The sequence below is a fragment of the Ovis aries genome, chromosome 15 (assembly GCF_016772045.2).
Source record: "Ovis aries strain OAR_USU_Benz2616 breed Rambouillet chromosome 15, ARS-UI_Ramb_v3.0, whole genome shotgun sequence".
Lineage (NCBI taxonomy): Eukaryota > Metazoa > Chordata > Mammalia > Artiodactyla > Bovidae > Ovis > Ovis aries.
Window position 1 is genome coordinate 56,520,671 of NC_056068.1, and position 144,179 is coordinate 56,664,849.

Genomic DNA, 144,179 nt, shown 5'->3' on the forward strand with positions numbered 1-144,179 from the left:
ATTGTGGGCAGATTCTTTACCATCTGAGCCTCCAGAGAAGCCTATATATATACATATAACTGTTAGCATCAAATGTTTGGGTTTTTATTTTTTCCTGAGAGAAAAACAACAGCTTACCAAATAACTAAATGGTCATTATGCTTCAACACAGCTCAGGGTTTTTTTAAATATTTATTTATTTATTAATTGAAGGATAATTGCTTTACAGAATTGTGTTGGTTTCTGCCAAACATTAACATGAATCAGCCATAAGAACACAGCTCAGTTTTAACAAGTCAAATTGAAAATAGATTTTAACAAGCCACACACACGTACAAGCCTATACATTACAGGAGAAAATTTGTTTTCAAGTAAAATGTCCATTGATTTTTTTTTCTGTTTTCCATTTCATCCCATTTATCCCAATAAAGCTTTAAATAAATCAAGAAAAGTTAAAGAGGGAAACTCTTCTCCCATTCCTTCCCTCCTTTTGTTTGGATTACCATTCACATTTGTCATAAAGTTCGGAAAGGGATTGTGAAGCATAGAAATAACCTGTCAAATTCCTTCATAGATACCCAAACAATTTAATTTTAGCAACACCCAGGTCTTTCCAGTTCTGCTACTCTCTCGCAGCTGCCTCAGGCAGCCTCCATCAGCCACCCTCTTGATGCGGCCTCCTCTCTCAGGATAACCTTCCCAGAACATCCATTTGACCAAGAGGAGTGGGGTGGGGAAGAGTCTGCGTACACGTCTGTATTCAGTTGCTCAGTTGTGTCCAACTCTTTGCAACATGCTGGACTGTAGGCCACCAGGCTCCTCTGTCCGTGGAATTTTACAGGCAAGAATACTGGAGTGGGTTGTCATTTCCTCCTCCAGGAGATCTTTCCAACCCAGGGGTCGAACCTGAGTCTCTTGTGTCTCCTGCGTTGGCAGGCAGATTCTCTACCACTAGTGCCGACTGTCAAACCCTGTGCCCCTAATACTTGAAAATGCACTTTCCCTCTCCAGTTCAAACTTGCTAGGTAGAAAAAGGAGAAAAAAAAAGATAAATAAAAAAAGAGGGAGAGAAAGCAAAAATGTCAGGTTAGAATGGAACAAGTGTTTGTTGGTACAGCCATATCTGTAGGTGTGATCACTTCAATAGTTAGCAGGACTTGGCACAGAGCCATGGGTGAGTACAGAACAGTGTTTATTATGGGAGAAGATGCACCCTTCAAACAATGTGTCTATTAAGAATTAATGTGTGAAATTTCAAGTTTGATGAACATCCTTTCAAACAAAACATTTTCAAGCTCATTGGTGGTGGTTTAGTTGCTCAGTCGTGTCCAACTCTTTGCAATCCCATGGATTACAGCCTGCCAGGCTCCTCTGTCCATGAGATTCTCCAGGCAAAGATACTGGAGTGGGTTGCTATTTCCTCCCCCAGGGGATCTTCCCAACTCAGGAATCAAACCCAGGTCTCCTGCATTGCAGGCAGATTCTTTACCAAATGAACTACAGGGAAGCCCTTCAAGCTTATTAATCAGCACTTTCTTGACAATGAGTTAAGTTTCGAATATATACCACTACACATGAAAGTTTGATGATTAAAAATTACTAAGAAGGATTTTTCCCCTTAACTGTCTTACTTCTTAGGAGATCTTAAGATGACATCACCTGTATTCTGGTATTTCCCAGCCTCTTTCTCCTGCTGCTTACCTGGGTAATTGCTGTAGATATTTCACCGGACAGTGATGATTCCAGTTAATCTGGGATAACATAACCAGAGCCTTAAATCATACTGGAAACTTAAGGAGAAAAAGAATAAATGTAGTCAATTTTTCTCTAGCTCAGAGGTTGGCAAATGTGTATGTATATATATATATATATATATATTAAGGGAAGATAGTATATTTTCAGCTTTATATACTTTCCCTGTTTCATGTTTGTGTTTTACTTTTTTCATACCTTTAGAGAATATAAAAAGTATTCTTTCCTCATGGACTGTATAAAAACATCTGACCCAGGCAGCTGCCTGTCCTTGATCAATTTATGTAAGTTATGATTTTACTACAGTAAGTACAATCTTACTTAAATACAGAAAAGAGTCTTTTTTTTCCTCCTCATGTGTCAAGCTGAAGTTTTCATTCCAATATTAAATGCCTTCTATGTGCCTGCTGCACTAGAGGATACAAAGATCACTTGGAAGTTCCAGACTTGAAAATAAAGAAGATAATTGTGAAAGCAAAAAAAATAATAATAATAATAAGGAAGGCTGGGCATAAGTGACATTGATAGTTGTCTGAGAGGCCTCAGGATGGCCTGTTTAAAGAAGATATCTATATGAGCACGTCTTAAAGGTTGTGAGCAACGCTGCTGAATGCATGTTGATTCCATCTTATTTTCCATCTTCACTGATGACACATTGATTTCTGCAGAGCAAGCATGTAACTAGTAAACAGTTATATTTCCCATCTTCCCTTGTAGCTGAAGTTAGATTGTGATATAATTCTGGCCAATGAAATATATCTGGAAGTTGCTAGATGGGGAAGAGTTGAAAATAAGGTAGACTTCAGTGCCACGTGATGTTTTTCCTTTTTCCTCCCTGGGATGTAGACGTGGTATTGGTGATGGAGCAGTCATTTTGAAACGTGATGCAGCAAGCAGAAGAATAAAATCTCTGAGCAGCCTGGGTTCCCCATGATTCTGTGAAATCACATTACCAGTAATGGACAGTCACGTTGGGACTTCTTTTTATACAAGAAAAACAAACTCTTTACTTATTTAAGCTTCTATTTGCCAGATCACCAGGATACAGATAGCCTGGCTCATGAAAAGAAAAGTTTGTGAAAAGTCATCTGTTGAGGTCCTTTAATGGACCGGAACCTGGTGGTCCAGAGTCAAAGATAAAACAGTGAAAGAAAGAGAGAAAGAAGCTGATATTCCTTGGTTTACACAGAAAACCAATAAAGCCCTTTGACATAGGCCTTACATCGCTCACGAAGGCACCTGGCGCCCTTTCGAGGGGGGTGAAGGCACAGTGCGCCTTCTCAGGAGGGTCTTAGAAGCCTGGGCAGGAGAACGAACATGATGGGTCTCTGTACTCCAAAGAATTAGCCTGAGAGAGAGAGAGAAAGCAAGACTCGGGGACCAAAGCTCTAATGGAGCAAAGGTGTTTTAATCAACATGGTGTGGGCATTTATACTGTCTTGCTGCTGCTGCTGCTAAGTCGCATCAGTCGTGTCCTACTCTGTACGACCCCATAGACAGCAGCCCACCAGGCTCCTCTGTCCCTGGGATTCTCCAGGCAAGAACACTGGAGTGGGTTGCCATTTCCTTCTCCAAAGCATGAAAGTGAAAAGTGAAAGTGAAGTCGCTCAGTTGTGTCCGACTCTTAGCGACCCCATGGACTGCAGCCTACCAGGTTCCTCCGTCCATGGGGTTCTCCAGGCAAGAGTACTGGAGTGGGTTGCCATTGAGGTAGTTATTCTCAGCAAGGATAAAGATTAAAATTCCAAACATACAAAACATAGGTGATCCATGTTAAAGAGAGAGAGTTGTAAACAATCACTTTTACCATATGGTTCATAAGAAGGAAGAGGGTACTTATCACTGTATTGAAAAACTAAAGAAGGAAAAGCCTGGATTCCTCAGCCCAGGGAGAGGCTTGCCTCTCCTCTTAATTCCTGAATATTCAGGAATTAATAAGGAACAGAGCATTCCTGACAGATCCAAAACAGCACACAGGAAGCCTCCTGTTAAATGCCTCCTGACAGTCATCCCTAGCAATGGGGGCAGAATGAGTCTAGGAACTGAGATTTGAAAGTTCCTGATTTGGCTGGATCCAGCGAATTTGGGCATCAGTTAAAATAACACAGGTGTGACAGTTGCACTTTCAATTTGTGGGGTATTTTTCTCCCTTAAAAAAAAACTCCATGGGGAGGGAGGTGGGAGGGGAAAAAAAAAAAAAAAACACCTCCAGAGCTTTTATGCAAGCTTAAAAGTGACTGCGTTGTTGGTTCTGAACTTATTTTTTTTAAGTGCTATGAGAAAACAAGGAATTCTTTCTGTCTGGATCATGACAGAGCATTTATCTTGTTTACTTTTAGTTACTGTGTTTCTGTTTACAGCTCATGAAATACTCTCATCAGAACAAAGGTCCCAGCACTGATAAGTGAAACCACAAACCCAAGCAAATAGCAGAAGCCAGAGTCCATTTGAATTGTTAGAAGTCAAGTTCAGGCCTGACCCTCCCGAGAGTCCTTTTAACACTGATTTGTCATAGCAGGCAGCTGACAAGGTTTACCCCCAAGGACCAGAAACATGGGCTGCGTCATCGAAAAGGCAGAAGTGCTGGATGGAGCTCACTTGATGCGAATCATCTGGCAGGATGGTACAGACTCTATCTACCCAGCTGTGTGGCTCCGGGACAACTGTCAGTGTCCCGACTGCTACCTTGATTCGGCAAAAGCACGGAAACTTCTTATCGAAGCTCTTGATGTGTACGTTGGGATCAAAGATTTGATGTTTGACAGGAAAAAGGTAACTATCTCCAAATTATCTCTCCCTGCTCTCTCAACTTAAATAAAAGGTCTAGGCTCAAATAATTCAAATAATGAATTATATTGTATTTAATGTATGTATATATTAAATATCAGAGTCACGAACGTGCTCAATTAGTCATGTCTTGGCAACCCCATGGACTATAGCCCACCAGGCTTCTCTGTCCATGGAATTTTCCAGGCAATGGCAATCCACCCCAATACTATTGCCTGGAAAATCCCATGGACAGAGGAGCTTGGTAGGCTACAGTCCATGAGGTTGCAAAGGGTCAGACATGACTGAGCGACTTCACTACTACTACTACTACTCCAGGGTATCTTCCCAACCCAGGGATCAAATCTGCATCTCTTGTGTCTCCTGCATTGGCAGTCAGATTCTTTAACACTGAGCCATGTATAAAAAAACAAGATTGCATAGTGCTTGGTGCCAAGTCAGCATGCTCACTAAGTGAAAGCTTCTGCTATTATTATTACCATTTTTATTACTACTGCTATTATCTTTAATAAAATATACAAAGTTGCTCATTATTCCTTCAGTGAGTGGCAGCCTTGAAGGTACAATCAAACTATTTCTCTAATATAAGGAGTGCTCCTTACCTCAGTTTACTCATCTAGAAATGAAGGATACTAACAAGATTTGTTCCTAGAGATGATGTGAAGATTGAACGAGATAATATGGATAAAATGTTAGCATGTGGCTGGCATACAGTGAGCACTCAAAAACCTGCATTGATTAATATTTTTAGTCAAATTCGTGAGTAGATGTAAAAGACTTTGTATGGGATTCCTGACAGCTCAGCTCTCAGAACCACAAAGCAGACATAGCCCTAGCCTGTTTCTCTTCCAAATTTGCTAGGATGGTTATCAGAAAAGGAAGTGTGACCAGCAAGGTCATCCACCCCCACCTGTCTTCATCTTGAATCAAGGACTTTTCTGCCAGAGTTCACTGCTTGCTAGCTGTGGGATTTTAACCATGTTATTTCCTCTTACTTGCCTCACCTGAAAATGTGAATATTAGTTATAGCTTCTCCCACAAGTTGTATGAGGACTAAGTGAGTTATGTTTATAGTGCTCCTTGTAGAGTATGCACTCAAACTGGTGCTATTCCTCCTATTACTATCTACCTCATTATCATCATTACTATTTCTGATATTATTGGCAGGAATCTTAATTGATCTCTGACCTCAAGTCATCACATAAAGTTCAGGGACCACGGGTTTTAAGACTATGAAACAAGAACTTCAGATCTAGCCGGGTTTTGTTTCTTGTGTATTTAAGGGGCTTCAGACCTCAGCTGTATCTCCTTGGCGTTCAGTTTCTTCCTTTGCCAAAAGTTTATTCTATGCTTTTGAGTATATAAGTTAAAAAACAGAAGGAGAAAAAGCAAGAGCTAATTTGATTCCTGATAGAGGTAAATAACTTTCAGAAACAGCAATAACAGAGAACCAAAGTACATAGAAGCACAATATATGTTTATGTGATATTTGCTTTCTGTGTTATAAGGTTCATATCATGTGGCCAAATGACCATCACAGTGAATATGGAGCTGACTGGCTGAAGAAAAGATGCTTTTCACAGCAGGCCAGAGAAAGACTCCAGAAAGAATTGTTTTTGCCAGGTAACCTTGCTTCGGTTTTCCGATTTTAACCTTTAAACCTCATATGGTAAAAAATTTGCTCAGAAGCAAATTAAAGCCCTTGTACCCTGGTTAAAATATTATTGTAATTTATGTGGAATGTTTAATGATTTACCACACAGATCATGCAAGTAGAGATGGAAAGAAACATAGAGCAGCTCTAGACATTCTAGAACTTGGAATTTTCCACCTTAAAAGAGAAGAAATTTAGCAAATTTGTATTCTTGTCATCTAACATGAAAACCTTCACTCCACAGACACTCCGTAAGTGTCCCTGCAAAGAAGCAGGATGAATCAAAGGCACACTTGTTCCTTAACAGTTTTAGCTGAGGCCAGAAAAACACAAGATCAACAAGGCAGATATTTCTAAACTGGCATCCACACATAAAATTATGTGATCCGTGAACCTCATGAAATAGTATACCCAGCACTGAATGTGCATGTGAGTGTGTGTGTCAGGCTTGTGCTCAGCAAATTGTTTGGGGAGAGTTTATATGCATCTCAAGGGAATCTGTGACCACAGAAATATTCAGAAAATCTCCACTAGACAGATTCAGTCAAAAGGAAGACTTCATTCTTTATAAAAAAAAAAAAAAAAAGCCTTCCTTTCAGTCTTTTTTCTTTTTTATTGAAATATAGTTGATTTACAATATGTGTTAATTTCTGCTGTACAGCAAAGTGATTCAGTTATACATACAAATACACTTTTATTATATTCTTTTCCATTATTGTTTATCACAGGATGTTGATATAGTTCCCTGTGCTGTACAGTAGGCCCTTTTGCTTATCCATTCTACATATAATAGTTTGAATTTGTTAACCACAAACTCCTACTCCATCTTTCCTCCAATCCCCTCTTCCTTTTAGCAACTATGAATCCGTTCTCTATGAAGAAGGTTTTAATCTTGACCTGAAATACAAAATAAGTACTTGATAAGATAGAAAGTTATTTTTTAAATATGACTTTTCAGAGATATACAATAATACAACTCAATCAGAAGTGCTGGGGAGAAGTGGGAAGTAGTAATATTTTGTGCATGCTCAGGCATGCCCATCTCTTTGCAATCCCATGGGCTGTAGCCCACCAGGCTCCTCTGTCCCTGTGATTATCCCAGCAAGAATACTGGAGTGGGTTGCCATTTCTTGCTCCAGGGGATCTTCTTGAGCCAGGGATTGAACCCGTGTCTCCTGAGGCTCCTGCATTGGCAGGTGGATTCTTTACCACTGAGTCACCTGGGAAGCCATTACAACTTTATTCTCTGTGTATTTTGAAGATTTGTGTCATAAGATGATGTGGTCAAAGGCAATTCTGAGAACATGCTGATTCTTATGTATTTACTAGAATCTTGACTTGCACAAATACACGAACAAGGTAAGCTTCCTTGAACATTCTTTTCCACTGTTAACCAGATATATTGGACCACTGTCCCTTTGAGCAACTGATCGGCCTTATTGGATTTTGCAACACATCTCTTCTTGAGATTCTGTGTCATATACCATGACACAGATTTTTACCTTACTGCTTTCAAATCTGAAATTCTCAAACTTGTATGGTGACTCTGCATGGTTTTCAGTACTAGACTTACAACAATGTCTTAGGTATGGAGATATTACTAATTTGCCCACTAGAACCCTACAGCTTCACCTTGACCCATGGTTATCAATAGGGTGTGATGTGGTCCCCTTCCTGTTCAAGGATAGGTCTCCATCCCTTAATCTTACCCTTCTGACAACTGACAAAGTTTTGCTCTAGTGCTTTCTGTCTAAACCATCAGAAACCCATTTTCCTCTTTATCTAGTCAAGCTAACTGGTGGAATCCAGATGGATATCCAAGGAAAGATGCTTTTCCTGCCTTCCCCCAGTGAGTTCACGGCTAGATTCTTCAAAGAGTCTCCAATTACATAACTGAATGGAAACTGTCTGGGTCAAATAGTAATATCACAAGTGTATTATTTTTTTATTATTTATTTTAGATTTCTTCTGGTACTCAAAATATTTTTCCTTAACTCTGCCTTAATTTTGTAATCCCATTGGATTTTACTTTCATTTCCTTCAAGTTCTTTTGATGATCTCAGGGAATAAAAGCCAACTTTCTATTATTACAGCTTAAGCTTTAAGCATTGTAAAAGTATACGGCCACCCCCTCCATTAATATTTCTTGACAAGCGCAGTTTTATAGCTTGCATTTCTCAGTACTGTCAGGCAGTAGCAGGACGGAAATGATAGTACTTTCAGTTCAACAGTGGAAAAAACAGGTCACACGGACAGGCTGCAATCAGAAATAATATAAGGAGAACTGACTGTTATTTAGACAATGGAAACTATTTTAATGGTTTAAAACAAGATCAGATTTTTAAAATATATTCTCAAGCTGTGTGGTTGGTAGGTAAAAGAAGAAATTAATGGATCATTTTGGAAATATTGCTTCTGTGTCTTTTTGCCTGTAGAATTTGGCACCTTATTTCCCTGCCATTGCGTATTTTCAAACATTCATACTCAGAACAAGTAAACAGACTCAGTTACATTTGCAAAAGAGCTTTGCTTTCAGTCCTCAGTGGCAGTGTTTCGTCTGTTGCTCTTTCCTTAGAGTGAAGAAAGATTTTTAAAATCTGGTGTCAAGATGCAGATTACTTTTCCTTGATTTTCCCTTGGCATTAGATGTTGCACTCAGAAATGGAAAGACCATCCACCAGAAAAAGCTCTTGTCATGGGACAGTCACAGCTGGGAAACATGGATAACAATCATTCTCTCATACATTTCTATTCAATTGCACCTATCTTGTGCTGAAAACTGTAAGGAAATACCACGTTTTAAAAAGACATATTGCAGGACAGCAATAAAGTCTTTCTTTGGCCACCCAATGCAAAGAGCTGACTCATTAGAAAAGACCCTGATGCTGGGAAACACTGAAGGCAGGAAGACAAGGTAATGACAGAGGATGAGATGGTTGGATGGCATCACCAACTCAGTGGACATGAGTTTGAGTAATCTCTGGGAGATGGTGAAGGACTGGGAAGCCTGGGGTGCTGCAGTCCATGGGGTCACAAAAGAGTCGAACACAGCTGAGAAACTGCACAACAGTAGAGACGCAGACGTAGAGAATGGACTTGTGGACTCAGTGGGGAAGTAGACAGTGGGATGAACTGCAAGAATAGCATTGACATATATACACTGCTGCTGCTGCTGCTAAGTCGCTTCAGTCGTGACCGACTCTGCGCAACCTCATAGATGGCAGCCCACAAGGCTCCCCCGTCCCTGGGATTCTCCAGGCAAGAACACTGGAGTGGGTTGCCACTTCCTTCTCCAATGCATGAAAGTGAAAAGTGAAAGTGAAGTCAAAATAGATAGCTAGTGGGAAGCTGCTGTATAGCCCAGGGAGCTCAACTAGATGCTCTGTGATGACCTAGAGGGTTGGGAGGAAGGCCCAAGAGGGAGAGGGTATATATATATTATACCTATAGCTGATTCACATTGTTGTACAGGAGAAACTAGTTCAATATTATAAAGCAATTATATTCCAATTAAAAATTTTTTTAGAAAAACATGGATTCTGCCCTAGAGGATTTATCCCACCTAGGAGGGGACATCAGCCATGGAAACAAATAAGTATAGTACATTATTTTTAGTACATGAAGACGTTCATAGAAGATTTATTAGAATGCAGAAGGACTCTGAAGAGATGAGAAAATGTGACTCAAAGAAGACCTAATACTTGAACTGGGTTTTGAATAATCCATTTGTTAGACAAAGATAGAAAGTAAGTAAATTATCAACAGAGAAAAGAGCAAAGAAGTATAATAGAGCAGGGTAGGTTTAGGAAACCGCAATTAGTTTAATATGGATAAAGTTACAATTGTTAGGCAACTAAGAAGGAAGTGGCTTAAGTGCCCTAGTAAGAGGCTCAATCCTAAACCCTAAGGCAAGGAAATTTGCTTAGCACCAAGGTCAAGTATTTTTCCTTCTATTAGTTTTTCAGGCCGATTCTCTTCTTATAAGGCCAGAGAAATGATTGTTTATAAATTTAAGAAGATGGCTTTATCTATTTTTTTAGGATGCATTTTATATTTTCATTTTTTAGGATGCATTTACATTTAGAATGATTTTTACCAAACACATAGAATTTCTCAAGTGCCTGTGAGATTGTGAATGTCTCCTTAGCTTCCTTTTGTTCTTAATGCATTTTACCCTTCCCTCTTCCAGTGTACCCCTTTGGTTTTTGGTTTGTATTTATCTCATTAAAGAGGGTGAAGAGATCAGATCTGTGATGTAGAAAAATCTTGGTCATGGTCATCTGGGCTGGATGGATTGGTGTGGGGAATGCTCAGGAGCAGGGTAACCATAGCATGATCTAGAAATCATCCTGTAAGAAATATTAAGACCTTAAACTAGGGAAGTAGCAGAGAGCACAGAAATAGTATTTGTACTCAAGAAAAATAGATATTAACCTGGAGGACAGGAGGTTCTGGCCCTCTAATCTTTACCCATTTAAAACCAAGCCTAGCATGTGTGAATGTTTCCAAATAGATGGACGTAACTGAAGATTTTAATAAAACATTGGAAATATGAAGAATTTTTCTGAAATTGCTTTTTAGCTTTCATGAGAAATTGGCATAATTATACAGTCATTTTTGGTGACTAACTTTAAGATGCAAAATTCCCAAAATAAAACTGATAGGATTAAAATAGAAAAGAATCAATGCACAATGTGATCTTTTGTATATGAATCTAAATATCTGTTCTTTTTAACACGTGGTGGCAGAATGAATGCTTGTTTTCCTAGCTATCTCCTTGAATTCGTACTGAAACGTTTGTGTATTACTCTCTGACATCAGTAATATTTGTTATCGCAAATTGAGATTTAAAAGGTGCTAATTTGAAGAAAATCTTTATTCTGTAGAAGCAATCTGCTCAGTTTTGTCAGCAATTCAGAAACTAAGTACACAGTATAGTCAGAAAAGAATATTTCCCTTCATTTCCATAGGGTCCCTCTTCTATCAGAGCAAGCCTTCACCTATGTACTTCATCAGATTACAACCCTTCAGTCAACAGCTGTGACTCCCTTCTTTGTTTCAAAAGGAATATGCCACAAAAGGAACTGAAAACTCTCAAGTAGCTATAAGGGCTCTCTAAGATCTCTGTGGTGATTTTGCATATGGTTAAAAAAAAAAAAAACCACAGAGCTCCCCTTTCTAATAGAGGGCCATATGCATCCTTGAAGATGAAGATTTTCATTACAGTGCAGTGCAAAGAATAGAGTTGGTTTGATACACAGCCTATTTTTATAGAAATTTGCCCAAAAAGCAAAAGTTATTATCTTTTTAAAAAATGAGCAAGTAATGTACACAACAAATATGCCCAATTCCCACATAATAGTTCACCCATATCCCTAAACATTGCCCCATCCTTCATCCATTCTTAAACCCCCAGAGGTGGGAATTAGCAGGGCAAGTCAGGGATGGAGTGAAGGTATCTGTTTCACTTATTACTTGATGATCATAAAAAGGACTGGGAGGTTTTCTTTTCCCAAGCTATCTTAGAATGTTCCAACTGTATGAACTACCAGTCAGAATGGCTTCAGAAGAGCTCTGTTAAAACAGATGCATCAGAGCAATCAAGCCACTATGTCACATTGCCAAATATATTGCCTTCCCAAGAAAGACCTAGGAAAAGTCACTCAGGCCCACACTCTGATGCACAGATGGGAGAATGGCCCAAAGTCTTCATATGTTTAAAAAGAAAGTCTCTATTTTGCCTGCCATATGTGAAATGAACCTATCGAGTTTCAGAGAAATGTGTTTGGGGCTTTGATGAAATGAATACAGGTATCTTAAATGCTTGTAAGTTTACAAACGCATATTTTGCTGCCCTTTTTCTCTGTGCCATAGTGATTTCTTTCAATATGTCCTGTTCTTTTCTGAATCACATATCATTTGTTATCACACTCAGTTTCTGCATTGCACTTGATAAACGAGGGCATAATATCTGAAGGGTCTAACATCCTTGTGGACTGTAAGTCAGTGAGTCCAAGACGGGAGATTCACAGTCTGAGAAGCACCCTGCAGTGTTGCGTAGCCAACAGAAGCCCCCAGGCTGGAGGTTGTTTCCACAGGCGTCTGCCTTGTTTGGGGTCCTACTTGTAAACTCTAGGTCAGATCTTTTTTCTTTTATGTTTTTTTCATCTCCATTCATACTTCCAGCTAGAAAACACATAATCATATACTCGGAGATATGTATTAAATTATTAAAGATAAAGTCTGTTTTGAAGCTGGACACATTACAGAAATACAGGGTGGGGGAAGTCCTGTGCACTACATCTATTACTTTTTTTAAATTGTTAGGTAAGAAACATTAATTATATATTTTTTAATCATTTTTATTATTTAACAACTTTATAAATTAAACTATCATATCATCATCCAATGTTAGTGTAAAATAGGACTTTGAAAAGCTCGTGTCTTCAAAAAGTTGATATCTTTAAAAGCCTTGAAAAAGTTTGAGGATATTTTTGAGAATCTAAAGTAAATCTATTTTGAGGAAGAATTATTATAGTCTATTCCCTTTTCATAATTTTTCAGTATACCTACCACATCAAAAGTTAAGGAAAATATACTAATTTCTTTATTCTTGGAAAAGTAATTATCTAGAGTTACACTAAAGTAAATTTATTTCTTTTATTTCCCTTCTCTTTCAAATAGGGAAAAAGTAAAGTGGGCTTTCTCCAATGAGTGAAAAGTTTCCATTTCTCACAAATAAGACTTTTTCTTACAGCATGGGGATAAGTTTTGTAACATTGGCAATTGGATGGTAAATTTAGAATTTACAAATTAAGAAAATTCCAAAGTGTGGCAATTTCAAGAAGTAAAGTTGGATTGCTTTGTATGCTGGCTTCACTTTTACCAAACCTACCTATAGGCACATAAGTTATAAATTTAATGTCATTTCTGTTAGTGCGTACACATTAGGAGATTCACCAACTGAAAAGAAAAAAAAATGGACAACTGATTCTGATTAAAAAACTATCACTTCTCACTTCTGGTTCTACTTTGTTCTTCAAGATGGCAGAACATAGGGCAACAAACATAGTTTGGAGTAGTAGATATCGTCCTCATACTTAAATTTCTTAGATTCCAGTTCCGAACTTTCAATATGTGCATGGAAAAAAATTAGTTTTAATTTCTTCTTAAATTTTTCCATCACCATAAGGAAAAAAAAAAGATTTTTGAAAAGACTTTTGATGTTGCTGTTCACCCATTCTGTTGATTTGCCTACTTTCTAGCTGAGCAAATTAGATAAATAGTTTTTAGTCTCTATTCCATTCAATGATTTCTCTAACTTTAACCTTTTGCTCAGAATTCTGTATTTTTCCCAATCTATAACTTTGCTTTGAATCAAAAGAACAGTATAACACTGATTTAAAAGTACTCTAGAACCTAAGTCTTGCTAGATCTGTGGCCTTGAGCAATTTTCGTAACCTTTCTTGTTCCTAAATCTTTATCTGCACAATGGAGATGGGACCTGCTTACAGCCTTGAATAGCACCACACTGAGTGAAAAACGATGTCTCACTTTATGTATGACCTCACTTCATCTTCAGAAGGTTCCCTTGAAAGCAGTTGTAAATATTGATAACTATAGAGAACAGCCTTGAGAGGCTTCTTGACCGTCTTAAACAGTATATCAGTTTACAGGAAAAGAAAAAAAAAAATACAATCCTATTTTTTTTTTTCATCAGCTATCAAGCTTCCATGCTCATTGCCTGTTTGCCCAGAGAAGACTGACATTCAAAAGGCTATAGGTGAAAAAGATTGTATAAGTTGTCCGTCAAAGCCTTGTTATCTCATACTTGAGTTACTGGAATAACGTGGCCTCTGTCTTCACCCCCAGCTTGCACAACCCTGCAGGGTTATCCTCTGGATGCCCATAATTATCTTCCCTCCCCCAGCCTTGGTGATTCTCTGCAGCACAATACAGTCCAAAGTCTTCCCTGGGACTTTCTAATTCATCCCGCAATCTAGAGCCCCATCCACAAGCATGTGGATTCTTACTTCTGTCCAAATTCTGCTTGTTTCCCCAATCACTTACTCTATTCTTCTGCCTGGCTGAACTTCACCTCTCCATCCTGCAAGATCCAGCTCACATCCAGTGGACCCTTTTACCAACAGTTCCACCCTAGATTTATAATTATCCCTGGGACAAACTGGCTCAGTGATAACGAACCCACCTGCCAATGCAGAAGATGTGGGTTCATTCCTCGGGTTGGGAAGATCCCCTGAAGAAAGAAATGCCAACCTATTCCACTATTCTTGCCTGGAGAATCCCAAAGACAGAGGAGCCTGGTGGGCTACCATCCTAGGGGTCACAGAAGAGTCAGATAAGACTTAGCCACTAAACAACAACAACAAAGTCAAACTACAAAATATGGACCAGAAAGCAAGCAAGTCCAGAAAATGGACATAAATTCACTGGTAACACTAAAATGCAAGGCTGTGGTATAACAATGGAAGCTATACATTTTTCCAAAAGAATTTTGTTAGAATTTGTTAGGAGAGGAAGTAGAAGAGGGTGGTGTGCCAAGAACATGCTTCCCCTGTAAAACAGCACAGTGTTACAAAAGGAGAATAGCTTTGGAATCAGCAAAGGGGCTTTGACTTTCTGCTCTGTGAACCTGATGTGTCATAAATTATCTGACTCTCACTTTTTCCAAATGTAAAAGAGGCAATGCCTCTCAGCTGTGGGATGTGAAGAATAAGTGGAAAAAAAGTAAGTGCTGTGCTTAGCTCAGTGCCTGGCACACTATGGCTACTCAGATCCTGTTAGGTCCTTTCCCTCCCCTTCTCCTACATAAAGAGCCATGGACATAGCAGAGGCGTAATAAAGAACATCTGAGCAAGGATAAAAGGAGAGAGAGAGACAGCATCATGATCATGCCTTATGCATGAGTTCCCCTTGCTGCTGCTGCTGCTGCTGCTAAGTTGCTTCAGTTGTGTCTGACTCTGTGCGACCCCATAGACAGCAGCCCACCAGGCTACCCCGTCCCTGGGATTCTCCAGGCAAGAACACTGGAGTGAGTTGCCATTTTCTTCTCCAATGCATGAAAGTGAAAAGTGAAAGTGAATTTGCTCCGTCATGTCCGACTCTTAGAGATCCCATGGACTGCAGCCTACCAGGCTCCTCCATCCATGGGATTTTCCAGGCAAGAGTACTGGAGTGGGGTGCCATTGAGTTCCCCTTACTTGAAGAATAATCATATTATAATCCTGATTAAACCCTTGAGAGTGACTCAGAAGTGAATTATTGCCATGAAAAGATTTTACTCATTCAGACATTGATTTTAAGTCTGGGCTAAATTTTTTCTACCTGACAGATAGTTTTCTTTAAATAAAACTAAGGAAGGCAGTGAAAGACTGGTCAACTTTGACCCTAATTCCAATCAGGTCTGTAAAAATGTTTGCTGAAACTAGGATGATCAGCAAACTTGGGGAAAAGTGATGTGTTAACTACTGGTTAGTTAAGTATCATCAGAGATGAAGACACCAACACTCAGCAGATATATTTCATGTACAAACCTCAATACTTGGATGAAAAAAAAATTCCAGACCTAAATTGGATACAGTCTCATGACCATATGAAAACAGATAATAAAGAAGATAGGGAGAAGGTATCTGAAGAGAACCACGTATTCATAAAGGAGGAAGCAGAGTGTCTAAGCTCTAACTTCAAAAGGGCATGTTGGAAGTGTCTGGGCTTCCCCAGTGGCACCAGTGGTAAAGAACCTGCCTGCCAATGCAGAAGACATAAAAGATGTGGGTTCAATCCCTGGGTCAGGAAGATGCCCTGGAACAGAAAATGGGAACCCACTCCAGAATTCATGCCTGGAAAATTCCATGGACAGAGAAGCCTGGTGGATTACAGTCCACGGGGTTGCAAAGAGTTGGACATGACTGAGCACACATGCACACAGGAACAGAAGTATCTAGCCCAAAATAAATTGATCAATCATAATCATGATGGACCACCAAACGGGGATTTATAAAGTGATTTACTTGGAGAAATAAGAAAAAAGGAGGAAAATCAGAGGAAAGGTGAATTCTCTGATGGGAGTAGATGGTCTTAGATAATCCTGCTTCACAAACAGTCTTTCCTGACAGATGGCAACTCCATCTGTCAGGCAGGGGGGTCAACCACTACTATTTGATATAGTTTTGTAAGTCCTAGGCACAGTGTCAGAGAAGAAAAAGAAATAAAAGGAATCCAGATTGGAAAAGAAGAAGAAAAATTCTCACTGTTGGCAGATGACAGGATCCTCTACCTAGAAAACCCTAAAGACACCACCAGAAATTTACTAGAGCTAATCAATGAACATAGTAAAGTTGTAGGATATAAAATTAATGCACAGAAACCTCTTGCATTCCTATATGCTAACAGTGAGAAAACAGAAAGATAAATTAGGAAAAATCTCATTCACCATTGCAATGAAAAGAATAAAATACTCAGGAATAAATTTACCTAAAGAAACAAAAGACCTATATATATATATATATAAAACTATAAAACATCGATGAAAGAAAGATGACACAAACAGATGGAGAAATATACCATGTTTGTGGATTGGAAGAATCAATATAGTGAAAATGAGTATACTACCCAAAGTAATCTATAGTGAAAGTGAAGTTGCTCAGTCGTGTCCAACCCTTAGAGACCCCATGGACTGCAGCCTACCAGGCTCCTGCGTCCATGGGATTCTCCAGGCAAGAGTACTGGAGTGGGTTGCCATTGCCTTCTCCATAATTCAGTGCAATTCCTATCAAGCTACCAATTGTATTTTTCACAGAACTAGAACAAATAATTTCATAATTTGTATGGAAACACACACAAAAAAGAAACCTCAAATAGCCAAAGAAATCTTCAGAAAGAAGAATGGAACTGGAGGAATCAGTCTGCCTGACTTCAGAATATACTACAAAGCTACAATCATCAAGACAGTATGGTACCAGCGCAAGGACAGAAATATAGATCAATGGAACAAAATAGAAAGCCCAGAGATAAATCCACACACCTATGGACATCTTATCTTTGACAATTGAGGCAAAAATATACAATGGAGAAAACACAATTTCTTTAACAAGTGGTGCTGGGAAAACTGGTCAACCACCTATAAAAGAATGAAACAGGAACACTTTATAACACCATACACAAAAATAAACTCAAAATGGATTAAAGATCTAAATGTAAGACCAGAAACTATAAAACTCTTAGAGGAAAACAGAGGCAGAACACTCTCTGATGTAAATCACTGCAAGTTCCTCTTATTAATGGAAATAAAAACAAAAATAAACAAATGAATAAAAAAAAAAAAACAAATGGGACCCAATTAAACTTAAAAGCTTTTGCACAAGGAAGAAACCTATAAGCCAGGTGAAAAGGCAGCCTTCAAAATGGGAGAAAATAATGGCAAATGAAACAACTGACAATGAATCAATCTCCAAAATATACAGGCAGCTCATGTAGCTTAATACCAGAAAAGTAAATGACCCAATCAAAAAGTGAGTCAAAGAACTAAACGGACATTTCTCCAAAGGAGAGATACAAATGGCTAACAAACACATGAAAAGGATGCTCAACATCACTCATTATCAGAGAAATGCAAATCAAAACCGCAATGAGGTACCATCTTACACCAGTCAGGATGGCAGCCATTAAAAAGTCTACAAACAATAAATGCTGGAGAGGGTGTGGAGAAAAGGAACCCTCTTACGCTATTGGTGGAAATGTAAACTAGTACACTGTTCTATGGAGAACAGTGTGGAGACTCCTTAAAAACTGTAAATAGAACTGCCGTATGACGTAGCAATCCCACTACTGGGCATACACACTGAGGAAACCAGAATTAAAAGAGTCACACATACCCCAGTGTTCATTGCAGCACTGTTTACAATAGCCAGGGCATGGAAGCAACCTGGATGTCCATTGGCTGATGAATGGATAAGAGCGTTGTGGTACATATACACAATGCAGTATTACCAGCTATAAAACAGAATGCATTTGAGTCAGTTCTAATGAGATGGATAAAACTGGAGCCTATTATACAGAGTGAAGTAACTCCTTGAAAGAGAAACACCAATACAGTATATCAACGCAAATATGTGGAATTTAGAAAGATGGTAATGACAACCCTATATGCAAGAGAGCAAAAGAGACACAGATGTAAAGAACAGACTTTTGGACTATGTGGGAGAAGGTGAGGGTGGGATGATTTGAGAGAATAGCATTGAAATATGTATATTACCATATGTAAAACAGATGACCAGTGCAAGTTCAATGAACAAAGCAGTGCACTCAAAGTCAGTGCTCTGCTCTGGGGCAGCCCAGAAGGATGGGGTAGGGAGGGGGGTGGGAGGGGCATTCAGAATGGGGGGATCTATGTATACCCATGGCTGATTCATGTTGATGTATGGCAAAAATCACAATATTGTAAAGTAATTAGCTTCCAAGTAAAACTAATTAATAAAAATCTAGACTTTTCATTATCTCTTATACCACACACCCAAGGTGCCAAGAAAATCTCCTAGCTCTATTGCCAAAACAAACCAGAATCCATCAACAACTCACTATCTCCTACACCAATGCTCTGTCTGAATTACCAACATATATATGCTCTTTCTCCCTTCTTTCCCCCTACTCCTTTGCCAACCTTCCTTCTTCATATTTTTAAGCATTGCTAGGCACTAAGCTCAGTGCTTAATATGTATTGCTGTGTTTAATCCTAGCAACAACTTTACAAAGGCAACATTATTGTAACCTTTTTACACATGAGGAAAATGAGGTTGATAAAACTAAGTAGTCCAAAACAAAAGAGCTGAAGAAGTGATGGAGCCAAGATTTTACTGAAGAGCATCTGCTTTATTAAATTCCTTTGTCATCCTCCTCCTCTTCTATGTGCTTCTAGAAATTTGTGCCAGCTTCTCTTTCCATGCTGGGCTTCCCTGGTGGCTCAATGGTAAAGAATCCACCTACAATGCAGAGACGCGATTTCAATCCCTGGGTGAGAAAGATCCCCTGGAGGAGAGCATGGCAACCCACTCCAGTATTCTTGACTGGAGAATCCCACGGACAGAGGAGCCTGATGGGCTACAGTCCATAAGGTTGCAAAGAGTCAGACACGACTAAAGCAACAAAGCACTCACACATGCTCTTTCTGCGCCATTGCCATTATTGCACCCAAGGGTCAATGTCTGTGTATTTGACTGTCTGCCCCACTAGAAAATTGGAATCGAGAAAAAACTAATATTAATAACAGGTACCATTTTTCAAATATCTTCCGTGCATTATAAAATTGTACCAGGAACTGTTCTCCGTGCTGGGGATACAGTGATGAACAAAACAGAAAAAGATTCTGTCCTTAAGGAATTTGCATTTTGGTAGAGAATGAGATCACAAAATTTACAAACTTATTTATACTACATCAAGAGACGATAAGGACACAGATACAGGCAGGGTGTTCGATGTGGTGATGGGGGTGAATGGAAGTCTCTTCTGAGTCCTTCTAATTTTTACTGAAACAGGAAGCAAAGCTGTCAGCTAAGCATGAGTAGAAGGAGGAAGTGTGGAAAGACTGAGGATAGAGAACAGGATAAACAGTCAGCTAGGCGAGTATGGGATAGAGTTAACCATAGATTAAGAAGTATGCAATAAAATCCGTCATCATGGCATGTTTTTGTCCAGCCACAATCAGCTGCTCTGGTTCAAGCACAGTTAGGTACACGATGTCAAGTTCTTTCAAGACAGTATCTCATTTAAATTTCCCCACAATTCAGCAGATTATTTCCACCCTGTATCTTCAGTAAAGAAATTGAACTGAGAGAATATATCACTTTCTGAAAGTCACACAGACAGAAAGTGTCAGAATTCCGACTCAAATCCAGATCTGTCACCCTCAAACCTTTGACACAAAGTCCCTATCAAACTGGACCTGCATCTCATTTCTACTTAAGTAGCTTAGTACATTCTCAGTGAACTAGCTTCGGAAATGAGGACTTGGCTGAGGGCAATTCTTACATGTTTTGGCTGACTGAAAAGTTTTAAGCTGAGTCAACAGACTTGAGACTGCCAAAACAAGGTTAATTAGATTTAGGCTGTATGAACAAAAATGTAGTAGCGATCCCACTGTGTAGGTATAGCCAGAGGACACCTTTAGTAGTGTATCTGATCTGAGACACCCAGGCTGTTATAGAGTATCAGCAAACTTGAAACCATCAACAAGAGGAGAGCAGAGAGGATGGTAGGGAGCCATATGGGGCTTGGGAGCCATAAAACATGAAAAATATGGGTGAGAAAGGGGCTATTTATTTAGCCTTGGAAAGAAAAACTCCGTTTAGTAACTGTCTTTATAGCTTCTCCAAGACTGCCATATTCTGTGTGATTCTGGAGCACTGAGTTAGCGCCTCAAAGAAGGTGACAGAGGTAGACGTGACTCTGTGTAAGGAAGAAGATTGTGTCATTTGGAGCTGACTAGAACCAGAGTAGGTTGCTCCATAGGGAGATGTGTGCTGTGCAATGAAAAGCCGTCAAGAGGGTGTTCTACAACCTTTTCAAGGACGTCAAAGGAGATACTTAAAATAATGACAGAGGGTAAAATTGAATTTTCAGTTTGTACTGCCAACTCAAAGGAAGTCTGAGATAATAATCTTCCTTCTTGACATCCTTCAGTGCTTGTTATCCTTCAACGAGTTTTTTCTGAATATCCGGAGTTCAGTTCTTCGTGTAGTATCCCAGCTCTGACTTAACATCAGCTGTGTGATGTTGCTTCACTTACCTAAGATACTGATGCCTGTCTCATCTATAAAATGGGAACCGTATTAGAACCTCTATTATGGGGTTGTTTAAGGATTACATGCGTCACTCCATGTAAAGTGCTTAGAAAGTTCCTAGTATCTTCTGTTTTTGTAAATGTTTTTTACACTGTCCTTTAGTACTTTTTCATAATTTCCTGTGTTTTTGTTTTCTCCAACTGTATGATCACTCTTGTCATAGGGTTGCTGCTGCTGCTGCTGCTGCTAAGTCGCTTCAGTCGTGTCTGACACTGTGCAACCCCATAGACGGCAGCCTACCAGGCTCCCCCTTCCCTGGGATTCTCTAGGCAAGAACACTGGAGTGGGTTGCCATTTCCTTTCTCCAATGCATGAATGTGAAAAGTGAAAATGAAGTCGCTCAGTCATGTCCAATTCCTAGCAACCCCATGGACTGCAGCCTATAAGGCCCCTCTGTCCATGGGATTTTCCAGGCAAGAGTACTGTAGTGGGGTGCCATTGCCTTCTCCGGTCATAGGGCTAAACATATATAATATACCAGGTACCTAATAGTCCAAAACAAAAATGAATTTCCCTTCTTTCAAGCAACTTATAAACTTGTTTATACATTCTTAAGGAGACTTTTCAAGTTTGGTGAGATTATCACCTACAGGAAAGGTTTTATGGATTTATCTATCTTTTAAAATGCTAAAGGGTGCTCAGATACTGTCTTCTTTTGGGTTGCTTCCAATTTCCATTCATCATTAGGAAATAAGCAAATATTTTATTTAGGATAAAGAACATAGTAGTTTTCTGAAAATCTATTGAATGCCAGCCCTGCGCTGTATACCAGGAGGAGAAAGAGTTAGGGGCAACAGCTAGGAGGAAATAAAGATAAATGACAGGATCCCTATAGTTTGCAAGGACCTTGCACTCTAGTGAGAGACATAGAGATGAGGACCCACCTAACCCACCCTTGCTTACTTTTATACTTCATCTGCGACACCCACATCTGTCTAGTGCGTCCTAGCCTCAGTGACTTTGAGTTCCTCCAATAAGCTAAGAGATCACCCCTCTTCCTATTGTCTTTCCTATTTGGACACTTTCTCTGCCCTTTGCATGACTGACTTCTCTCACCCCTCAGGATGCAGCTTAAATATCATCTTTTCAGTTAGACCTTTCTTATCTGCCATGTCTAAATAGGGTCTCCATCCCACTTCCAATGATTTTTTGTCAATATACCCTATTTGTTATGCTCATAGCACTTGCTACAATGTTTAGTTTTACGTATTTATTTCTTTGCTTCCTTATTTATTCACCTTTTCCCTCCCAAGGGCAGCGATCACATCTATTTTTATTCACTAACATGTTCTCTTTCACATAGCCAAGGCTTTCAACAAACACGTACAGAGTAAATGAAAGATCCTTTCAGCACAGTGCGGTGAGCACTGGGACTGAGGTGTGTATGGTGCTAGGCACCACAGAAGACAGCCATCCTAGCCCAGTCTTGCTGATCCCAAAGGAGGGCATCACAGAGGCTGTCACAGCCGCATCAGTGCTCCTCAGCGCTCTTCTCGTACATGCCAACAGCTTCCTATCCCAAGCCTGCCATGCTCCTGGAGGGTCCTCTCACCTAAGGGAGCCTGCTTGGCCAACACACAGGGAAGGCCAGGAGACCCAGGAATGAATCCCCAGAAACAGCTCTCAACCAGTAAGTGGTGGGTGTTGGTAGCCTGTGCATCTCAGCTTCCTTGGCTCTGGGTAGGGGAACTCTGAATCTGAAGTATAGTCTACAGCATTGCCATGGGGTCCAGCAGTGCTGAGTCCCGGCTGCAAAACCTTAACTTATTCACCTGAAACTATCACAACACTGTTATTTGGCTATACTCCAATATAAAATAAAAAGTTTTTTAAAAAACCCATCCAGAGGTCTGCTTCCCTTTCTTACTTCCCCACCTCCTATTGGTGCCTCCTTAGTAAATTGTTGTTTATTTGCTCAGTCATGTCTGACTGTTTGCAACCCCAGGGATTGAAGAACGCCAGGCTTCTCTATCCTTCACCATCTCCCAGAGGTTTCTCAAACTCATGTCCATTGAGTTCATGATGCCATCCAACCATCTCATCTTCTGTTGCCCCTTTTCCTCTAGCCCTCAATTTTTCCCAGCATCAGGGTCTTTTCTAATGAGTCAGCTCTTTGCATCAAGTGGCCAAAGTATAGGAGCTTCAGCATCAGTCCTTCCAATGAATATTCAAGACTGATTTCCTTTAGGATTGACTGGTTTGATCTCCTTGCTGTCCAAGAGACTCTCAAGAATCTTCTCCAACACCACAGTTCAAAAGCATCAGTTCTTTGGCACTTCATGGTCCAACTCTCGCCTTAGTAAGTTGCTTGCATTCAAATCCTCATCTTAGGGTCAGCTTCTGGAAGATTTCAATCTAAAAGGGGACAAATGACCAAGATCTTGAAAGGCAGGTTGAGTCACTAGACAAGAGACAAGGATGCCCTTTCCAAAAAGGGCAGCAAGTCCTTGGTGCAGAAAAGAGAATTAAAGCCCTATTTCCACTCAGGGGCCTTTCCCCTCCTGGGGGTCAGATTTGGTTTATGGTTGAAGCCCTGCAAGATATCTACAGGAAAAGATAGTAAGCCATCAGCTGATCCTTAGCACATGAGATGAGCTGTTTCAGACAGTTGTTTCAGACACAGTTCTGTACAGGTGAACAGAAGGTCCTAAATTCATAAAATAACACACTGTAACCCTGCACACTGCATTCATGAATCTTCAACTGAAGAGCTTCTTTGTGTCTTTTTCTTTTTTGAAAAACAAGTCAGGATTCAGGAATGTGAGGTTTAACACTGAAAAGCAAGCCTTATACAAATGGTTCCTTGAAAGCCAGCATGTAGCTTGTGCATAAATTTTATGATGTGTGAAGCACATATTCAAGGAAGTATTTATTAGTAAGGCCATAATTTAAATTAGAAAGGGTGGTTCATGCCTTAAATATTCCGTCATTTTCCACACTGTTTATGTATCCAGACCCAAGTGTGAAATTTAAGTTTGCTTTCCATGTATTCACCTGACAAATGATTTCTTCTAGGCCAATGTGTTTTCATATGGTCCCCGGTGGTGAGGTTTTGTGGTTGGGGGAGACTGGGAAAATGCTTCTAAATTACCTTTTCAGCGTCAGAGTTTCTGTTCAGATATCATCGGACCTACACATAGATCATAGAATGATCTTATTGGTTGGATTTATTAAGATGAAGTTTATTTCTCCTGGAAAACTAGAGTATTTTATATTGAGGATGTTATGATGAATTTGGAAACTGGTTAGTCACAATGCTGTCCCTGGAAATTACACTTGCCATTACCGAGTCTATCATTGGCTCATATCAGGACACAGATTCTATGATGGGCTGTGGCCCTTGGTCACTGATTTTTGCAAAGCGGCTGCCTAGGCCCACCAAAATAGAAGCTATAGTTGGAAACTATAAACTTTGTAGAACTTGAAAGGTACTGTGACCAACCACTGATAGTAAAATCCTATGAATGTGAAATTATTTATAGTAGAGATTGATGCTTATATTAACAGCCTTGCTTTATCTTTGGTCTTTATGTGAACATGGTTAACTTTCCACACACAAAGAGTAACATATTTATTGAAAGAATATAATTCATTTTCTATGAGTTAGATAAGAATATTGGATATTATGTGTGTATGTCCATGTGTGTTTGACAGCATGTGTGTGTTACTCTATAACAGGAAAATGACTCATGTAGAAACAAAAATTCATTATAATATGCTATAAATACATTTCAATGTATATAGTGTGTACCCTAAGCAGTCCTTCTTGAATCCACAAAGTTTTCAAAATACAAAACTTTTTTAAACATTTACATCTTGTGAAAGTGTTTTTTCCATCTCTATTTATTACATTTCCTTGCTACACAGTCACCAAAACTCTCTGGAAAGTGATAATGGCCTTAAGTAAAACCACTGGCATGGACCACTGACTTGTATTGGCATAAATTTTTTTAAAAAAAGCTAGCTGATTTTTAAGCCTTGGTTCATTTCACAAAAGTAGTGAATAGCAATGCTGTTGTAGAGTTGTGCCATGAAACCTAGTTGTAAAGTTTTTTCTGCATTGAAAGTCCTGACTGGGAGCCAAGGTTTATCTTTAAACACTCATGCTTGAACATGTCCAGACGAAGTGTTTCTAATTGTAACTTGCCCTGCTTTCCTTTTCATCCAAAAAGTAGATTTTCCGTGTAAAGGATAGAGTAAGCTGTGAACATTCAGACATAGGACTTAAAAATACATGTGACAACAGTATTTCAAGGCATCAAATGTTTATTTTCTGTGTAGTTGCTAAAATTACAGACTTTGGAATTAGTCACCTGAATTTGCTTAACAGTCTGCAAATCATTAGCTGCGAGACTCAGCTCTCTGTTCCTTTCTCTGTAGGATGGAAATACTAAAACCATCATAGCATTCCTATAAACCTTATGATGTATATTTATTATGGATTTTCAAAAAATAATGCATGGAGAGCACATTGGACTGCAGCTAACTCTAGAAAGTATTGAGCAAATATCAATTGTTATATTATGCATTTTCTTAGTTTGCAATGCACTATTGACTATCCCAGACTCCTTGCATAAACTCATTGCATGGTTAACATATGACCTTCAAGGCAAATATTAGTATGGTTATTTTATAAATTAAGAGATGGAAGGTCAGAGAAAAGAAAGAAACAAGCTGGTAAGAGGCAATATGATGACTCAAGCTCAAGTCTCTTTCGTTCCATGTCCTTTATTCTATTCATGTGCTATTTCATATAGTATCAGTTACATGTGGCTATTTAAATTAAAGTTCGTGTGTGTGTGCTCAGTTGTGTCTGACTCTTTGCTAGTCCATAGACTGTAGCCCACCAGTCTCCTCTGTCCATAGAATTTTCCAGGCAAGAATACTGGAGTGGGTTGAGATTTCCTACTCTAGGAGATCTTCCCAACCCAGGCACCAGACCCGTGTCCTTTGTGCCTCCTGCATTGGCAGGCGGATACTTTACCACTGTGCCACCTAGGAAGCCCAAATCAAAGTTTAAGTCAGTTTAAATTAAATAAAGATAAAATCTCAGTCCCTCAGTTCCACTATCCATATGCCAGGTCTCAATATCCACATATTGTTAGCAGCTACAGTACTGGATGGCACAGACAGAAAATAGTTCCAGCATCTCAGAAAGTTCTGCTTGACAATGCGGCAGTCTGGACCTTACTATCTCTCCAGGCTGGTTTTCTCTCAACAGGACGTGAGATTTTTCTTTTAAATATTATAACAAGGCTCATCAATAAATTACTTAACCCTTTGTAATAAAGACATCACACATTGCTGTAGATGACCATGTAGACCACAGCTAATCCATCTAGCAGTCTATACAGAAATGAAAAATTTGCTCTTAGCCAGATTATTACAGTGCCCAAGATCTGAGAACTCCGCAGCCATAGTTTAGATGATCTTTCTATCCAATAATAAGAACCCATAGTGATGGGATACCCTAAAGCCAATATGAAAATCTCATCTACCTCTAATACTCTATGGACTTACAGTTTTCATTTGGAGCTCCATAAGCTTAAAGTTGTTTTCAATATTTTTTAAGATTCTAGATGTAGTCCACTTAGGTGTAAGGTTTGGGAAGAGGAGATAGTGATTTATCATTTTTGTCTTTAACAGTGATATTTTGCCCAGGAAATTTTTCCCTTTATGGGAAGCCAAATGACTTTTCTATCTAGGTAGCCAATAAGCAATACTTGTGACATGTATCACCTTCTTTTCACAGACCTTTATGATGGGTATCAAATATTACAATCTGGAGACTGTAAATGCAAAGGGCAAATAGGAGTGGCAAAGCAAAAAACCATAAAATCCAATATTCAAAAGTCAAGCAGATCTCCTCTTTGAATAGAAGCTCTTTCATATAAATCCAACTCTTGTTAGAGAGCAGAGTGGTACAGCTCAAGCATGCTGGGCCCATAAAAACCAGCTCTGTTTGATTTTAGCAGAAATACCTGAGGCATAAGGGACAGACATGGGGAACTTCACGTGTTTAAAAGAATCACTGGCATCATAGAAGGAACATTAATAAGGGATCAGAAGATCTGTTATCTCCACAGTATTTTGAATGTACTTCAACTATAAGTTCAGTCGCTCAGTCGTGTCTGACTCTTTGGGACCCTATGAATTGCAGCACGCCAGGCCTCCCTGTCCATCACCAACTCCCAGAGTTCACTCAGACTCACGTCTATTGAGTCAGTGATGCCATCTAGCCATCTCATCCTCTGTCGTCCCCTTCTCCTCCTGCCCCCAATCCCTCCCAGCATCAGAGTCTTCAACTATAGCATCCAACAAATTGTGTTATTTTGTTTGGTTTGTCACCTATGAGTCTGTCTAATCCATACTGTTGCAGGTGGCTTATCTTCACTATTTTACTGCTTTTATTTATTTTTTATCAGTTTTTATTATATTTGCTTTACAACATATTGTGTTTTAATGGTCGGTGTCCACGTCCAAGTCTTCCATAAGCCATGAGTTCCTAAAGACTTCCTGCCTATCACAATGTCTCTCAATATAGTACAATATTAGGCTTATTGAGTGCTTCCCTGGTGGCTAAGTTGGTAAAGAATCCGCCTGCAATGCAGGAGACCCAGGTTCAATCCCTGGGTCAGGAAGATCCCTTTGAGAAGGAAATGGCAACCTACTCTAGTATTCTTGCCATAAGAAATCCCATGGACAGAAGAGCTTGGTGGGCTACAGTCCATGGGGTAGCAGAGTCAAACACAACTTAGCAACTAAACCACTACCACCAAACACCACCATCAGGCTTATTGAAAAAACAAACCAACAAAAAATTATTGGGTAGCTAATCGAATCAAGAAGGGCCAACAATGTGTTTTACACCCTCCACCCCCCCCCAAAAAATTATGATTATATTCCGAGTCATTCTAATCTCATTATTACCACTTTAGCCAGCCTGCTCTGGAAACACACCACGGCCCATCTTTTCCTCCCCATGGACAGCTTTTGCTGACTCCCGTAAACAAGTTGACCCCAGAGAAAGCTTCTTATCAGTTGAAATAAGAGAAAGGAAGGGGCAGTTCCTACCATGGCAAACACCGCCCCCCTTTCCCCAACCCCCAGGGATAGGCATGGGCTGTTCTAACACATCATTCTCATTTTCTATCTATTTGGAATTGAGTAATTTAACTTGGCTGTTAAAAATGCACAGCATTTCAAGGCTATTTCTAAGCAATGTCCAAACAGAGAAGCCCTAAGGACATATGTATCAAGAACATCCACAGGCTAAACATTCTCTTGACAAAGTGCTATGATGAATACCAGTCATGGGTCTTGCACAGTGGCAGGCAGAAAGCCTGAGTACACTGGCCCGGCTCCAAGGAAGAAGAGCTGGTAATTTGGGTATTTCTAATATGACTGAACTTTAGTCTGTTCCATGATAGATCAAAGGTCAGCTTCAATGAACTAGTTCCTTCTCTGAAGTTCTCATTGTATGTTAAAAACAGTGTTTTTAACACTGGTTTCTCCCTTTTCATAATTCACAGAGTGTCAATACTGGGGCTCAGAGTTCCAGCTGCCTACTCTGGATTTTGAAGATGTTTTAAAAGATGATGAGCATGCATACAGGTGGCTCTCCAGCCTCAAGAAGGTCGGCATCGTGCGACTCACAGGAGCAGCTGACAAACGAGGAGAAGTTTTAAAACTCGGGAAAAGGATTGGTTTCCTTTATCTCACATTTTATGGGTGAGTTACCAAATAGTTGGTATTTTGCCATGACAGAGAGAGTTGGATATATTTCTCAGGCAGGGGACTCTTTTGATTGATGATATAAAAATGTCTACACTGTTTTGAACAGGAAGTAAAATGAGAATCTAAAAAGTGGGATTTCTCTGAGCATGACTGGAATGACATCAGACACCAAAGATAGGGTAGTTAAAGGGGGAGGATTCTTTTGCTATGGCCACCACAACAGAATATCACAGATTGGGTGGCTTAAACAGCTGAAGTTTATTTCCTCCCAGTTCTGAAGGCTGAAGTCCAAGATCAAGGTCTTGGCAGCTATGGGCTTCCCAGGTGATGCAATGGTAAAAAGTCTACCTCCAGCGTAGGAGATGCAGGAGATTTAGATTTGATCCCTGGGTTGGGAAGATCCCCTGGAGAAGGAAATGGCAACCCACTCCAGTATTCTTGCCTGGGAAATCCCATGGACAGAGGAGCCTGGTGGGCTACACTCCACAGGGTCACAAAGAGTGAGACACAACTGAGTGGCTGAGCACGCACATACACTGGCAGGTGTGGTTCTTGGTGAACGCTCTCCTCCTGACTTGCGGTTGGCCGCTTTCTCACTGTATCTTCATATGGCCTTTCCTCTGGGTATCTGTTCTCTTGGTATCTCTTCCTTTATAAGGACATTAGTCCTATTGGACTAGGGCTCCACCTTTGAGATTTCATTTAACCTGGAGTTCCCTGTCAGTCCAGTGATTAGGACTCCATGCTCTCACTTTAGAGGGCCTGACTCAATCCCTGGTCAAAAAATATATATATATATTTCTTTTCACCTTAATCACCTCCTTAAAGGCTCTTACTCCAAACATAGTCACATTGAAGGTTAGCACTTCATCATATAAATTTGAGGAGGACACTATTCAGTCCATAACACGTGAGCTAGAAGACTATTTCTACATGTTTTAAAAATATTCAGCTTTACAAAAGTGAAAGTTGATAAAGTTTTACCTCACAAAAGTTGGTGCAAAATTAAGCTGGGCCCTGAGGAAGTGAAACCAGCCAGCAGATGTGTTAGATAAAACTAAGGAGCAGATAATTAAGTCTATACACTTTAGCAAGTAACAGGAAATATTATAATTGATTTTAACTTTGGAACAAAAGGCCATTTGCATAAGAATTGCCTGGAAGGTAACATTAATTATGGATGATAAAACACTAACAACAGGAAACACTTATCTGGAAATGGGGCATTCATTAGGGTAAGCCTGTCATTTCAGATGAATACACTTATTCCTGGGCTCAGAGTAGAGGGCACTAAAAGCGAAAAGGACCTTCAAAAGGCAAAGGTCACAGGCTGGTAGTACACAGGCAGTATTCAGATGTGTTTTGTTTGGCCTACATGACGTTGAAAGAAAATGAAGTTAGTCGTCTCCCATCAAAAACTGGGAGAGTTTACATTAAATATGGGTCTGACTTTTCTTGAAAAATCAAATATAGCAACAACTGAGCTTAACCCCTTGCTTGCCAACAACCTGTATATATATATATACACAAGGCTGAATCCTGAAGCGAGCACATTCTCATACTCCAGTTTTACACATGCTGTCCCCACTCCTGCCTCAGACCTGCAAGGCCCTGCCAGTCTTTGACTTTGCCCTAGGTCAGCTAATTGAGAGCAAGACCTCATCTGCAGGTAATCAGAAGTTCAAAAATCTCCAATCAGACTTCTCTGGTGGTACGGGATGAGAATCTGCCTGCCAACGCAGGGGACACGTTTTTTAACCCCTGGCCCAGGAAGATCCCACACGCCATGGAGTAACTTAGCCCATGTGCCACAACTACTGAGCCTACACTCTAGAACCCGGGAACTGAAACTATGGAGCCATGTGCCTTATCTGCTGAAGCCTGTGTGCCCTAGGGCCCGTGCTCCACAACAGGAGAAGAAACTGCTGTGAGAAACTCACGCATCACAACAAAGAGTAGCCCCCAGTCACTGTAACTACAGAAAAACACGTGAACAGCAGTGAAAACCCAGAGCAGCCAAAAATAAAACAAATTTAAAAGTTTAAAAAATATTCAGTCCCCAGTGATTTGAACATGTTTATTCATGGCAGAGGACTATCACGTTTAAGCTTTAATTACCTAGCCTCCATTCCCACCCCAGGAAGTTACTTTTACTATCAGCAAATTTGTTGTACAAAATTTTTATCTGCTCTACATCTGCAAGAATTGAAGCTGCCTTTAGAGATAACTAACTAGACATTGGGAAAGACTCTGATGCTGGGAGGATTGGGGGCAGGAGGAGAAGGGGACGACAGAGGATGAGATGGCTGGATGGCATCACTGACTCGATGGACATGAGTTTGGGTGAACTCTGGGAGTTGGTGATGGACAGGGAGGCCTGGTGTGCTGCGATTCATGGGGTCGCAAACAGTCGGACATGACTGAGCGACTGAACTGAACTGAACCAGGCCTGACCCTGCTTCGCTTCTGAGATCAGATGAGATCGGGTGCACTCAGATGGTAAAGAGTCTGCCTGCAGTGTAAAAGACCTAAGTTCTATCCCTGGGTTGGGAAGATCCCCTAGAGAAGGAAATATTCTTGCCTGGAATTGCACTCCAGTATTCTTACCTAGAATTGCACTCTAGTATTCTTACCTGGAAAATCCCATGGATGGCAGAGCCTGGCAGGCTACAGTCCATTGGGTCGCAAAGAGTCAGACACAACAGAGTGACTTCACTTTAGAGATAACAGCAGTTAAAACAGACAAAGGAGAAAGAATCTTGAAATTATTAACAGCTTCGACTGTATTATTTGTTCTTTATTTTTCACAATTTTTTGAAATAGATGTTATCTCTGAGTTCCTTTTGGAAGCTGGGACCCAGAGAATTAAACTATACCCCCAAGGTCCTACAGATAGTAAGTAAGGAGCCAAAGCTAGAATCTGGGTCTGTTCAAGCCCTGGGCTTCCTAATCTACCTCGCTAGCAATAACAATACGAAGGAAGAACATGGAATAGATGCTTTCAGGCACTGGAGGTAAACAGACCACTTCAAAACCAATCTTTTCTATGTTGTTTTACTTCATTTTTACTGGCTGACACCAGACTTTTGCATTGATGCCAACACATTTCATAATTTCATTATAGTGGCCAAATTTGGGGGCTCTGTTACGCTTGCCTAACTCCCTCCCCCATCCATCACACTAAGGGTCAGATTCTTGGTCCTGATTTACAGCTTGGGTTTTGTTTTGTTTGTCAAAGTCTTAATAACTCAGCCACTGATCTCATATTGAGCAATTTACTGGAATAAATACTGAAGGTTTGTTGTCCAAACAAATCAGACTTCCTACTACTATTCCACTTCCTTTGTCCAAGATCTTTGCATCTGAACCAAATTGTGTGTGTGCAAGGTCGTGTCCGACTCCACGCAAGTCCCCTGTGGACTGTAGACTGCCAGGCTTCTCTGTCCATGGAATTCTCCAGGCAAGAATATTGGAGTGGGTTGCTGTGCCCTCCTCCAGGGGATATTCCCAACCTAGGGATCGAACCTGCATCTATTATATCCCCTGCATTGGCAGGCAGGTTTTTTACCAGTAGCGCCACCTGGGACGCCCTGACCAAATAGGTTGCCGACTAAATGTCACCTTCAGCAGATTTCTTCCCTAAGTCTCTCCAACCATACCACGCTTCAGGACATGCCTTTCTTTCTACTTTACTTCTTCTTCCACTAATGATAACCAAAATCTCTTTTTTGTTGTTGTTTTTTTATTTTTGGTAATTTCTAATCCCCAACTTCAAGAACTTACAGAAAACAGTTTTGCTGTTGCTGCTATTGTTGTTGTAGCTTAGATTTTGTTATTTGCTTTGGGAGGGGGGTTGTCAACAGAATGAGAAAACTAATGTTTTCCCCAAAGTTATTTGCCTTTTCTATATTGAAGTTAGGGTAACATGAGATTTTTAAAAAGAAGAGATATTTAGGACAATGTTTCTCAACCTAGGCTGCACAGTGGAATAGCCAATTTAAAAAAAAAAAAAATCTGAGTCCCATCTCCAGAGATTTTTTCTTTTTTTAAACAAGACTTGATTTGGCCTGGGTAGCAGGAATTTTAAAACTCAGCAGGTGATACTCATTTGCATCAAAGGTCTTAAGCCTCTGGTTGAGAGGAAGGGTAGTTCAAGAGAAGGCAGGTCTCAGCCGATATAGAGCTTGGGTTCTTTACAACCTCTGAATTCTCACAATTATGTAACTAAACAGAACTTGTCATGTTCCTCTTGGTACTGTGCTAATGCCTGGACATGACTTAACTTTATAACATAATCAGTAGCTGCCTTATACAGGGTCTCTCCCTTTCATATCTTTATTTCTCTACTGGCCTTACTCTTGTTTGAAAAATAACTGGTTGGTGAGCGAATGGAAAGAATGAATGAAGGCAATAAATAATGGAGACGAGGCACTGCCAAAAGTATGAGAGGGACAGAGAAAGGAAAACGGGGAATGTTAAAAGGAAACTTTGCTTTCCGGGTAGATTTTTCAAGGAGCCTCATTTCTACTCTTACTCACATGCCAAAAACAATAATAGCTTGCTACTTCACACTTGCTTGCCTTGGGAAACTAATACCCACCTAGTACTTTTCCTTTCAAATAGGGTTACTAGTTCAGAAAATTTGAATTGCATGGGTCTAAACTGAGAATTATAGTATCTGATTTGGGGTTCTGACTGTCATCTCTATTCTCATATGATTGGCTGGATAAATAAAAACAGTAGATTCCAGAACTTTGTATAGTCTTAGTATATAGCAGGCCAGGAATAAATATTTAATGAATAAATTCTCACTAGGTTTAAAAGGACTGTAAAGCAGTAGATGAATGCAATAATTATTAGAGGATTTCATAATTATAAAATTATATTCACCTGAATCAAAATGGCACCAGCTTTGAGGGTAAAGCTTACATCATGTTCCACGTGTGTATTTTCTCAGATACTTGTCATTTTTTTAACCGTGCATCACCTAGACAATATTTTTTCATGCAACCGTGCGAAATGCTCAGTAACCTTACTTCCTTAATGATGAAATCTTTCCTGGGAGAAAAGAATAAGATCTGGTAAAGAAACTCCCATTGTCAGTTTTGTCAAATATATATACATGTGGAGCTGTATGTAAAAAGATAACATTTTCAGGAGGATTTAAACCTTTGACTTGGGGCAACATAGTATTTACAAAGTCAAGGTCAGAAACCTCATCCCATGTCCCTGACCCCCACCCCAAAGGAATAAAAATAGCTTTCTGGATCTTTTCTTTATTGAAGAAATTATATGAATTTTATGATATATTTTAACCCAATGGGAAATAGTCATTTTAAATTACATTCCACTGCCACTGTCAAGTTAGAATAAAGCATTCAAGGAAGCATCCCATAGAGTAAATCTGAAAATAAGTATAATCAATGAAAGAGAATGTCTTGGTTGGCGGTATTGTCCTACACATCCATGAGGCAATCAAATATTTTGCCATGTGCAAAACACCACACCAGCATTTTGTTCTGAGCCAGATTTGGGTTTCTACTTATGCAAAATTATCTTTAGTGATTCTTGTATGTGGTGCTGGTGGTTTAGTGTCTCAGTTGCGCCCAACTCTTGCGATCTCACGGACTGACTATAGCCTTGCCAGCCTCCTCTGTCCATGGGATCCCCAGGCAAGAATACTGGAGTGGGTTGACATTTCCTTCTCCAGTTCTTGTATGTGGATGAATGTAAATAGTTGAGTTGACTTCATCTAGATAATGCAGAACAATAAGTGAAAGTCGCTCAGTCGTGTCTGACTCTTTGTGACCCCCATGGCCTATAGAGTCCATAGAATTCTCCAGGCCAGAGTACCGGAGTGGTAGACTTTCCCTTCTCCAGGGGATCTTCCCAACCCAGGGATTGAACCCAGGTCTCCCACATTGCAGGCAAATTCTTTACCAGCTGTGCCACGAGGGAAGCTCATAGAACAATACGTATCCCATAAAACCAAGGAACTATCAAGGAGTCCTCGACTTTTGGCATTACAAATGAGGGAACAAGACAGGCAATATATGCCAACAGTAGTTAAAAGGTAGCACAGAGCTAAAGGATGGTGCTCTCCTGGTCTTCTGAAAGCATGGTAATGATGGGGTGATATTCAGCTATTAATACGCCAGTTGGAGAGAAGGAAGCCAGGGCTCCTCAAAGTTGCACAGGCTACCAGTGTATAAATAGGTGTGATATTAATACATACGTACTTAATTACAACTGTATAATTCCGTACAGCTCCTTCCCCCCACCACAAGCTAACTCAACATATATGCAAACCATTATATCCACCAAAGAAGCTGGCAAGGGAACAACTACAACCATAGTTCTTTTCTCACTTTGCTAGGATTGCTTTCTCCCCTTCATGCTTCACCTTTTTCTGGCATGCACCTCCCTCACTTTTCCATCTCCCTGCCTTAATCCTGTCTACAAACAGCCTGTTCCAAGTCCTCCTCTATTTGGGGCTCCTTTTCCGTCTTCCGTGCCCTTCTTGCTTGGCCTGCTCATCTTTCTCTTCCTCTGTTATAATCACCACTCACACTACATCTCCCCTTCCTCTAGCAGCCTCTGCGACTCTAGGGGAGAGAACCCTTTTCCCAGCCTCAGCTCTACCAGCCCCTCACTCTCGATCCAGGGCATTAGAAGAAAACAAAATACTAACAAGTACTTTACTCCACTTTCTAGGAGCCAGTTTTGCATTCTGAATGGCTTATCCAGAAAAGAAAGTTGAAAAGTCTCCTCTCTCCCATATATTCATAGCATCTAGTTAGGCATTTTTCTGTTTCCTGTAAGAGATTCCATTTTTATGGATAATACATATAGTGTGGAAAAAAGTGAACTATTCTATTGTAAGATATCACTACTGTTTGTTGGACTGTGGTAATATTTGCTGGTCATTGTCTTTTGAAACTGTAAAATGTATGACAACACTGAGAAGTTCAGATGGTCTTCCCTAAAAGGCTAAAATATAACCTGAGAGTTCCTTCTCTAATTAGTTGGACAACTAATGTGTGTGTGTGTGACAGAGATGGAATAGGGGAGGAGGATTCAACATCGTATTTTTTAAAGTGTTTACCATTAGCCTCATGTATTAACTAGTTATCTTGCTGTTACTACTAACCAGGACAACCTTGGACAATAAGTTTATCTCATTGCCATTGCTACTGTCATATTGTACTTCTTGCAAGTAGGAATGGTGGCCTGATCAGGCCACCACCTTTCTTTAGAACTAGCTTGGTGCCTCACACACATTTATCTCTCAGGAAATGTTAATGAAAGGGAATATAAGCTATGATGTTAAGGAATTCCATTTGATTGAGACACCAAAAATTCTTTTTAGCCTTATCGACATTTATCAGTCCTCAGTTAGAAAATTAGCCTCATGAACAACTCACTAGAAAGTCAAGCAGAAGAGAACACAAATTTCAACCTTAGCCAGCAAGATTCCTTTCCAGATCAGAGCCCAGAAGTTCAGTTCTTTCTTCTTTCCAAGAATGTTTTATTTTCTAGCACAAACAAGATACAATAACACATGCAACAAGGATTAGACTAATAAGAATAAAAATACATTTTTCTGGAACAGTAACATCAGGAGTAAAATAAAGATGGTAAGAAAGAAATTAAAAAAAAAAAAAGAAACTGATGGATTATGGTGGTAGCCAAATTTTATCTTGTGGAGACAAGCATGAAAGTGATATAAATATTGAATAAAACTTATAAGGTCACAAACTGTAGTGGAAAATATAAATATTTTGAAACACTTCATTTCAAAAAGTTCAGGAAAGAATTAAGGACTAAACACCCCAGACCATCTGTATTGCCTTACTGCCCCGAGAGCTGCCCACAGGACCAATAAGGAAACAGAGCTGAATCATGGCTTCACCACTGCCTATTTGTAGGTGAGAAGTTGGTCTAAACTTCTCATGTAATTTCCCAGAGTTCTATCATTCTCTTCTAGTGAGGACTTGTTTCTCCTTTCTAAGGGAGTGTTTTAATACCTATCAGGCTCTTCGAGGCCTTTGGATGAAAAGTTGCTGGAAAAAATATAAAATGCTACTATTACTGCTGATATCTGCATCTGCATGCGTGCCTTGCATGCAGGCTTCATCAGATGAATCAAAAAATATCAAACAGCAAATGTTTCTGTTGGGCTGTTTGTCAAATACACCAGCCAGGCCAGTTAAGAATTAGCAATACTGAAATGGCCTCTGGGGAAAACAAGTCTATCTCCCATCCAGCATCCACTGGATTTCTGCTACCATTTCTGTAAGCCAGCCCAGCAGCATTTCACACATTAACTTGTTTTAGAGATTGAGGATGTATGAGTGAAAATATGATTATTCTTTGGCATTTGGCCCCTTAGAAATTACTCCTACCATTAGTACTCCCTCCAAATCTGACTTTGAAACAGCTACTTGCTTGATGTACATGTTACTAGAAAACATTTCTAAAGTGTGGGGACTGAGCAGGGAAAGGAAAAACAAGTTTACCCATTTTGCTGAAGTTTCTAGCCAAGCAATTGCTTCAGAAAACCACACAGCCCTTCTTGAATAAAAACGGCTTCTGAGTTAGAAAAGACCAACCTAGAAGCAATTCAGACTTGAGAAGAAAACAAAGAAAACTTGTCTGAGTTCTGAATTGAGTTGTAACTTCATCTTACCTTGTGAAAAATTTGCACTGAGATTTCTTAGTGAGTTGTTTTAAATTTAGCACAGTATTTGAGGATGGGAGGGAGGGTATTTAAAATGTGTACTCTTCTGAGTATTAGGGTTTCCTAAGCAGGATAGCATGCTAAGTTGTTTCAGCCATTGTGAATCCCAGTTTATGTTATCAGCCAAGAGCCAGTCCCTGGAGTTCCTTCTATAATATTAGGTTTTGCAGTATGCCAACAAAACCACTTGAGTATGAGGTCATCTCATGAATGAAAGGAAAAAATAATTTCTCTGTCTCATGCTCCTTTAGAAATCACTTGAGGAAATTTATAAGCTACCCTAATAAAGCAGTTGCTTCTCCACAAGCCCTCTGATCCCCGTTACCTCCTTGGTAATACTTTATGATGTCAAGAATGGCAGCTGCTGTTACTGGGATGTGAGAAAATAATTTTCCATTAAGCACTTTTTATGTGCTAAATATTGAACTCCATGCTTTACATCATAATCTTGAATCTTGACAATTCTGATAAGTATCATTATCCCCATTGTAAAGGTAAGGAAACTGAAGCAGAACAATCAGTTGCTAACTCAGGTTTACTTGACTCAGCAGTCTGCAATCTTGCCTGTACACCGTGTTGCTATGGGTGGTTTGTTGTTATTAACATTTTCTCATAGTTCCTAGTGCCATAATAATCATTGACTATCAAATGTGGCTTCTACTCATATTGCAGAGGCAGGAAAGTAATTTGACAGGCCTATGTGGAAAGTCCTCAAACTAAACCATAATGACAGCATCAGAATATTCATTCCTTCCCTTCTTCTCTATTAAGCTCAAATTATAGCCACTGTTTATGCAAATGGAAAATGACAATTGACAAAGAATCAGATAACTTGTTACAAGAAAAGATGTTGTTTATATTTTAATCTTTCATATTATTAATTAAACTATCATCCAGTTCTTGCTCTGGTGAAATAAATTAAGCAGTTTTCCATCCCCCCAACACCCCAAAAAAAACATTAAATATGCTTAATGTGGAATTCTCATAGATTTTTTTTTTTTTTGCAATGGATTGCATTCCAGGTTTTTCATAATGAAGGCCTTTTGAACTTTGAAGCAAGTTGCTGTAAATGTTTATGTTTTTAAAGGTAGTTGTCGTCTTCCTATCATTTATGTGTGTTCAGTCCTCAGTCATGTCCGATTCTTCATGACCCCATGGACTGCAGCCTGCCAGGCTCCTCTGTCCATGGGCTTTTTTTCAGGCAAGAATACGGGAGTGGGTTGCCATTTCCTCCTCCAGAGGATCTTTCCGACCCAGGAATCAAACCCTCATCTCATTCATTGGCAGGCAGATTCTTTACCAGTAAGCCACCTGGGAAGCCCATCTTCAACTTGATTGTTGAGAGTATTATTAATCTTTAAAAATAGATTATAAAAAAATACTTCTCATGGCAGAATATAATATGGATAGAGAAAAATCACATAAAACAAATGTATAGTTTAAGGAATTACTAAGGCTGCTGCTGCTGCTGCTGCTAAGTCGCTTCAGTCGTGTCCGACTCTGTGCAACCCCATAGACGGCAGCCCGCCAGGCTCCCCCATCCCTGGGATTCTCCAGGCAAGAATACTGGAGTGGGTTGCCATTTCCTTCTCCAATGCATGAAAGTAAAAAGTGAAAGTGAAGTCGCTCAGTCATGTCCGACTCTTAGCGACCCCATGGACTGCAGCCTACCAGGCTCCTCTGTCCATGGGATTTTCCAGGCAAGAGTACTGGAGTGGGTTACCATTGCCTTCTCCGCTTAAATACCATCCAGGTCGAGACAGCCACTCTACAACTCACCCACAAGTCCTAACCAATCACAAACCTTCGTTTTCTCCCCCCATGTAATAGCTCCCTTGAATTTTAAGGTATTCACTACCATATTCACTTACATATTTTTCTGGTTTAAAGTATGATCACCCCAGTGTGACTCTCTTATCACGAAAGTTTGGTTTCCCAACTTTTTAGTTTTCTGATACTTTTTTCCTTACCTAACAATTGATTCCTTTTGTAAATATAAGTTTGTTCATCAGCACCAGTGCTACATCAATGTATTTCTATTCACTTTAGTTGCCTGAAACCCATTCTCTTGTAAATTTCTCTGGAAGAACTCATGGGAACAATATTCTCTGAATCCTTGCATGTTGAAAGCAGCTTAAGAACTTTATACTTGAAAATCAGCTTGGCTAAATATAAAATTCTTGGCTTATAGCATCTCTAATATGTCCATATGATTTTATTAGTAATTTCTTTTCCTTATAAGTAATTTGTTATTTCTACCTAGATCCCCTCAGAAGATTTTTTTTTTTTCAAGATTACTGATTTTACAGACTATGTCTTGGTGTGGGCTGCTCTGAGGCAACTTTTTCAGAGTGTTTGACGATCTTTCAATGCAAAGTGTCAAATATAACTTTTTTAATTTTAAGAATATTTTAAATTGTAGTTTTTAGAACTTGCTGTTTTGGGTTTCTTCTTTTGAGGACATCTATTATGTATATATTAAATCTTCTTTGTCTATCCTCTTAATTTGTTACTTTCTCTCCAGTATTTCTTATCTCTTCCCTCGTTTTGACATTTAAATGCTTCTCCTCTAGCTATCTAAAGTCATTATTTGTTGTGCTTATTTGATCTTGCATTTCTTCTAATTTAACCTTCCTTTTTTAAAATTTTTTTTAATTTTTTGTTCTTTTCTGTGTAAATCCCATTTTTAGTTTCTAATTATTATGTAAGTTATTCTTTCATGTAGTGTATCAGAGTTTTCTGGATTCATTAGAAGTAACTATATGTAGAAAACAAATTAGAAATAGGGATAATTATAATATTTTATGCTCATTGTTTGGGGTCATATCCTTCTGGTACATATTGTCTGTGGGTGTGCTATTTTGATTTATTCTTGCCCTTTAAAAAATAAATATGAAACTAAAACTTAATCATTTGTATGTTGCTCATTTTTATAAAAAATTTGTTTTCTTAACTGTTAAAAGGGTATATGATTCAGAAACATTTTCTAATTTATGGTTTTATGTCAGATATCACAGTGATGTCTGATAATATTCTTTTTCTCCTTCTCCCAGTCCTTCTCCTTTGCTTTCATCCAGATCTTTTTCCTTTGTCCCTGTAATATTCAGTTTAGGGTCTTTTTCTAGGAAGGAAGCTTTATCATGGAAGAGAGTTTGGTAAGTTTTTAGAGTTTATGGGGCCCATACTATTCCAACTCCTCACCATAGACCTCTTGTATTCAGCCATACTGAAATGTGAAAAACCTCTGCCAGATTTAATTGTCATTCTCAAATTGCCCCCACTGCACTTGCCAGTGAATATGTTTGTGATTTGGGAATTTTCCAGATCCATCAGATATCTAGAACCTTCTTTCTGCTTCCTCCTACACAATTGCTGATACCATGTATTATGGCTTTGGAGGGTCCATCTCTATACCCTAATAGAATGAGATTTTTTTGTAAGACTTTGCAAGGCTATAAGAGAATCAGAAATGTGAAGGGAAGCCAAGAACAGCCATGGAGCAAATCCTCTTGGTCCAGCCCATTTGACATCCTCTCTCTCATCCTCTGATAGACCGTGTTCTCTCCCTCCACTGGGCCTTCTCATAAGCTATTTTTTTCTGGCTGTGATGACCCTTATCAGTTCAGTTCAGTTCACTTGCTCAGTCATGTCCGACTCTGCAACCCCATAGACTGCAGCACGCCAGGCCTCCCTGTCCACCACCAACTCTCAGAGTTTACTCAAACTCATCTCCATTGAGTCAGTGATGCCATCCAACCATCTCATCCTCTGTCATCCCCTTCTCCTCTCGCCTTCAGTCTTTCCCAGCATCAGGGTCTTTTCAAATGAGTCAGCTCTTCACATCAGGTGGCCAAAGTATTGGAGTTTCAGCTTCAACATCAGTCCTTCCCATGAACATTCAGGACTGATTTACTTTAGGATGGACTGGTTGGTTATCCTTGCAGTCCAAGGGACTCTCAAGAGTCTTCTCCAACACCACAGGTCAAAAGCATCAATTCTTTGGTGCTCAGATTTCTTTAGAGTCCAACTCTCACATCCATACATGACTACTGGAAAAACCATAGCCTTGATGAGATCGGCTTTTGTTGGCAAAGTAATGTCTCTGCTTTTTACTATGCTGTCTAGGTTGGTCATAACTTTCCTTCCAAGGAGTATACATCTTTCAGTTTCATGGCTGTAATCACCATCTGCAGTGATTTTGGAGCTCCAAAAAATAAAGTCTAACACTGTTTCCACTGTTTATCCATCTATTTGCCATGAAGTAATGGGGCTGGATGCCATGATCTTTGTTTTTTGAATGTTGAGCTTTAAGCCAACTTTTTCACTCTCCTCTTTCACTTTCATCAAGAGGCTCTTTAGTTCCTCTTCACTTTCTGCCATAAGGGTAGTGTCATCTGCATATCTGAGGTTATTGATATTTCTCCTGGCAGTCTTGATTCCAGCTTGTGCTTCTTCCAGCTCAGCATTTCTCATGATGGACTCTGCATATAAGTTAAATAAGCAGGGTGACAATATACAGCCTTGACATACTGCTTTTCCTATTTGGAACCAGTCTGTTGTTCCATGTCCAGTTCGAAATGTTGCTTCCTGACCTGCATACAGGTTTCTCAAGAGGCGGGTCAGGTGGTCTGGTATGTTCATCTCTTTCAGAATTTTCCACAGTTTATTGTGATCCACACAGTCAAAGGCTTTGGCATAGCCAATAAAGCAGAAATAGATGTTTTCCTGGAACTCTCTTGCTTTTTCAATGATCCAGCGGATGTTGGCAATTTGATCTCTGGTTCCTCTGCCTTTTCTAAAACCAGCTTGAACATCAGGGAGCTCACGGTTCACATATTGCTGAAGCCTGGCTTGGAGAAATTTGAGCATTACTTTACTAGCGTATGAGATGAGTGCAATTGTGCGGTAGTTTGAGCATTCTTTTGCATTGCCTTTCTTAGGGATTGGAATGAAAACTGACCTTTTCCAGTCCTGTGGCCACTGATGAGTTTTCCAGATTTGCTGGCATATTGAGTGCAGCACTTTCACAGCATCATCTTTCAGGATTTGAAATAGCTCAACTGGAATTCCATCACCTCCACTAGCTTTGTTCATAGATGACCCTTATGCTTCTAGGTAAATCCTACCCAATCTTCATGTCTCTACTTGATGGTCATTTCTTTACTTTCATAACATCTTGTAAGTTAACTTTGGAAGATAAATCACGCTAACTTATCTTCCCCATAGAATATCAGTTTCATGAGGTACAAGTACCATGTCTATTCAATTCTACATCCTCAGTGCCTGGCCACTAGTATGTGCCTAATAAATAGTACTGGAAACATAAGTAACTAGAGGTCTAAAGAGTGACTACATCCAGGAAGTCACATGTGGAAATTTCACAAATATAGTTAGAAATAATAGGCAGTAGGATATTCCTTTGGATGTTAACTATACAACATTTTAGTTTATTTTAGTTAGAAGAGCATTTTCCATGTTAAAATTTAAAAACAAAAACAATACATGACCATTATATTTTTGACCCAATGGGATATATAATGATGTTTCAAAAAGGGCATTCTTTCTTAATCTGACCAGAAGAACTTGCAGTATCAGAGGTTGTGGCTGCTAGGGACAATAAATCTAAGTGGCAGATTTAGAACATCCTTTCATATAAGTACTACTTCAAAAAAGAAAAAGATTACAAATGAATTCAGCTAGATTTTCCAAGTATGAGCCACTAACCAAAAGAGTACAAATTTATCACCAAGGGTATAAAGAAAAAAGTCTATCAAAAGCAAAATGTCAGCATTCCATACATATTGAAGGATTCAAATTCATCACAAAACACTATTAATATTATTAAATACCATAGTATCTATGAATGGTTATTTAAATTAGGGTAACTCTAGTAAATTAACACTCAAACCAATTCCATGAAATACTGTCTTAAAATCATGATTTTAGTGTACAAAAGCTTTTAACAAACTCTTGAATAGATGCAAAAATATAAGGGAAAGTTCTAATTATTAATAAGTGTTTAGATGACATGAACAGCTCGGTGAAAATACATAGGTTTATTTAATGTAGCCTTTGGCAAAAACTCACGCAGTGGCTCAGATGGTAAAGTGTCTGTCTACAATGCGGGAGACCTGGGTTCCATCCCTGGTTCGGGAAGATCCCCTGGAGAAGGAAATGGCAATCCACTCTAGTACTATTGCCTGGAAAATCCCATGGACAGAGGAGCTTGGTAGGCTACAGTCCATGGGGTCGCAAAGAGTCAGACAAGACTGAGTGACTTCACTTTCACTTTGGCAAAAACAGTATTATTTGTTCAGTGACAATTACCTGCCCCAGGGCAATGCCAAGCAAGTCTGTACCACTGGATCTAGATGCTACACTGAGCCTGCTTCCCCAGCTTTAGAACAGTCTGGTCCTCCACTTCTGTTACATCATAACTCCTGATAATCTCCTTTAGTTGTTGCCTTGCTTAGATCCAAAGAATATGTCACTAATGAGAGGTGCATTTGTAAGTACACCCTAATCTCACTAAGGCCCGCGAGTGGGCTTTTAAAAAATGCTTTTTACATAGGCCAATGGATCATGTTTGCATTTATTTCTGCTGTGTTTTATTGGAGATTTGGATTTGAAAAGGATAAGTGAAAGCTTAGAGTCATAGACAATCAGCAGCAGCCTTCCTGGCATGATTCATTTCTATAAGGAGGTTGAAAGGTAGATCAAATGACATTTCTAAGATTTTTCCAGACTTATGCTATAACTATTAAGAGAATGTTTTATGCTTGGAACTGGCAAACTCCTTTCCTGGGATTTATCATTATGTGTGAGTGTAGACTTTTAGGCTATGCATCCCATACCGTGCCTAAGACACTTAAGGGCTAAAAAATGTTTATTATCCCCTGCCAGTTAGCTCAGAGGGCTGGAGAAGTGCTCTGAAGAGGCCAAGTCACAAGCCTCATCTCTGTGGAAGCCAGTTAGTGTCAAAGAAAAGATCTGTTCCCTGGCTGAAGTTCACACCTTGAATCTCATCCAGCTCTGGCCACAGAAAAACTCGGTTCCTCTACCCTTGATCATAGGAGCAATCAAGAAAGAGAATGTAGATGGATCAATGCAAAACCATCATCACTCCAGGGGAGAAAATCTAAATAAAGTCATTTCCTCCTGACAGTGTCAACAGCATCATCTTCTTAGATGACCTTATGTCTTCTAAAACTTGACACAATTACTTTTTTTTGTATCCTTAAATCTCTTACTACATGTTGGTTATTCTTGGAGTGCTCATGTTGACAATAGCCTGAATCTGTATTATATATGGGCCATGGAATGACATAAACTTCATAGAGAACATGTATTTCTTGGCTATAGTCATGACGATATAATGGATTGCCTGACTCATACTTGAAATGAGCAGCAGCAGGCTATATATACCCTTTTCTCCTTTCACTAGGTCTCTTTCCAGTTCATGGCCACATGTAGATGACTCTTTAATCTTTAATGAAAAATATGCCAGGCTTTCCACCCTAAATTTAAATGAGAAAAAAAAAAAAAAGACCAAAATAGCTCATTTCATCCTCAATCTCAGAGAATGGGGAAGAAGCCCAACCTTTTCATTTCACATTTCCTTGCCTCAAATACCTCTCTCAGAAATTCACATTCTCCTTCCTTTATTTAATTCAGGCCTCTGTGAAAAATTTCAGCTCTTTCTAGAGTACTTCCCAAAGCATCATTTCTACCATGACATTCTTCTGGCCCCATTCTTTGTCTCCTTAACTTGCTTTATTTTCTTTATAGCACTTATCTCTACCTGATATTAGATTTGGTAATTACTTGTTTGTCCTTTTTGTTCCCAACTATATTTCTAATGCTAAAACAATACCTGGAATTGAATAGATTTGCTCAATAAATAGTTATTGAAAATGATTTGATGACTATAAACATAATGGCTTTCCTGGTAGCTCGGCTGGTAAAGAACTCACCTGCAACGCAGGAGACCTGGGTTCAGTCCCTGGGTTGGGAATATCCCCTGAAAAAGGGAACAGTTACTCACTCCAGTATTCTGGCCTGGAGAATTCCATGGACAGTATAGTCCATGGGGTGGCAAAAGGTCGGACAAGATTAATCAACTTCACTCACTCACTCATGAACATAATATAATAGGTGGACATTGTAACAACATTAAAATGGCATGTGTATATAGTGACCAACATTGGTTTATTTTGAGACACAGCTTCCTTCAAATTACCCATTGTTTCTATCTTCCAAGGAAAAGTTGCTCAACATCATTAGCCATAAGGATATTACAAAGCAAAACCATGAGCTACCACTTTACACCCTAAGATAGTTATAATAATTTAACCAAAAAAAGAAAAAAAAAACAGAAAACAAGTACAGTGAGGATGTGGAGACACTGGAACCATCACATATTGCTGGTGACAATGTAAAATGGTTCAGCTGCTGTGGAAAACAATTTGGTGGTAGAACTGTACAAAAAAGATCTTCATGACCCAGATAATCACAATAGTGTGATCACTCACCTAGAGCCAGACATCCTGGAATGTGAAGTCAAGTGGGCCTTAGAAAGCATCACTACAAACAAAGCTAGTGGAGATGATGGAATTCCAGTTGAGCTATTTCAAATCCTGAAACATGATGCTGTGAAAGTGCTGCACTCAGTATGCCGGCAAATTTGGAAAACTCAGCAGTGGCCACAGAACTGGAAAACGTCAGTTTTCATTTCAATCCAAAAGAAAGGCAATGCCAAAGAATGCTCAAACTAACGCACAATTGCACTCATATTACATGCCAGTAAAGTAATGCTTAAAATTCTCCAAGCCAGGCTTCAGAAGTAAATAAACCATTAACTTGCAGATGTTCAAGCTGGTTTTAGGAAAGGCAGAGGAACCACAGATTAAATTGCCAACATCTGCTGGATCATGGAAAAAGCAAGAGAGTTCCAGGAAAATATCTATTTCTGCTTTATTGACTATGCCAAAGCCTTTGACTGTGTAGATTACAATAAACTGTGGAAAATTCTGAAAGAGATGAGCATACCAGACCACCTGACCCACCTCTTGAGAAACCTGTATGCAGGTCAGGAAGCAACATTTAAAACTGGACATGGAACAACAGACTGGTTCCAAATAGGAAAAGGAGTATGTCAAGGCTGTATATTGTCACCCTGCTTATTTAATTTATATGCAGAGTACATCATGAGAAACGCCAGGTGCAGGAAGCACAAGCTGGAATCAAGATTGCCAGGAAATATATCAATAACCTCAGATATGCAGATGACACTATCCTTATGGCAGAAAGTGAAGAGGAACTAAAGAGCCTCTTGATGAAAGTGAAAGAAGAGAGTGAAAAAGTTGGCTTAAAGCTCAATATTCAGAAAACTAAGATCATGGCATCTGGTCCCATCACTTCATGGCAAATAGGTGGGGAAACATTGGAAATAGTGTTAGACTTTATTTTTGGACTCCAAAATCACTGCAGATGGTGATTGCAGCCATGAAATTGAAAGACGTTTACTCCTTGGAAGGAAAGTTATGACCAACCTAGATAGCATATTCAAAAGCAGAGACATTACTTTGCCAACAAAGGTCCATCTAGTCAAGGCTATGGTTTTTCCAGTGGTCATGTAGGAACGTGAGAGTTGGACTGTAAAGAAAGCTGAGCGTCGAAACATTGATGCTTTTGAACTGTGGTGTTGGAGAAGACTCTTGAGAGTCCCTTGGACTGCAAGGAGATCCAATCAGTCCATCCTAAAGGAGATCAGTCCTGGGTATTCATTAGAAGGATTGATGTTGAAGCTGAAACTCCAATACTTTGGCCACCTGATGCGAAGAGTTGACTTAATTGAAAAGACCCTGATTCTGAGAAGGACTGGGGACAGGAGAAGGGGACGACAGAGGATGAGAGGGCTGGATGGCATCACCAACTCGATGGACATGAGTTTGGGTAAATTCCAGGAGCTGGTGATGGACAGGGAGGCCTGGCATGCTGTGGTTCATAGGGTGGCAAAGAGTTGAACACAACTGAGCGACTGAACTGAACTAAACAGAAACTTAAAGATAGAAGTATGATATAACCCCATAATTCTACTCCTTCATATCACCCCTCCACAAATTGAGAATAGTTATTCAAATAAACACCTGCACATGAAAATCCACATATTCATACCAGGACTATTCACAGTAACCAAAGAGTAGAAACACCACAAATGTCAATCAAATAATGAATGAACACATTGTGATATAACCATACAACAGAACATTATTCAAGCATAAAAATGAATGAAGTGCTGTTACCTGCTACAACATAGATGAATCTCAAAAATATTATGTTAAGTGAAAGAAGCCAGGCTCATGAGTCACATGTATGATTCTATTTCTATTAAATATACAAAAGTACTTAAATCCATAGAGATAGAAAGCAGGTGGGTATTTGCCAGAGACTAAGAGGACAAAGTGGAAAGAAACTGCATAATGGGTGGTAGGTTTTAGTTTGGAGTGATGGAAATGTTTTGAAACTATATAAACAGAGGCACTGTTATCAGCATTGTCAATGTTCTAATGCCACTGAATGTCAATGAAGTTTTCATTTTAAAATGGCCATTTCATATTCTGTAAGTTTTGCCTCAATAATTCATTTTTTAAATGCATTAAGCTATTAAAAATGTAACCTACAATCCCATATGCGTGTGTGCATGCCCAGTCACTCAGTCATGTCCAGCTCTTTGTGACCCCATGGACTGTAGCCCGCCAGGCTCCTCTGTCCTTGGAATTTTCCAGACAAGAATACTGGAGAGGGTTGTCATTTCCTCCTTCAGGGGCTCTTCCCGACCCAAGGATCAAACCTGTGTCTCCTGTGTCTCGTGCATTTGGCAGGAGGATTCTTTACCACTGAGCCACGTGGGAAGCCCACAATCTCATAGACACCTCTTTATAAACTCTGTACTCTTTTTTTGGAGAGAAGTGAAGTGAGAAGCTGATTCTGAGAAGGCTACTTTGGACAAAGAAAGGTCAGACTCTTTTCCTGGCTCATAGTCATTATGGTAATTATTTCATAAGATGAAGTTTCCATTTCTCCCCGGTCTCAAGTTCATTCTAACACATTTCCTCTGGCTTAGTGACAGACTGTTTAAACATATGTTTCTTGTATTTTACAGACATACTTGGCAAGTGCAAGACAAAATCGATGCAAACAATGTGGCTTACACAACTGGGAAGCTAAGCTTTCACACTGATTATCCAGCCCTCCATCATCCACCTGGGGTAAGGTGAGCCTCAACATGTTTTCCACAAGGCAGGCCAAGGACCAGTATTCTCCTGTATTTTGAGCCTAAAAAAATTGTATGTTTCACTAGCTAATTTGTCTTAATGTAGATTTCTCCAAACACAATCCAAACTCACGAAAATCTCTGTACCTCAATCTTGAACAGCCTCACATTCACAAGGGATAGATTTCCATGTATTTTTTTTTTTTAACACTTCATTTCTCCCTGGAAATAACTACTGGCACTTACTGCTTTGCCAAGACATTTTACCAAAGCAGTATATCTTGAGGTCTTTTTGAACACTTAACATTCCTTGGAGAGTTGAAAGAGAAAATAAAACCAGGGAACACAATGTAGAGTTTTTCCCACAAAGTCACATGGCCACCATTCCTATCAGTTAACTATTGCGGTAAACAACAATAACAACAACAAATGAACAAACAAAACCACTCCATAACTTCCCAGCTTAAAAGCACAGCCACTGACTTATGGTTTTACAATTTCGGCTATATTCAGCTATGTAGTTCTGCTGCTGCTGAGTCTGCAAGGGACTGGTTGACCTAGGTGGTGGCTGAGATGACTTGTCCCTGCCCCATCTGATCTATCATCTCCCCACACTCCAACACCGCTACCCGCGCCCCACCTGGCCCAGGCTTATGCCTGCTACATAGCAGGTAGCAGGGTCTCCAGAGAGCATGCTGAAACATACAAGGCCTCTTGAGACCCAGGCTAGCAATCAACACAGTGTCATCTCTGCCATGTTTTCATACTTTTTTGGTCAAAGGTTTTAGCCCAGACTCAAGGGGTGAGGAAGTAGAGGCCACCTTTTGTGGGAGAAGCTGCAAATACTTACCACAAAGAGGTGTGAATGCAAGAAGCAGAATAACTTTGGTTGTTTTGGGAAACCGTCTACTCTCCCATCTATCCAATTCTTCATCAAGAAGGGAGATGTTCACCATGGAGCACAAATCCTCCAGATTTTCTGGAAGCCTCCCCATCTACTACCTTTTTACAACATTACCATTTTACTAAACAGCTGCATTTTCACAAAAGCATCATTTTGCTAAACCAAGAAATTTTAGAGCTATTGCAACTAAATGAAATAACCCCACAGAAATTTGTATCTTCAAACATAAATGAAAGTGGAAATTTGGGGTAATTCTCTAGCTAACGAAGGTGAAATGGGGGAAAATCAAAATCCATCTGTGTTTTTCATCGTATTAACTGGACACACTTCTCCATGCCTTTGTTACCCATTGTCATCATCAGTATTAACTAAGCTAGTCTAGTATTTTACTTCACCTGTTTCAAATTACTTTGTTGATTGTAAAATACCACATGATTTCTTTGAACTAAATGCAACAGTGAAATGACCCTCAATAGTCACCTTTTCAGGAAGGGGTTGAGAGGAAGACACACAATGTGATTTGTTTTAAATGTGGCCCAGAAATTTTCTAAAACCCTGGGGGTTAAAAGCCAAACTAATCATCTCAGTTCATTTGCCAAAGACAAGTTGGAGAAGTCAAAGGGAATAAAGTTCTTAAAATAACTAGACTAGAAAACTAGATTCTATTTGAAATTTTAAATTACCTGATTTTTTATGAATTTATGTTTTGTTTCAGGGTTAAAATTGAAAGCCTACAGAAAAGTGATCAAATGACTTCATAAACATTCCTGAAGTATAAAGTTTGACATTTTCATAGTATTTTATATTACACTTTCTGTATTTTATATTCTTTCAAAGCATCTTTACTTATATTGCTTTATTTGATGCCTCTTAGCATTCCTTCAAGGTAAATAGAAGCAATCATGTCTTTTTATGTTAAATGAAGGTGCCCAGCATGGTTAAATACTTTTCAAGTTAATAGGGAACTTGAACTTGAAACAGGGCCTCCATCAAAATTTTTTAACACATCATTGGGATCATGAGTTGGACTTTCTAATTACCATAATTTCTGTAACATGCTGACTATTTATAGACATTGTCATACATTACAAACACATGAAATACAGGAATTGAACCTTTTACTTCCATGTTATTTCAAAACTTAGCCCAGTACCTTAGATGTAATAGAGACTTATTAAATATGCTAAAAAGAAGTTTAAAATGCTACAAAGTTGTATCAATCTCTACCAGCAAGTGAAAGGTCCAAATCTAAATAAACTGATAGATTTTTAAATAAAAAAATGATTCCTGAAATGTCTGCTGCCGCTGCTGCTGCTAAGTCACTTCAGTCGTGTCCGACTCTGTGCGACCCCATAGACAGCAGCCAACCAGGCTCCCCCGTCCCTGGGATTCTCCAGGCAAGAACACTGGAGTGGGTTGCCATTTCCTTCTCCAGTGCATGAAAGTGAAAAGTGAAAGTGAAGTCACTCAGTTGGGTCCTGAAATGTCTAGATTCTAGTAAAATAATAATTGAAATTCAGGTACCTGCTTGTGCTATTAAGTTTCCACTTTGGAATTATTCAAAGGTTTTTGAACCTAAGTTTGGGTTCTTTTATAGCAAATAAAATAAACCAATATTCTTTTCAGTACAGACGAAATGATCTGGATAATGAGTTACCTGTTGAGAGTTCAGTTTGATCAATTTCAATCACATGGGGCAGGATAAGGAGACATATCTTTAATGAAACACAGATGTTGTTTCATTCACTGTCTCTGGGCCAAAAGTCGTGTGCTGCCATAAAGCAACATTTAAAAAGAAAATATTTTTGGTTCTGAATGACTTACATGACATCAAATTGGGTTTTATACATGCCAGGCATATCTTTACCTTTTGAATGTGCAAGGAAAGTATTTTCTGGGTCCATCATCTTTTTTCTTTCATAGGATTGCATTAAAATGTACATATACAAAAGAAGATTATCAGTTGGCCTAGCCATATGTAAAAGACATCAGCTGACCTTTGTTTTAAAGGTTTATATTTGAAATATTCTGTGACTTCATTATGGCAGAGTCTAAAAAGGATTTGAAGAACACAGATTCTACCACAGACCAAGTTATGTTATTGTTTCATCTTCTTGGAGTTTGAGAGGCTTGAGGTTGATATTTCCATTTCATCTTCTTTTTAATCATGCTGCTTCACCCCTCATTGCCTTGGCAATGAGTTGATTTTCTACAAGAACTTGGCCAGTTTATGCACATATTTTCAAGCTCAAAAAGAAGACATCAATTTAAGGATGAGCAATTATTCATTTAGGTCAGTTCTCTCATAATAGCAGAAAATGAGGTGTCATCAATCTAAAAATGGAAGTTTAAGTTTACAAAACACAACACACATACCACACAATACTGAATTAGCAACAGTGCTAAAAAAGGGACTTCTCCCTTCACAGGAAAGGAACTTGCTGTCTGAGGATTTAAAGCACAAAGGCCAAGATCTGAACACTAGTTTTGCCATGTATTAGCAGAGTTCTTACCAGCTGGCCAGTTTTTACACCTGAGTCCTAGTTTCTTCCTCTACAGAATGGAGATGAAATTATCAAATTCTAAGGACTGTTGTTTAAAAGACGCTTACTCCTTGGAAGAAAAGTTATGACCAACCTAGAGAGCATATTCAAAAGCAGAGACATTACTTTGCCGACTAAGGTCTGTCTAGTCAAGGCTATGGTTTTTCCTGTGGTCATGTATGAACGTGAGAGTTGGACTGTGAAGAAGGCTGAGCGCCGAAGAATTGATGCTTTTGAACTGTGGTGTTGGAGAAGACTCTTGAGAGTCCCTTGGACTGCAAGGAGATCCAACCAGTCCATTCTGAAGGAGATCAGCCCTGGGATTTCTTTGGAAGAAATGATGCTAAAGCTGAAACTCCAGTCCTTTGGCCACCTCACGAGAAGAGTTGACACATTGGAAAAGACTCTGATGCTGGGAGGGATTGGGGGCAGGAGGAGAAGGGGACGACAGAGGATGAGATGGCTGGATGGCATCACTGACTCGATGGACGCGAGTCTGAGTGAACTCCGGGAGATGGTGATGTACAGGGAGGCCTGGCGTGCTGCGATTCATGGGATCGCAGAGTCAGACACGACTGAGCGACTGAACTGAACTGAAGGACTGTTGTAGGGAACAAATAAATATGCACTTTGTTGTTCAGTCACTCCACTGTGTGACTCTTTGGAACCCCAGGGACTGCAACACGCCAGGCTTCCCTGGCTATCACTGTCTCCCAGAGTTTGCTCAGACTCATGTCCATTGAGCCAATGTTGCCATCCAACCATCTCATCCTCTGTCTCCTCCTTTTCCCCCAGCCCAACACCATAATTTAAGACCACATGTGTATTATATTTTAAATAGAACTTTTGTATGGTTTTGGAAGGAGGCAGGATTTCTCACAGCCACACACTGGCTGACACATTTCTCACTGACACATTTGGTTTGTCTGAACACACAGTCACTGTATATCTGTTACGGATGAGGCACTCTGTAGGAGTCAAAGGAGAGTGGGGAATATTGGTTCTGCCCTCCAGGAGCTCACAATTTACAAAGAGATGAACCAGAGGAGATTCTGTTCCAAAACAGCAGAATCAGCACCAGGGCAAGAGCTTCCTAAACAAACACAGATACCAAATGCTGCCCGATCGTGCAGAATGGGGGCTGTTCAGGGAAGACGTGAACTAGTTTCTGAAGTTCTGAGATCAGTCAGGCACAGATTAGGGGCAGGCATTCCAGGCAGAGGGAGTGGCTTGCTGGCAGAGGGAAAGTAAAAAAGATAGAATATTCTTTTTGGGGGAAAAAAAACCCTGTAAACATTCATCATGTTCTATAATAATCTACATGGGGAAAGAATCTGAAAAAGAACGTATATATGTATATATGTAACTGAGTCTGTTAGCTGTACACCTGAAATTAACACAACATTGTAAAATCAACTATACTCCAATATAAAATAAAAATTTAATTTAAAAAGTTAAAATTTTAGAAAAGGATTTTTATTTTAGGTCTGCACTATCCAATACAGTAGACTCTAGTCATCCAGATTTAAGTTGTAATTTAAACAAATTAAAATTAAATAAAGTTTAAAGTTAAGTTTCTCAGACAAACTAACCACATTTCATGTGCACAACACACATACAGGGCTAGGGATGACTACATTGGGCTCGTGGAAGAACATTTCCATCAATCACAGAAAGTTCTAATGGGCAGCACTTGCCCTCGCAATCTTCAGAGTTAGCCAAGCTAAATGATATTTTCCCACTTATACTGGTATCCCCCTAGTCTGTGTATTTGATCATATTTGCCTCTTCCTTTGTATAAAAATTGTCAGACATTGGTTTTTATTTTTATTTCATGAAGAAGGAAGTTTTCACAGCTGAAGAGCGTTAGTTTCTTTATGCATAAAATCACAGCCTAAATTTAGGTATTCAAAATCACCCACCCATGCTGACTTACTAAAAGGAATCACATAACCAAGGAAAATAACTCCATTCAAAAGAATATTGTTTAAAATATTTAAACATTTAGCTTTCCAAAATGAAATCATGCATTTTTCTCTAAATCTTAGTAAAAGTAACTAACACTCACATCCTTTTGGTTTCTCATTCCCACTATTTTTGGGGCTTATTCATCCTCATAGCCTCATCCTACCTCATTCCTTTATCATTATACTTGAACTACCTCCCTTGTGACTTGGGCTTCCCTTGTGGCTCAACTGGTAAAGTATCCGCCTGCAATGCAGAAGACCTGGGTTTGATCCCTGGGTTGGGAAGATCCCCTGGAGAAGGGAAAGGCTACCCACTCTAGTATTCTGGCCTGGGAGAATTCCATGGACTGTATAGTCCATGGAGTCGCAAAGAGTTGGACACGACTGAGTGACTTTCACTTTCACTGCATTAGATTCTCAAGTAGTTACTCTCTCATAAGTTTCTCCCTTAAAAAATTGTATCCCTTATTAACACCACTGGACTAATAATTTTCAGCTCAGTCTTGACTACACTATTTCCATATTCAAAAGCCTTTAACAATTCCTCTCTGTGCACAAGAAAGTCGAATCTTTCATCTGACATTCAAGACTTCCCCTGAGTAGATCCCAAATTACCTTTCCAAGTGGATTACTATTTCCAGTTGTAACCCTCTGCTGAAGCCAGACATTTTGAGACCCAGTGAAGTGTGTGGTTTTGCACACCCATCAACACTGCCAAGTGATTTGCTCTCACTGTTCTAGTCTATGTATCCAAAATCTCATCCCTTCAACTTTACCCAAATTAAATTCCACTTCTTCTGTAAAGCCAACAGTAAGTGCTCACTCCCTACTGCTCTTATGATCTGTGCCTTTTGTTTACAAACAGTATTTGATTGCATCCTTGTCTTAAACTGTAACACTATTTGAACAGTAAACTTTTGATTTCAAGCAACTTTTTCCCCAACCTCTTTCTCTGTTGACACAAGTGATAGATATGAAAGTATATTACCTTTATGAATCTTTCTTTAAAGATGTCAAAAATGTAGGTGCATATCACTTTAAAACATGGTTCTCTGTTTCTGTTTCTAGGTTCAGCTTCTGCACTGCATAAAGCAAACCGTCACTGGGGGTGAGTCAGAAATTGTAGATGGATTCAATGTGTGCCAAAAGCTCAAGGAAAAAAATCCTCGAGCATTCCAGATTCTGTCCTCCACCTTCGTGGACTTCACAGACATTGGAGTGGATTACTGTGATTTCTCTGTACAATCCAAACACAAAATTATAGAGTAAGTACTGTTTCTAAGTTTCTCATCTCAATAAAACAGTTGACAGCAAAAGCTTCATTAACCTAAAGATTAAACAGAAAAATCCAATACACTTTTGAGCTTTACTTTATATTAACTGTTTAGCCCAGTTCTCAAATGAAAGAGGAAAAAAAGGACCCTGTCACCATTAAAAAAAAATACAAATATGAAACTCCATGAAATCTCTGTTCTTAATCAATATAAGTAACTAAGACTTCATGTATTCTTCGTTTTTAAACTATAAATTCCGCATAGTTATAATCAGTGTGATTGTGATTGTACTAATCAGGACCCTTTCAGAAGTGAAAGACTATAATTCAAACTTTGATAGTCTAGCAGTTGAAAAGTATCATCTGATATTGACCTTTTATTTTTTCCTTCACCTCTTAGCCAACACATCCAAAAATGAAGCGTTGGCTTCATTTTTAAAAACAATTAGTAGAAACTCCAAATTTTCATTGTCCTTAGAGCTGGTAATGACAGCACACAGAAAATACTTATTTTCCAATAGCTACAGCAAAGATGTAGACTCACTGCCCAGTAAATATATCCTGGAAGAATCACCATGGCTAGGAAGTCAGAGAATTCTGATTGGCTGTCCCTGGATCGCACGTTCATCTCCAAAGAAAGGTCAGCCTCAACTGAACCACAAGGGTGGAGAGAGAAACAATAACATCTCCCCAGATTGATGCCAAAAAATCATATGTTCCCTACACAGAACATTTTATGTTCTTTTTTTGTTTAACATTATTTCATAAGAGAGTATTTACAAAGGCCACGCATGTATCCTTTTATTTGAGAATTATCCTACATTGTTTTTCTAGGACATATTTGATTTAATCTGACCTTAATGAATTTTGAGGTGTTTCAATTTTACAGTTAAGTTTGTATTCTTCTTTTAGGAGAAATAACCAAATAATATGAAATAAACTCATTTAATAAATAATCAAATCCCCAATATACTAACTCAGCTTTCTTAAATACACACATGATCATCATTTATTCATTCAACAAATATTTATTGAGGCCATTCACTCTTGTTGGTGCATGGGATACATTGGTAAACAAAACACTTTCCTGTCCTCATGAAGCTTACTTACTAATGGGGGAGCGGAGAATTAGAAATTTTTTTAATAAATGGGGAAATTGAAATGAATGTTAAGGTATTTTAAGTGCCTAAGAAACAAGGAAAAGTCAGGCAGGTTAGGGGAGGCTAAGAGCCAAAGGCTTAGGGAGGATGAAATTTGCATCATTAAACAGAGTTTCAGTTGAACTCCAATACTTTGGCCACCTGCTGCGAAAAGCTGACTCATTTGAAAAGACCCTGATGCTGGGAAAGATTGAGGGCAGGAGGAGAAGGGGATGACAGAGGATGAGATGGTTGGATGGCATCACCGACTCAGTGGACATGAGTTTGGGTAAACTCAGGGAGTTGATGGACAGGGAAGCCTGGTGTGCTGTGGCCCATGGGGTCACAAAGAGTTGGACATGACTGAGCAACTGAACTGAACTGAAATAGTGTTTCAAGGACAAGCTTTACTGAGTAGGTGATATCTGAGCAAAACTTAAGAGTAAGGGAGTTTGTCCAGAAGATAAGCAGTTTCCAGAAACAGCTAGAGCAAAGATTCTAGGATGACCCTAAGAAGATGCTTGGTGTGGTCAAGGAACCACAAGAAGCCACTCTGTGGGCAGAATGTTAAGAGAGGAGGCCAGACAGTTTTCAGTTCATATAAAGCTGTGTTAACCATCATAAGGACACTGGCTTTCACTCTTAGTGAAAGATGTTGACCAAAAGAGAGACATCTATATTGATATAAAGTTATTTACATTTTTAGTGGATCACCCTGGCTGCTGTGCTCAATATAGTGTAGGAGAACAAGGGCAGGAATAAGAAGTCCGGCTAAGGAGCTCCTATGGGACTGCAGGTCAGAACCGAGGGTACCTCGAACAAAAGTGGTCCTGGTAGTGACAGAAGCAGTGTGAAGAAGAGTCCTCTTTGGGATATATTTTTGCATATTTAATCAGCATATTTCCCTGAAATATTGGATGAAAGATCTGAGAGGAAGACAGACTTAAAAAAATAAATCCCAGTCCAAAGTAACATTATCCAAGAGGTCAGTCATCAAGAATGGAAAAGGAAGGAATAACTCTCAAGATTCCTAGGTTTAACATGATAGTTTTAAATATTTAAAAGACCATTACAAATTATTATTTTGTTGTGACACAATATGATTACAGAGTCTGCAAGGCTAGTGAATAGAGGCAAAAAAAAAAAAAAAAAAAAAAAAAAACTTGGCTATTGAGTGAGGTTAACCAAATAGCCATCATCTGAATCATAATTTGGCTTTGTTATTTTTTTTGTAGTGAAATTCCAGAATTTGGTCATTATCAAGGTCTCAGAAATATCCCTAGAGAATATCAAGTTTTAACGTTAATTCACTTAAAATGTGTTTTTAACAACAGGAGATGAAACAGAGTTTTCAGTTAATCAAGGGTTTCAGTACCCTGATTGTTCAGGTTAATTTTCCTAGTGGTTAAATCTTTTCACTCTTTTGAGTTGCTTATTTCCTATGTAATACAAAAAGATCTTGGAGGCTGCTGAGAAAGTTAAGTATCATGCGGTACAATAAAAAATAAAGAAAGAAACTAGGACAAAAATAATAATGGTGATCAAACAAATAATAATATTGGTCGATTAAGCTATGGCAGTGCAACCCAGTGGTTACAAATTCAGTCACATGAACGCAGCTCCTTCTCTTGTTATCTGTGTGCTGTTGGTCAAATGACTTATGCTTGCTAAGCCACAAAAAGGAATAATTGTCAGTAAAAAGAAAAAGAAGGAGTAATATGAATACCTGTGCTGGGCTGTGCTTAGTCACTCAGTGGTGTCTGACTCTTTGAGACCCAATGAACTGTAGCCTGCTAGGCTCCTCTGTCCATAGGGATTCTCCAGGCAAGATGCTGGAGTGGGTTGCCATGCCCTCCTCCAGGGGATCTTCCCAACCCAGGGATTGAACCCAGGTCTCCCACATTGCAGGTGGATTCTTTACCACCTGAGCCACCAGGGAAGCCCAAGAATACTGGAGTAGGTAGTCTATCCTTCTTCAGGGAAACTTCCTGACCCAGGAATCAAACCAGGGTCTCCTGCACTACAGGTGGATTCTTTTCCAGCTAAGCTACTTGGGAAGCCAGAGGTAATACCTACCACATAACAATTGCAGTGGGAATTATAGGGGAAAATATACAGACAGCGCTGTCACAATGCCTGACTCAGAAAGAGCAGAATAAATTTTAGCTAGCTATCATTTTCATAATCCAATCTATTTACTGGTGATAGATTTTAACTTCAGCTCTGAGTTTCTAATGACCAAAGCAAGACAAGGAAATAATGAATTTGCAAGATGCTCTTAATGTATAAAATTTTCTTACATAAAACGTGATGTGGTAGGCAAGACCATAGTAATAGTCTCACAACACATTCACATCATATCTCTCTCAATGAGAAATAATATTTTACCTAATGAAGAGAATCTATAGCACCACACTTGAATTATAGGAGATGATTCCCCAGTCTTCACTGGGCTCTTTTATGGGCATCACTGTTGAGGTTTTGCATTTGCTAGTTTGCAGTCAAGACGTTGCTGATTTATGTTTAAATGCTTGTCCTGCATGCATAGCTGGTATATAGATGGTTAGTCCCCATCTTTGGGGTTTTCACCCTTTCTCAGCATATAAAAAGATGTCCTCTTCATTAAAGGGGACTGAAATGCAAAAGTAGGAAGTCAAGAGCTACCTGGACTAACAGGCAAATTTGACCTTGGAGTACAAACGAAGTAGGTCAAAGGCTAAGAGAGTTTTGCCAAGAGAACGCACTGGTTATAGCAAACACCTTCCAACAACACAAGAGAAGACTCTATACATGGACATCACCAGATGGTCAATACCAAAATCAGATTGATCATATTCTTTGCAGCCAAAGATGGAGAAGCTCTATATAGTCAGCAAAAACAAGACCGGGAGCTGACTGTGGCTCAGATCATGAACTCCTTATTGCCAAATTCAGACTTAAATTGAAGAAAGTAGGGAAAACCACTAGACCATTCAGGTACGATCTAAATCAAATCCCTTGCAACTATACAGTGGAAGTGACAAATAGATTCAAGGGATTAGATCTGATAGACAGAGTGCCTGAAGAACTATGGAATGGATGGAGATTCAGGACATTGTACAGGGGGCAAGGATCAAGACGATTCCCAAGAAAAAGAAATGCACAAAGGCAAAATAGTTGTCTGAGGAGGCCTTACAAATAGCTGAGATAAGAAGAGAAGCTAAAGGCAAAGGAGAAAAGGAAAGATATACCCATTTGAATGCAGAGTTCCAAAGAATAGCAAAGAGAGATAAGAAGCCTTCCTCAGTGATCAACGCAAAGAAATAGAGGCAAACAACAGAATGGGAAAGACTAGAGATCTCTTCAAGAAAATTAGAGATACCAAGGGAACATTTCATGCAAAGAAGGGCACAATAAAGGGCAGAAATGGTATGGACCTAACAGAAGCAGAAGATATTAAAAAGAAGTGGCAAGAATACACAGAACTATACAAAAAAGATCTTCATGATCCAGATAACCACAAAGGTGTGATCACTCACCTAGAGCCAGACATCCTGGAACAAAAGGCAAGTGCAACTTAGGAAGCATCATTATGAACAAAGCTAGTGGAGATGATGGAATTTCAGTTGAGCTATATCAAATCCTAAAAGATGATGCTATGAAAGTGCTGCACTCAATATGCCAGCAAATTTGGAAAACTCAGCAGTGGCCACAGGACTGGAAAATGTCCATTTTCATCCCAGTCCCAAAGAAAGGTAATGCCAAAGAATGTTCAAACTACCACACAATTGCACTCATCTCACACGTTAGCAAAGTAATGCTCAAAATTCTCCAAGCCAGGCTTCAACAGTATGTGAACCATAAATTTCCAGATGTTCAAGCTAGATTTAGAAAAGGCAGAGGATCTAGAGATCAAATTGCCAACATCCACTGGATCATCAAAAAAGCAAGAGTTCCAGAAACACATCTACTTTTCCTTTATTGACTATGCCAAAACCTTTGACTTTGTGGATCACAACCAACTGTGGAAAATTCTGAAAGAGATGGGCATACCAGACCACCTGACCTGCCTTTTGAGAAACCTTTGACCTTTTGTATGCAGGTCAAAAAACAACAATTGGAACTGGGCATTGAACAGCAGACTGGTTCCAATCAGGAAAGGAGTACGTCAAGGCTGTATATTTTCACCCTGCTTATTTAACTTATATGCAGAGTACATCATGAGAAACGTTGGGCTGAAGGAAGCACAAGCTGGGATGGAATCAAGATTGCCGGGAGAAATATCAATAACCTCAGATATGCAGATGACACCACCCTTATGGCAGAAAGTGAAGAGGAACTAAAAAGCCTCTTGGTGAAAGTGGAAGTGCAGAGTGAAAAAGTTGGCTTAAAGCTCAACATTCAGAAAACTAAGATCATGGCATTCAGTCTCATCACTTTATGGCAAATAGGCGGGGAAACAATGGAAACAGTGAGAGACTTTATTTCTGGGGCTCCAAAATCACTGTAGATGGTGACTGCAGCCATGAAGTTAAAAGACGCCTGCTCCTTGGAAGAAAAGCTATGACCAACCTAGACAGTATGTTAAAAAGCAGAGACATTACTTTACCAGCAAAGGTCCGTCTAGTTACTGGCTCTTTTTTTTTCCAGTAGTCACATACGGATGTGAGAATTGGACTACAAAGAAAGCTAAGCACCAAAGAATTGATGGTTTTGAACTGTGGTGTTGCAGAAGGCTCTTGAGAGTCCCTTGGACTGCAAGGAGATCCAACCAGTCCATTCTAAAGGAAATCAGTCCTGAATATTCACTGGAAGGACTGATGTTGAAGCTGAAATTCCAATATTTTGCCACTTGATGCAAAGAACCGACTCATTGGAAAAGCCCTGATGCTGGGAAAGATTGAAGGCAGGAGGACAAGGGGATGACAGAGGATGAGATGGTTGGATAGCATCACCGATGCAATGGACATGAGTTTGGGTAGGCTCTGGGAGTTGGTGATGGACAGGGAGGCCTGGCGTGCTGCAGTCCATGGGGTCGCAAAGAGCTGGACATGAATGAGTGACTGAACTGAACTGAACAGCATATAATCCTGCATCAAGACTTTCTTTTCATCGTCTTTTTATGCACAGCGTATCCTGCTTGCTAAGGTCCAGTTTTGCATTCTATGTTGATCCTCACGATGCCAAGCGCACATCTCCTCTAACATTCTTCCATCCTCAGAATAACATCTTCTCTGCATCTCACAACCAAATTTACTTTCTATTTCCCCTCAGGTCATTTCTTAGAATGTTAAAAACAAATTTGTGACTTATTTTCTCATATAGAAAGTAAACACCAGGTTAAAAGAAATAGAGACTGTACTACACAGGGAGAGAGAGAGGAATTATTTTTGCCCACATGTATGAACTGTTAGGGGCTTACTCAGGTGGCGCTACTAGAAAAGAATCCACCTGCCAATGCAGGCAACACAGGAGATGTGAGTTCGATCCTTGTGTCACCAAGATCCCCTGAAGGAGGAAATGGTGACCCATTCCAGCACTTTTGGAGGAAGAATCCCAGGGACAGAGGAGCCTGGCAAGCTATAATCCATGACTCCCAAAGAGTCAGACACAACTGAGCGTGTGAGCAAAAGATGAACTCTTAGAAATGAAAGCTTAATACAATGTACCATGAAATACACAATTCTGATTTCATTGAGTATCCCATGGTACATTGTGTTAGTGGAAAAATAAACAATCAGCAGAGTGGCTAGGATGGAAGAGTCCCAAGGGAAGTTTCAAAGATGTAACATCCTAGTCAGTGACACGAAGGATGACGCAAAGGCTGTCAATGTTGTGTGCTTAGCTGCTCAGTCATGTCCGATTCTTTGCGACCTCAGGGACTGTAGCCTGCCAGCCTCCTCTGTCCATGAGGATTCTCCAGGCAAGAACACTGGAGTGGGTTGCCATGCCCTCCTCCAGGGGATCTTCCCAACCCAGGGATCAAACCCGGGTCTCCCATATTGCAGGCAGATTCTTTGCCATCTGAACCACCAAGGAAGTCTGTCATTGTTATATGCACAGAAAATAATGCAAGGAGAGAGGAAGGGATGTGTGTCAGGAGGAGTTAGGCTAGAATCTTAAAGATAAAGTGAAAAGGGAAAATGTCCTCAGAAACTGTGAAAGGAGTCTGAAACCAGCAGTATGAACACATCAATCAAAATGTCTCAAGCTCTACGCTTTGTATCACTCAAACCTGAAGATCCACAGTCTCTTCTGCTGACTGACCTCTTCCTTCATTCTTTGTTCATGAAGCTACAAACTGCAGGCTACAGAGCATCCTTTATCTATGTGGTAAAGTTGGGGCAGCAGGGAAGAGCACTTCACTGCCTATTCCGTCATATTTGTATTTTTGTCAGTTCAGTTCAGCTTAGTTCAGTCACTCAGTCGTGTCCGACTCTTTGCGACCCCATGAACCGCAGCACCCCAGGCCTCCCTGTCCATCACCATCTCCCCAGAGTTCACTAAGACTCACGTCCATTGAATCCGTGATGCCATCCAGCCATCTCATCCCCTGTCGTCCCCTTCTCCTCCTGCCCCAATCCCTCCCAGCATCAGTCTTTCCAATGAATCAACTCTTCGCATGAGGTGGCCAGAGTACTGGAGCTTCAGCTTTAGCATCATTCCTTCCAAAGAAATCCCAGGGCTGATCTCCTTCAGAATGGACTGGTTGGATCTCCTTGCAGTCCAAGGGACTCTCAAGAGTCTTCTCCAACACCACAGTTCAAAAGCATCAATTCTTCGGCGCTCAGCCTTCTTCACAGTCCAACTCTCACATCCATACATGACCACAGGAAAAACCATAGCCTTGACTAGACGGACCTTAGTCGGCAGAGACATTACTTTATGTCTCTGCTTTTGAATATGCTATCTAGGTTGGTCATAACTTTTCTTCCAAGGAGTAAGAGTCTTTTAATTTCATAGCTGCAGTCACCATCTGCAGTGATTTTGGAGCCCCAAAAAATTAAGTCTGACACTGTCTCTACTGTTTCCCCATCTATTTCCCATGAAGTGATGGGACTGGATGCCATGATCTTCGTTTTCTGAATGTTGAGCTTTAAGCCAACTTTTTCACTCTCCTCCTTCACTTTCATCAAGAGGCTTTTAGCTCCTCTTCACTTTCTGCCTTAAGGGTGGTGTCATCTGCATATCTGAGGTTATTGATATTTCTGCCGGCAATCTTGATTCCAGCTTGTGTTTCTTCCAGTCCAGTATTTTTATGAATATATATAAATTCAAGTTCTAAGAGCCTTTTTTGAAAACCTGTTTCTTTCTTTCACTTTCTTTCCTTATATGGGTTCAACAGGTAGTTTTCAGTCACTACTCAATTAGAAAAGAGTTGCTGTTAATGACTATTTCTAAGAGTTTATCATTCAGTTCAGTTCAGTTTCTCAGTCATGTCCAATTCTTTGTGACCCGATGGACTGCAGCACACCAGGCCTCCCTGTCCCTCACCAATTCCTGGAGCTTGCTCATACTCATGTCCATTGAATCGGTGGTGCCATCCAACCATCTCATCCTCTGTCGTCCCCTTCTCCTCCTGCCTTCAATCTTTCCCAGCATCAGCGTCTTATCAAATGAGTCATTTCTTTGTATCAGGTGACCAAAGTACTGGAGCTTCAGCTTCAACATCAGTTCTCCCAATGAATATTCAGGACTGATTTCCTTTAGGATTGACTAGTTTGATCTCCTTGCTATCCAAGGGACTCTCAAGAGTCTTCTCCAGCACCACAGCACCACAGTTCAAAAGCATTAATTCTTTGGTACTCAGCTTTCTTTATGGTCCAGCTCTCACATTCATACATGACTACTGGAAAAAGACTACATGGCAACTACATAAGTATACATATTATACTTGCCATTGGCTCACAGGATTGACTATTAATCTGAGATACAAAGTGTGGGGACCAGGTAGCCATACTTTGTATACCACTGGTTCTCTCTGTGTGAGGAGCCAGCCAAGTATAATCTAGACCCCAAATCAGTGTCACTAAGCCCTGGAACATGTACCAGAGTCTGTTCCATTTGACCCATCAGTCAGCTATTGGTTCACATTACCACCTCCTAAGCTGACCAAGGAGTAATTCTTGACACTTCATCACCATCCTTGACCACTTTCACTTTTTCTCTATCTGTTCTCTTTCTACCTAAAGAAAAGATAAAGTTGGTTGCTATTTTAGAACTGGCTAAAAGTCCATCTTCCTAATAAGCTAAAAAAGTGTTTTCTTCCTTGTCTCTGTGTCTAAACAATGCTCATACCTTGCTAATTATAACCAACACACTTAAATTTAGAAATGTTATTTCTTACATTAAAAACAGTATTATGTTATATTGTCATGATCATGATTTACAGTCTAAGAAATACTATAGAGATCACAATATTAGAATCTCTCAAGGTGCTCAAAAGACCTTGGTACTCTCCAAAGGTACTAAAAACTATACAAAGTTACATATGCAACAAATATTTATTAACTGCCTATTATGCCCAGGCTCTATGTAAGTGCTGGGAATGTAACATTAAGTGAAATACAGTATCAGTCTTCTCGAAGCCTATACACTTAAGACAGTTAACGTAGATGGAAAGGTCCAAAGAATGTACTTCCAGCTAGACTCTACTTTCTCTGTGCCTTGGTTTCCCCATCTATAAATTAGGGATTGAATTAAAACAGATTATTTCAAGCTTTTAAGAAAAACAAATCTTTCTTCCCAATAATGCTCCAATAAAATCATACTTAAAACCCCAATAGATAAAACATGTAAGTTGACTGATCTATGAATTATAACATAGAAATATTTTAATATGTAAAAGCTACTCTTTTTCAAAGAATGAATGAATTTTCCTAACAGAAATTTTAACTTAAATTTCTCAGAAACATTTATTTTGAAGTAATTTGAATCATTCTGGCACTTTGATGGTAAGATTTCCAAAAACACTTGCCAAATGAATAAATGAAAAACCAATGAATACTTTGTATCACAGATAACCTTAATATTTTCTGTACATATGTTTGGATTCTTTAATACTGTATTTCAGAAACATCATCCAAGATGAAATGACCCTTACAAATGTAAATAGATAATTCATGACCTCTATATTTTAACTTCTTCTCTTTGAAAAACAGATTAGACGATAAAGATCAAGTGGTTCGTATCAACTTCAATAATGCAACTAGAGACACGATATTTGATGTACCTGTCGAGAGAGTTCAGCCTTTCTATGCTGCTCTGAAGGAGTTTGTTGACCTCATGAACTGTAGAGATTTCAAGTTCACTTTCAAGATGAACCCAGGTCAGTGAACACACCTCCTCAAACAACTGAAAGAATGGGTTTTCTTCCATCTTAAGCATTGAGCACAGTATCTAGAGCAGTTTTTCTCAGATGAGGCATGTGGAACAATTTACAACAGAGTCTTGGTGTATAGCCAGCTTGCTTAAATAGCAGACTTCTGGCTCTAAATTGACTTTAAAATACTCATTCTTAAATAAGCTCCTAATAATCCTTTAACACATCAAAATTTAATAACCTCTAACCTAACGAATAAATATTGAAAGACAAGCTACAGGCCAAATAAAATCTCATATCTGATATGAAGACTGATGACATATTTTCTATTCTGGTAGCCAATCAATACAAACTGAAGCTTATACTTAATTCTTCTAACTTGGTAAACAGATAAAATTATCCCCATGACTCTCACCCTAAAGTTCATGAGTCGTATTTACTCACTGCACTTATCTGATCTGGCAGGCATATTGCTACCTGAAACAAAGTCGTACTGAAATATTGCAGCCACTTGGATAAAGAAGCAGAAAGCATTGTGGGTTCTCTGGATCATCTCTACTTAATAAAGTGACATGAAACTCAAGGATTTTGATATCTAAAATAAAAGGCCTAATTTCTCCCTCCTGTTGACTGGGCCAAGTAGAAGATACTTTTCTCTTGTGCTTTTTTTTTTTTTAATTGATCTTTGGATCTAGTAAAGTACTACTAGAATCTTCATAAATTCACTGTTATGCAGTCAACACCACGTGGATTTTAAGAGCAGTAACATGTAAAATGGAAATGCAATGGGAGAAAAATACCCACAAAACAGGAGTTAGAATGCAAACTTCACCGTTTAATGGCAGAAACCTTCTGACAAGTGCTTCAGCTTCTCAGAGCTTCAGTTTTCTATGTATGAAAAGATGAGATAATACTCTTCCTTCAAGATTTTTATGAGGCTTAGAAATAACATACATAAATACTAAGAACATAAAAGACAAACCAAGAATGTTACTATCCTTATAATTATCTGAGGCTGTTAAACTAGAAATAAGCATTTCTTAAGTCAGAAAGAGAAAGACAAATGTCATATGATATCACTTGCATGCAGAATCCAAAATATGGCACAAATGAATCTGTGTATGAAACAGAAAGAGACTCTCTGACAGGGAGAACAACTTGTGGTTGACAAGGTCGGTGGAGATGGGGTGGGATTTGGAGGTTAGCAGACGCAAACTATTATATACAGAATATATAAACAAAAAGATCCTACTCTATAGCACAGGGAATTTTTCTATATCCTGTGAGAAACCATAATGGAAAAAAATATAAAGACGAATGTATGTATATGTAGAGGTATAACTGAATCACTTTTCTGTATAGCAGAAATTAACATAACATTGTAAATCAACTATATTTCAATTTAAATAAAATACTTCTGAGCAGGAGGTAAGTAACAATCAGGAAGAACAATTCAGAAGTTTTACATGGAGATAATAGTTTGAGTAAGAATTATAAAAGTGTCTACAGGGGCCTGACAGTCTATGTATTTGAGATGTCAAAAGGCTTAAAGCAATCAGCATCTAGTGATCTGATTTGTATGAAAAACTGAATATGCAATTTTATGTAAAGGAGTAAACATATTGTTTCTTGATGTGAACCACATGGCAGGGCTATTTTTGCATTTCACATTTTCTAGGTCAGCAAATCATTTACACGTAAGGTTATATTCAGACTGTAAAAAATCTTTTGTCTAGGTGATGTGATTACCTTTGATAACTGGCGCTTACTTCATGGCCGACGAAGCTACGAAGCCGGAACTGAGATAACCCGCCATCTAGAAGGCGCTTATGCTGATTGGGATGTGGTCATGTCAAGGCTACGTATCTTAAGGCAGAGTGTCCAGAGTAGAGACTGATTCTCCTGTTGCTAACTTCAGTAAGATTCCAATGAGTGTATTTTATAAGATATGACAAGGTTATTTGTCTTCACAGACCGTGAGCCATATCAATTATGTATTAATCTCTTTAACACTGAACATGTCATCTTTCTCACAAGAGTTCTCTTTTCTTTCTAATCATATACAATGCCAACTTTTTAGATGTTGTAGCCATGTTCCCTCTTTTTCAAATAAAGCATCTCTTCTGTTCAGATGCATATATAATCTAATTTCTTTTACCCATCTGTGAGAGTCTCCAGAATGCCTTCAAATCATTTTGTGCTAAACCAAATTCTCTCCTCAAATAAGGCTTCTTTCGAATAAAGCTTTGTTTCAAATAAAGTTTGTGTTTCAAATAAAACTTGTCTCAAAACATGTTTCTACTCTGTTGCCTATAGGGTTTTGTTTTTCATGACTGCATATAACTGTCTTTAGCATGCTTGGGAATGCTAGTTTCCCAAGCATAGCATATTGGGATCATGTTTTCAAAGATCTCTTTATTTACTTTTATTACCGAATTCTGTGACCCAAATTTCCAGCCGTCACCAACCTGGTGAGCTAAGCTTTTCTTATAATACCTAAATTATGACATCAAACCCAAGAATATGTCAAATTAAAAGAAAATATAGTCCCCTGCCCTTACAAAGTTTCTCTTGCCCCAAATAAATACTCCTAGGGACTGCCAGGATAGCATACCCCTCTCTGTTATCTGTTCCCTTCACTTCTTGCCTTCAGCTAAGAACTAGTAAACGTAGAACCAAGATGCAACACTCATAAATGAGTGTGACATCTGCTCATTTATGAGTGTTGTGGACAGCTTTACCTGCTGGTCTTGGCTTCCTCTATGGCCGCTGCCTTGTCCCCAGTGTTGGGACACAGGTGTCACCACCAGCCATGAAAGTTGTTGTGCCTGTTGAGTGTGCCTACTGTGCCCAGTCCTTATCCATATCTCCTGAAAAACGGAGTCTTGGCATTTCCATTTGCTAAAATCCTGGTAGCATATAGATTTCTAGTCTATACGCTTGGGGCCCTAATCAAGCCTCTTACTCTGAAAGTCTTAATCATTGCCACTGCTGCAGAGCTCTACCTGTTGGTTTATAACTGAATGAAAATATTACTTCCATCCATGAGTTTCACACTCACACTGTGCCGATGGCACTGAGAATCTGGATGAAGAGTGCCTGAGGCCCATGTCACCACACCCCTCTGTTTTCTGGACTCTGGTATTAAGTTCATGTCACCAGCCCAGTCTCCTCTTTCCTTTGTAACGCTGGCCCCTTCTGGGGTGTTCATTGCCCTTTCCCAATCATCTGGTCTTAATGGGGCTACTATTGTACCACATATGTTTGATTTTTCCAAACTCCAAATGGAGTGGGCCGGGTTCTCGATGCCATCTCTTCTAAGAAGCTCCTAGAATGAAAATAGGTAAGTTTAATAGGGGCATGGCTCAAATTGAAGGGGCAGCTAATACCTAAAAACAAATGCTTAATCAATACCTAAAAACCAATACATTTCTTGAGTAACCCTAGGTCCACCCACTTACCTAAACGCCAGGCACGGGCAACACTAAGGTGACTTGTCAAGCTTTTATTCATTTGATAGATACTTAATCACATACCAGGTATATGTCAGGCACACTGCTAGACTAAAGACATAGAAGGACTTGCGATGTACCTAATTATGGTCTGGTAGGGGAACAGATAAGGATGTAGATGATGATGTGTTATATTAACAGAATGGTTCATAGGAAGGTATCCCAAGATTGGAGAGGTTAATGAAAGCTTCAGTCTGAGTTTAATGAGGATTAGCAGTAGTTTTCCTGGCAAAGACAGAAAAATTATTTTCCAGCTCAAAAGGTAGAAGAGGCACAGAGAATTGTGAGTGATCACAGTGCGTGTGCTGATTTACAAGGAAAAAAGAGCAGAGCATAGGAATGGTGTAAATCCTGGGTTTGGATGCCTAGGTTCAAAGAGTAATAATAATCAGTTAACTAGGGGTCTTTGAACAAATAACTTCTTCCCTTAAGCCTCAGATTTCTCTATATAAATGAGACTAAGAATAGTTATCTCGTTAAATTTATATGTGGATTAAGTAAACGTTCACGGAGAGCAGAATTTTCTCAAAATTCTCAGATGATTAGTCATGTTTGTGTGTGTGCCTGTAATACTACTTCCCAGTCTCATTCTGTGAAGGCTACAATTCGATGGATCTGGGCTAAGAACCAAGAACTGTATCTTTAGCAAAGATCCCAGGTGATAGGCATCATCAGAGAAGTTTAGAAAATATAAATGTAAAGCATTCAGCACAGTTCCTAAGTGAGGGTAAGTACTCAGTAAACGGTAACTGTTGTTAGTTATAATAACAGAGGTTGTAGAGGGAGAGACTAGACAAGGATGAGACAACATATGTGATGCCAGAGACAGAGATAAGGACCAGGTCATGAAACATCAAAATGAATGTTGCAACAAAGAGTTGACATTTTATCTTGAAAGCAATGAGGAGCCACTTTAAGTTTTTTTTTGTTTGTTTGTTTTTAACAATAGAGTTCCTTGGTCAGATATTCATTTTTAAAGATCCATCTGGCTACACTGTAGAGGAAACTGTAAATGAGCAAGGCTAGAAGTTATAAATCTACTTATGAGGTTATAAATCTGCTTACTGTAGGAAGCTGGATGAGAGATTAAGAAGGACTGAATTAGAATGCTGGGAGAGGAAATGGAGAGATACTTAGGCTAAATCTAGAGAACTTGATGCTTCTCTGCAAGCAAAGAATGAAGGAGAAGTTCATTCTCCCTTCCGGGTTTCTAGTTAAGAAAAATGAGTTAACTGTGATTCCATGCTTAAGGAGAGAAGCCACAAAAGCAGAAGCAAGTTTGTGGGCAAGACAATGAACACAGTTTTGAACAGACTGAACTTGGATTGCCCTTGAGCTGATCTACTTGGCCATTGTCTCTATGGATACATACAGCTCAGGACAGAGACCTGGATTGGAGATCTGCATTTGGAAAGTATCTGAAAGTGGATGAAATTATCACTTGCTTTCCTGGAGACCTGTAGTGATTGTGACCAAAATTACAAGCTTCATGGTATGATGATAAACAAATGATATTGGCCTAGTTTGTGGAATTAGTTACACCTTGAACATAAAGAATCAGTAGTGGCTTATATTCAAAATCAGCTAGACCATGTACATATTGTATTTTATCACTAGAAGATGGCATTCCAAACCAGCATCGTATAGACTGGCTGTTTCCTTCTCTGTTGAAAAATTATTTCTGCCCTGGAAAGAAGGGACAGAGGATTGGATGCTGTTGCAACAATTTCTGAAGTGTTATATAGGACATGACATATTATGGGCTATAGCAGCTGGTGCCGACGGAAGATGACTAGATTTCCTGGATATAATAGTCTAAAGATTTGACTTTCCTCCAAACTCATAATAGATCTGATGTAACTTGGATTAGGATTTACCCCCATTTGGCAGTGCGGACTCTTACGGTCTATTCTATTTCTCTGATTCGACTTGTAGAATATTAGTGTCTTGGCTGGTTAATCGGAATAACTCCACAGGTCACCAGAATGACATGTCACAAGATATCTTTGTTGTCTTTATTTCTCCCCCTAACGGACCATTAAAAGGTGAATAAATGAGTTTTGTTAGTGGGAATTTATGCAAAAATGGGAAATCCATGGAAAAGCTGATGGACACTGAGGGTAATTTCTCTGTTCAGGAATTTAAATTAAGGAAGAGGAGAGACTTTATGAATAAAAATACCCTTTTGTGTTGTTAAATATAATTTTGAGAATAGATTTGAACCAAAAGTTCTTGCAATGAAAGTTTGATTCATTTGGATGTAATGGTTTATAACATACCTCTGTGTCTCTGCATGTATTTCCTCACTGTCTGGACCACTCTTCCCTACCAACTTCTATGGTTGCAAAATTTATCTTCTTCCTTCAAAATTTAGTATAAGTTTTATCTCTCTTGTGACTCCTTCCCTGACTCTCCCAGTCAGGCTTAAAAACTGTTTCCCCTGGCTCCCATTGAGCTTTACATAAATGTTTGTTTTGTTGTTCCTCAGTCACTAAGTCATATCCAACTCTTTGCAGCTCTTTGCCAGGCTTCCCTGTCCTTCACTGTCTCCCAGAGTTTGCTCAAACTCATGTCCATTGAGTTGGTGATGCCATCCAACCATCTCATCTTCTGTCATCCCCTTCTCCTGCCTTCAATGTTTCCAATGAGTCGGCTCTTCCCATCGGATGGCCAAAGTATTGGAGCTTCAGCATCAGTCCTTACAATGAATATTCAGGGTTTATTTCCTTTAGAATGGACTGATTTGATCTCCTTGCAGTCCAAGAGATTCTCAAGAGTCTTCTTCAACACCACAGTTCAAAAGCATCAATTCTTTGGCACTAAGCCTTCTTTATGGTTCAACTCTCACATCCGTACATGACTACTGAAAAACCCACAGCTCTGACTATACAGAACTTGTCAGCAAAGTGAAATGAAAACTGACCTTTTCCAGTCCTGTGGCCACTGCTCAGTTTCCCAAATTTGCTGGCATATTGAGTGCAGCACTTTCACAGCATCATCTTTCAGGATTTGAAATAGCTCAACTGGAATTCCATCACCTCCACTAGTTTTGTTTGTAGTGATGCTTTCTAAGGCCCACTTGACTTCACATTCCAGGATGTCTGGCTCTAGGTGAGTGATCATACCATTGTGATTATCCAGGTCATGAAGATCTTTTTTGTACAGTTCTTCTGTGTATTTTTGCCACCTCTTCTTAATATCCTCTGCTTCTGTTAGGTCAATACCATTTTTGTCCTTTATTGAGCTCATCTTTGCATGAAATATTCCCTTGGTATCTCTAATTTTCTTGAAGAGATCTCTAGTCTTTCCCATTCTGTTGTTTGCCTCTATTTCTTTGCATTGATTGCTGAGGAAGGCTTTCTTATCTCTCCTTGCTATTCTCTGGAACTCTGCATTCAGATGCTTATATTTTGCCTTTTCTCCTTTGCTTTTTGCTTCTCTTCTTTTTACAGCTATTTGTAAGGCCTCCTCAGACAGCCATTTTGCTTTTTTGCATTTCTTTTCCATGCAGATGGTCTTGATCCCTGTCTCCTGTACAATGTCACAAACCTCTGTCTTTAGTTGATTAGGCACTCTATCAGATCTAGTCCCTTAGATCTATTTCTCACTTCCACTGTATAATCATAAGGGATTTGATTTAGGTCATACCTGAATGGTCTAGTGTTTTTCCCTACTTTCTTCAATTTAAATCTGAATTTGGCAATAAAGAGTTCATGATCTGAGCCACAGTCAGCTCCAAGTCTTGCTTTTGCTGACTATATAGAGGTTCTCCATCTTTGGCTGCAAAGAATATAACCAATCTGATTTCAGTGTTGACCATCTGGTGATGTCTATGTGTAGTCTTCTCTTGTGTTGTTGGAAGAAAGTGTTTGCTATGACCAGTGTGTTCTCTTGGCAAAACTCTATTAGCCTTTGACCTGCTTCATCCCATACTCCAAGGCCAAATTTGCCTGTTACTCCATGTAGCCTCTTGATGAAAGTGAAAGAGGAGAGTGAAAAAGTTGGCTGAAATCTCAACATTCAGAAAACTAAGATCATGGCATCTGGTCCCATCACTTCATGGCAAATAGATGAGGAAACAGTGGAAAGAGTGACAGACTTTAATTTTGGGGGGCTCCAAAATCACAGCAGATGGTGACTGCAGCCATGAAATTAAAAGATGCTTGCTCCTTGGAAGGAAAGTTATGACCAACCAAGATAGCATATTCAAAAGCAGAGACATTACTTTGCCAACAAAGTTCTGTCTAGCCAAGTCTATGGTTTTTCCAGTGGTCATGTATGGATGTGAGAGTTGAACTGTGAAGAAGGCTGAGCACTGAAGAATGGATGCTTTTGAACTGCGGTGTTGGAGAAGACTCTTGAGAATCCCTTGTACTGCAAGGAGATCCAACCAGTCCATTCTGAAGGAGATCATTCCTGGGTGTTCTTTGGAAGGACTAATGCTGAAGCTGAAACTCCAATACTTTGGCCACCTCTTGAGAAGAGTTGACTCATTGGAAAAGACCATGATGCTGGGAGGGACTGGGGAAAGGAGGAGAAGGGGATGACAGAGGATGAGATGGCTGGATGGCATCACCAACTCGATGGACATGAGTTTGAGTGAACTCCAGGAGTTGGTGATGGACAGGGAGGCCTGGCGTGCTGCAATTCATGGGATTGCAAAGAGTTGGACACAACTGAGCGACTGAACTGAACTGTAGTCCTTGTCCACAGTGATTTTTGAGCCCAAGAAATTTAAATTTGACACTGTTTCTATTGTTTCCCCATCTATTTGCCATGAAATGATGTGATTGGATGCCATGAACTTAAGTTTTTTGAATGTTGAGCTATAAGCCAGTTTTTTCACTCTCCAAAAGGCAAAAAGACAAAACATGTCCACTGGAGAAGGGAATGGCAAACCACTTCAGTATTCTTGCCTTGAGAACCCCATGAACAGTATAGATGTTTGTATATTCATCTATTTATTCTAGTAATATTCACGAGTACCTAGTACATACAAGACACTATTCAGGGCACTGGTAATACAGTGGTGAACAAGACAGACACAAGGGTCTTCATAGAGCTAATTGTCTAATGGTAATACCAGGCATTGATCAAGTAATCACAGAAGTAAATGACTACAAATTGTGATAAATGTTCTATATGAAAGGTCTAAGAAGCTATAAAAGCATGAAGTAAGAGAACAGAACTAATATGAGGGGAGTGGTGTTCAGCCTTCCCTGAGGAATTGACTTTTGAGCTGTTTGATGAAGAATGATATACAATAATAGTTTTGACTTCAATCAACAGAAACTCCTAGCCTATCAATAAAGACATTTTTTATCTCACAAAAGTTTAAGTCCCAGAATGAGGCAGGCTCCCCACATCACGTCTCCTCTGTCCCACTCCTGTGTAGCTCTCTTGCTTCTGCCTTACTGCATGTGTGTGCATCAGCCTCAAGCTGCTAAAATGGCTACAAGAGTTCCAGGCATCATATTCAGACATGACCATGTGGAAGGGAACAAAAATTCTGACATTTCCTGCATCTGTTTCTTGGAAGCAAAGAAACCATTCCTAGAACCCATCCTCCAAGCTTTCTCTCATGTCTTCTCAATCACAACTCTGTCACATAAACTCTCTTAAACTAACTTTTGACAAAAGAAAATGGAATTTCCATGTTTAACTTCAATGAGTCAGGATCTGCCCTCTGGCTGGGAAGTAGTCTCCATCACTGGTGCACACATTGTGTGGAGAAGAGCAAATAACTAAAACATCATGACGAAGATGAAATTAGTTGACATGTTGGCAACCATCAGCATCTTCTCTGGTCTCTCTAGAGAGAGACTTATCTAGGTGAAGGGGAAAAGCAGGCAAGGAGAGCATACCAGGCACAGCAAAAAGAGTAACGGCTCTGACATGGAAAGTAAGGCAGCACCTTTGAAGAAAGAGATGAAGGCCATGAGTCTAGAAGCTGAGTAGCCAACCAACAGTGTCCAATAAATTACAAACTCTATAGACAGAGATATTTTCATCTGTGTATCCCCAGTATATCAGTATCTGTGAAATAAATGAGTGAAGCTAGGGCATATGAGTACTTTCCACTTTACAACTTTGATGAAACTACATCACTTCCCCAGAATCTCAGTCATCTAGAAAAACCTCAGTTTTTATGCTGGGCAAGACCTCATGTATTTTCTGTCTTGCACTTGTATAACACATGTTATCTATGTGTTTATCCAATTTTAGCATCAAAAGCTTTTTCATTTCCTTCCAGGATCAGTCCATTAACCAGCAGAGAACTTCTAGTTTCCAGACCAGCATGTAAGGAACTTCAAAGTCCTTGCTCCATCCTAACAAGTAAAAGCTGAACAAACTGAAAAACCAATAACACTCCCTAGATCTGTCAAACAAATGAGGTCACAGGGCAAACTACTGCCCCAAAACTCTAGAGACAAACAAGCAAGTACAGTGAATCACAACTTATCAGAGCAGAAACTTCCACAGGGCCAGTGCCAGGGAAGGAAAACCTATTTTATAATCGACAAGTACATTGGTCTTTATACATTCAGAAAACTAAGATCATGACATCTGGTCACATCACTTCATGGGAAATAATGGGGAAACAATGAGAGACTTTATTTGGAGGGGCTCCAACTCTTTGCAAACCCATGGACTACAGCAAGCCAGGCTTCCATATTCATCACCAACTCCTAGAGCTTACTCAAACTGATGTCCATCAAGTCAGTGATGCTATCCAAGCATCTCATCTTCTATCGTCCCCTTCTCCTCCTGCCTTCAATCTTTCCCAGCATCAGGGTCTTTTCCAATGAGTCAGTTCTTCGCATCAGGTGGCCAAAGTATTGGAGTTTCAGCTTCAGCATCAGTCTTTCCAATGAATATTCAGGACTGACTTCCTTTAGGATGGACTGGTTGGATCTCCTTGCAGTCCAAAGGACTCTCAAGAGTCTTCTCCAATACCAGTTCAAAAGCATCAATTCTTTGGTGCTCAGCTTTCTTTATAGTCTAACTCTCACATCCATACATGACCACAGGAAAAACCATAGCCTTGACTAGACGGACCTTAGTCAGCAAAGTAATGTTTCTGCTTTTGAATATGCTATCTAGGTTGGTCATAAGTTTTCTTCCAAGGAGTAAGCGTCTTTTAATTTCATGGCTGCAATCACCATCTGCAGTGATTTTGGAGCCCCCCAAAAATAAAGTCTGACATTGTTTCCATTGTTTCCCCATCTATCTGCCATGAAATGATGGGACCAAATGCCATGATCTTAGTTTTCTGAATGTTGAGCTTTAAGCCAACTTTTTCACTCTCTTTCACTTTCATCAAGCGACTGTAGTTCCTCTTCACTTTCTGCCTTAAGGGTGGTGTCATCTGCATATCTGAGGTTATTGATATTTCTCCTGGCAATCTTGATTCCAATTCGTGCTTCATCCAGGCTGGCATCTCACATGACGTAGTCTGCATATAAGTTAAATAACCAGGGTGAAAATATTCAGCCTTGATGTACTCCTTTCCCGATTTGGAACCAGTCTGCTGTTCCATGTCCTGTTCTAACTGTTCCTTCTTGACCTACATACAGATTTTTCAAGATTTTTCAGTTCAGGTGGTCTGGTATTCCCACCTCGTAAAGAATTTTCCACAGTTGGTTGTGATCCACACAGTCAAAGGCTTTGGCATAGTCAATAAAAGAGACGTTTTTCTGAAACTCTCTTGCTTTTTCGATGATCCAACAGATGTTGGCAATTTGATCTCTGGATCCTCTGCCTTTTCTATATCCAACTTGAACATCTGGAAGTTCATGGTTCACTCAGTGTTGAAGCCCAACTTGGAGAATTTTGAGCATTATTTTGCTAGCGTGTGAGATGAGTGCAATTGTGTGGTAGTTTGAACATTGTTTGGCATTGCCTTTCTTTGGGATTAGAATGAAAAATGAACTTTTCCAGTCCTGCGGCCACTGCTGAGTTTTCCAGATTTGCTGGCATATTGAGTGTAGCACTTTCACAGCATCATCTTTCAGGATTTGAAAGAGCTCAACTGGAATTCCATCACCTCTACTAGCTTTGTTCGTAGTGATGCTTTCTAAGGCCCACTTAACTTCACATTCCAGGATGTCTGGCTCTAGGTGAGTGATCACACCATCGTGATTATCTGGGTCATGAAGATCTTTTTTGTACAGTTCTTCTATGTATTCTTGCCACCTCTTCTTAATATCTTCTGCTTCTGTTAGGTTGTACACCTTAAACTTACACAATGTTACATGTCACTTACATCTTAATAAAGTTGAAAAAATGATAACACAAAGCATTCTGTGAATAGATTTGGAAGTTTATACCTGCTAAAGCTACTATTTTTTTATAATTCCAATCTAGTTTTAATGAGTTGAAAAAAGAAACGGAGCTAGCAAATGCTATTAAGGAAAATATTTCTTGCTTAAATGCTGTATACTTAATATAAACATTTAATTAAATATTTGAGTAGCATTAAATGCCATATTTTGTCTTATAATCACTCAAGAATGATTTTTCAGAACTGTCTTCTCAAGTGTAAACATTTTTTTCCTCCCAGAAATAATGAAATAACCATTTGCTGATACTCCAATAAGTACTTAGATTTATAAAGCAAAAAATGCTCTTAAATAGCATTTAATTAACTGCTTCCCCAAGTATGGTAACAATAATATTAAAGTAGATTTGATTATTTTAGAGCTTCTGGGATAGACTTTTTAATTTTTGTTATATATTTTATACTTATGACTTTCTTTTTTTTTTTTTTTTTTTTTTTTAGTTTTTTATTTTTTAAATTTTAAAATATACTTATGACTTTCTAATTATAGTGATAACTGGGCTTCTGTTTATGATAGTGATATAAAGTTTCCTTTTCCTAATTAAACTTAATAACCATTAGAAGAAAGCTATTTCTAATGGCATATGTGACACTCTTTTCAAGGTGATACTTCACTGGCTGAAGTCGGGAAAATTCTGATCGTCTTATTAACAAGCAAATAGAATGCAAGAGGAGAAATCACTTTCCATGATCATACGAAGTGAGTGACAGACCCAGAGTTCAAACATGAATTTTGGTTTCCCATTCAGGTCTCTTAAGATTTTAATTTCATATAGAATTAGGTTGGCTCCTTGCTGCTTCTGGTTATCCTAACAATGGCTTTACTCTCCTTTTTCTGTGAAGTTATCCCAGAATTGATTCAGAGACAAAAGTGAAAGAATGCAAAGGTCATTTGAGGGTCTAATAGACATGAGTGCTAAAGTTCTCAAATCATGGAGCATGTAAAGGTCACTGGGAAGCTTGTTTAGAATGCTGACTCCCAATACACGCCCATTTGGATTCAGTGGGCCCAGGTCTTGGAGTGTTGATATTTGACAAACATCCCAGGGAACTGGTGGTAGGCGGTCCATGGATCCTAGTTTAAGCAACAGTGTTTGGATCACGTCCAGAAGAAGTGTTGCAATCTTACTAAAGAGGCATCTGGGACTTTTGATAGTCAGACAGCATCTGCACTTGTTTCACTCTCCTCACTCAATGATTTCCTTTATTTTCCTCTGGTACACCAGAAGCAAAAAAGTATCACAGAGAGAGTCTCCTCGCCCTATCTATATTAGCAGAGGTCAGCAACTACTACTGTCTGTCAGTCCCAAGAAGCCTCAGCCTCTTGTCTACCATACATTGTCCTTATACGCTGAACATTTCCTTGGAAACATTTACTGCAGCTGTAATACAAGGGTTTTCTCCATAACTAATTATTCAGTTTGTTTCCTTGGAAATTGTTACACTCATAAAACACAGTATACAGGGGACCCAGGTGACACAAGCAAAGTATCACTTTGGGATACAAACTTTTTTCTTTTAAAAATAATCCAAATTTCACACTCAGTAGATAGAAGAGAGGAAAATTTTCCTTTCCTTTTATTTTTTGGAGAAAGTGGCATTTCCAAAAGTCATCCTGTGATGTGCCTGAAGGATACTGGCTATAAAAGTCAAATTGCTGAAATCAATATAATGAGAAAACATTTACAACGAGTGCAAAAGGGGTGTTTTTGGCTTATTTATATATGATGTAAGTAGTGGCACTGAGCTAAGCTTTGCATTTCCTGGAAAGCATACAGAAAATATCACTGTCAATGATGCTTGATGAGCTCAAATATTGCTATGGTTTTTCTCCAAGAAATACTAATGTGCTGACCCAGCTGCCTAGTGTTCACTGTATATTTTAAAAATATAAATCACAAGATTTCTCTTTGAATACATTTATGCAAAATTACAGATCTTACCACCCGAGTTTTTCTAGGTTAAGTCAATATAGAGAAACTTATTTCTTGAAAAGGAATTAGATGTGAGGAAGTAGGTTACAGAAGATGAAATTCGTATAGATATGTGGTTTTATTTTAAGACATAAATCAAGCATTTCCTTTTTAATATGCTTGGGCAAATTTGCAGCCCTAGTTGTTTACAGAGTTAAGACATACATAGAGACTTAATTCTTGGACCAGTGATGGGTCAAGGCCAGATGGGAAACAGGAGGCAATGAATATAAATATGCACATGCAAAGAAACTTATTTAGTGGTTTCTGTTTATCTCCCATACAATTTGCTTTCAAATTTTAGGGAGTGTCTTTGAAATGTGGGGTTCAATCAGCATTAAAATGAAACCTTGTGAAAGTTGGCATTTAATGTTTCTTGGAAAGTTCTGCACTCTTTCTTGGCTACAACTAAAGCATTGGTGACGTATCCTCTTTAACAGAAGTAAGGGAATAACTGATCTCAAGTTTGAAGAAGCCTGCCTGTGACATCATCACCAAGGTGATCCCCACTGGGATTATCTACTGAAGAAACTGAACCAGAATCCAACTGGCAAACCTCTTAAATAAGATAATCTAAGATACCACCTTCTTTTCCTTAGCAGCAACCATTAATAATGTAGCCTTTTAAATTAACTTTGAAAAACAATGTAGTATTTAAAAAGAAAGACAGAAAAAGGTACAATTTGCCTATCAGTGAGTCAACCAAACCGGATGACCTGGGCTCATCAAAAGCTAATTATTATTGGCGAATTTTATTTTTTTGTTTGTTTGTTTAATATAAATTTATTTATTTTAATTGGAGGTTAATTACTTTACAATATTATATTGGTTTTGCCATAAATCAACATGAATTTTATTTTTAATATTTTGGCATATAAAAACATGATTCAGCAAGTATTTCTAAATTAAAATAGGGAGCCACAGTCAACATTAGTGACTCTGGATATGAGACTCATCTTTGATGATAAGACTGTCTGGAGAATAAATTCAGCTAAGTCACAAATAAGAAAAGAGCTTAACAACAAAGCTACTTTATTTATCACATCATTGGTACTGAAGTAGCAAAACAGACCAGTGAAATGGAATAGAGAATCCAAAAATAAAACCTACTATGTGAAAGAATTTATTGTATGATAAAATGACAGCTCGATTCTGAAATAAAAGGATGAATATCTTAAGTGATGATTAAAACAACTGACTATTTTTCTGGAAAAATAAACATAGAGACCTCCCTATCCTAATCTTACACCATCCACAAACATAAATTACAGGTGGACAGATGGATACACGACCTTCATTTTTTAAAAAGAATAAAACATTGAAAATAAACCTAAGAAATGGCACGTACAATCTGCATTGAAAACCCAGATGGTATAAAGCAAAAATGATAGCCACTTGACTACATTGAAAAGTTTTTGCAAGTTTTTTGTCTGAATAGAAAACCAGCAAGGGTTGGTGCTGCCTCCCTGCCAAATGTTAAACCTCATGAAACCATAGACATAAAAAGGAAATATGGATTCCCAGACTCATCAAGAAAATGTGAGAAACCCTGCAGAGCATGATGACTGTCTTGGCTGGGTTGTAGAAGATGCAGATCAGAGCAGCCTGGGGCCAAAGATGGTCTGAAAAGCAGTGAGAAGAAAAACTGGAGAAAATCTTTCAAGTTCTCTTCTTGTTCTCAGGCTCGTTACTTTGAGAAAATCATGGCCTGTCCCTCCAACACCCAAATCTGCAGCAATAACAGAGCCAAAGGCAAACTTTAAATGGGGTCTGGGTTTCAGTAGTAATATTAGATCAATGTTATTTGATTCTAATAGATGCGTCATAGTTCTACGGGAGAGGGTTCTTAAAGCATTTAAGAGTAAGAAGGCATTTTATCTTCAAATTATCCTCCAATGTTTGAGAAATGATAATACAATATTAACAATTAAATACATATAGGAAAATGAAAAGGTAAATATAGCGAAATGTTAACTTTTGGAGTATCTGAGTTAAGATGACATAGGTATTCTTTTTACTATTCTTGTAACTGTTCAATAAGTTTGAAAGAAAGGAAAGAAGGAAGGAATCTTTTGAAATGAAGATTATCTACTGATAATCTTTTACATTCATATAATTCATATTCCCAGATAATATCTCACTGGATACTCATAATGGCTCTATGTGTAGCTAAAGGAAAGAAGGAAGGAATCTTTGAAATGTAGATAATACTTGCCTTGTAGATTTAAACAACATATATAAAATGCTGGGCTTTTCTGAGAGCTCAGTTGATAAAGAATCCACCAGCAATGTGGGAGACCTGGGTTCAATCCCTGGGGCAGGAAGATCCCTGGAGAAGAGAAAGGCTACCCACTCCACTATTCTGGCCTGGAGAATCCCACGGGCTCGCAAAGAGTCAGACTCGACTGAGTGACTTTCACTTTCACGTAAAGTGCTTAGTGGTTTGACTAGAATCTAGAAGATTCTCCTTGCTGTTATACAGCCTGAAGCTCTCATAATGTACCTATGCAGCGGCTCTAATGAACTTCTGAATAAGTTTCTGACATATTTTTACTTTTCTTTAACTTACAAGGAGATTGTAACATGCAAGCATATTTGAGTTCCAGAGTTTAAGACCATAAAAGTGTGTACTCACCTTTCCCCCAAGTGTTTTAATGAAAAGATGTGAAGCTAAAATTAATGCTCCCATTTTACAGATAGGATTTAATAACAGGAACCAAAAAACCCTTAAATGATTATATATAATAAATGGTGGGAGCAATCCTGTGTTTCGTGACTTTAGCATGTTTTCTTCTACCATGTGGGCCAAAGCCTTTGTTTGTGTTTTTCCATGACATCTGAAGGAAGAACCTGAATGAATTCACTGGCCAACCCAATACTTAGAATCAGTGTTACCACATTGCTCAGAATGACAGAATCTTATGTAACACAAACAAATTAGTTCCTCTCTGATGAGTAAAATATTGACAAAACAAGACTGGCAGTACCAACTAGAGAAGACCATTTAAAAGGAAACTAGACTGTATGGGTATAAATAAATCTCGAAATAAACATGAAAGATTTAGACAGCTTTAAAAGACCTGAACACTGTAGACACGCCATGGTGCTAGATGCAAGAGTTTAATATTATAAAAATGTCAGTTTTGTTCCAATCAATAAATTCATAATCAAATGAAATTAGAGCCATAATTCCAACTGGATCATTTATAAACTGTGACAAGTCAGTTCTAAAATTCATGTACAGATACAACGTTAAAGAATAGCCAAGAACACTGAAAACAGACTAAGGGAAGGAAAGGGGGCTTCTTTCCTATCAGATGTCAAAGTAAACTGCGTCGCAGTAACGAAAACCACAGTACCGGCACAAGAATAGAAGACGCTTTCACGGTGTAAAAGATCAGAAACATACCCATAATTTCACTTTTGATAAAAGTGGCATTTCATATCAATGGGGAAAAGATGGTCTTTTGGTAAACAGCATTTAAAAACTACTGGCCATCCATTCTGAAAGAATTAAATTTAAATATCTTCACCCTCTCCATCTCATTTTATATACAAAATCAATTCCAGGTAGACTATAGAGTTAAGATAAATATACAAAATATGAACATATAATAAGAACTACAGGAGAATATTTCATAACCATGGAGGGGTAAAGACCTTCCTGGACAAGACACAAAAACCTGGAAGATAAAGGAAAGATTCAGTTCAGTTCAGTCACTCATTCGTGTCCAACTCTTTGTGAACCCATGGACTGCAGCATGCCCGGCGTCCCTGTCCATCACCAACTCCCGGAGCTTACTCAGACTCATGTCCTTCGAGTCAATGATGCCATCAAACAATCTCATCCTCTCTCATCCCCTTCTCCTCCCACCTTCAATCTTTCCCAGCTTCAGAGTCTTTTCCAATGAGTCTGTTCTTCATATCAGGTGGCCAAAGTATCAAGAGTTTCAGCTTCAGCATCAGTCCTTCCAATGAATATACAGGACTGATTTCCTTTAGCATGGACTGGTTGGATCTCCTTGCAGTCCAAGGGACTCTCAAGAATCTTCAACATTACAGTTCATAAGCATCAAATAAATCTTTGGCACTCAGCTTTCTTTATAGTTCAACTCTCACATCCATACATGACTAGTGGAAAAACAATAGCTTTGACTAGATGAACTTTTGTTGGTAAAGTAATGTCTCTGCTTTTTAATATGCTGTCTAGGTTGGTCATAGGTTTTCTTCCAAGGAGCAAGTGTCTTTTAATTCCACTGCTGCAGTCACCATCAGCAGTGATTTTGGAACCCCCAAAATAGTCTCTCCTTGTTTCCATTCTTTCCCCATCTATCTGCCATGAAGTGATGGGACAAAATGGCATGATCTTAGTTTTCTGAATATTGAGCTTTAAGCCAACTTTTTCACTGTTCTCTTTCACTTTCATTAAGAGACTCTTTAGTTCCTCTTCACTTTCTGCCATAAGGATGGTATCATCTGCATATCTGAGGTTATTGATATTTCTGCAGGCAATCTTGATTCCAGTTTGTGCTTCATTTAGCCTGGCATCTCGCATAATGTCTTTGTGTATTAGTTAAATAACCAGGGTGACAATACTCAGCCTTGACATACTCCTTTCCCAATTTGGAACCAGTCTGTTGTTCCGTGTCCTGTTTTAACTGTTCTTTCTTGACCTACATACAGATTTCTCAAGAGGCAGGTCAGGTGGTCTGGTATTCCCACCTCGTGAAGAATCTTACACAGTTGGTTGTGATCCACAGTCAAAGGCTTTGGTATAGTCAATAAAACAGCTGTCTTTCTGGAACTCTCTTGCTTTTTCCATGATCCAGCAGATGTTGGCGATTTGATCTCTGGATCTTCTGCCTTTTCTAAGTCCAGCTTAAACATCTGGACTTCATGGTTCATGTACTGTTGAAGCCTGGCTTGGAGAATTTTGAGCATTACTTTACTAGTGTGTGAGATGAGTACAACTGTGCAGTAGTTTAAACATTCTTTGGCATTGCCTTTCTTTGGGATTGAAATGAAAACTGACCTTTTCCAGTCCTGTGGCCACTGCTGAGTTTTCCAGATTTGCTGGCATATTGAGTGCAGCACTTTCACAGCATCATCTTTTAGAATTTGAAATAGCTCAAGTGGAATTCCATCACCTCCACTAGCTTTGTTCATAGTGATGCTTCCTAACGCCCACTTGACTTCACAGTCCAGGAGGTCTGCCTCTAAGTGAGTGATCACACCATCATGATTCTCTGGGTCATGAAGATCTTTTTTATATAGTTATTGGACCTCTGAAAAATTTTTAAATTCTATATAAGAAACATTGTCATACACAAAGACATGGCAGACTGATAGAAAATATTTACAAAGTATTTAACAAATGATATAGGGAAAGTGTAACAAAGTTCAAATCATTTTTAAAAAAACAATAAATAAATTGTAAAAAAAAAGACACAAACAAGCAGCTCAGAGAAGAAAAAATGTGATTAGCATATGCATACAAAGATTTTCTATCTCACTAGTAGTTGGGAAACTGGAAATTAGAACAACAATGAGATACTGTGTCTGTCAGACTGGCAGAATTCTTCTGTGAATAGTGACATCAAATGGTGAGTCAGAAGTGAGGAAATGGATATTCTTACCCAGAGGAGTCAGAAAAACAAGGCTGTTGAGATGGGAGAGGACAAGCGAAGTTCTAGATGAGGAAAGATGGATAAAAACTACCACGCTTCCTTTCTTGAAGCAATGCCAAAATGAAATAGGAAGGAAGACTCAACTCTAAATCAAAGCCAGATTTGTATTATTACTTGCAATTTAGCATGGTAATTAGTGCACTATTATATTTTGTGATTTGAAGTGACTAGAGAAGGGACAAGACCTAAATGTGTTCTCCTCCAGTGCAGGGGAAGAACTATCTCCTCAGATAAGGCTCAGAAGGGCCACTGGGAATAAAATAACATTGCTCTATAATCAGATCTATGAGCTCTGCTTAGAAACGATTGTATGCATACATATAAACAATATATGTATTATGTGTGTATATGTGTGTGAATATATACACAGACTAAAAAGATACATCTAAATTGTTGCCAGAGGTTTCCTCTGGAGAAGGAAGTAGAAAAGTGAGAATTCTCATAATTGGCATCTTTTTCAATGGTGGTTCTTAAGCAATTATTCCTAAATAGCAGTAGCTTAATTCTGCAGCATTATGAATTGAGGAAGGACGGAAGAATGATTTTGAGACTAACAAAACCAAACCTTATTCAGAAAACAAAGAAAGATTTTGTCCTTCAGTTCAGTTCAGTTCAGTCGCTCAGTCGTCTCCAACTCTTTGCGACCCCATGAATCGCAGCACGCCAGGCCTCCCTGTCCAACACCAACTCCCAGAGTTCACTCAGACTTGCCTCCATCGAGTCAGTGATGCCATCCAGCCATCTCATCCTCTGTCATCCCCTTCTCCTCCTGTCCCCAATCCCTCTCAGCATCAGAGTCTTTTCCAATGAGTCAGCTCTTCGCATGAAGTGGCCGAAGTACTGGAGCTTCAGCTTTAGCATCATTCCTTCCAAAGAAATCCCAGGGCTGATCTCCTTCAGAATGGACTGGTTGGATCTCCTTGCAGTCCAAGGGACTCTCAAGAGTCTTCTCCAACACCACAGTTCAAAAGCATCAATTCTTCAGGGCTCAGCCTTCTTCACAGTTCAACTCTCACATCCATACATGACCACAGGAAAAACCATAGCCTTGACTAGACGGACCTATGTCAGCAAAGTAATGTCTCTGCTTTCGAATATGCTATCTAGGTTGGTCATAACTTTCCTTCCAAGGAGTAAGCGTCTTTTAATTTCATGGCTGCAGTCACCATCTGCAGTGATTCTGGAGCCCCCCCAAAAAAAGTCTGACATTGTTTCCACTGTTTCCTGATCTATTTCCCATGAAGTGATGGGACCAGATGCCATGATCTTTGTTTTCTGAATGTTGAGCTTTAAGCCAACTTTTTCACTGTCCTCTTTCACTTTCATCAAGAGGCTTTTTAGCTCCTCTTCACTTTCTGCCATAAGGGTGGTGTCATCTGCATATCTGAGGTTATTGATATTTCTCCCGGCAATCTTGATTCCAGCTTGTGTTTCGTCCAGTCCAGCGTTTCTCATGATGTGCTCTGCATGTAAGTTAAATAAGCAGGGTGACAATAAACAGCCTTGACGCACTCCTTTTCCTATTTGGAACCAGTCTGTTGTTCCATGTCCAGTTCTAACTGTTGCTTCCTGACTTGCATACAGATTTCTCAAGAGGCAGGTCAGGTGGTCTGGTATTCCCATCCCTTTCAGAATTTTCCAGAGTTTATTGTGATTCAGTCAGTCCTAATTCATGCCCTTGTCATTTCTCACCTGAACTACTGGTTTCAGTCAGAACTTGACTCAGTTCTCTACACTGGTTTCTTATTAGCTCTGTGATCTTGGGCAAGTTACTCAGGTTTTCTGAACCTAAATTTCCTCACTTATGAAACAAGGTTAAGATTGTAACATTTAACTCTAGAGGTTATTGTGAAGATTAGACATTATGCAAAAAACAAGTGAAATTATGTTTGAAAACTAGCCCAGCATTTCAATCTTTATGACTGATGCAACTATTTAAAAAACTGAATACTTATAATAGTACAAATATATAATACTTATATTAATATACTATACTTAATGCTTAGTATATGGTAGCTATTGATACTATATGAAATTCCTAACTAATATCCTTTTCTCTAACCTTATCACCCACTAGTTCCATTGTGACAAAATCACCTTCCCAAAATAACAGTTAAGTCCCAACTCCCTATTTTTAAATAATCTGATGGGTTTTTTATTACATCTAAATGAAGTCCCAAATCTTGAATGAACAACAAAGCCACATTTTCAACTTCTTAGCCTACCACTTATAAATCCTATACTCTCCCTGTAACAATTTCATCTCCCAAATATGTGCTTGAGTCTGTCCTTTCTACTTATCCTCTAAGGCTCAGCTTGGACATATCTTCTCCAGTAACTTCTCCCAATTCTTTTCCTTTGTAGGAGATGGTCCTTCTCCATTGCTCTTTTGTATAACCTTGTGTTAAAATCTATTTCTTTGCATTATATTTACCTCATATATGTAATCTTCCTTACTTGGTGGGGCTACACAAAGTGAGAGAAACTAACAAAACCTGAGTACCTCTAATGTGAAAAGCACTGCCTAGCATTCCACATTATATTTTTTTGATTATTCCTTGACAGGCAAAGAAATAAATGCTAAATATCTTGCCCAACTGCATGACTAAGGTGGAGAACCACTATAGAAACTCAATCTTTCTACTCTAAAGTCCATATTTCAGTGCCTAAACTTTGTGCCTCTTGGTGTTCCCAGAACCTTCTATGTGATTTAATATATAATGGTCTGTCTAGTCAAGGCTATGGCTTTTCCAGTGGTCATGTATGGATGTGAGAGTTGGACTGTGAAGAAAGCTGAGCACCAAAGAATTGATGCTTTTGAACTGTGGTGTTGGAGAAGACTCTTGAGAGTCTCCTGCAAGGAGATCCAACCAGTCCATTCTGAAGGAGATCAGCCCTGGGATTTCTTTGGAGGGAATGATGCTGAAGCTGAAACTCCAGTACTTTGGCCACCTCATGCGAAGAGTTGACTCATTGGAAAAGACTCTGATGCTGGGAGGGATTGGGGGCAGGAGGAGAAGGGGATGACAGAGGATGAGATGGCTGGATGGCATCACTGACTCGATGGAGGCAAGTCTGAGTGAACTCTGGGAGTTGGTGATGGACAGGGAGGCCTGGCGTGCTGCAATTCATGGGGTCACAAAGAGTCGGACATGACTGAGTGACTGAACTGAACTGAACTGAACTGAGGGGAAAAAAAATTGTTAATGTAGTCAAAATGGAGGGAAGAGCCATTTTTTGTGATGGAAAAAGTCCCTAACAAAATAATTCTCCAACAGATGACCATAAGCACTGGGAAAAAGATAGGAGGAAAACAGGAAAGCTACCTGAGGTGTCTGCAGCATAAACAAAACAGAAAAATTGGGAAGGGATATAAAAATTTGGGATAAGGGAACAGAGTAGGATGAGTTTTTCCATTTTTACTCCTTTGGGCTGTCACAAGCTATAGTCATGACATAATGCAGAATGACTAACCCCCTGATAGGAAGCCCTCCCGCCTGCTCATTTGAGGACCTGAGAAAATGAGGAGCAACTTCAGATGGGAGAAATCTAAAGAGTGTGTGAGTTTCGTCCTGCCCAACTCTTTGTGACCCTTTGGACTGTAGCCTGCCAGGCTCCTCTGTCCATGGGACTTTTCAGGCAAGAATATTCGAGTAGAATACCATTTTCCTCCTCCAGGGGATCTTCCTAGACAAGTCACAGTCATCAGAAAGTGAGGAGCAACTTCAGATGGGAGAAATCTAAAGAGTGTGTGAGTTTCGTCCTGCCCAACTCTTTGTGACCCTTTGGACTGTAGCCTGCCAGGCTCCTCTGTCCATGGGACTTTTCAGGCAAGAATATTCGAGTAGAATACCATTTTCCTCCTCCAGGGGATCTTCCTAGACAAGTCACAGTCATCAGAAAGTGAGGAGCAACTTCAGATGGGAGAAATCTAAAGAGTGTGTGAGTTTCGTCCTGCCCAACTCTTTGTGATCCTTTGGACTGTAGCCTGCCAGGCTCCTCTGTCCATGGAATTTTTCAGACAAGAGTATTGAGTAGGTTGCCATTTTCCTCCTCCAGGGGATCTTCCTGACCCAGGGATCAAACCCACATCTCATGTGCCTCCTGTGTCTCCTGCATTGCAGGCTGATTCTTTACTCATGAATTATGGGTAAGAACTCCAAATCATATGTGCTGCTGCTGCTGCTGGATACACTCAAATAACTCATCTGAAACTAACAGAACTAAGTTGAGATTTTAACTTCCACCAGTTACACAGACTTTTCAGTCTGAGTTTAACTAAATTAGTTGCATACTAGAACAAAAATTATCAACACTCTTTGGAGGTCTAAAACGGTGTGTTGAGTCCTGACATGTGAATCCATAATGTGTAGATACAACCCAAAGTTACTCGAAATATGAGGAATCAGGAAATTATGAGCCATTCTGAAAGCAAAAGATAAACACCAAAGTCAACCCAGGTTGGAGTGAAGGGCAATCAGATGAAGCAACCAAAAATTTACAAACTTCCAATTATAAGATAAATAAATACTCGGGACCTAATGTACAACAAAATATATACAATTAACACTGCCATACATTATATATGAAAGTTGTTAAGAAAGTAAATCCTAGGAGTTCTCATCACAAGAAAAAATTTTTTTCTATTTTTTTAACACCTACATAAGATGATGAGTGTTCACTAAATGTATTGCAGTAATCATTTAAGAGAAAAATATAATACACAAAGAGAAATGAAAATGCAAATAACCATGAATGTCTTATCAAAAATTATGGGGACCAAAAAACAGTAGAACAATATTTTTAAATTTCTGAAATAAAACTGACAATCTAGAATTCTATGTCCAATGAATATATTCAAGGATGAAAGCGAAAACAACCACTTTTTTTATAAAATTAACTAAGAGAATTGATTGCTGGAAAATCTACACTAAAAGAAGTACTATTAAAACAATAACTTCTTCAGACTAAACAGATTTGATTGCACAGGAATACACGATTCTTTTAGAATGAGCAAAAAAACATCCAATAGCAAAAAGAAAATGAGTAAACTAAAATCCAAGTTTTCTTTCTTAAAGTTTTTAAAATACAAATAAATATTTAAAGCAAATATTGTCATGATACTTAATTTCACATGTCAACTTAATGGAGCTATAAGATATGAGGTAACTGGTAAGAGTATTTCTGGGTGAGTCTATGAAGGTATTTCTGGAAGAAGACTTTTAGAGTAGTGGAAGTTTTCTGAATGATACTATAGTGGGTGATACATACTATGTTTGTCAAAACACACAGAATGTACAACACCAAGTTCAGTTCAGTGGTTCAGTTATGTCCAACACTTTAGAACCCCATGGACTGCAGCACACCAGGCTCCCTTGACTATCACCAACTCCCAGAACTTGCTCACACTCATGTCCATCAAGTCAGTGATGCCATCCAACCAGTTCATCCTCTGCCATCTCCTCCTGCCTTCAATCAGGGGCTTTTCCAATGAGTCAGTTCTTCACATCAGGTGGCCAAAGTATTCAGCTTCAGCATCAGTCCTTCCAATGAATGCTCAGGACTGATTTCCTTTAGGATTGACTGGTTTGATCTCCTTGCAGTCCAAGAGACTCTCATGAGTCTTCTCCAAAACCACAGTCAAAAGCATCAATTCTTCAGCACTCAGCTTTCTCTATGGCCCAATTCTCATATCCATACATGACTACTGGAAAACCATAGCTTTGAGTAGACGAACCTTTATCGGCAAATAATGTTTCTGCTTTTTAATATGCTGTCTAGGTTAGTCATAGCTTTTCTTCCAAGGAGAAAGCAACTTTTAATTTCATGGCTGCAGTCACCATCTGCAGTGATTTTTGAGCCCAAGAAAATAAAGTCTGACACTCTTTATATTGTTTCCCCATCTATTTGCCATGAAGTGATGGGACCAGATGCCAAGATAGAGTGAACTGTAATGTAAACTACAGACTTTGGGTGACAATAATGAGCCTATGTTGGTTCATCAGTGATCACAGATGCACGCTTTGGCTGTTCGTGTGTAAGCACTGGAGTGTACAGAAATGAGCTGTCCTTTCCACTCCATTGTGCTGTGAACTTAGAACTCTATCAAATGTCTACTAGTTTAAAAAACAATAAATAGGCATAAACTCTCTCGCAAAGCATTTACATGTTCTATACATCTGTCTTCTTTTAGCTGTGGGACTAATGGAAAGACAAAAAACAGCAGGTTCTAGCATTGTTAAATTCTCAGGATTTTGCTTTTTAATATTTCATTTAAAGAGGCCCTAACTTTGATCCAACCACTTAAATGAAAAAGAATCTGGACTGAATCAGAAGCTAAATTTTATTTGGAAAAGTTCTGAACAGTTTCCGTCGTCAGATTCTTTATAAATGCCTCCCTTAAGTACTCCCTGATTTTTTATTTTGGAAATTCTAAGCAGAGAAGTGTGTGTAGGCTACTGTATGGTCATCAGTGCTCATCAGGGAAGAATGAAGATGAGGATGAAGAGGACGACAGAATGGGGAAGGAAGGGCAGGAGAAAAAGGAGGAAAATGTAGTTTTAAGTATTCTTTTTGCAAGTTTACCTTCTGCTTCTATAACTAGTTATAATTTGATAGCCTAAAAATAATCATTTTACCATTGTCACATCCTATCTTTATGGAAGAGGACTTTTTCATGATATTTGGGTTTAGAAAAAACATAGGCCAAATTTCAATTTTGCCAATACCTTTTCTGTGTTGTCTTGTCAGGAGATCTCTGTAGAATCACAGCAAATGAAACCAGCATGTGTTATATTTAATAGGGCTTGTAAAACTTATTTTGAAGGAAAAAAATTAAGAAAACATAACTCTTAACAGAATCAGAATGGAAAGGTGTTTTTTTTCTTTTTTATTTTATCTTAAATGCTACCTAAGAACTATCTGGACTTAATACAAAGTAGAAAGAGATTAGAGTAGAGGGCTCCAAATTTAATAAAATCTACCAAAAAAAAGTGAGAAGTGCTGGCAGGCTAGCAAAAAGAGACTTAGTCAATAGTTATGTACCCATGGAGTGCAAGAAGATCCAACCAGTCGATCCTAAAGGAAATCAGTCCTGAGTATTCATTGGAAGGACTGATGTTGAAGCTGAAACTCCCAATACTTTGGCCACCTGACGCGAAGAACTGGCTCATTGGAAAAGACCCTGATGCTGGGAAAGATTGAAGGCAGGAGGTTTGACCAATGAAGTTCAGCTGCCCAGTCTAGCATCCAGTACCCCTAAGGACTGAAAATGCTTTTATTTTCAATAAATTTGTTTGGTACTAAGAAGTTCACACCTACCCCTCAGTGCCCTTCTTACTAAGCAGCCAGAGGCCTAAGCTTCTGAGAATTCACAGAAAATGGAGCCACAAGCTGGCTCTAAGGCAGCTAGCTCCATCACTCATCATTTAATGAAGATACCAGGCAGTGTCTGCCTTCAGCTCCCACCAAACTAATGGTGAGGACCAGGAGTTGGAAAACACACATCTTCAGTATCGGTGGTTCTCCAGGACACTGCGCCACCTGCTGAAATGACATGGGATGAACACTCTGATGGTAAGGTAAATAAAAGCCCCTCAAAGGTGCCATGTGTTAATCCCCTGAGTCTGTGAATGTGCTACCTTGCTTGGCAAAGAGGACTTTGCAGATGTGATTAAATGAAAGATTTTGAGATGGGGAGATTATCCTGGATGATCCAAGTGGGCCCTATCTAATCATTAAAGGTCTTTGTAAGAAAGGCCAGAGGGTTAAAGTAGAGAGCAGAGGTAGGAGAGAGAAAAGGGAAGGGGATGAAAGGTCTGGAGGGAGGTTTGAAGATGGAGAATGGAGCCAGGCACCAAGAAATACAGGAAGTCCCTAGAAGCTAGAAAAAGCAAGGAAGTTATTCTCTCTCAGTACCTCCAGAAGAAACTCACCACCACCCGCCCAACACCTTGACTTTAGCCCATGGCTCATTTCAGACTTCTGACCTCTAGACCTGTAAAAGTCCACGGAATTCTCCAGGCCAGAATATTGGAGTGGGTAGCCATTCCCTTCTCCAGGGGATCCTCCCTACCCAGGAATCGAACTGGGATCTCCTTCATTTTAGGCAGATTCTTTACCAGCTGAGCTACCAGGGAAGCCCCGTAAAGTAACAAATTTGTTTTGCTTTAAACCACCAAGCCTATGGTAATGTGTGACAGCAGTAATAGGGAGGAATTCAGTCCCTCACTCCAGAGCTGGTACAACTCTGAAGAAGCCTGCAGGCCCTTTGGGTCTTACCACTGATGCCCAGACCCACCCCGCCAGCTCTGTGCTTGTGGCCTCCACTACAGAGGTAGCCATGCAGACATCCAAGCACCAGCAAGAGAGGCTGAGTGGAGCTGGGCCCTGCCCATGATCTCGCTTGGCTCTACATCTTTCTTCCCCCACTGGAAGTGTCTCCATCTGCTCCAGCAAACCCAGCCCAGCCCTAGCTCTGCAGGACTGACCTCGCCTCTGTATCAGCCTTGACTCATCCCAAGCCAGCAGGGCTTTCTGTGTCCTTAATGGGAAACCCCTGTTCTGGGAGCCATCTCAACTGTGCAGCTCAGCAAACCCGCTTGTGTCAATTTCTAAATTTCAGGTACAAGGAAGAGGGTAATTTAGGAAGGTGCTGAGAGTAGGATCTTTAATTGGATAAGCCTAGTAACCTAATGGTGTGGCTGGGAAAGGTTCCCTATGCCTCCACCTCTCCACCCTCATCATTGGAATTACACCTCTTTCTTTGCCGTAGGCCTTAGTTCACACATTTGTAGTAAGGTGATTGGACTAGATGGTTTTTCTTAGGAGCCACCCGTACGTGCTCAGTCACTCAGTCGAGTCCGACTCTGCAACCCCATGAACTGTAGGAAACATCTACCAACCACATCCTAATCTGTGACCTATATGGTTAATTAGGAACCCTAAGGAAAGGGTTTGCTTTATAGATTTAAGCTGCATTCCAGCATTCAGCTTGCAGCCCTGGGGGCCCTCTGCCCGAGAGTTCTTTCCACGGAGTTCTCGAGGCCCCTGGAATTTACTGGTCTGACTTAGCCAGTAAGGCCAAGATTATTTTCACATGGCAGGGTTAGACAAAGAACTCTGTCCTGCCAAGCCCACATCCAATCTTAAATCGATTTCATTTTTATCAACCTAAATCTATCCTTACTTTCATCTCTGCTCAGCTTGATTTATTCTTTGAATCTTTTATTCCTTTCATTTTAACTCTTTACTGTACTTTCACTGTCCTTGATCTATTTTTTTTAAATTATTGCTTATTACTGCTTTATCTTGGTTCTTTTTAGGACCTTATCATTATTCAGTTTTGTTTTATCCTATCTGTTTTCATTGTAAATTGCATTCTTTTTTATTTCCTAGTCAATTTATTTTGTGTTTTACCCTTTCTGGTTATCTAAGTGATATAACTGGGGCTTCCCTGGTGGCTCAGGTGGTGAAGAACCCACTCCAGTATTCAAGCGTGGAAAATGCTACGGACAGAGGAGCCTGGCTGGCTATAGCCTATGGGGTCTCAAAGAGCTGAACACGAGTTAGCAACTAAGGGCACACACAAAAGTGGTATACTTGAAAAACATAAGACTAACATCTGCAGTAATAGCCCAGAGTCCAGGCAAGAAAAGTGGAATATCTTTTCTCCTCCGGGAGAAATCTGCTGGTGGGTGATTTCTGAGATATTACTAGCTTCCTGCTCTCAAGGTGAAAGATTAAAATAAAGTAAAATACAGAGTCTCTCTAAGAACTAGGAACTTAAATCCCCTTCCTATGGAGATTCAATGTCCACAAGTGGTTAGAATTAAGGGGACTATGAGATGAGAAGCTTTGGCCTTCCCCTGTGGATAATGTTAGGGAGCTCAGAGTCAGCCAAGGACACTTCTGAGCCTAATGACCACAGACGCCTTCTTGGGGAAAGTGAGTCTGATTACTTTTTAATACTTATTGATTATTCAACAAATTGGTCTCATCACATTATTGGATCTATAAAATAGATTAACTTTTAAACTATATTTAAGTTCATTTCAAAAACAGCATTCACCTGTGTACATTAAACAATTGTTTGCTTCTTTAAACTGATAACATGAACCTTAAAAAACTGAACAGGATATTCTTGGAATATGCATGCGGGCCTAATCCTGGTGACATGAAATATGCTACTGAACATTTTGTTTTACATGATTTTACTTTGAATTTTTTCAGAAAAATGTCTGAAAACTTCAAAGTAGTATTTTAAGGTTAATAAATTGATAATGGCTTTAACTGACTCTTCCAGTAGGTCATTATATATTTAATTTAAAAATACTTTTCTACAAGTTCTGAGGTTCCTTGAAAACTCAGAGCAAAATCTGCCAAATAGAGGACATTACACTTTATTTTTTATTAAATTTATAAAAATTCATCTCAGATGTGCCCCAGGATACTTCATTTTTGCTTCTGTATTTGATAAATATTTTATTATAAGGCTGCTGCTGCTGCTAAGTTGCTTCAGTAGTGTCCGACTCTGTGCAACCCCATAGACGGCAGCCCGCTAGGCTTCTCTGTCCCTGGGATTCTCCAGGCAAGAACACTGGAGTGGGTTGCCATTTCCTTCTCCAGTGCATGAAAGTGAAAAGTGAAAGTGAAGTTGCTCAGTCATGCCTGACCCTCAGCGACCCCATGGACTGCAGCCTTCCAGGCTCCTCCGTCCATGGGATTTTCCAGGCAAGAGTGGAGTGGGGTGCCATTGCCTTCTCCATATTATAAGGCAACAGTTATCAAAAAAACTTGTCTGATTCTTTTGACTGTATCTAGAGAAGGAAATGGCAACCCACTCCAGTACTCTTGCCTGGAGAATCCCATAGAGGGAGGAACCTGGTAGAGCCTGGTTTGAATGTATCACCAAATTTAGATCCTACAGAATTATAGGTCTTCTTGTTTTAAGTCCATTCTGGAACAGAATATAAATATACCCAATTAAATTTAGAAGCTCCATCAAAGATTCCTCCCAAAGTCCAGATATTCCCAAGCACCATTCAGTTTCTCCTGTGGGTTTGGCTTTTATTTGGACAGTTAGTCCTTGACAGACTCTGATTTCTCATTTCTGTCTTCCCAGCACCAGGGCTGTAAGATTGCCAGCATCTGTGCTTCTTCCCTTATGTGTGTGCATGCTAAGTCGCTTCAGTCGTATCCGACTCTTTGCAATGCTATGGACTGTAGCCTGTCACGCTGCTCTATCCATGGGATTCTCCAGGCAAGAATATTGGAGTGGGTTGCCATGCCCTCCTCCAAGGGATCTTCCCCACCCAGGGATTGAACCCAAGTCTCTTAATGTCTCCTGTGTTGGCAAGCGGGTACTTTACCATTAGCACCACCTGGGAAGACCCTCTCACCTCACACCCACCCCCTTAGGTGCACATCTCTCTCACCTTCCCTACCTCTCTACCTGGCCACTTAGAAATCAGGGAAGACCTCCAGGGCCAAGACAATTCAGAATGCTAAATTAGAGGAATCCTTAACCATGGGATTCCCTGCTCTCTATTATCTTGACTCCTTGAGTCCTAACTGCCTTAGTAACAATCTGATCCCTTGCAACAGAGTTTTAAAACATTTTCCATGCTTTCTAATATTTTTCTGTAGGAAGTTTGGTTTGTTGTAAGTGAACCCAACATAGTCTCGGAGAAACATACCTAGACCTAGGATGAACACATGCATTTTTTATAGTATATTTTTTTTTCAAATTGGAATTTTTATTTTGATGTTTTCTAGCTTTTTAAAGACAATTTCATGTATTTATTTATGACCATGTCATATAAGCACCTCAGTTCCCTGACCAGGGATCAAACCTGCACTCCCTGGATTGGAATCTTAACCACTGGCCCACCAGGGAAGTTCCCAAAGCATGCATTTTTGATCAACAGAGATTGAAGATAAGGGAAGTGCTGAAACACAGATGTGGAGACAGGAAAGCACTCAGCCTTATGCCTAGAAAACAGGTTCTACTCCTGCTTAGGTATATGGGTTGGAGCACGAAGATGACTAGAGCCCCAGGATAACACAAGGCATGTCCAAGAAACAGTGAGACTTTTTTAAACAGAAAAGCAAGATTCTTGAAAAAGAGAAGAATCTTTTCAATGTCAACCGGCACTTTGCTAGGAGCCGTCCCTCAACTAGTTCTCACAACAACTCCAATTATCATTCTGCTACACAATTAGAAACATGAAATCTAAAATATTAAAACCACTTGCCTAGATCACACAGCTAGGAAGCAGTATAATGGGAGTGAGGTCTAACACTCTCTCCATGACCTCATAACTGCTCATCTTTAGGAAGGCAACAAGAATTTCACATTCTAAAAACAAGAAGGTCTGATTGTGCCCTCTTTATCCTATAAGTATTACCGAATACCAAACATGGGTCAGGGGTTGAGGAAGAGAAAAAGATGGTGATCTGGTACAGAACTCATGGAAACTCCAACATGTTGGGGCATGCAGGGAGCCACAAGCATTTCTAGAATATCAAGTCCTCAGCGAGACTAAATTCAGAGGCACACTCAGCAGACAGATGGAAAAGCCAGAAAAGGAACCCTGTCACAGGTTCTTTGTCCTCCAGGGGTTCGCAACTCCTACATAGCAGAGCAATCATTTGTTTCCTTATCACACGGTGGGGGTAGAGGAGGAGGGAAGGTATCTAAAGAGGAAAAAAAAACAAATCAACCTTAAGAGTTTACAGAGATAGACCTCTGTACAGAGATATAGGAACCACAGAGCCAAAAATGTTTACTATCAGATCTTTACCAAAGCTTTGAGTGGCAGCTCAGGTAGGGTATGCATCTTCCCCATGGCTCCAGGTCCTCTTGTCAGCCTTCTCTGGCTCCAGAAGCTGACTGGTGATTCTAGCCCCTGGGCTCATGTATCACCTTCTCTCTTTGTCCCTCCCAGCCTGGAGACAGTAATGACTTCTTGCTATTGCTCATCTCTGGGGTGCCTTACTGTCCTCCTAGGCTACGTAGCTCTTTCATCACTTGTGTAACCAATGAGTCCTATCTGGCTCTTTTGTGATTCCATGAGCTGTAACCTGCCAGGATCCTCTCTCCATGGGATTTCCCAGGCAAGAATACTGGAGTGGGTTGCCATTTCCATCTCCAGGGGATCTTCTAGACCCAGAGATTGAAGCTGCGTCTCCTGCATTGCAAGAAGATTCTTATACCTCTGAGCTACAAGGAAAGTCCATATAACCAATTACCTGTGTTGAGTTTCCTATGTTTTAAATACTCAGAGTGGCTTAAGTTATTCTGGTAGATCCTGCTGGAATTATCTCTCTTCTAGTTGGCTGGGATGTAGGACACTGTTACCCTCTTCCCAGTCTTGGACAGCTGGTGAGGCAAGCATACAACTGACAACCTTGTCCCTTGCTGCTGACTTGCAGGAAGTGATGAAATAAAGGGAAACTTGGGTCCTCCCTGGTGGTCCAGTGGCTAAGGGCCCATACTCCCAATGCAGCAGGCCTGGGCTGGATCCCTGGTCAGGGAACTAGATCGCACATGCTGGAACTAAGACCCAGTACAGCCAAATAGGTAAATAAATAATTTTTAAAAAAAAATGGGGGAGACTAAACAGTAGCATGGACCTTACCTGAGTATTGAGGACATTGTAAAGAAATGGCTTCAGCCCTCAATAGTCTTTCAGCCATTGTGACAGTGGTCAGCCCAGCAAGGAGGAATTCAGAAGCCACTCAGTATAATATCTCCCAAGAATAATATTAGTGTAACCAAATTCTCCATCAGGCTAAGCGAGAAAACAAATCATTCTTTGTCAAGCGCAAAGTTGTCACTTTCTAACACACAAAAGGGAAATAGACAGACCCTGTGAACTGTCCGTTCACTCATAAATCTCAAGTGTGAAGCTTTTCGTTGGCAAAAAAGTCAAATATTTGTGAATTTATAGTTCATTAAATGGATCTGTAGTATGTTTAAATTCATGGAGTTTTATTTGCCGAATGAATGCACACTTGCTTCTAGTAACCTTGCAATAAAAATTAAGTCTGTCCTGAGTTCCTTAGCTATGGGGTAATTGGTATCAGTCAGAAAAAACTCAACTACCTACCTTCAGATTTATCTGAGTTTATTCACTGCCTTGCTTGCACTCAAAAATCCCATATTGAGAGAATTACCTGTGTTTGCAAGGTTTCCTTTCAAAGAACAAAAGCACTTCAAAGGCAGCACTTACAGCTAATAAAATGGAGAATAAAAGACAAAACTGGCCATTTTGACATTCAAAGGAAAGAAACACAGAAAAAAGTAAACATTTCTATGGTTGTCTAAGAGTGATGAACCTTGTGGCACCAAGCAACCCATATTGGGAGCAATTTCTGAGTAAGAAAAGAGAGACGTACTAAAACAGATTGAGAGGAAGTGTGTTCCACAACAAAACAAGATCACAGGGCCCTTTGGGTAGACGGGGGCTTCACAGGATGCCCTCAACTCAAGTTTTCATCTAGAAGAGGAAGCTTGCAGACTGCAGTGCCTGGGCCTTACAGTGTGTTCTTTAGGCAGGACCTCCATCTAGTGGTTTGACCTGAAAATTATTCCCCAGCCTTAATCACACACATGCACAAATTCTCTTGTACAAACTTTGAAAATAGAAAAATAGATTTTCCTCTTGTTGCCTGGAAGGGTTCCCCATGAACCCACCAAACCCTGTCCCTCAGTCTCTAAGGACTGAACTTTTCTTAACCTCTGGATTTTGTCATACACTATCCGTTTGTGGCAATTTCATCCAGTTTACCTCTGGGCACACACAAGGAAAGTGATTTCTTATGATCAAGAGGAACAAAGCTGTGTGAGTGTGTATTGTGTGTGTAGTCTATAGAGTGTGTATATGCACTGGGTTGGGGTGTTCTGAGGAAGAGCTTGGTTGTGGAAGAGTGGCCCATGGTAATTGATAAAGGTAGAAATGTAGGATACAGATCAGTAAGAACAACTAAAGAACGAATGAATGGATAATGACATACGAGCAGATGCACAAGTGTGCAGAGGTGGGACAGCATGGAGCCACACCAGATGGGGAAGCGGAGTGTGGCCGAAATGAGACCAAAATCAGCTGGGACATCAGTGGCTCATAGTCCTGAGCAAGTGACCTCGAGTTGCCAGATCTCCCTGCTCCTGCCAGTATTCTTGCCTGGAGAATCCAATGAACAGAGGGGCCTGCCAGGCTACAGTCCATGGAGTCGAAAGAGTCAGACATACAACTAAACCATACAACATAGCCACTAAACCACCACCATTGTTATCTTTTGGAGATTTCCCCCTTGTGGCTCAGACGATAAAGAATCTACCTGCAATGTGGGAGACCCGGCTTTGATCCCTGGGTTGGGAAGATCCCCTGGAGAAAGGAATGGCAACCCACTCCAGTAGAATTCCATGGAGAGGAGCCTGGCGAGCTACAATCCATGAGGTTGCAAACAGTTGGACACGACTGAACAACTAAGACACTATACACACTGTCAACGGTCCTTACAAACCTGCTCCTACCTGTGTGCCTGTGATCATGTCCTCGGCTGAGCTTCTGACAGTCTCTATCAGTACATTTTGGAGATGTTTTGGCCACTTACCTCTTGCAGTTCTAAGTGCTATGAATCTTCTTCTCCCATGTGTATATAATTTGTACACAATTTGATGGTTTAAGGATGCCCCCCAAAAAATACATCCCAGATCTCTAGGTTCACTATGCTGTAAATAATAGGTCTGTGACAGTGCTGAGCACTGGTGTAGTTTTTCCTGTTCTTCAGTATTTCCTTACTTTCTTTCATCCTTCAAGGTTTTTCAGCATCTTCTTCATGCATTCTCACAGAACATTCAACACCGCTGAGTCTGTTTTCTCCATCACTGAATCTACCTGTGTTTTCCATTATTCATTTGTGTTTTTTCTTTCTATTTATGTGCTTCTTTTGTCTGACATTCCTCCTTTCAGCCACACTAAGAGCAGTGTTTTTAAAGGAAATCTACTTGCCCATCAAGGGAGAATCAGGAAACACGACATGAGAAAGTAGATGAATGATAGTGGGTAGGAAGCAGTCATGAAGGTGTGAAAACAGGGAAAGAGATGCGAAGATACCAGAGTTTAAACACCCATCAGCTTTAGGGCAGTGGCTTTCAGCTTTTGTGAGTTTATTGCACATTTTTAAATGTTAGAAATGTTGGCAGCTTAGCTGAGGTGAATATGTGAAATAATTTTTTTTCAAAAGTGTGACCAAAACAATGTCATTCCACAGACTCTTAAAATGTGATTTTGGCACTCCACCTAAAGAAAGGTGGGTCTATGTCCCCTGCCCTTGAATTTGAGTGGTGTGTGACTCAGAGCCAATTGGATGCCATGGTGGTAACACCAAAGCTAGTTCAGAAAAGGAGAGCATCCTTCTGCCTCATCCACTGAAATGCCTGCAACAGGGGCCTTCATCATTGTGTAAGCAACCCAACTATTCTGAGGCCACCATTTCATGAGGAAGTCAAACTAGTTCTTGTGAAGAGACCACCTGGAAAAGCCCCAGAACTTACAGAGAAGGAAAGATACAAGGGAGAGAGCTGCCTGAGAGGTTCAGACCCCAGCTTTCAGACCCCTAATGTTTCAGCTGCAGTTGCCAAATGACTGAAACCAAAGAAAAGACTTCAGAACCATCCAGAAATATCCAGTGTAGCCTTTCTGCCAAGTCATTAGCCTACAGAAACCAAGAGAGGTAGTGAGCATCATTTTAAGCCACTAAGCTCTGGAGTAATTTACTACACAGCAGCAGGAGTTGGAACAGAAGGAAAGACTTAGTACTGAACAAGTCAGGAAGCATTAGAATGTAGTCTCTACTATACAACCACCCTGTCTCCTGTCTACAAAAACATGCTCAATGTCTTCCACAGATTCCCCTCAGCATGTTCCCTTTTAGAGATGCTTAAGCTCCAGTAAAAACTCTTTCTTGGACACTGGCCTGATATTATTATCTTATACCCTTCCCTACAGGGTGTCCCTGACCAACTAAGTTAGTGTTTCATTTAACAGTCATTAACGCAGACAGCAGAAGTATTTGGATCAACATCTAGTGGCTCACTAGCCCCCCTTGGTTTCTAATACCATTATTCAATTAAAGAAGCAGGGCTTCTTGGTGGAATAGCCAATTCCAGAGCTGGGGCAGGGGAAATATAAAGTGAGTCTGGAGGAACATGCAGTGCCAGATGATAAACAAGAGCTCAAAATAAAAACAAAGCAAACAAACAACAACAACAACAAAAGGGGGGGGGGGGAAGAGGCATGTCAAAATTTACAAGTTTGGGATTATCAGATACACACTACCATACACACTACTATCAGATATATTCAGCAAAGATCTCCTGTATAGCACAGGGAACTATACTCTATATATTATAATAACCTATAAGGGCAAGAGAGTTCCAGAAAAACATCTATTTCTGCTTTATTGACTATGCCAAAGCCTTTGACTGTGTGGATCACAATGAACTGTGGAAAATTCTGAGAGAGATGGGAATACCAGACCACCTGACCTGCCTCTTGAGAAATCTGTATGCAAGTCAGGAAGCAATAGTTAAAACTGGACATGGAACAACAGACTGGTTCCAAATAGGAAAAGGAGTGCGTCAAGGCTGTATATTGTCACCCTGCTTATTTAACTTATATGCAGAGTACATCATGAGAAATGCTGGACTGGAAGAAACACAAGCTGGAATCAAGATTGCCAGGAAAAATATCAATAACCTCAGATATGCAGATGACACCAACCTTATGGCAGAAAGTGAAGAGGAGCTAAAAAGTCTCTTGATGAAGGTGAAGAGAGGAGAGTGAAAAAGTTGGCTTAAAGCTCAACATTCAGAAAACGAAGATCATGGCATCTGGTCCCATCACTTCACGGCAAATAGATGGGGAAACAGTGGAAACAGTGTCAGACTTTATTTTTGGGGGGGCTCCAAAATCACAGCAGATGGTGACTGCAGCCATGAAATTAAAAGACACTTACTCCTTGGAAGAAAAGTTATGACCAACCTAGATAGCATATTCAAAAGCAGAGACATTACTTTGCCGACTAATGTCCATCTAGCCAAGGCTATGGTTTTTCCTGTGGTCATGTATGGATGTGAGAGTTGGACTGTGAAGAAGGCTGAGCACCGAAGAATTGATGCTTTTGAACTGTGGTGTTGGAGAAGACTCTTGAGAATCCCTTGGACTGCAAGGAGATCCAACCAGTCCATTCTGAAGGAGATCAGCCCTGGGATTTCTTTGGAAGGACTGATGCTGAAGCTGAAGCTCCAGTACTTTGGCCACCTCATGAGAAGAGTTGACTCATTGGAAAAGAGTCTGATGCTGAGAGGGATTGGAGGCAGGAGGAGAAGGGGACAACAGAGGATGAGATGGCTGGATGGCATCACTAACTCGATGGACGTGAGTCTGAGTGAATCCCTGGAGTTGGTGATGGACAAGGGAGGCCTGGTGTGCTGCAATTCATGGGGTCGCAAAGAGTCGGACACAACTGAGTGACTGAACTGAACTGAACTGAACTGATAAGGGAAAAGAATCTGAAAAAGAATATATATGTGTGTGTGTGTGTGTGTGTGTGTGTGTGTGTGTAACTGAATCACTCTACTGTACACTTGAAACTAACACAACATTGTAAATTAAAATACTTCCATTTAAAATATTTTTTTAAAAAAGGAGTCAAACTGAAAGAGCTTCTAATGGCCAAAGCTAGAACAATTTCAGCAGAATAACATAGTATTAGATTATGACCCAAAGTATAAAACGTGTTCATGAATCCCCCTCACGTAAATTCGTGTCTCAAATGCATGCATGCTCAGTCGTGTCTGACTCTGTGACCCCATGGACTGTAGCCCGCTAGGCTCCTCTGTACTTGGGATTTTCTTGGCAAGAAAACTAGAGTGGGTTGCCATTTCCTCCTCCAGGGGATCTTCCTGACCCAGGGAACAAACTGGTGTCTCCTGTGTCTTCTGATTTGAGAGGCAGATTCTTTACTAACTGTGCCCCTTGGGAAGCCACTGCTCAGTGTACCTATGTGTATACATTGTTATGTATATCTGTATGCAATCATACAGATTACAGTTACATCAAAAATTTTAATGACAGTAATTGCTTGCATATATTACTATGTGGCAGGTCCTGTTCTTAAACACTGTGCAAATATGGATCACCTTAATCCCTAGAGCACCCTATTGGGGTAGATATTATTGTTACCATTTAACAGATGAGGAACCCAAGGTCTGTCACATCAATGCACAAATTGAAAAGGATACAATGAGTATAGCACATTGTAGGTACTGGCAGCCATAAGACATCGGTGGGGCACTGGCACCTCAGGCCTGTCCAGCCACTGAAGAGCCAGGGGTATTAATGTACCCTTTCAAGTCTCACTAAAAGGCTCTGATATAATTTTCTCAATGTCAGCCTAAGACTTAAACCTAACACCAAAATGCAATCTCTCAAGATCTCTGCCATACAACCAAAATAGTAAACACCAACAGTGTGATAATAATTATACTGATATTTTATGAAAATGATACAGTTTTACTAAAATGCAATGTAGTATCTCAGAAGTTGTATGAAGTCTCTTAAGTCTCTGAGGAAAATGTTGTTATTAACCTGTTAAGTAAAAAGACAGTAAAATATCTGCCGAAGCAAGAGAACCAGAAAACTCACTCAATGGAGAGACTTAGGAAAACTTCTCAAGCAGAACTTTGTTAACCTGAACACTGTGTTCCCAGAATTTTAGCTGAGTTCTGCTTTTAAGAGGGGAAACACAACAGAATAAGCTGAATTTTCGTTTCTCTTGAACTAAAACAACAATCACAGCATCCGGAGGTCTTCTGGGTCAGAGCAAAGTCAAGGTCCAGCCTCCAGCCCCTACCACCACATGCCTGTTATGTATTAGAACAAAGAATACTGACTCCCTGGGGCAGAGCAGAGAGCAGGCAGTGGAAAGGGGTGGAATACTGGCTACAAAGTACGGGCGAGATATCAACCAGAATCCTTTATTGTTTCTCCTAACAACTTTTTTAGAAAAAGTTTTATTAACCCCATTTCACATATGAACTCAAGATTCAGAGGGGTAAAATAACTTGTCTAAGATCACACAGCTAATAAGAGATGTGGATACTATCTGAATTCAACCAAGACTAGCTCCAAAGACTTTCTCTTTGTAAAACCACAACCAAGAAAGGGTAGTGAAAGATATACAGCAGACCCCTGAGCTTGAGGGAAAGCTAGTTCTAAAGATAGAGCCCCAGGAAGGACCTTGTGCTTCTATGACAAAATGCAGACCCCAAACTCCATGTTTGTAAGAAGGAGTCAATCCACAACTAGGCAGCGGATGGTACATCCTCCTGTTACTGGGTCACCACAGGAGAGGCCAGTAATCAAGAGACAAGTTTGGGGCAAGGAATAACGACTGTATTTGGAAAAGTCAGCAAGCCAAGATGATGGGCTCATCCCCACAAAGAACCAGCTTGCCTGAGTTAGAATTTAGGTTTCTTTTATACCAAAAGAGAAGGGAGTAGTCAAACATCTCCTGGTTCCCATCAGCTCCCTAGAGGGGATGTGTTAATTTCTTCCCCCCTGTAGTCATTCACAGGTGGGACTGGTCAGGATGTTTGCTGTGAGCTAAACAAATGCACTTTAGCTTGATGCTCATTACCTGTGAAGCACGGTTCCCAGAGATGGGCCATTATCCATAAATTAAGTTTATAGGAAATATCCTTTTAGTGATTAACTTCTAAAAGAATATAAAATTTTCTTCCCTATTACATGCCTAGGTGGTGGTGGGTATGAGCACAAAATAGCTAACTGGGAGACACCACCTGGAGAAGAAGAAAATGAGTTTCATTTGCATGTCCCCTGACTATAAGCATGCTTACTATGGGCAGGATACTTTCCTGCTTTTTCTCATTTCATTCTCATTATGTCCAATTCATAAGAAAACACTGAGGCCTGAATTGCTTACCTAACTAACCTAATGTCAGAGAGTCAGTGTCGAGCCAGATACTCTGTTTCCAGAATCCAAGTTCTTAATCACTAGGAAGAAAAAGCAAAGTTCAAATACTGAGATTTAACCCATATCATTTAGTCTATTAAAAATATTGTGTTATTGCCATTACAATACTGAATTTTATTTTATTCTAGTAATAAATTTTATTAGTATTGAGTTTTATTACTATAGTTTGAATTTTAGTACAACTATGATACTTGGCTTGTTATTAATACTGTATTATATGTATTATTTTAGTACTGTTATTTTAGTTTTATGGCAATAATTTATCATCTTTACAGCTCTAGATTTTATTATTGTCTCAATGTTTAGTGTTTTAGCAATAGTTTTTTTTTAATTTTATTGAAGTATAGTTGATTTAAAATAGTGTGTTAATTTCTGCTATACAGCAAAGTGATTCAGTTATACATAAATATTTTTATATTCTTCTTCATATTGTTTTCCATTATGGTTTATCACAGGATATTGAATAATATCCTGTACAGTTCCCTGTGCAGTACAGTAGGACCTTGTTGTTTGCCTGTCCTGTATATAATAGTTTGCATCTGCTAACCCCAAACTCCTACTTCCCTCTCCTGCCTGCCTCTTCCTTGACAGCCCAAGAGTGTTCTCCATATCTCTGAATTTAATAACAGTTTTATGGCCTGCATATAAATGGAAAATAATGACAATAATGGTATGAATTCCATCTCATGTTTGCTTGTATCAAATGAAGAATGAGTAAATCTAGCACCAGCATCAATGCTGCAATTTGGTTTACCCAAAAACACCTGTTCAAAAGCGTTTCCCAAGTGCCTCCCTAAACAATAATTGCAAAAGTGGGAAAAACTACATTTCCCAGAACTCTTTGCAGCTCGGGTACTCATATGACTTATATAGTCAATGAAGAAATATTGGGTTGGCCGAAAACTTCATTCAGGTTTTTCCCTAAGATCTTATGGGAAAAGTAGAACTAACTTTTTGTCAACCCAAAACATCCACTCAATCTTTAGAAAGCAAAAGTGACACAAGATAGAGGAATATGATGTAGTGGTCATACTTCATGAGATCAGATCTGAAGCACTTGGTCCTTCCAGGTGGCTATAACTAAAGTTCTGGCACCTCAGGTGATTAAGAGCCAGACATCATTAGCAAAGGAATTTCTTCTAGATGACTTCATATTGCAGCTAGAAGTTTCTCCTTGCTGTGTTCTTCCAGTTGTGTAAACATCAAAACAAATTTCCTGGCCTTCATTTACGTGTAATAAACCTGTTAATGTCCTATAACAAAACCCATTCTTGAAGTCAATTCTGTTATTTATTTATTTATCACTAAGAATCTTCATTACTATACGACACTCCACTGACTGATAGACTTTTGAACTTTTGAAGTGGGAAAGGATATTTAGAGGTTAATGAATTTGAACTATTTCCTACTGTGAGAGAACTTTTTAGAGTAATCTTGACATTCAGCCTTCTTTTTATCCCTTCTAGGAAAGGAGGATTCACTTTGGCTGCTTGAAATCCTTTGCAGTCCACAATGCTCTCATTTGGCGTGCCCTAAAATGTCTTCTGTAGGAAAGCATTTGTATATACGCATTTAGGGTTATGTGGTTAGATACATTTGGAGAATAAATGCTAAGCTAAATAGTTACATAGCTTATTGCAGAATTTCTCAGAGCCTTTCATATACCAATATTCATAGATAATCTTCAAGAAGTAGTAAGCTATGCATTTATTTTCCAAACATTTGGTGAAACATTTTTCTTTCGTGATGAATCTCCAAGAATCTCTGTCACACGAGATGACTTTCATGATACTTGCCTTAAATTAGTGGATCACCAGAAGAATAGGAATTTCAACTTCAGAATAGATGAGTGAAGAGGTTTGGAAACCAAAGATCATTCGGCCCCCTAAGATAGCATTGGTCATGTATGGATGTGAGAGTTGGACTGTGAAGAAAGCTGAGTGCCAAAGAATTGATGCTTTTGAACTGTGGTGTTGGAGAAGACTCTTGAGAGTCCCTTGGACTGCAAGGAGATCCAACCAGTCCATTCTGAAGGAGATCAGCCCTGGATTTCTTTGGAGGGAATGATGCTAAAGCTGAAACTCCAGTACTTTGGCCATCTCATGCGAAGAGTTGACTCATTGGAAAAGACTCTGATGCTGGGAGGGATTGGGGACAGGAGGGGAAGGGGATGACAGAGGATGAGATGGCTGGATGGCATCACTGACTCGATGGACGTGAGTCTGAGTGAACTCTGGGAGTTGGTGATGGCCAGGGAGGCCTGGCGGGCTGCAATTCATGGGGTCGCAGAGTCGGACACGACTGAGCGACCGAACTGAACTGAACTGAAGACAGCATTACAGAAAAGCCACCAACTTCCCAATCTTGAGATCAGTACTTTTTTCCCAAGAGCCCCAACTCAAGAGGAACCCTGCTGTGTGATCTGAGTTGCTGCCTCTCTTCTGGTGTTCCAGGTTATCTACTGATACATTACAGTTCATCCTGACACTTAGTGTTACAAAAATAGTAGAGAGAGTTCCTACACACCCATGACCCAAGGTTCTCTAATGTTAACTTCCTATACAACCTTAATACATGACCACAGTTAACTAATTTGGTATCATGCTTATTGACTAAACTACAGACACTATTAAACTTCACCAGTTGATCTACTAATAATTTTTTTTCTACCCAAAGATCCTAGCCAAGATCCCACATTATATTTAGCTGTAATTTTCCCTTAGTCTCTTCCCGTGTGTAACAGTTTATCACCTCTGTCTTTCATGGTCTTGGCACACTTCTGACAAGTACTAGTCAGCTATTTTGTAGGCCAGTTTTCTCATAACTGGATAGAGATTAGGGTCAAACTACTCACCTGATACCTGGCTTCTAAGAGGAAAAAGAGAAGTTACCTATCCTCTTAAATCCTGCCAAGCATTATATCACTGCATTCTATTGGTCAAAGCAAGGCATAAGTCCCACCCAGACGCAAGGGGAGGCACTGGACACGAGATGCCAACTGACCTACAGCCATGAAAGAAATAGATGGTGGCTGTCTTTGAAGATCATCTATCACAACAGGATTTTGAAACACATTTTAAAAATCCACTTAGCAAGACACATGAAAGCTGGGAATTTTCCAGTGTCACATTGAACATCTTTAGTTACATGAAACCTGTTTAAAATAGGGCTAGTAGTAACTGCTCCATATACTTTACGGGCTGTGGCAGCCATGGAGGAGTGCTAAGATCACCCTTGAAAAAGAAAAACTTCACAGAGAAGTACAGTTAGCCAATAGATTCCAGCAGCCTCACTTTGGGCATTTGTGATAGCAATTCATGCCAGGGCCACACCCTCCCCAGGCAGCTTTTAGCCAGTGACTGAGTATGGCAGTGAACTAGAGCCAGGCCATTTCTGCTTGTCACAGGATTTCTCCAAGGAGATCCTCCTCAGCTCACAGATGCATTTTTTTTTTTTTTTCACATCATAACACCCGCCCTCTGAGATTGGATTGCATCTGAAAATCATTCTAGAACAGACAACAGTTGTTAACTAATTGCTTTGGCCTTGCATGCACAAACATGAAAAGCCGCCGTTTCAAAACTGTCAGAATGGGTGTTAGTTTGGAAGAAAATCCCAGAAACAACCGTAGGCCACCCTTTTAACCTCTAGGCACCGAATGCTGTGGGAGGGGATGAATCAGAGGCGCTCAGCAACATTTCCCAAGTAGGAAGCAAAAGACGGCTAATCCCACGGACTCACAAATCCAGCTAAAGAGCCCAGTTCAGATGGCTTTCAGATCAGCCATGAATTCTTTTATGAAACACTGTATCACCAAGGCTCTTGAAAGTGAAAGTGAAGTGAAAATCACTCAGTCCTGTCTGACTCTTTGTGACCCCAGGGACTATACAGTCCATGGAATTCTCCAGGCCAGAATCTTGGAGTGGGTAGCCTTTCCCTTCTCCAGGGGATCTTCCCAACCCAGAGATCAAAGCCAGGTCTCCCGCATTGCAGGTGGATTCTTTACCAGCTGAGCCGCAAGGGAAGCCCATGGCTCTTGATCATACTGGAAAAGTTTGACATCCATGCCTCTGAATCAAAACGACTTTCAGGAAAATCTAACTCTAACAGTAAGTTTCAAGAATACTGAAAACACACTATTTCACATATATTTTTATTTGGTTATATTTGGTAGAGCACTGTATAGTAAACCTTTTTATATGTTCTTTCAAACAGCATTAAAACCATAGTGCTAAAACTTTATGTCGAAGTTCGACTGGCAGTGTTTTCCCTTCTTAAGGTCTACTGTATTTCATCTAGTTTGAGACACCATTTATTTTTAAGATATAAAATAAGGGCACATCTTAAAAACGAATGGTGTCTCAAAGTAGACAAAATACAGTAGAACCACTTGATTCTCTTGCTTTTTCTTGATTCTCTTACTTTCTTCCTAGAACACTTTTTTTTTCTTTCTTTGCCTAATTACTCTTACCCATCCTCTGAGTTTTGGCTTAATTATCACTTCCAAGAAGTCTTCCTTAACCCGCCTACCCTTACCCTCAGACTATGTGAGTACCCCTGCTGTGTGTCTCCACAGCACCCCGTCCTCCACTCTCATAACTTTCTCATCCTTTACTCTAACGGTTTGTATGCTTTTCTATCTCCTTCACAGGGGGCTTCCCTGGTGGCTCAGATCGTAAAGCATCTGCCTGCAATATGGGAGACCTGGGTTCGATCCCTGGGTCGGGAAGATCCCCTAGAGAAAGAAATGGCAACCCACTCCAGTACTCTTGCCTGGAAAATTCCATGGACTGAGGAGCCTGGTAGATTACAGTCCATGGGGTCACAAAGAGTCGGATATGACTGAGCAACTTCACTTTCTTTTCTTTCTTTCTTTCACAGGCTATAAACTCCTTGAAAGCAGGGGACTCCTCTGTCTTGCTCACAGGGTACCCTGCACAGCTGGCACTCAATAAAGATTCATTCAACAAAGAATAAATTATCAAATGAATAAGTGTCTCCATTGCAAGCATATCTATTTTGAATGCTGAAGCAATAAGAATTCTATCTCACAGATGAAGCACAGCAACTATGAGGCTAGTTAATGAGACCGGCAAAGCTAAAATGTTATAAGGTTCCACACAATAATAGGGATCTCTGACATTTCTTGGGTATTTACTGTGTTCTGACCTCTGTGTATGTATACTTTCACTTAATTCTCATAGTCACTCGGGGTTAGGTAGATGTTGTTAGTATTCACACTTTATGAAAAGGGAAATGAGAGTGCAAAGAGGTAAAAATTTCCTAAGATAATGGTGGCTTCCCTGGTAGCTCAGATGGTAAAGACTCTGCTTACAATGCAGGACACCTGGGTTCGATCCCTGGGTTGGGAAGATCCCCTGGAGAAGGGAATGGCAACCCACCCCAGTATTCTTGCCTGGAGAATCCTATGGACAGAGGAGCCTAGCAGGCTACAGTCCATAGATTAACAAATGAGTCAGACATGACTTGGTAACTAACACATACAAGAGAGCTAATCATTGGTGCAGTTGAGATACAAACCAAGGCAGACTCCCAGAAGTTCTACTCTCAATCACAATGTTAGAAACCAGGTAAACTGCATCACAATATTTAGCAATAGTAAATGCTATTAGGTACTAGCAGATGACTTCTTAAGAACCTGGTTTCAAGCTGATCCAGGACAAATTGCTTTATCTCAGTGGATATAGATACTAACAAAAACAGAATTAATTCTAGTAGGGTTAAAAAGTCACTTTAATACAAGTTAGGACCCTTCAATTCTTTATACACAGCCAGCTCTTCAAGTGGCTATATAATCCTGGGTGAATCACTTAAACTTCTCGGAAACTCAGTTTCTTCTCTAGTTAAAAAAAGGTGGGGTAAAGCAACTGAACCCACAATCCTCTGATGGGGTTCGTCACTTTATCTCAAAACAATTAACAGGTACACCAAGTGGGAGAGATCAGCAGTGGTTATCATCCTATGCCAAATATTGAATTCGAGGATGTAACTTAAACTCCAGTGTTTGTTCTACAAAATTCAAATAATGTTTGGCAAGGTGAAGGGCTCTTGATCCCCTACCTGAAAGCATAGGTTTTCACATTTCAGCCATGGATTTCTATTCCTTTCCTACTATTAACAATGTTTGCATTAGTGGGGAGAGGGAAGCCCAGACTTGTGTTGACAGAGTTCAACTGTTGGGGAAAAGTACATACCTGGAGGGGGAACAGTGTTTAACAAGAAACAAGGCATCAGTCTCCACCTGACTCATTCCGAGCTGGGCCTCCCTCTGCTGTCGCTTTGTTCCAGCACTAGATCAGAGGTTCATGTGGAAACTTGTTGAAGTCAAGCACTATCAAAAACTGCAGCCCAGCTCTGCTGCAGAGGAAAACAAGATTCTAGCCAGATGAGTGTGGGAGCCAAGGCTACTGGGAAGAGCTGGAGATACTTCCCAGGGCTCCAGGGAGAAGCAGGCCCGCACTCTTCAGTGTCACAGGACTGCCGAAACTATTTATTTATCCAAACCTTTGGGGAATGCTTTTCCAATAGGCCCTGGAATCCTTTTTCTTTTCTTGACTTGGTAAGAAGTTAAAGGTCATAATAAGTTATTCGCAAGCTTTGCTTCAAAGCTAGATTCTTATGTCAAGGAATCCAGTATTCTCAGGCTTCATGATTGTACTTTGAGCAAGATAAATACGGGTGAATTTCTCAACTTCTCAAAGGTTTAGTTTCCTTACCTAGCAAATGAAAATAATAATGCCCACAATCTGCAGATTAAATGAGATTAGAAAGTGTCCCTAACATACAGTGTACTTAATAGAGGGAGCTCTTTTATGATTCCTTTCACGAAGGATAAGCATGTGCTCACTCACTCAGTCATGTCTGACTCTTTGCCACCCACCAGGCCCCTCTGCCATGGGATTATCCCATCAAAAATACTGGAGTGGGTTGCCATTTCCTCCTCCAGGGGATCTTCCCAACTCAAGCACTGAACCTGTGTCTCCTGTGTCTCCTGAATTGGTAGGTAGATTCCTTATCACTGAGCCAGCTTGGAAACCCTTCATAAAGGGTATCCCAAGATCAAGAGAAAAAAAAAAAGATCAAGATCAAAAGAAAAAAAAATCCCAAGGAAAAAAAATTTTTTTTTTCATTTATTGTCTGCACTGGGTCTTTGTGTATGGACAGACTTTCTCTAGTTGCAGCCAGTGGGGGCTACACTTCGTTGCAGGGCACAGGCTTCTCACTGCAGCGGCTTTCCTTGTTGTGGAGCACAGGCTCCAGGCGCACAGGCTTCAGTATTTGCACCACGTGGGCTTAGTTGCCCCGCAGCATGTGGAACCTTCCCAGACCAGAGATCGAATTCATGTCCCCTGCACAGGCAGGTGGATTCCTAACTATTGGACCACCAGGGAAGTCATCAATCTTTTTTTTTTTTAATCCTCTAAAACCAACCAAACTTGGGAAAGCAGCCCTTCTACTTAGAGATTTTCTAGAAGATCTTTTTTGGTAGTTTACAATAATTTTTCTTCACATAAGTAGAACTGAAAAAAAAAGTTGAGATAAATGTATAGAGAGATAGATAAATTGCATTTCCAATTTGTATTCATTCAACAAACATCTAAAAGCACCAGACTTGGAGTAGGATAATAACTGCTTCCTTTTTAAAGAACTTTTAGCTTACAATGATTTCTCACAAGCATTTATTCATTTGAAATTCCATCATACTTTTTTTTAATTGAGTATAGTTGATGTACAGACAGTATTACATAAATTACAGGTATACAATATAGTGACTCACAATCATTAATGGTTATGTGATTCACAAGTGTTAAAGTTTATATTCCATCTATAGTTATTATAAAATATTGGCTATCTTCTCTGTGTAGTATGATATATCTTTGTAGCTTATTTTATACATAATGGTTTGTCCCTTTTAATCCCCTACCTCTAGATATGGCCCCTCCTCCTTTCCTCTCCCCACTGGTAACCATTTGTTTATTCTCTATATCTGTGGCTATTTTTTGTTATATTCAGTATTTATTGTATGTTTTAGGTTCCACATATAAGTGAAATCATACAATATTTATCTCTCTCTCTCTGACTTATGTGGAAAGATACAGCATATTTTTGGATTAGAAGAATTAATATTGTTAAACACTACCCAAGGCAATCTACCATTCAATGTAATCCCCATCAAAACACCAATAGCATTTTTCACAGGTAAAAACATTTACTCATCGATTAGAGGTAAGAGGGAAGTTATAGCAGTCAAGTGAGTGCTAGAAGATCATAGTCTTTAATATCAGATAAACCTCAATTTGAGAATTGGATCTGATACCAGTTCTGTATCCCCTTGAGCAAGTTCCCTTTCTGCACCTCATCTGTGAAATGGGAATAATATGCCTATTTTGTAGAGTTATTGTGAGGATCAGATAAAATAATACATAGAAGATATGGTTACACACACTGTGTAACATATAGCTTAGCACACTATCAGTATCATCATGGTCTTTATTATAGTTTTTATTATTGTTCAAGGAGCCAAACTAGCAGAATTAGGACTAAAACTCTTGCTTGCTAAATTCCAGTCCAGTCTTTTCTGCCATACCGATAGTTTTCAAACATTTCAAACATTACCTCTTTAAGAAAACAGTATCGTATATTGCTCATGTGTCTATAACACAGCAGAGGTTGTTAGACTTGGAGGAGGGAAGCTGAAGTGCCTCCTGCCCACCCCTACTTCCCACCACACAGACAGATATCTCTCCACACGTGACGCTGCATTCACTACCAGGTCAGCTACCTGCACTCACCACTGCCTGAGAGTCACCAGGCACTTGGTCTCAATGAGTTAAGCGGACAGGTAGACAGCAGTGCTTCCATTTGCCTTGTCAGGGCCATTTGTCTCTTCTCCTACTTATCTTGCTTTGCTCCTCATTTGCTGTCAATCTCGTGGTCCTTTGATCATCCACCTTTTTCTGATTCATGGGCTCCGTCAAGTTGACCACTTCCTAAGTGTTAGCAAGGACTTGAGCCTTCCTGTTTTGTTCTGTCAACTAAAATCTGCTCTCCTGGTTCATGGACTCTCATCCACTTTGCACCCGTCACTGCTTGTAGGAGAGGGAACACTTCCACCCCTCTCCTTCCATCATGCAAGCTTTTGCCATCTCTTCCTAGCTTGCTCCCTCACTTTTCAAGAGAGGAAGAGTTATTTATCTGATTGATCAAAATTCTAGATCATTTTTCACATCACATTTTCTTTGGGGTCAGATTCCTGTGTGCAGAGGTAAAGACCCATCTATCCCTTTACCTTCTCCAGGTGACTACAAGTAGACATCCAGGCAGGCCCACTGTGTTTCCACATGCATGCCTAGGCACGCTAGCCTTTCCCTCTATATAGTTCAGCAGGTTAGAAAGATCCAGATTCAAGTTTTTGAGACCTGAAGCCCAACTTAGTCTTTAAGCTAAAGTCAGGATTCAGCCTAGAATGTAACAGTGAGGGTCATTGGATACGTACACATGCAGGTCAGTTGGAGTCCCAGTTAACTGCTACTCCTGACTGTATTTCCTACTGGGAAATCAACTGGGAGAAAAAGTGACTGGTGGGAAGATCTAAGCCTTCCCATGCCCTGGACAAAAAACCTTTAATAATCTCACCTCAAATCTGAGCACTTGTGTGACCTTTCTTCTTTAAGCCTGGCCCCCTTTCTCTGCTCCCAACTGTTCACAGGTCCCTCACTCTACAGTCATTCCCCTGGTGAAACAGAACATGGCACACACCCCAGTTTGTGCTCCTCAGGCCCTGAGCCCAATGTGTCTTTCCCACCACAAATCCATCCTCTACCTGAAGTCTTCCATTAGCTCAATCAGAACGAGGTATCCCTCCTCTGCTTACATAGCACTTAGCTTTTCATTAAGTTATAGCACTTGCCTCATTCAGCCTCTTGTTCTAAAAGTTACTTATAACAGGTCAGTCTTTCCCTCGAGATTGGAAGCAACACAAAAGCAGGGAGCCTGGTTAGTCATTTCTGATACCCCCTCAACTTCTACTCTTGGGCTTTGCAAACTACAGATGCACAAGAGTACATTGTGACTTGGAGCCAAATAATGTCCCAATAAACCTGATCAGAAGAATTATATATACAAGAACTTCAAGATATTCAAGCTGGTTTTAGAAAAGGCAGAGGAACTGGAGATCAAATTGCCAACATCTGCTGGATCATCAAAAAAGCAAGAGAGTTCCAGAAAAGCAACTATTTCTGCTTTATTGACTATGCCAAAGCCTTTGACTGTGTGGATCACAATAAACTGTGGAAAATTCTGAAAGAGATGGGAATACCAGACCACCTGACCTGCCTCTTGAGAAACCTATATGCAGGTCAGGAAGCAACAGTTAGAACTGGACATGGAACAACAGACTGGTTCCAAATAGGAAAAGGAGTATGTCAAGGCTGTATATTGTCACCCTGCTTCTTTAACTTCTATGCAGAGTACATCATGAGAAATGCTGGGCTGGAAGAAGCACAAGCTGGAATCAAAACTGCCGGGAGAAATATCAATAATCTCAGATATGCAGATGACACCACCCTTATGGCAGAAAGTGAAGAACTAAAGAGCCTCTTGATGAAGGTGAAAGAGGAGAGTGAAAAAGTTGGCTTAAAGCTCAACATTCAGAAAACGAAGATCATGGCATCCAGTCCCATCACTTCATGACAAATAGATGGGGAAACAGTGGAAACAGTGGCTAACTTTATTTTGGGGGGGCTCCAAAATAACTGCAGATGGTGATTGCAGCCATGAAATTAAAAGACGCTTACTCCCTGGAAGGAAAGTTATGACCAACCTAGATAGCATATTCAAAAGCAGAGACATTACTTTACCAATAAAGGTCCGTCTAGTCAAGGCTATTTTTTCTCCAGTAGTCATGTATGGATGTGAGAGGTAGACTGTGAAGAAAGCTGAGTGCTGAAGAATTGATGCTTTTGAACTGTGGTGCTGGAGAAGACTCTTGAGAGTCCCATGGACTGCAAGGAGATCCAACCAATCCATTCTAAAGGAGATCAGCCCTGGGATTTCTTTGGAGGGAATGATGCTAAAGCTGAAACTCCAATACTTTGGCCACCTCATGTGAAGAGTTGACTCATTGGAAAAGACTCTGATGCTGGGAGGAATTGGGGGCAGGAGGAGAAGGGGATGACAGAGGATGAGATGGCTGGATGGCATCACCGAATCGATGGACATGAGTTTGAGTGAACTCCAGGAGTTGGTGATGGACAGGGAGGCCTGGTGTGCTGCAATTCATGGGGTCGCAAAGAGTTGGACACAACTGAGCAACTTAACTGAACTGAATATATAATTAACATAATAATATATAGAATACATTTGTAGCTTGCAAAGAATAATTATAAATAAAGTGAAAGTTGCTCAGTCATGTCCGACTCTTCGTGACTCCATGGACTGTGACTCCATGTCCAATTCTCCAGGCCAGAATACTGCAATGGGTAGCCTTCCCCTTCTCCAGGGGATCTTCCCAACCCAGGGATATAACCCAGGTCTCCCACATTGCAGGCAGATTCTTTACCAGCTGAGTCACAAGGAAAGCCCAAGAATACTGGAGTGGGTAGCCTAGCCCTTCTCCAGCAGATCTTCCCAACCCAGGATCCTAACTGGGGTTTCCTGCATTGCAGGAGGACTGAGCCACCAGCTGAGCCACCAGGGAAGCCCAGTTATAAATAGGTAAATACTAAAAGATGCTTATATTTTATATTTATAATTATTGCTTGCTTGCATGCATGCTTAGTCGTGTCCTATTCTTTGTGACCCTATGGACTATAATCCGCCAGACTCCTCTGTCCATGAAATTCTGCCCTTCCCTTCTCCAGGGGATATTCCCATCCCAGGGATCAAACCCATGTCTCCTGTGTCTCCTACATTAGCAGGCAGATCCTTTACCACTAGCGCCACCTGAGAAGCCCAAGTCTCCTCCAAGAACTCACCAAAAACACAAGTGCTGAATGTCTGGAAAATGTGCCCTTTTGTAACAACGTTGCTACTTTCTCCCCACTTTCACTTTCCTTAAGACTCTGACATCTGATGATGGGTTGGCTCTAAGAATAGAAACTCCAGACAGAAAGGAGCCCAGCCTCTGGGTAGCTCTGGAGAGACTAGGGCATGCTGTTGGTTCCTCTGCCAGAGACCCGCTTTCAAGTTTGGTTGAGGAGGCCCCAGACAATGAGACTATGTTTCCACCCGGCTTTTTTTCACTTGTTGAATGCAGGCAGGTCAGCGGAGCCTGCAGCTGACAGCTGTGTTTACAACTTCCCATCACCCTTGTTAATTTATGAATTCTGGGCCTGGTGCTCACCCTGAATAGATGTCTGCAGCATGGGATGGTGGCAAGTCATCCTTACAGGAGAGCCACACAACACCTGGGCACTGGTGTTAATCAGGGGCATTGCAGGGCATGCATGAGGGTGGGTAAAAAGCGGCTGAGACAATAGAACGCAAGCCTTATGCATGAAGGTTAACCATCCTAATACAATTCACTGATGCTCTCAGATTTAGTTGCCACAACTTTGAAGACTCTGACTCCTGCTTTACAAATGCACCACACATTTCAGATTACATGCCTTAAAAAGTGTCCCCAAAGATGTGAACTAAAAATTATGACTACTTCCACTGAAATGATCAATTATTCCCTGAATCATAAGAGGTATCAATAAATCTTAGCAGAGGGTGTAAAGAAGCAGCTACCAGATCCTACGGTAATTCCAAAGAAGGAAAGGGGTCTGTCTCATGTCCTAAAAAGACCTACCTCATCATAGACTCCAACTTTGGAAAGCTTTAACATGGAAGCAGGGGAAATTGAATTAGAAAATGGCCTCAGTCTTCAGAATTTTACTTTCTAGAAAGAAAATTGTCTATTTGTGGTATTGTAATGACAAGTGATTATATCCTCAAACAAGGTTGCTCTGTGTGTGACTAGAGTCAAACAAAAATAGCCAGAACAGACTTGCTATCAAAATATTCATGAAGTTTTAGACAATTACCATGATTAGAAAAACTTGGGTTTTCATATGTAAAGAAAGTATCCCTGTCTTTTAGAATGCAATAGATCTAATAGTTTTTGTGATTATCTAATAGAAAAAAATCCTATAATATTAATACCAGGTGCCTAATAGAACTCAGAATTTTCCTATTTCTGGCTGTATCACAGCCAGCTGTGTGACCTTTGACTTCTCGCCTCCCCATCTAGTCGTCACTTTCCTCGTCTGCAAAGTGACAGTAACAACACCTGGCTTGGTTCCTGCATTTCCCAGGACTGTCGATCTCTAACTGAGAATGGATGGGAAACTGATTTGCAAACATGAAGGAAGAATAGGATGATGACAATTATATTCTAGAGCAGACTTCTTTTTTGTTTTTCTGTTGCTGTAGTCTTCCTTCCAAGGAACCTTTAGAACTCTGTGTTTCAAAACATTTTTTAAAGTCTGTTCCATTTGGGAATGTTTGGTGGCATGGAGCAGGGATGTACTTATGGGTTCCATCCAAAAGATAATTTACAAAGACGGTTAAGGAATACTGTCTTTTAAAAATATTATTTGAAAAAGGGAAAAATGAAATGTTAGCCTAATAAAACAAGTATGAAGCAGCATTTATAAAATAGAGCAAACAGTGAGTGACAATTTAACTCAAGACATCAGATGGATGTGTCTGGGAAGTAAACTTGGTGTATGGTTTCACACTTGAAAGAACATGGAGCCAAATGCATTGATATATTCCTAGAACAATTTAGACTGTCAACATTGATGTGAGAAATCACAATTTTTCTATGGAGTCACAGAATTTTACTCTACACTATTTTCTTTACAGCTGCAAGACAAAGAAAGGTGTTATCAATATCCTGTTATGAAAGGCATTATGCTGAGTGAAAGAAGAAAAATTCAAAAAGTTACACATGCTATGGTTCCATTCATGTGACATTCTCAAAAAGACACAGCTATAGTGGCAGAGACTTGAAGAGTGGTCACTGGAGGTTCAGGATAGTGGCAGGTGAGGATAGAGAGGGATAGCAAGAGAGTTTTGGGGGATGAATGAACTATACGGTATCAGGACTCAGATGGTGGCTTGCACATAGCTAAGTCACTTCAGTCTTATCTGACTCTGCAACCCTATAGATAGTTGCCCGCCAGGCTCCTCTGTCCATGGGATTCTCCAGGCAAGACTACTGGAATGGGTTGCATGCCCTCCTCCAGGGGATCTTCCCAACTCAGGGATCGAAGCCGCATCTCTTATGTCTCCTGCGTTGACAGGCAGGCTCTTTACCATCAGCACTGACTGGGAAGCCCTACAAGTCTGTATCTGTATTAAAACTCATAGAACTATAGACCAAAAATGAGTCAATTTTATTGTATGACTGTTTAATAATAAATTAATGAAAGAAAGAAAGAGAAAAAATAATCACATTACTGAATCATATGCAGGAGAACACAGTCATTGGTTTCTGAAATGTCATGGCTGTGTTTGTAAACAAGCTTGACCCCAGAACTTTTCAACATCAGTGGGCACAGAAGTCATTTCAGGCTTTACTTACAATGAAGATGCTCATAAAATGGGTCTGGAATGATATCTGATTTTTTGCATTTCTATAAAGTTCCCACGTGATATCAATGCCTCTGCACCTGCATATAACACTTCAGAAAGTGTAGGTTTTGTATAATTTAGTTCATGTGAAGCAATTGTGGCAAATATGTGCTCTCATGCTAACTGCCCACATCTGTTACTCATAATAGAGATCACTAGTCAGTCAAACGCACTTTCCTCCTGAGCCTAGATAGGGTCACCAGGCAGAATGCAGTTGAGGGCAGATGATGCTCAATAGGGAAGATTGTGTGAGTTGAAACCTACTGGTCACCTTGTCCTGCAGTACTGATGTAAGTCTCATCCATCAACATTGCAAAGAATCCACTTGGAATACCCACTTTCTCTCTCCCGCCTTAAAGTTCTGGTTCCAAAACTCTGTGTCCTAGACAAATTAGCCATAATTATTTACAGATGTATCTTTTCTTTTAGCAGATGTAAGAAAACCTATTAACTCCCTTAATATCACATTGCACCTCAGTTTCTTCACCTACAAAATAAGAATAATACTGCTATCCCTAAGGTTGTTGCAAGAATTAACAAGAAATTAGTGTGGCTTGCTTAGAACAGCACTCTGCCCAGAGTGAGACTCAGTAATGGGTAACTGTTATCATAATTCCTCAAGCATGCCTAGCATAGTGCCATGTCCATGGCAAATGTTAAAGAAAAATACTATTTCTTCTTCCTGTTGATCATTGTGTAAATTAGAATTATTGAAAGAGCTCAGCAGGAACCTGCTAAGATCCAGAACTTGGTCATTCTCGTTGTTGTTGTTGTTCAGTCCAACTCTTTGCAACCCCATGGAGTGCAGCACGCCAGGCTTCCCTTTCCTTCACTGTCTCCCTGAGTTTGCGCAAACTCATGTCCATTGAGTCAATGTTGCCCTCCAACCATCTCATCCTCTATCACCCCCTTCTCCTCCTGCCCTCAATCTTTCCCAGCATCAGGGTCTTTTCCAATGAGTCTGCTCTTCACATCAGGTGGTCTAAGTATTGGAGCTTCAGTTTCAGCATCAGTCCTTCCAATGAAGAGTCATTCGTATGCTTAGTAAATTATCTTTTCAGCAGTTAAACTTTTTTCATTTAACCTTTCATCAACTTCATCAGTTGGAAATTTCTTTGCTGATTTTCCAAACCATAAAGTACAGTTAATTTTACGAGACCAGGGGCCTATTTTGTTATGCGTTTCCCCCTGTATTACAAGAAGCTGCTGCTGTTGCTGCTAAGTTGCTTCAGTCGTGTCCGACTCTATGCAACCCCATAGACTGGACTATGCAGCTCACCAGGCTCCGCCATCCCTGGGATTCTCCAGGAAAGAACACTGGAGTGGGTTGCCATGAGGCTAGTTGATGCTAAAGTTTTTAATGTGAGGTTTTTCTAAAAGAAAGAATGAAAATTCGATATACTTATTTATGCCATTGGTTTGAGACAAAATCTTAAGAATTACTTTTGTGGAGACAGAGGAATAGAATATGTTAAAAACTCCATATCTGAGACCATATGCCATCTACTGAATGCCCTTCTCTGCTCTGTCATGATAGTCTCTGTTGTACATTTTCCTGGTTTTACGTGTGTGCATTCAGTCGCTCAGTCAAGTCCGATTCTTGGCGACCCCATGGACCGTACCCTGCTAGATTCCTCTGTCCAGGGAATTTTCCAGGCAAGAATACTGGAGTGGGCTGCCATTTCCTTCTACAGAGGATCTTCCCTACCCAGGGATCAAACCCTCGTCTCTTGCATCTCCTGCATTTTGGTAAGTGGATTCTTTATACCACTACACCACCAGGGAAGCCTTCTTTATGTATATAATGTCAAAAAATTCATGACTATTATTTAATGTATTTTCAGCTTTAAAAGGCACAATAGTATATGTGTGACAACCCACCAGGCTCCCCCGTCCCTGGGATTCTCCAAGCAAGAACACTGGAGTGGGCTGCCATTTCCTTCTCCAACGTATGAAAGTGAAAAGGGAAAGTGAAGTCGCTCAGTCGGGTCCGACTCTTGGCGACCCCATGGACTGCAGCCTACCAGGCTCCTCTGTCCATGGGATTTTCCAGGCAAGAGTACTGGAGTGGGGTGTCATTGCCTTCTCCTATAACATATGTAACAACATACAAATAAAGGCTAAGAACAATTACAAAAGAAGAAAAGATACTGCTATAGAGAAGCCAAGAAGAAGAGTAAAACAAGCGCTGAATTTGGAGCCAGAAGATGGTGGTGAAGCATCAGTTCTGTCCCTCTGAACTTTCATTTATTAGAAGTAATAAAAAAATGGGATGTTATTTTTATAATTAATTTCAGTTTGGACATTCTATATATTGATAACATTACATAACATTCATGGGTTTCATTCAAGCATTAAAAAAAAATCTGTATAGTTATCCTAAGTATCCAGGTGAGAGCAAAAGAAAAAAAAAAAACAAAAACTGTACTACTTCCAAAGTCTCGTTAGGTAATAATTGATAGTTCATTTTCACCCGAGTTACTGGTTTTCTGCCACTGGAGGGCGTGCGGTGCTTGGTTGTAAACTGTCCCTCTGGGCTTTTGCTCTCTTGCTCACAACTTCATTTTCAGTCCATTGCGCTGGAATCAGAGCATCAAAGAAACCAACTCCCTCATTTGGCAGAGTTAACATATGAGAGGCAGGCCTGAGAGAGTGTGTGAGCTGGCGAAGCCCACAGAGAAAAATCTCCTTAATGTGCATGGGGCCATTTCAACTGCCTTTATTTCCCCTTAATAGTCGCCCCATACAGACCTTCACACCGCGGCCTCTCTTCACTCAGTTCTGAGTGCACTTCGGCTCCTCTCTCCTTCACGTGGCTTTTCCAAGGTCCCTTGTATTTTTCACACGTCTCCAGCAGAGACTAGATCCTGGTCCTCTTGAATGTAGCCTAGCAGGTGGAATGGATTTAGTTCACAAACAATCAGAGTCCACTTACTGGTCTCTAGAAGATTTGCTCCATTCTTGATCCAGGATACGAACAGTGCGAAAGGCAGAAGCAATGGCGCTTTCCAGGAAGCTGGTTTTTACTGAAACTCTAGTGTCCACTGAGTACAAGGAATGCATCCCACCCTTTAAAGTGCTCCCAGACTAATTAGGAGGATTAAACAGAGAATGGCAGGGATGGGATACAGAATGACAAGTCTTGAAGGAACTTTAGAATTCTCTTTTTATATGTGAACAACTGAAATTCTATGTTGAAAACAATTGGTAAATCTTTTTCCCAACTTAGAGAAAATGAGGGCTGTGATCAATTACTCATATCTGCTATGGGCATGGACTGGAGTATGATATGCATGGATTTACCAATCCTAATTTTCCATTCTAGGCCCGACTTTTTTCTTTTTTTTTTTTTTCAGTTGGGGAAACTAAGGCCTAAAAAAGGAAAGGAATCTAGTCGAGGTCATTCAATTAAGTGTCAAAGAATAAGTTTTCAAAGCATTATAACCTTAGGCAAATCAGTCTAGAGTTAGAGGAGGGTGTTTTTTCTATTCTGAAAGCCCTGACTGGTTCTTCCACCTCACCTAGTTTTCCTGGCACACTTGGACTGATTTGTTCCATCTTCTGAAAATATCCTGTGATTTCTTTTTTCTTTTTCATTTTTTTTCCTATGCAATTATCACTACTTATTAAAGAATACATGTCACACGTATAAATAACAAGGCATAAAATGTAATAAATACTCACTCTGTAATCCACCCCTTAATTTAAGAAATAGAAGCTATTTCAAACCAAGGAGTAGGCTTACTATGAGATCTGGGCTAAAGTTCAGATTAACCTCAAGATTACACCCCAGGGGCTCTAACAGCTGGGGTGAAAATGAGTGGCTATCTGTGAAATCATCTTTAATAACGGGGAGCAAAACAAAGATCAAATTAAAAGTTGATAAAATAACACAATATAACTCTACTAACAATAGAGTTAGTAGGCTTCTGTTTGGGCCAGGCAACAGTTACTGCCAGCTTTGAAAGAGATGCATCCAGTAGCAATACTTGATGATTTCATCAATCAATAAATTCTTAGAAGGAGAAACACACTAGTCAAGTGAGTAAACTTGCCGGATATAAAGCTACAAAGCAACCTGATATAGGGAAATGATTCCCCAGAGACAAGAAACTGAAGATTCATCCCATGACTTACAGTCCCCAAAGCTAAAGTGTCGATTTCTTGTCGTTCTCATCTTCCAGTGGGAGGGTTCTGCTCGGTTCTTTTACTTGCATCCTCTAAAAGGGATGTTCAGTTCACCCTGAATTGACTTCAGAAATCCAAAGAGGCTCAAAGGCTCTGCAGTACAAATAAAATCACCTATGTCGTTATTCTTTTCCTTCCCTTGTGCATATTTTTCTGATTTGAAAGATACTGGAAAGGTCTGGGACCTAATCAGATAAACAGTTCCTCCATGATACAGTCCCTTTACAAGGAAAGTTTCAACATTTCGTCTCTTCCCAACAATAGTGTAGCCTCCCACTCCAGTGCCGTGAGCTTCTCTCTGTGTGATCCGTGTCCCTCATTCTCTGCAGTGATTGCCAGAAATCTCTTAATCTCCTTTGGATATAATCTCCTGTTCTATTTTAGTCTTCACATTTTCTTTTTTTCAATCTCAAAACAAGCCTAAATTGGGCAAAGGTGGTTTGGTCAGTTTATTTTCAAATTCACCTGAAGGGAAATCTTGAAAGTAATCACATAAGAAGAGGTTAGCTTTCTTCTCTTTCTATTAAAGAGAACCTCAGGGCCTGATCTAGACCACCCCCCAAAAGCAAGATCTAGACTTTTTTTAAAGCTTAATACAACCTTTGGCTTTTTTAAGACCCGCCCCCCCCCACACACACACACACATTGGATCTGCTCTCCAAAGTCTGTTAAACTAACTGTATTCCATAAAATTAATTTTAAAAATAAAAATGGACAACCAACAAGAACCTACCATATAGCCCAGGGAACCTACCAAATAGCGCTGCTCAACACTGTGTAATAACCTAAATGGGAAAAGAATGTGAAAAAGAGCAGATACATGCGTGTGTATAACTGACTCACTTTGCTCTACACCTGAAACTCAACATTGTTAATCAACTATTCTCCAAAATAAAAAGTAAGGCTCTTTTTTAAGTCTATTACATTAAGATGAAAATAAATGCCTAATAACTCTGCTGTGTTCATAAAGACAATGTACCCTGCCCTGTCTCCATAATTCTCAGTTTTGCAAATAATGCTCCCTGAATTCTCTCCCTCCTCTAATTATGATGTACATTGCTAAGAACTTGGTGTTCTGTGTGAGTTATCCATCAGAAGATTTTAAATAGATAAGGAATCCTGACTTTGCCCAAAGCCCTACCCCCATGATACTAATTACCCAGCTAGGTTGAAAAGTGATTTAACATAACTTTTATGCTCTACAAACTAACAGTAAAGTTCTATCATTTGCCTAACACATGTCCTGAGATCTTCCCAAATCTCCAATTTCAAGAACACTCATGGCATCTAGTTTTCCTTGGTAAATGTTTATTTAACTTTGCTGTGCAATCTTATTTTATTTGATCCCCACTAATAAAATCCCCTCCTTTTTGAAATATTCTTCCTTTGGTTTCCATTCTCTCAGTTTCCTTTATTGGCTCCACCTCCTCTGCTAAAAATTAAAGTCCTCAAAGCACAGTGCTGAGTCCTTTTCCTTTTCACTTGACATTTTTACCACAAGGGTTCTTACCCATTCCCCAGACATCAAAGGCTATCCATATGCGGATGACTCCCATATTTATCTTTCTATTCCAGATAACTCCTTGACCTCCCAGCCAAAACTTGCAACTGCGTATTGCATGCTTGTGCTGGGATATCTGCTTCACATTTCTATAATCAAATTCTTGATTACCTCTGTTAAGCCTTTTATTCTGGCAGCCTTCTCCATCTCAGCAGATGTCACCTTTATCTACCGATTTGCTCAAGCAAACGCGAGTCATCCTTAATTCTTCCTTCTCCCCCACCACCACCTTCCCATATTCAGTCAATCACAAAATCCTCTAATTCCTACTTCTATATATATCTCAAATCCATCCCCTCTTTCCCATCATTGCCATTCCCCAAGTCTAAGATGCCATGACCTCTTCTGTCTTCTTCTAATGCATACGTACACAAGCATTAAATACACAAAGCAGCCTGGATGATCCTTTAAAATTATACACCAGATCATATCACCCTCTGGCACCAATCACTTAAATGGCTTCTCTGCCCTGTAATAAAACCACAGATCGTTTCCAGGGCCCACACAACATACTCTGATCTCGTCATCCACCTCTCTAGCCTCATCTACCACTCTCCTGGCACCCACTCTGCTCAGCCACCATGTATCAAATCAATACACAGAAACCTTAATGAGCTGGAATGCTCCGGGTCACTGAGGAATAAGCAAAGCAAGTTTTGTGTTTCCACTCTTTGGGGTTGAAAGTCTTTCCCGAAAGTGGGAACCCTCTCTGCTACTCTGAATGTCAAGTCAGCAAAAAATAACAGTAATGTTCTTCATAAACTGAAAATATGACAGGCCTTTGGCACTATTTTTCACCAGTAATAAGTGCATGAGTTACTGTTCAGGGTAGTGGGTAAAGGTGAAAAGGCATAGGAATGAATTTTACTGTTTTCACAAAATTCACTGGGGTGACTTTTGCTATGATTATACTTGTATTTTTGAGGAAACTAAGCTATTTTTGTAGCTGTCTGCTAATTGGCCTCTTGCTTTTAATAGTGGAATATGGGGAGAGATTCTTAATAGTTAACACACATGGCTCATTAATCCCACTTAGTCTAGGCAGCTTTCATCTGTGGATGTATATGTATTTGTGTATGCAGCTCTGTGTCATGGGAAAGTTATTTAAGTTTTCTGACCCTCAGTTTTCTCATACATAAAAAGGGATGATAAAAATCAAGGTTGTCCCAAGTCTATATGAAGCATTTAGAACAGTAAGCCCTGAAGTTAATAGTTATTGTTAGCAACTGGAGAGGGAAGATTCATAAATAAATCTCCTTAATATTTTGGCTTACTTTCTCCAAAGCCAAGATCATTTCACTTTGCTATTACCAACTGTAAAAATTCTATGTAACTACTATATAATTTCCTTTTTCCAATGACATATTTGTCCTCTCCAAAATAGACATTCTAGGATTGGACAGGGTTAGGGAGACACCATTCATGCTACAATGGCCGTGCTTTGGGGCTTTGTGAAATTCCTTTTTCTGAACGTAAATACTTTTAAAACAGAGTGCTGTTATCTCAAGGTCTGGCCCCTGGGTTTTAGATAAGCTGGGACTTTCCATCAGTCTTCTTGCTCATGGTAAACATCATCTTTCTCAGAACGCACCCTGTCTCTCTTGTAGGCCTCCAAACAAGTCAGACATTCAAACAGAAGGTTCCTGACACTGCTGCGAAGAAAGATGACTCTGGGAGGGATTTTCCATGTTACACCAGATTTGAAGGCCAAAGGGTCAGCTTGGGCAACTCGAGTCTTCCATCAATAATTCCAGCCAGGACAGGATCATCAATTCCCTTCATCTTAAGCAAGACCTGGGATCACTCTGTTAGAAGCTGAGCCAATGGCCTCAGATAATTTAACATTCTTCCCTTTACTAGGTTATCCTCAAATAGAACATCATGGGCCCATCTAAAGCCAGCAAGATTTAAAGGAAGTTGGAGAGTTTCCAGCTGTATACAGAAAACAGCGTCTTTACCGTATGGGAGATAAAAGTGAAGGGGAGAGGTCTCTTTAGAAAAATGTATTGAATCTTTTTAAGGAGTGATGGTAGGGGTTCAGATGTCAAAAGCAAAAGCCTACGTAGAGAAGACAACCACGTGACTATTCCTTTCAGTTCCCATAATTAACTTGTGCTGCAAATCTGCATAAACGAATGTTATGAAACAGAATGTGAGAATGACTCTTCCATTTCTACAAATGAGACATTTATGCTAGCAAATTATAGGTCATTGTCCAAATGCTAACCATACCAGAAATCCTTAAATACGATGATTATGTCACCTGTCTTTATTAGTATTCATTTATAAACCGGAGTCAATAAACTCCTAGTTAATGTGTAAGACATTAAAAGACCAATTAGCAAAAATTATCTACACCAAAAGAGCCACAGATAAACCTGGTTTCAGTTACTAAAAGGGGAAAACACCCACATGTGAAACAAAACAAGTATGATCTGTAATTTTAGAAGAATTGGAAACAGCGATGTTTAAGGGAAACCAGTTGTTGACTGCCCGGCAATATTGGTACAACACGTACTACTTTGGGGTTCATTCTGTATTGGTGACAATGTGAAAGAGATGTGATATATTAACATCATGAGGAGATCTCTGTCCTGATGACAGAGTCTCACATGTGCCTCAATTTGTTATGTTAAATTAATCTAAAAGAGAACAGGAATTTTTCTATAAAGGTTTGTGTCTGTGAGGAATTAATTTTCAACCTTCCAGCTCACTTCCATGTCTTTTAGCTTCTGTCATTTCCTCTCCTGGGTCCAGAAGGAGGCCTGCCTGTGAACTGAAAGATGAAGAGGAAGGCTCCCGGTTTGGGATGGGCACCTGCTCTGGTCACATGTCATGCTGGAAGCCAGAATATTATGGCTCTTGCATTTCCTTCTACATGATCCTAAAGAAGGAAATACAAAGAGGCAGACACAAGAATTTAATGTAATTATGAGGTATCATTTTGTCTCTAACAGATTTACAGAGAGATGAAAAAAATTGCTCAAAGGAGAATTTGCTTCAGAAAAAAAGGACTTGAAAAATCACACTCAAGCTTTCAATTTCTCTTCTTTCTTTGTTCACTTCTTACCCATCTCTCCTTTCTTTGATTGGCCTTTTTTTTGTTAATATATTTCTAACTTTTTACATTTTCAAGCGCAGCATCTTTTGCGGAACTAAACTGTAGTATTCATTTATTTTTAATCAGAAGGCAATGCATAATATTTATTCTCCTGAAACATAAGGTCAGACTATTATTATTAATTCAACATTTTTCAGACTGATGATTTGAAATACAAATTGAAACTGTCTTCTTTTAAAGCTAAATTACTGATTTTTTTCAAAAATCAATCTCCATATTTTTAATCCCAGGCCCCCCAAAAAGGTAATAAGCAGCTGATTTTGCATTAGAATGTCATCAGCACTTCTGGCTAGTCCTCTGCTTTATTCTTAAGCTCTTCTAGGTTTCCACACAAAGGCCAGCACAACAAGGGAAACCTTCCCTACCCCACACTTTGAATTTTAAGGAGTAAATACTTAGGCAGACACAAACAACCATGAACTTTCTCAATCCTCTCTTCTTATTTGCCATAGAAAGCAGGAGGATGATAAAGGCAAGATGGGCAAAGATGAGATGGAACCAGGATGATTTTCAAAAAATCAAATCTACTAACATCCTCCTTCTCAAAAGCCTCATGTCGACTCACAACCAAAGGACCAGCACAACCCCAGAGAGAAATTCAAACTGATGACTTTTGAGATACAAACTGAAAACTGTCTTTTCTTAAAAGCTAAACTAGTAATTTTTTTTCCAAAATCAATCTCCATACAATCAAGCGCTGTACACCCAGCCTTCCTCTCTCTCTCCTGTCATCCAATTTGCTCCAGCTATGCTGTCTGCTGGCGCTTTTCCAGACACATTCTGTTCTTTCCTGTCCAGTTCCCCAACTCTTCACAGGTGTTTTACAAACCATGACTGGTCTTCATAGCATTTGTCTTCTCGCCAGCTGGGAGAATGCTCACTCCTACTTATTGTTTTCAGGTGTTTTCTCAGTTGAGCTTATGTGTGTATTTAACTCTTTGAGGCCCCATGAACTGTAGCCTGCCAGGCTCCTCTGTCCATGGAATTTTCCAGGCAAGACTACTGGAGTGGGTTGCCATTTCCTCCTTCAGGGGATCTTCCCAACCCAGGGATCAAACCTGTGTCTCTTGCATCTCCTGCATTGGCAAGTATTTACCACTAGCACCACCTGGGAAGTCCTCAAGTTGAGATTATTGAACAGTATTTAAAGTCTCCAACTTTGTCAGTGTTCTTACACTGCTTATTAGTAGGCTAGGAAGTCATGTGCATGGATAAAATATATATAATGTAACTTTTCAAAGGAGGAAATTTTATATTTTAAATTTATATTGGCATATAGTAGATCTGCAATATTGTATTAGTTTCAGGCATACAGTAAAGTGATTCAGTTATACACATGCCTATTTCTTTACAGATTCTTTTCCCAGATAGCTTATTACAGAATATTGAGTAGAGCTCTCTTTGCTATAGAGTAGGTCCTTGTTGATTATCTATTTCATATTTAATAGTGTGTATATGTTAATCCCAACCTCCTAATTTATCCCTCCCCACCCTCCATTTTCTCTTTTGGTAACCATAAGTTTGTGTGCTGTGAGTCTGTTTCTGTTTTGTAAATAAGTTCATCTGGGCTTCTCACTTTCCACAATGACCCACATTCTTCCTACAGAGTGTATATCTCTCTTACTTCATACCTTTAAAAAAAAAGTTCATTTCTATCATTCTTTTAGCTTCCACACATAGGTGATATCATATGATATTTGTCTGACTTACCTCACAGAATAAGAATTTGTATTTTCATGTATTTGTATTTTCATGTATCTTCAGAAGTGGAGTTGTCACCCTGGCCCAGCAACTCCACTTCTGAAAATTGATTCTAATGAATAATACTGTAGAGACACAAGCAAGTTTAGCATAGCAATGCTTCTACTACCAAAATGTTATTTTAAAAAATAAAAATTCCCATCAGTGAGAGATTCATAAACTAAATGATGGCTCATTCATACAATGGAATGGAAGCATGTGTACTCAATCCATGTGGGACAATGGAAGCTAAATGAAATGAAAGTATTTGCAGCCTTGCAGAAGAAAGGCAGTTATGTCAATAAATTTAAAAAATTGTAGTCTGCATATTATAATCACTTTTTAAACAGAAGTAATGTATTTTACTTATAGACATGTCTAGAAGAATATGTGGTTATTTTTCATTAGTTGGGTAACTGTTTAAAATGTTCAAATAAGATACTGTGAAGTCAGGTAAACACTGTACCCTGAAAGGAACATATTGGACGGCCAAAGGCAAGGCTTTCCAGGAACAAACCAACCCAGACAAAAACCAGTAGGTTGCAAGCCTTGGAAAAGTCTAATCTATGTCTGCGGCTTAACCCAAGGACGTGCAAGGGGACTCCCCACCATGGAAACACCCCATGAAACACCCCATTACATAAGCCACAGTCGTCCTTACATCAGCTAATACGTGTTTTAAAGAAAGAGAACTTTTATTAGTTGCGTTTTTTTTTTTTTTCAGAACTCTTATTGCACCCATCTCACCACCCACATGCTCAACTGAATCATTTCATCAAGGTGAGAATGAAACTCTTTTCCTACATTTTACCTCCAATCCCATGTTAATGGTTTGAAATCCATCCATCAACCAGAAAAATCTCAACTAATACATCTTAAAAACAAACAGAAAAGGTAAACCGAAAGCTGAATTGCACTTTCTTGGACATTTCATCCCCCAGTAGATTTTTCAAATTCCATGCTAGGTCATGATTGGGTAGCTTCATTGATTCACTACTAACCAGTCACCCGATGGCTTAAAACAGAGCTCACAGTCTGTGAAAATGGAGATGTTATCACCAAAGTCAGGGGCCTGGGAGACAGCTGGCTTCTTTTACAGAAACTGACGTATCTGGAAGGAGATTCAGCCCAGCTTCTGAATGTAAACAGGAATTAGTCAGGTAGAAGCAGAACAAATAAGCATGCTGATTGAGAGATCTTTCCCAAAGAGCAGGCCCCAAAGAGTAGAACACACACCCAAACCCTCCCTGGGGTTTCAACCAGACTCAAGAGTCCGGAGCAGGAGGACAGGCTTTGGAGTGGACAAACCTGACTTAGAATACTGATCCAGCCAGCTCCTAAGAGTATGTGCCAGGCAAACTGCAAAACTCTCTGAGCCTCAGTCTTCCTGCCAGGAAAATGGATGCAATTGCGTCTACCTCACAGGGTTGTTGGGAATAACTAGAGCTAAAACGGGAACTCATAAGGCCTAGCACATCATGGATGCTAAACAAATGGTGATACTGTTATTTGAAGAGAAGCCAAGCAGGATACCGGAAACATCCTTAAGGAAGAGATTTCCAAACGTTCTCTTTTCATTTCACACCAGCCAATGTTTGACAACGTCCAGCCAGAGTAGAAGGCACCAGCTGAATGCACTCGCTCCATCCAGCTAGAGGTCAGTGTTACACCAGTCTCCCAGAGGAAGAAAGTAGGGATCCTATTTCGAGAGAATCCTTCTGCCTTTCCAGCCTCATGCCTGCCCTTCAGTGTCTTTTCCTACAATAGTCAAGATGAATTCACCATCATGAGGAAGCATCTCCATGTCATCAGAGAAATTCATTAACTCCTCACTCATGGTTGTGATTGAGGTACTGGAGGCGCAGGTCTAAAAAATAAAGGGGGGAAGGGATTTGAAAGAATAAGAATTACCAGCTGAATCTGGCATTCTTCACGGAAGGTTCATTTGAGTTATTGGAGCTTAATCATAAACCCATTATTTGGAAATGCAAAATTCATTGATGTTCAGGGACCTGGCATTTTTCAGCCATCCTACTGCCTGCCAAATGAGATCCCACTTGCTTGAATGAGGCTAGAAAGGAGATCACTGTTGTTTCCAGGGGCCTTACTGGGTCATTTCCCATCACCTTACATGCCAGTGCAATCTGTTTTTCCCTCTCTGTCTCTCTGTCTCTTTCTGTGTGAGTCTCTTTGTCTCTCTGTCTCTATCTTATGTCTCTCTCTGTTAGACACACACACACACAGAGTTCCCCAGGAGGATGATAAAAGCAATGGCTAAAGCAAAGTGACAAACAGCGTTTCTGGAGCAAAAGGCTCACTGGCCTGGAAGAAATCTCAGACATCGTGTCCCCTATCTGTCTGATACGATTTCATCTAAAATCCTTCCCAGCTGAATGGAGATCAGGCCAGTCTAAATGATTGCCACAAAGTCGATCCTTCCTTTTTTACTGTTTCATTCATTCATCCGACAACAGACATTGATTAAATGCTAATAACAATAATGTGGTGCTGGAGAAGACTCTTGAGAGTCCCTTGGACTGCAAGGAGATCCAACCAGTCCATCCTAAAGGAGATCAGTCCTGGGTGTTCCTTGGAAGGAATGATGCTAAAGCTGAAACTCCAATACTTTGGCCACCTCATGTGAAGAGTTCACTCACTGGAAAAGACTCTGATGCTGGGAGGGATTGCAAGCTGGAGGAGAAGGGGACGACAGAGGATGAGATGGCTGGATGGCATCACCTACTTGATGGATGTGAGTTTGAGTGAACTCCAGGAGTTGGTGATGGACAGAGAGGCCTGGTGTGCTGCAATTCATGGGGTCGCAAAGAGTCAGACACGACTGAGTCTGAACTGAACTGAACTGAATAACAATGATAAAAGCCTACACTTGTTAAGCCCCTACAATGCACTAAGTATGCACTGCCAAGGTGGCTCTGCAGTAGAGAATCTGCCTGCAATGCTGGAGATGCAGGAGATGTGAGTTCAACCCTTGGGTTAGGAAGATCCCCTAGAGGAGCACATGGCAACCCACTCCAGTATTCTTGCCTGGAGAATCTCATGGATAGAAGAGTCTGGTGGGCTACAGTTCATCGGGTCACAAAGAATCGAACACAACTGAAGCAACTAAACACACACCAATAAGCACCAAGCATAACGATGGGGAAAAGAGGCAAGGTGCCCAGAGCCAAAGGTCTCTCCTAGATATTAAATAAATAGCTACAAACAAAGATTAGCATTACAGCCTCTAAGCAGTGCTGTGAAGGAGTTCAGAAAGCTTTAAATGGTCAACTAGAAACCTGACTTCATCTAGGGAAGACCTTGATTTGTCCAGGGAACTAAAGGAAGGTTGTGTCCTTAGAGCAAGTGGAGCAAAAGCCTAGAGAAGTGGGCTTGGGCTGGACCATCCTGATCTCATTAAGTTTAGAAAGGCTTTTGTCTTTTTCCTGAGCAGTGAGAAGACACTGAAGGACATCCATGGAATTAATCTTAAAAGAACGCAGACAGCATTGAGTTAGTTTATAGCCACTTCATCAGAGCTTGGGCAGCTGGAGTCCAGGCCTAAAGACTCAGCCTCCTTAATGCTAAACAGCATCACAGATAGGTAATAGTCTATACACATCCCCCTTCCCAGCCATCCTTTCTCAGAGGCCATCTATGATCAACAACAGTTTGAATCCAACACATTTGTTGAGTTCTCCCCCCACTTCTATCCCATGCCTCTCCTCGTGAAGCTGAGGAGAGGCAAATAATCAAAATAAGACATGGATAAATAATTCCAAACCAAGGCAAAATATTGCAAGGACTCTGAAAGAGGTACTGAAAAGGCAACCAAAAAAGGATAGCAGAGCTCAACCAAAAGATACAGAACGGAGACCCTGACTCTAAGCGGTGACTGTGCCACTTACTACCCATGTGATTCTGGACAGGTCAGTTCTGTGAATTTAAGTTATCCTGATGCCCTAAGATTGAATTCTGTGTACCAAAAAGATCAGTGAGACATCTTCCCTGGATTTTTAAGTTAATGGTCAATTTGCTAAAGTTACACTTTTAAACATATATTTTCTCCTTGGATTTTATGTTCCACATAAAAAAGCAACATTTTTCTAGTTTATAAGTGGAGCAAATTTAAAGTATCACTTTTCTTAATCACTTTTAAAGAGCCTTTCATCTATACTTGGTTACATTTCAAAACTTGGGTAATGGGATTCCTTCAGATAGTTTAAGCTTCGTTTATAATTCAATTTTTCACTTTAAGAAGATCAACTGTCTGACCAACAAATACTACCAAATAGTTAACCTGATAAATTATGCTTATAAATGTGATTGACATGAATTTCCACTTAAAGATATACCTCAATAATGTCAATTATACATTTAAATTAGAATTACAAGAATATAAGGATACCAGAAATGGCCTCTTCCTTAATACAAAAATATTTATACTCTAGTCCTGATTACTTTAAACATGTATATATGTAATCTAAAACTTCCAAGGAATGAAAGATGCTTGCCCAGTAAAAAAGACAACCATACCCCTGTTAGCTGAAATTGTCTTGCACAGAGCTATTTGGCTGGACAAGAGATTGGGCTCCTTGGGTGGTGCTTTTTGTAAAAACTAAGAAAACTATTAAAACTATTAAATCATCCCAAGGAAGTATGGGATTTGCAATCTCAGCATTCTTGGGATCACTTGTGATCAGAGATTTTGGTAACCTTGATGTGACGTCCTGAACTCAATTTTTAGAGGTTATGTCAATGAATCTGTAACTTCAAAAGGGACACAGTCACACTGTGGGACTCAAGTTATACACAGCCCCTGATCATGCCTCACAAATGTCTACTCAGCAACTGTCTGAAACCCCAATTCAACCTGATCTCTTGATTAGATTACAAGTTATCTTTGGCTCCTAAGATCTCTGCTGGAGAAGGCAATGGCGACCCACTCCAGTACTCTTGCCTGGAAAATCCCATGGGTGGAGGAGCCTGATAGGCTGCAGTCCCTGGGGTCGCTAAAAGTCACACACGACTGAGTGACTTCACTTTTACTCTTCACTTTCATGCATTGGAGAAGGAAATGGCAACCCACTCCAGTGTTCTTGCCTGGAGAATCCCAGGGACGGAGGAGCCTGGTGGGCTGCTGTCTATGGGGTCGCACAGAGTCGGACACGACTGAAGAGACTTAGCAGTAGCAGCAGCAAGATCTCTGCAGACCTCTTCCATCTAATGTTATAGACACTTTAACATAATAGAATCTAAAGCAATGTAAATGTCCTTTCTATTTAACTCTTTACAGAATCCTGCATTCTTTGGCTACTGAATTTAGTTGCATCAGATGATTTGGTCTGACTTGTAATCATAGTTTACAAAGCCAGTCTAGCAATCTCAACTCTCTGGGCCTCTCTCTCCCTATGCTTAGTGTCACAGATTTGCTGAGAATTAAATGAGAAAAATGCACAGGAAAGTACTTTTTGAATTACAAAGTGCGGTACAAATACTAGTGCCCACCAGAGGTGGGAGAGATATTGAAAGAATGAATTGCAGGCACCATGAGAACATCGAGAAAGGAGTGATTACTTCCATCTGGGCCTTCAACAGAGCTTCAGAGAAAATGGAGCATTTAGATGGCTGCCATCCACCATGACTAGTGTCTTCTCACCATTCAGGTTTCAGCTCAAATATCATCTCCTTTGGGAGGAGGCCCCCTGTCTAAAGCAAACCTCCATCTTCAACCTCCCCTCCCCTGTCATCCTACCTGCTGGTCTTCACAGGGCATTTATCACTCTCTCTAATTCCCTAATTACCTTGCTCATTCATATGTTATTTACATTGTGACCTCACTAGTATTGAAGTTCCAGGAGAGTTCAAATATGTCTGTGAAGTTTTGCACTGCGTCATCATATTTTAGGCCTCTGGTAAATAATAGGCATTCGATAAATATTAAATAACTAAAATCACTCATTTCTTCAACAAATAGCCATTAAAAGTGTATCACAGTTCAGTCATAAAAAAAGAATGAAATAATGCCATTTGCAGGAACATGGATGGACCTAGAGATTGTCATAGTAAATGAAGTGGGTCAGACAGAGAAAGACAAATATTATATGATATTGCTCATATGTAGAATCTTAAAAAGAAAAAAGGTACAAATAAAGCCATGGATGTGGAAAACAAAGTTATGGTTACCAAGGGGGAATGGGAGAGAGAAAGAATAAGTTGGGAAACTGGGAATGACATATATATACACTGTGCTATGCTGTTCTAAAAAAAAAAAAAAAAGCCTCTTGATGAAAGTGAAAGTGGAGAGTGGCTTAAAGCTCAACATTCAAAAAACGAAGATCATGGCATCTGGTCCCATCACTTCATGGGAAATAGATGGGGAAACAGTGGAAACAGTGTCAGACTTTATCTTGGGGGGCTCCAAAATCACTGCAGATGGTGATTGCAGCCATGAAATTAAAAGACACTTACTCCTTGGAAGAAAAGTTGTGACCAACCTAGATAGCATATTAAAAAGCAGAGACATTACTTTGCCAACAAAGGTCCGTCTAGTCAAGGCTATGGTTTTTCCAGTAGTCATGTATGGATGTGAGAGTTGGAGTATAAAGAAAGCTGAGCACCAAAGAATTGATGCTTTTGAACTGTGGTGTTGGAGAAGACTCTTGAGAGTCCCTTGGACTGCAAGGAGATCCAACCAGTCCATTCTGAAGGAGATCAGCCCTGGGATTTCTTTGGAAGGAATGATGCTAAAGCTGAAACTCCAATACTTTGGCCACCACATGCGAAGAGTTGACTCACTGGAAAAGACTCTGATGCTGGGAGGGATTGGGGGCAGGAGGAGAAGGGGACGACAGAGGATGAGATGGCTGGATGGCATCACTGACTCGATGGATGTGAGTCTGAGTGAGCTCCAGGAGATGGTGATGGACAGGGAGGCCTGGTGTGCTGTGATTGACGGGGTCGCAAAGAGTCGGACACGAATGAGCGACTGAAGTGAACTGAACTGATGCTGTGCTAAGTCGCTTCAGTCAAGTCTGATTGTGTGCCACCTGGGAAGCCCTCATATATATACTACTATACATAAAATCGGAGAAGGCGATGGCACCCCGCTCCAGTACTCTTGCCTAGAAAATCCCATGGATGGAGGAGCCTGGTAGGCTGCAGACCATGGGGTCGCGAAGAGTTGGACACAACTCAGAGACTTCACTTTCACTTTTCACTTTTATGCATTGGAGAAGGAAATGGCAACCCACTCCAGTGTTCTTGCCTGGAGAATCCCAGGTTTGGGGGAGCCTGGTGGGCTGCCATCTATGGGGTCAAACAGAGTTGGACACACCTGAAGCGACTTAGCAGCATATATAAAATAGATAATTAGCCTGCTGTATAGCACAGGGCACTCTACTCAGTACTCTGTAATGGGCCTATATGGGAAAAGAATCTAAAAGAGAGTGGATATATGTATATGTTTGTACACATATATATATAACTGATTCACTTTGCTGTACATCTGAAACTAACACAACACTGTAAATCAACTATACGCCAATAAAAATCAATTTAAAAAATAAAATAAAGTAAGCACAATCTTAAATTTTTTAAAAAAGTGTGTCAGGAGCCAGGAATTGTGCCTGTAAAGGAGAATTTCATCCATTTATGAAAATTGTCATCCTGCCTCCTCTTGCCACACCCTCCCTCAATCCCCACAGACATGCAGAAGTTGCCTCTGCCTGGCTGCCTCCTGGTCCAGAGAAAAGAAGACCAAAGAAAGTGTGACCCTGTCCCCCTAGCCAACGGCCACCAGAGGCTGCCCTGGCATCTGGCCAGACAGCAAAGACGGTTTTGGGGGCCCAGCCTGGTGAATACTGAGCTGCAGCAAAAGCCCCAGTTCAGGGAGCAACTAGAGAGAGGGGCCCAGGAGTCCCTGGAGCAGCTGACCGGAACATGTGGAGGCCGCCTATGACACGGCCCTGACTTGATTACAGCAAACATGCCTGACCACGAGCTGTCCCCCAGACACTTGCAGCTGGTTGGAAAACAAGCGTGATCGTAAACACGTGTTGCCACCCCTGTAACCGGACAAATCAGATGACCTCCCTCAGACCCACACCGCGGGTGCGGGTGTTGGCGGGGTGGGGGGGGGGGGGGGGGGCGGGCATGACTGTAAAATCCAGTTCTCTGAAGGTTCGACTGGTCTGTTATTTTATTGTTGCTTGTCAGGGATCTAAGGTGACTCAGGATGCCTCGGTGGTGAGGAACAGAGTATCTTTTATTTGATTGTCCCCTGTTCATCAGCCTTGCTCTTGTCAAGGAGCCCAAACATTCTCATTCAAAGGCTGTATTTACAAATGAAGCGGGATGGCCATAAAATTGATGACCTTGCTGCTTCTGGAATCTCATAAAAAGTTTCCAAGCTGCTCCTCCCCAGAGCAAATAAGGGCGTTGCAGTTGCTGGTCCCCTGGCAGGGCTCCAGCTGCGGCTATTACATTCCTCCCTCGTCAGCTTTCCTCCACAGACTTGCCTGCGTGTCAGGGCGCTTAACTCCAAAGGGGCTGCTGAGTTGGGAGCGCTCAAATCCAGAGGTGGGGGCAACACAGAAAGCAAAGGGAGAAGGGAGCAAAAAGGCAGCATTGATCGAGATGCTGTTTTCTGCCAGGCACTGTGCAAAGGATTTTTTCATGAATTTTCTTATCCAAGCTTTATCACTTATTCATAGGTTAGCCCACCCTGGAAGCTCTATCCCATGCGCCTATGTATTGAAAATGTCTGGGGCAGATATTGCTCATTTTGTTGGGGTCCCGTGAATATGGTTTATTAAGATATGTCTATTTTCTGATGGCTGGTTTGGTAGAAGCAGCCAGGTGACGCTGATAACGGCAGTGAGAAGCAGTGCGCATGCGTGTGGGTGGGGCTTCTGGAAATCTATTGTATTGCTATTTCGTGGGCATGTGTCTTTTGCCCTTTTCCATGCTTTCTTCTTTGAATGTGGATGTGTTTAGAGGAGCACACTGATTTTACGATCAAAAGGATGGTAAAATAGAAGGAAAGACCCTGGGGCATAGATGGCAAAATGGAGATGCTCCCTCAACCTCCATCTCCTTGCCTCAGGATTCTTGTTATCATGAGAAATTAGCCCCCTTCTTTATGGTGGCAACAGACTTGAGAATGGCCCCAGGGTTCCCACCTACTCCCCTTGCTTCTAAACCATAGAATAGGGCAAATGTGATGGGCTGTCCCTCCGTGATTACATTCAGTTCAGTTCAGTCACTCAGTTATGTCTGACTCTTTGCGACCCCATGAAACACAGCACGCCAGGCCTCCCTGTCCATTACCAACTCCTGGAGTCCACACAAACCCATGTCCATTGTGTCAGTAATGCCATCCAATCATCTCATTCTCTGGCATCCCCTTCTCCTCCTACCGTCAATCTTTCCCAACATCAGGGTCTTTTCAGATGAGTCAGCTCTCCTCATCAGGTGGCCAAAGTATTGGAATTTCAGCTTCAACATCAGTCCCTCCAATGAACATCCAGGACTGATCTCCTTTAGGATGGACTGGTTGGATCTCCTTGCAGTCCAAGGGACTCTCAAGAGTCTTCTCCAACACCACAGTTAAAAGCATCAATTCTTGGGCTCTCAGCTTTCTTTACAGTCCAACTCACATCCATACATGACTACTGGAAAAACCATAGCCTTGACTAGATGGATCTTTGTCAGTAAAGTAATGTCTCTGCTTTTTAATATGCTGTCTAGGTTGGTCATAACTTTTCTTCCAAGGAACAAGTGTCTTTTAATTTCATGGCTGCAATCACCATCTGCAGTGAGTTTGGAGCCCAGAAAAATAGCCACTGTTTCCCTATCTTCATCATGAAGTGATGGGACCAAATGCTATGATCTTAGTTTTCTGAATGTTGAGCTTTAAGCCAACTTTTTCACTCTCCACTTTCACTTTCATCAAGAGGCTTTTTAGTTCCTCTTCACTTTCTGCCATAAGGGTGGTGCCATCTGCATATCTGAGGTTATTGATATTTCTCCCGGCAATCTTGATTCCAGCTTCTGCTTCCTCCAGCCCAACGTTTCTTATGATGTACTCTGCATATAAATTATATAAGCAGGGTGACAATATACAGCCTTGATGTACTCCTTTTCCTATTTGGAACCAGTCTGTTGTTCCATGTCCAGTTCTAACTGTTGCTTCCTGACCTGCATATAGGTTTCTTAAGAGGCAGGTCAGCTGGTATGGTATTCCCACCTCTTTCAGAATTTTCCACAACATTGGGTTATATGTAACAAGGTTTTCTCTTGTTTGTGGACTTGCTTCTTGCAAGGACTCTCCTTGCTGACAAAGTCAACAGTCAAGTTGGAAAAGCCCACATAGCCAGGAAATATGGGTGGTTTCTAGAAACTATAGAAAGACTACAAACTGTAGGAGGCTTCTAGAAACTATGAGTGCCCTTTAGGAATTGAGAGGGGCCTCCAGACAGTGAGAAATCAGGACCTCAGTCTTATTGTTGTAAGAAAATATATTCTGCAAACAACCTGAGTGAGCTTAGAATTAGATTCTTCCCCAACCAAGCCTCCAGATGAGAATACAGCCCAGCTGACACCTTCATTGCAACCGTGTGAGACTCTGAGCAGAGGAGTCAACCAGGCCAAACTCTTGACCCACAGAAACTGTGAATTAATGAATGCATGTTGTTTAGAACCCTACGTTTGTGGCATTTTGTTATGCAGCAATAAATCAGCCATGCACTCCTTTATACCTCTTGGATCAGCTTTCTGTTATGTACAGCCAAATTGACACAGTTGGTAGATACCCAGATGGGCATCTCAGGAGACCTCCCAAAGAAATGAAAGACGGGAGTAGCGTCTCAGGGTTTGTGGGCAGATAAAGGAAGAGCCAGGGTCTTAGACTTTTCCCTAAATAGAAGAGCTGAGTACTCTCATTCACAGAGAAAAGGCTTTCAGCTGCTGACTATATAATTGCTTTCCAAAATAACATAGGTAATTAAGGATGAATAAAAAGTAAGATTGTTAAATAACACTTTAGGGTAAGTCTTTGACTGGATTAAAGGTAGGAAAGCAACCTATATATTCCTCTTTTTATAGTTTTAAGTTTTGTTAGAGGTACTTTTATCAGGAAAATAGCAACACCAGCTCGCATCCCTTGAGTGCTGACTATGTACAAAGTTCTGTGTCCAGCCTTTCACCTGGATTCTCTTTCATGCTAATATCCATCCTACAAACTAAGGATGACTACTATTCCCACATGACAGACCAGAAAACAGGTTCAGAGAGGTTAAGAGGCTGGTCATAGGCAGTCTGCCTTTGTATCCAATGTATTTAAGCACTATGCCATTCTGGCTGTAAGAGACAGAAAATAGAGAAAAATTCTAATAAGTAGGGGGAACCACTTTTCCATATTTCAGACACCTGGGAGCAGGCACAAAAAACTTTTTGATATATTTCCTAACAACGTAGAGCTTAGATTGCTTATAGAAATGTGTATCCTGAATCTTTGTTTTTTCAGTTAATGTGCTCTAAGCAGTTCCTCATGTTATGCAAAGCTTCTTATAAGCATTGGCTGCCTTTTATTCCATTATCTGGATGTGTTGCAATTCACTAAGTCCTTCTCCTAACACAGCCAAATTGAGATGCTTTCCATTTAGGAACTTTTGTATATAAAGCTGAAATTAACATCTTGGTGCATAAAATTTTTCCACATTTTAGTGTAGGGTAGACTCCTCCAAGAGGTATGACACCGCAACAGAGAGGATGAGTCCACTTAGGGTCACCAGCACCGGAGGCCAGCTCTTTAGCCCAAGATGTCACCGTGAGACTCTGAAGACCAGAGAAGGGAGATGTATCTCTCGAGAAAGAATGGCCCCTCCCGTGAACATTCCTGTGGGTTCATGTATTCCAAAGTGACACAAGGGGCTAGGTACCTTTAGAAGGCCAGATTTTTACTGTCATCTGGAATGTGGTGCTTCTTCCAAAAGCTATAAAATTCAAGCCTGATCTTTAGTAAACTTCCCTAATGTTTGTGTTTCATAAGCTGTCTCACAGCCACAGCCTCAGACCTTTTTATATGTTCCTAAATAAACACCAGGGCCTGCACGCTGCCTCCTGGTGTGAGCAGACCCCTGATGTCTGCAAGCCTCCTCGGTCTCCTCGGTACCCACCATATTTCCCATTTTTCCCATGAGTCTCTAAACCCAGAGGCACAAAAATATGCTTTGTTTTTCAGGTCAAATAACTGAAACATTTTAAAATTTTCAGTGTAGTGGTTAAATGACCCAGGAAAACCAGGTGTGTTGTTTTGTTTTGTTTTTTTTTTTATCCCTTCTGCTGTATATATATTTTGAATTGCAGGTATTGAAATGGAAAGGCTCCTTAGACACCTAATAACAAAAATAACTAATGTTTGGTAAAGGTTGACTGTGTGCC

At 40.0% G+C, this 144,179-nt stretch overlaps 1 protein-coding gene across 2 annotated transcripts; it reads left to right on the forward strand.

Moving 5' to 3' along the window:
- The first annotated feature begins 4,159 nt into the window (after positions 1 to 4,159).
- BBOX1 (gamma-butyrobetaine hydroxylase 1) lies at positions 4,160 to 68,185 on the forward strand. 2 transcript variants are annotated; one of them, XM_060399503.1, is made up of 7 exons: positions 4,160 to 4,503; positions 6,027 to 6,141; positions 28,560 to 28,758; positions 48,669 to 48,774; positions 55,262 to 55,458; positions 65,746 to 65,912; positions 66,372 to 68,185. In XM_060399503.1, exons 1-7 carry the CDS (start codon positions 4,285 to 4,287, stop codon positions 66,401 to 66,403), a joined length of 1,035 nt encoding a protein of 344 aa, XP_060255486.1. In that variant the 5' UTR covers positions 4,160 to 4,284; the 3' UTR covers positions 66,404 to 68,185. The 2 variants fall into 2 exon arrangements, with proteins under 2 accessions (XP_060255486.1, XP_004016403.1); XM_004016354.5 differs by having other exon boundaries at positions 67,643 to 68,185.
- The last annotated feature ends 75,994 nt before the right edge of the window (positions 68,186 to 144,179 follow it).

Excerpts from the sequence above, each read along its gene's own strand:
- BBOX1 (XM_004016354.5), top strand. The coding sequence starts at position 4,285 with ATGGGCTGCGTCATCGAAAAGGCAGAAGTGCTGGATGGAGCTCACTTG. Across the intron at positions 48,775-55,261 it reads CCCTCCATCATCCACCTGGG|GTTCAGCTTCTGCACTGCAT; the intron begins GTAAGGTGAGCC and ends TTCTGTTTCTAG. Across the intron at positions 55,459-65,745 it reads TCCAAACACAAAATTATAGA|ATTAGACGATAAAGATCAAG; the intron begins GTAAGTACTGTT and ends TTTGAAAAACAG.